The sequence below is a fragment of the Vigna angularis genome, chromosome 4, assembly GCF_016808095.1.
Source record: "Vigna angularis cultivar LongXiaoDou No.4 chromosome 4, ASM1680809v1, whole genome shotgun sequence".
NCBI classification, from domain to species: domain Eukaryota; kingdom Viridiplantae; phylum Streptophyta; class Magnoliopsida; order Fabales; family Fabaceae; genus Vigna; species Vigna angularis.
The window spans coordinates 13,077,551-13,221,729 of record NC_068973.1 but is presented as its reverse complement, the minus strand read 5'-3'; the positions used below and the strand labels follow the sequence as shown (position 1 = coordinate 13,221,729).

The 144,179-nt window shown below is 32.2% G+C and overlaps 11 protein-coding genes and 1 pseudogene across 13 annotated transcripts; 1 reads left to right on the top strand and 11 right to left on the bottom strand.

Annotated features, from left to right (window-relative positions):
- Positions 1–18,668: 18,668 nt before the first annotated feature.
- Positions 18,669–19,390, bottom strand: LOC108331294 (uncharacterized). The gene has a single exon (XM_017565946.2). It carries the CDS (start codon positions 19,255–19,257, stop codon positions 18,856–18,858), a length of 402 nt encoding a protein of 133 aa, XP_017421435.1. The 5' UTR covers positions 19,258–19,390; the 3' UTR covers positions 18,669–18,855.
- A 1,583-nt stretch (positions 19,391–20,973) lies between these two features.
- On the bottom strand, positions 20,974–23,473 carry LOC108331390 (triacylglycerol lipase 2). The gene is made up of 9 exons (XM_017566033.2): positions 23,251–23,473; positions 23,056–23,163; positions 22,625–22,765; positions 22,418–22,528; positions 22,126–22,269; positions 21,992–22,032; positions 21,825–21,910; positions 21,625–21,708; positions 20,974–21,293 (listed from the first exon to the last, which is right to left on the bottom strand). The coding sequence occupies exons 1-9, from the start codon at positions 23,434–23,436 to the stop codon at positions 20,974–20,976; spliced, it is 1,221 nt and encodes a 406-aa protein (XP_017421522.1). The 5' UTR covers positions 23,437–23,473.
- Positions 23,474–39,006: 15,533 nt separating this feature from the next.
- Positions 39,007–41,264, bottom strand: LOC108330020 (leucine-rich repeat receptor-like serine/threonine/tyrosine-protein kinase SOBIR1). Its single transcript, XM_017564465.2, has one exon. The coding sequence runs from the start codon at positions 41,152–41,154 to the stop codon at positions 39,286–39,288; it is 1,869 nt and encodes a 622-aa protein (XP_017419954.1). The 5' UTR covers positions 41,155–41,264; the 3' UTR covers positions 39,007–39,285.
- Positions 41,265–65,428: 24,164 nt separating this feature from the next.
- Positions 65,429–69,598, bottom strand: LOC108330701 (protein SIEVE ELEMENT OCCLUSION B). Its single transcript, XM_017565210.2, has 7 exons — positions 69,330–69,598; positions 69,059–69,157; positions 67,978–68,426; positions 67,783–67,892; positions 67,473–67,615; positions 66,902–67,381; positions 65,429–66,379 (listed from the first exon to the last, which is right to left on the bottom strand). The coding sequence occupies exons 1-7, from the start codon at positions 69,534–69,536 to the stop codon at positions 65,762–65,764; spliced, it is 2,106 nt and encodes a 701-aa protein (XP_017420699.1). The 5' UTR covers positions 69,537–69,598; the 3' UTR covers positions 65,429–65,761.
- A 9,642-nt stretch (positions 69,599–79,240) lies between these two features.
- On the bottom strand, positions 79,241–82,986 carry LOC108330247 (uncharacterized mitochondrial protein AtMg00860-like). Its single transcript, XM_017564745.1, has 4 exons — positions 82,891–82,986; positions 82,613–82,825; positions 79,530–79,865; positions 79,241–79,249 (listed from the first exon to the last, which is right to left on the bottom strand). Exons 1-4 carry the CDS (start codon positions 82,984–82,986, stop codon positions 79,241–79,243), a joined length of 654 nt encoding a protein of 217 aa, XP_017420234.1.
- LOC108331288 (uncharacterized) lies at positions 82,352–85,615 on the bottom strand. Of its 3 annotated transcripts, XM_052876895.1 has the most exons (5): positions 85,311–85,610; positions 85,002–85,218; positions 84,754–84,915; positions 84,173–84,671; positions 82,352–83,135 (listed from the first exon to the last, which is right to left on the bottom strand). In XM_052876895.1, the coding sequence occupies exons 1-4, from the start codon at positions 85,482–85,484 to the stop codon at positions 84,175–84,177; spliced, it is 1,050 nt and encodes a 349-aa protein (XP_052732855.1). In that variant the 5' UTR covers positions 85,485–85,610; the 3' UTR covers positions 82,352–83,135; positions 84,173–84,174. The 3 variants fall into 3 exon arrangements, with proteins under 3 accessions (XP_052732855.1, XP_017421428.2, XP_017421427.2); XM_017565939.2 differs by lacking the exon at positions 82,352–83,135 and having other exon boundaries at positions 83,990–84,617; positions 85,311–85,615; XM_017565938.2 differs by lacking the exon at positions 82,352–83,135 and having other exon boundaries at positions 83,990–84,671.
- Positions 85,616–99,999: 14,384 nt separating this feature from the next.
- Positions 100,000–100,647, bottom strand: LOC108330246 (uncharacterized). Its single transcript, XM_017564744.1, has 3 exons — positions 100,399–100,647; positions 100,135–100,326; positions 100,000–100,059 (listed from the first exon to the last, which is right to left on the bottom strand). The coding sequence occupies exons 1-3, from the start codon at positions 100,645–100,647 to the stop codon at positions 100,000–100,002; spliced, it is 501 nt and encodes a 166-aa protein (XP_017420233.1).
- LOC128196201 (uncharacterized) lies at positions 100,644–102,592 on the bottom strand. Its single transcript, XM_052876434.1, has 4 exons — positions 102,262–102,592; positions 101,689–101,919; positions 101,454–101,571; positions 100,644–101,370 (listed from the first exon to the last, which is right to left on the bottom strand). Exons 1-4 carry the CDS (start codon positions 102,590–102,592, stop codon positions 100,644–100,646), a joined length of 1,407 nt encoding a protein of 468 aa, XP_052732394.1.
- Positions 102,593–104,328: 1,736 nt separating this feature from the next.
- LOC108330245 (uncharacterized) lies at positions 104,329–105,608 on the bottom strand. Its single transcript, XM_017564743.2, has 4 exons — positions 105,469–105,608; positions 105,162–105,378; positions 104,914–105,075; positions 104,329–104,831 (listed from the first exon to the last, which is right to left on the bottom strand). The coding sequence occupies exons 1-4, from the start codon at positions 105,508–105,510 to the stop codon at positions 104,356–104,358; spliced, it is 897 nt and encodes a 298-aa protein (XP_017420232.2). The 5' UTR covers positions 105,511–105,608; the 3' UTR covers positions 104,329–104,355.
- A 15,933-nt stretch (positions 105,609–121,541) lies between these two features.
- LOC108330661 (protein-L-isoaspartate O-methyltransferase 1-like) lies at positions 121,542–124,034 on the top strand (annotated as a pseudogene).
- Positions 124,035–132,529: 8,495 nt separating this feature from the next.
- On the bottom strand, positions 132,530–134,857 carry LOC108329907 (28 kDa ribonucleoprotein, chloroplastic). Its single transcript, XM_017564288.2, has 4 exons — positions 134,319–134,857; positions 134,103–134,204; positions 133,028–133,312; positions 132,530–132,823 (listed from the first exon to the last, which is right to left on the bottom strand). The coding sequence occupies exons 1-4, from the start codon at positions 134,772–134,774 to the stop codon at positions 132,755–132,757; spliced, it is 912 nt and encodes a 303-aa protein (XP_017419777.1). The 5' UTR covers positions 134,775–134,857; the 3' UTR covers positions 132,530–132,754.
- A 3,224-nt stretch (positions 134,858–138,081) lies between these two features.
- On the bottom strand, positions 138,082–142,115 carry LOC108330722 (probable galactinol--sucrose galactosyltransferase 2). Its single transcript, XM_017565235.2, has 13 exons — positions 141,697–142,115; positions 141,069–141,340; positions 140,874–140,964; positions 140,637–140,777; positions 140,424–140,531; positions 140,222–140,341; positions 139,725–140,135; positions 139,492–139,633; positions 139,332–139,399; positions 139,092–139,226; positions 138,781–138,992; positions 138,586–138,674; positions 138,082–138,487 (listed from the first exon to the last, which is right to left on the bottom strand). Exons 1-13 carry the CDS (start codon positions 141,873–141,875, stop codon positions 138,206–138,208), a joined length of 2,250 nt encoding a protein of 749 aa, XP_017420724.1. The 5' UTR covers positions 141,876–142,115; the 3' UTR covers positions 138,082–138,205.
- Positions 142,116–144,179: the final 2,064 nt, after the last annotated feature.

The window sequence follows — 144,179 nt, the reverse complement described above, 5'->3', positions numbered from 1 at the left end:
AAATATAGTAAAAATATTTTGCAACCAAACTTTACATGAAACCCTAAATGGCTTAAGATGTACTTCCTTAATTTCTTTTTATATTCTTTTTAGGTTGTCTTTGAAAAAAAAAATATAGTAAACTTCTTTGATTATAAAAGTTGGAATTTGCTTTTTACTTCTTTCTCTTTCCATCTATGTGTAAATTATTTAAATATTAGACACATACAAATATAATGGATAAAAGAGTAATTAAAGTGTTTTTTAACTTTATGTTAATAAAAGAATATGCATTAATTTTCTTTCGTAAGAGACATAAGAGGTTTTTTCTTTTAGGTTCTTAAAGTTATCATGTTATCAATCCTAACTAATGTTTATTTAGGTCAAATGTATTTTGATGCATGAATGTATAAAGTTTTAATTAGTAATAATCACTTCCTTATGTGTATTATTTATGTAATTGGTTCTTCTTTCTCAACTCTCTTTAAATATATTTTTTTATTTCATTATAAATAGAATAATATATATGGAGAAGGGAGAGAAAATACACAAAACTCATAAATAATAACAATATCTTCAACAACTTTTGTCAAAGGAAAGAGATGGGATGTATCTAAAAAGTTTGATTTTTAGCAAGGTAACTATTGAGAAAATAATTGTTGTCGGACACCTTAATTGTCTCCTAACAATGGTTAGGTGAGTTAAATTACAATTGAATTATTATTATTATTATTATTATTATTATTATTATTATTATTATTATTATTATTACACTTGAGTTTATACACTCCTAAATAAAAGAAGTATATTTTAATTATCACTTATAATTTTTAAATTAGTAGTAGGCACTCAATTAAAAAAATAGAAAAATAGAAAAAAAAAACTTAAAATAAAATCTCTCTATTATTGTAATTCTCTCCTTCCCTTGTGCTCATAAAAGTTTATTAGTATGTAATATATATGGTCTTCTTTTTATTATCTATTTATTTTAATTTGTCGTATTTTATTTTTGTTTATCAATTAAAAATAACATTTTTGAAAAAATTGTTAATATTAAAAAAAATGAAAGCACAGTATTTTAGACATAAAACTTTAATTTGTATATTTAAACATGTTTATAATGGATTTTAGTATTAATATATGGAGATTGAACTAATGGTATGTTCAATACATAATTATGCTTTTTCTATGATATTCAACTAAGGAGATTGCTTTGTTTGGTTATTGAAATATACCTTATATTAGATAGTATACTTTTTAATATCATGTAAACTCATACGAGATTATACAAATTTTTTAAGTTTACATAAACTTTCATTTTATTAAACTAAGTTTACATAACCTTTTCAAAATTTTGGTAATATAACATCTAAAGTACGAACTTCTAAAATAATAATACATTTTGTAAGGAGGGGAGGAAGGAGAAGAAAAGAGAAATAAAATCAAAAAATTGTTTTATAACTACATCTCTTATAGTTAAAATTAAGCAAATGAGTAAATCAGACACTTTTTATTCATCTTAATTTTTATCATACCAACCATCTGGCCAACTCAATACCAAACAGTCTTTCTGATCGATCATACGACAAATGTGACCACAGATTATCGTCGTGACTATGACCAACCAGTCGAACAGTTAGTTTACAAGGACATTAATTACTTCTAATATTAACCAAATTAGAACAAATGTGAGTTATCAAATGGGCTTCAGTTAGGTCAACATTAATTAAAGGCCATTTCCGAAATTTATAAACACATGTTTGAGATAAAGACGAAGAATATAACATTTAATATGCATTAAATATCTAAACTATCGAATTCAAACTTTTGATGCCAAAGTATCTTCGAGAGGTATCCTCCTAATGGTGTTGGATGAATAACGGTTGAGAACACAATAACAAAAGATTGTTTGAAGAGCTTGAATCGAGATAGTGTTTGTGAAAGTTAACTTCAACCCTATACTCCAGGACACAATCCATTTTAGATGAACTAGAGGCTAGATAAATAAAAAATAAAATAAAGTTAGGCATTTCTCTGTCCCAAAATTTTCATTCCTTAGTTCTTACAAGATTTCATCTATTTGAAACAATATTAATTAACAAAAAACATAATCTAATTCAACCTTATGATTGAATAACTCAAGAAAAAAAAATTGTTTAAGTTACAGTTATAACTAATTTAAAAATTAAATTCTGGATAATAGCAGTTCAAATACTGTATTTAAGCTTGTAAAACTTAAACTATTTAAAGTGAAGAGAGTACAAGAAAAACAAATACAAAAATAATAATAAAAACTAAATTAGGTGACAATTCTTCCTATATATGATTATAATTTTGAAAAATTATTCATTAATTTTATTTAACTTTATTGTAGTTATTTATTTATTTATTTGGATGATATATACTGATATTCAATCTAACCTAAGTTAAAAAAGTTAAATAAAGTTGAATCAAATTGGAGTTAAAAGAAAAACAGAAGTAAATGAATACTAAATATATTAGCATAAAATTTAATAAAAAATAAATATTAGTTGAGAGGTTCCAGAAAATCCAACATCTAAATGAGAATAAGGTATTCATAGTGATGGAAGTCAGACGTGAAAGTGATTAAGAAGAAACAAAGAATGAGGTCGTTTATCCCTGAACTTGTGCCACCTGGGCCATGGGCTTCCCTTTCATCAAACATACATATAAAATGGACCATAACAAGACTACATGTGTCCAACACTCTAAGCCTATCTCCTAAATGTTCGGTTACATCAACATGTCGCCCCTACCACACAACATATCTTAGATCACAGGAACACCCTCATCCCCACCAAAAAAATCACATGAAATACCTGACCAAACAAATCAAGAAAATTGCATAATTCTGGGTATGATTGAGTATCTTCAATGCAAAAGGTGCAAAAATTAAAATTCAAAGACACACTGTTAAAGATAGGTGCACGAACACGTTATCGAATTGATTCATTCAATAACTGGAATAGAAAACTACGCATTGAAAACAGCAACAATAATTCATTTCACACAACTCACTGGTCGAATGACAGATCGAAGTTGAAAAGATTAATGAAAGAAATATTAATTTTATTGTTCTTCACAAAAGCGATTAATTATTGCTAGCTGTATCCAATTAATCTGTTACATTGAAGAGGATAAAGGGGAGGGTGAGCCCGCGTGTTGCCTCTTTCGGATGGTGGCGCACGTGCGACCCGCCAGGAGCGTGTGGAAATCGTAAGGCCTGAACGTGCGCGCCACGTGGCGTTCAACTTTTCGTTCATTGTCGTGAAAGATGTGACAGAGCGCCGCCACGTAATCTGGTGGCAGTTTCCCCGTTGCACGGATGAATATAGCAACGGAGCGAAACGTGTCTCTGCAGATGATGCGATTTAGATCTAAGCGTGAACGGGATTCTGAATTGGCCGGTGGCGGAGGAGGGGGATTCAGTTGCAGTCTCAGGCAGCGTTCTACGGTGGCGGTCGTGGATGTGGCCACCGCACTCACACTTCCCGTCACCAGAAGAAGCATGACTGAAAGAAAAAGGGTTGTAGGTGAAAAAGAAGACATTATTGATTGGAGCGTGTGAACAAGAACCTGTTGCTAACGTTGTCTGTTCAGATTCCTAACTTTTTCTGTTCTTATTGAGTTTCATCTTGTCTTGTTGGCTGTTTCTTACATTCAGAGGTTACAAAATAATCTAGGAACCGATCACGTAGCAAAAGGAGTTAAAAGTTAATTTAAAACAAAATTAAAATTAAAATATGTAGTGCCAACTTTAGTTAATATTTATAAAATTAATTTTCATTTTAAATATAATAATTTAATATCCCTCTATATATATTGTATATATTTTTTATAATAATACTTTTATTTCTAATATGGTTATTATTTTACAGATTTTAAAATTTGGCTATTTATAAATTTAATTATTTATTGTCATTTTTGAAAAATTTTACTCAACATTTGGAAGTACTTTTGAAAAACGGTAAATAATTACGTTTAAAGATTAATATAACAACAAATGTGTAAATACGCACAAATGTTAACTTTAAAGAAAGTGTTTAGAAAATAAGAATGAAAAATAATTGAATTGTACTTTTAGGGAAAGGAAATGGATTAAGTAACTTAGATATAGGAATTGCACTGAGTCTTTCATTATTAAAATTTCTTGATTGAACTAACATTTTAGATGGAACCAAGTATCTTAAAATTAATAACTTTATAATAACAATGGTGTAAATAAAACCTGTTGACGTGCTTTGAAATTTTTTTATGAACATTAAATTGCATTATTGCAATCTTACTGCTTGAAAGCAGCTTGTTGGAATATCATCACTGGTCGTAAATTATCTATTTCAATTTGTTTAGGAAATCGACGTTCGAATTTTCGTGTTTGCAATAGTTTAGTGTACTCTTTCAGAGGGACGAAACTTATCTTGCTCAAATTACAAGATATACATCTTCTGAACTTTTTGCTGTTCAATAATTTGGTTAATTACTTTCGATAAGTGATTTTTTAACACGATTTCCCTTGAACATATTTTAACAGCCTATGACATTTTTAAAATATGAAATTATGTTAATTTAACATATTTTAATTTATTTGATAGATTTAATTTTTGAGAAATAATGGAATTACAATTATGATGTTGCTGCTACTCAGTTTTATATAATTTGTTTAATTTTTTGAGAAGTTATGCGTTAATTTGTTTAGTGTTAAAACCTTAAAAATATTTTATAATGTTTTGGACGATACTTGGACATTAATTATAATTAGTTTTTTTTTTAAATGGACTAGTCTTTTGTCATATGTGAATTTAACTTTTTTTTTTAATCAAACTTTGTTAAATTTATTTGTAGGATTTCAATATATTTCATGAAAGGATTTGAGTTTTTTATAATGTTTTTATATTAATCGAAAAAAAACATTTGAAATGTTAAATGAACTTAAAAAAATTATTAAAAGAATTAGATTCACATGTTTATAAAGTTGAGAGGCTGAATTGATTCAAAGTTTTCAAGAGTGACTAATTTTAATTTTTAGTAAAAATTAAGGAATAAAAACATATTTAATGTAATTTATAATAATTGAAATGAGATGTATATGAATGATTATAGAGATATATTAGGATATATAGTTAAGAACATAAGACTTTGAAAATAGTGAAATTGTCTCCTATTTAGGTTACATATTTGATTTGAGAGAAATTATATCTTTCATATGGAAATATTTAGACTTAATACCACTTTTAATCCCTATATTTGTCAATTTTGTTTAATGTGAGACTCATTTTTTTTCAGAGTGTTTAATGTGGTTCTAATTTTGTAATTTATGTTCAATTTGATCATTTTTGCTGACAACGTCTAGATCGTTAACGGCTAAGTGTCGACGTGAGCAATCAATAAATTACGTGGTAGTTATTAGCTGACGTGGCCACTTAAACACATAGTGATGTGAATTTGTAATATTTGGAAGTGGTTTTCTGAAACACTTAAACACCTTAACAATTCATATGCATTGTCGTAAATTCTTGTGAACTGATCTTTACATGAACTTTCAACCGACATGATGCCATTATTTTTGTCCTACAAGGTTTAGAAATATAACAAATCTACATCACTATGTGTTTAAGAGGCCACGTCAGCCAATAACTGTCATGTAATTCAGTGATTGCTCACGTCGACACTTAGCCGTTAACGATTTAGATGTTGTGCGAAAATGACCAAATTGAACATAAATTACGAAATTAGGTACCAGATTGAACACTCGAAAGAAATGAGTTTGACATGTTGACGAATATAGGGACCAAAAGTAACATTAAGTCAAATATTTATTAGCAATTGAAGAGACGTGAAAGGATTGACACAATATTTGGAAGGCTTTTAAAAAAGTTTAACAATTTAGGTTAAGTTGGTTAACAACTATATTTATCAAAATTAAAACTTGATACTCGAGGAAAGGGAACATTGAGTATAATGCTCAAATTTTTGTTTTTCTAGAGTTTATGATTAATGCAAATAATCAAACAATTACTTCTTAACTAAAACTACCACCACTTTATTTAAAATCTCAAAATAAAAATAATCAAATGTCTTGCATCATGTCTTAGTTTTCATCTTATCTTAGCTCTCATCCTTCACTAGTGTGCATCACCACTTGAATTATCACCTTGTCATGTGTAAAGTAAAAAAGAAAGGTATAAACATAAACAAACAAAATGGTAAGCTAGTATAACAAAGAAAAAACCTCAATTTTGAAAATAAACTCATAAGATGTTTAAAATTCCAAATCATATGAAAAAAATATACCTTTTCCAAGAATCCTTTCTTTCATTAAAAGTAAAACATAGCGAAGTTCACCAAGTAGACTCCAAAGAAAGAAAGGTGAGTCATAACGAACAAGTTTAAAAACATTTGCTTTTCTAGTTAAAGTTCTTTTCCACATCACTTTCACACATCTTATTTCTAACTTATAAAATGAAACTCGCTTCCAACTCAATAGTTTAAAAAAAAACAAAAACAAATTTAGATCATGAAAACAAAAACCAATAAAACAAGTAAATAAATCAAATATTTCATTCAAAATCTCTCTCACAAGACTACACCATCCTCTCCCAGAACCAGAATTCGCTCACAAAGAAATACAACCTCCTTAATCAATGGAATAAATTCAAACTCAGATAAAGTCTTACAGCCTCTCCGACTATTGAAATAAACTTTGGCTTGTTTAGAGATCTACAATCTCCCCAACCAATGTGTTGAGATTGTTGATAAGGGGAACATTGGTTTAACCAAACCTTACAATCTCAAAGAACTTTTGGTTTTTGATGAGGACGACATTATTAATAACAATATGTGTCGTTATGTGTTGTTTATATGTTACACATTCATAGCTTTCATGTTTATGATTATTTGAAAACATGTTTGTGTTGATTCTGTCATTATTTCAATACACTGTGTTTTACATGAGATCTTATCTGTGAATGCATGACATATGTTTTAGGAAAGGAAAACCACAAGCACTTTTGTTGAACTTATAATATGTGGCAAAACAACAGTTTTAAGTCGACTTCATTATGAAGTAAGTCGATTAAAACTCGTGTCTTTGCACAAACCATTTTCAAAGTGTGCTGTCAGGTTTTCAAAGAGAAAGTTTTTCAAAACTTCGTTTAAACTGTGTTGTATACTAGATTACATGCAACCTGCATTCGACTAAGTTTGTTACAGTTTTGAAATTCTGTTAATGCTTGAATTAAATGTTACAACGGCTATATTTTTAAATATGTTGACCAAACATTTATTGTGATTCGATTGCATTAATTGTCCATTCAATTAACTGCATTGATTGCTGTTAACTGTTATAACTGTTTTGTTATATTCGATTGCATTAGTAGCAAAGTCGATTAAAATGCGTCAAAGTTGTGAATTGCTATAAATTGACGCGAATTTGAATTCTGTAAGTGCTTTTGTGATTCTAATCATTTTGATATCTTTTACAGAAAGTGTGAAACTTACAAAAAGAGAGAAACGCTCCAAGAAATAAGATTGAACGTGTGATTATCAATTTGTGATTTCTTGAGAAGCAAGGTTGCTGGGTTTTCAAAGAGCTGATCAAATCTGCACAGAGAGGTGTTTACTGGAAGATCAGAATTGAGAATCTACTAAAGATTGGGTTGATTCCCTGTTGTAATTACAGGAAGAAGAGTGTGCGGCGTTCTTGACTTTGAGGGGTTTCTCAAAGGGTGTAGACAGTAGAAGAGGGGATTCTTGCTGCTAGTCTTTTTGTTGTATGCCTATATTTTGATTAGAGGGTTAGAGAGGTGTTTTATATTTTTGACGTGGAGGTCTCTATAAAAGCCTTGTTGTAAAAACTTGATCATTATAGTGAATTTGCTTCCTGTGGTGGAAGGACATTGGATGTAGGCTTGGCCGAACCATTATAAAAACCCAAGGTTCAATTTTTCTATCCCTACTCTGTTACATTCAGTCGACTTTATTTTTCACGCATTCGACTTTATTCCGCTGCACTACAAAGTCTTTTTCCATGCATTTCAAGAAAGCTTTTAAAGACATCTACTTTGCGAAAAAGATTTAAAGAAAACATTATTTTTGTGTTTCACCAATTCACCCCCTTCTTGGTATTGAAACTTAGCCATTCTATTTTCAACAATTGGCACCAGAGCTGGTTTTCATAAGATATTTGAAAAATAAGTCGATTAATTTTTTCTTTAAGTCGATTGATCCTGGAAAATGGGTTCTTTTTCTCAAACAGGAAGGACAAGTGAATCTACATTTGAACTAGTATCCGTTACTTGCAATGTCAAGCTAAATTCTATTACTAACGACTTCTATGAATCTTTTGAAACAGGGTTCTTGCGAAACGAAGAAAATTGTGTTGATAAGTCGGATTCTAGATAAGAAAGAATGAAACCTGCTGCTGAAACTGTAGAAAGCTCAAAGGATGAAGAAACTAATCTTATGGCTGAAAGGTTTTCTAAATTCTTGTTCTGAAAAAGAGAAACTAACTTGAATCTTGCACGAAATAAAGAGCACTCTAGAAAACAAGATGAAGATGTTGCTTCTTGCAGTACTATATGTGAAAGAGAAGGAAATTCACTCAAATTGAAGCAAAGACTGGAAAAAGAACATGAAGGTAGAGATGAACACCAACCCACTAAAGGACAAGATGCTGATCCATTAAGTGCGGAAATGTCTACTGGAGCAACTCCCTACAGACCAAAGACTGACTTTGAAAGATATGGTCGAGCAAATGCAAACACCGGTTAATCATCACTCCCCCTACACATCCAGGCTTGACAAAATGGAACAAGAGATTGATGCACTCTAGAAGCTAATGGGAATCAAAATCTGGGTGATGAAAGAGTAGCAACAGATGATGAGGTTGAGGAAGAAGATGATGGAGATGATGGCAGTAAAGAAAAAGAAAGAGAGCAAGAGGAAACAGACTTTTGCTTGATGAATTTGAATGCACCGAAAATAGGTACTATCAACTACTTGATGCTTTTCAAGAATTGTATGATGAAGCTATGAAAGTGCGACACTTAATCATCAAGTTTAGAAAGGAAACAAGAGGCTGGAAAATAGATTTGAGGTTCTTGATAATGAAAAAGATAGTTTGAAATCAAAGCTAGAATCTCTAGAGAATATATCTCAAAACACTATGCATGTGAACAAGAAGTGTGATCAAGAGTGTGAAATTTGTCCAAGACAGTTGGAAAGAATTAAATATCTTATGAAAACTTTATCAAAATTCACATTAGGCAGTTCAAATCTTGATGCTCTTCTTGGTCCACAAAGGAGTGTGTTGAATAAAGAAGGAATAGGGTATGCCAGTAAAAGTAATTGATTTAGAACCAGAAGGTTTATTGACATAAGCAAACCCTCTTCAATTGTCTATTTTTACTACAACCAGTTAGGCCATGCATTAAATTCATGTTATTACAAAAGTTATGAAGTTCCTAAAGGAAAGGTTAAATGGATTCCTAAGGAACCATTAAAATCTTCTAACATGAAAGGACCCAAATTCAAATGGGTACCTGCATCAAAACCCTTAAACTGTTTTGCAGGAGATTGAAAGGAATGGAAAAGGACTGGACTCAAAATGATGCATAAAGCTGAAGAAAATCTCACATTTAAAGTGATCATGTCATCTTGAGAGTCATCAAAAGTGGTAACAAGCTGTAAATTTGATAAAATGTGTATCATTTGTGTTCTACCTAATCATTTTGATGTATGTGATGTGTGCTTGTTGCTTGATATGAAGAGATAGTGTGAAAATATGCAAAATGATAGTTTCTGCGAAATTTAATCTATTAGGTTAAAAACGTAATCTGTTAAATCTACTCCAGAGAGAGTTTCTTTGTTGTTTCAAACAGATTTAACCTCGTCTCTTAATCAATGGTTAAAAACTGTTTTGGATGATTGTGTTGACTCTAATATCTACATATCTAAATGCTTTGTGATTTGGATAAATGCATTGAATGACTATATTGATCATGCTATGATTGTTAAAACTAATATTTCACTTGGTGACATATGATAACGGTTGAAAATGTCATTATCTATGATGTAATTTCGACACTAAATGCACCCTTTTCTGCTTAGAAACTTGCTTGAAATCATGTTTTTACTTTAGTTTTGTGAATAAGATAGTTGAGGTTGAACTTAAGGATTTTATGACTAAATTCCCTTGTTTTAGTAGGTTAATGAAGTAATTTGGAAGAGGAGTCAAAGTATGAAGGAGTCAAAACTCAAGGAGCGAGCAGAACTGCAGAAAAAGTGAAAAAAAACATAGTGCTGAAAAATTCCGTGAGGCTTGGGCGCCCCTCAGGGGGCCTTGAGCGCCAGAAGCTGTCGTTCGACGCCCGGGCGCCCCACTTAGGGCGCTTGAGCACCAACGACATGGGCCGAACTTTGTTTCTGTTATGTCTTCGCTCTATTTAAAGGACCCAGGCGTCCTAGGTTTTGTATCTTTGGCTAGAACAGCACAACACCACACTCTTCCACTCTCTGAAGGCGGATTTGGAGGCGAAAGCTTCCATCCTCTACTTTGAGGGTTTTACTATCCATACTTTTCCATTATTCATCTAGTTTCTCCATGTCTATGGGGAACTAAACTCTATTTGTTGTTGGGACATGATGTAACCTTGTGAACTCTCATGTGTTTGAATTGATTCTTAATTCCATATGCTTTTTCATTAAGTGTTAGAGTAATTCATTTGTGCTTATTACATGCTTTGTTTAACTCATTCATCACATGATTTATGAATTGCATGAGTGTCGGGAGGTTCCTTACGATTCAGGTTCTTGTTGAATTCTTCCAAGAGTAATATTGCTCAGGGATGAGGGTATGAGTCTTGGTCGTCTTAAGCTCTTGATCTTCACATTTAATTACTAGGAATGCTAGGAATTGCATGAACTGGTGGTTAAGGACAGACTTATTCGCTGAGGGATCAAGTTTAGGTAATTTAGTGAGTGATGTTACTTTAATGCTTAAAGAAGAATTCTTACATACATGAGAGAGAACTTGGTGAAATCTAACCCCAATAACATACTCATCTCATATTAAACAACATCTGTTTATCACTGTGTTATTCTGTCATTGATCAAACTGCATTCATATTTAATGTTCTGTCTTTGCATCTTAAACCAATGATTTCGTTTTATTTAAGTCTTAATTAATCGAGTTATCATACAACTGTCTAGTGCCGACTGTCTTCAGGGATACGATACTTGGTCTTACCATTTTATATTACTTGTGCGATTTGGTACACTTGCCAATTCATCAACAACACAATTCAATGATCATAGTCTTTCTTTGCTTATACATTATAAAACGTAGGTTCATTTCATGATTATTGAATACTAACATTGCAAAATGTTGAGAAAGATGGTTTTGCAGGTATTGATGTGAGCAAAATAGGTCTATATACATGAACTTTGATTCTTGATCATATCTGCGAATATTAATGGATTAAACAGATTTCATAGTTGATTAAGTAATTTGAACTGCAGTTTTCATAATATGGCACATAAATTGATCATGTTATATCATTCATAAATCATACATATTAACATTCAATTACTGCAAATATCAAATTTATGATGATATTAACATGTTGAAATGTTGAGAAAGTGTTTTTACATGTGTTGGAGCAATCAAAACAGGTTCTAAAATCTTATACTCTATTAAAAATAAAATCTGCGAATTTTATTAGATTACACTGATTACAAAGTCGATTAAGTCTGTCAGATTTTTTAAATTTAATCTATTAGAGTATGAAACACTTGTCTTACTTGTTCTTACCTGGTTTTAACTGATTTCTATGATGTTAAACAGGTTTCAAATGTACTAATACACATGTTTAGCACAAGTTTCAAATCATAGAATGCATAGAACTCAAAATTGATTTAAAAATCATCATTCTTTTGATATGCATATCTGTGAACCATAATGCTTTGATACTACTCTGATTAAACTGGAATCATATTTTCTACTGCACTATATTTGACATATCTTTGTTCTTTGTGTATAATACTCTTTGATACATACACATTGCACATGATACATGAGTACTGGATCTAGTGTATGAATGCAAATATGTTATTTTCACTGTCATATACTTCATTGCATATTCATACTTATTTGATATTGCAAATTGCATCACAACCACTATATTTTACTGGACTAACACTCAATAATGTTGAGAAAAGTTGTGTTATGTAGGATTATTGCTGTAATGATCTTATATGTGTTATTGAACACATTCACTCAGCAGGATTTTAATCAGTTAGATTGTAATCAATCGATTAAAAAATGTTTCATTGGTTTGTAAGAGTATTTTTGCTGAAATAAACTACTTAACATGTTCATACTGTTATTCTATACATGTTTAGCATCAAAATGATTGCATATTGCTCAAAACTGTTTTTGAAAAATATTTCATATGCTTCATTTTTGAATATTGCATCTGATGTTGCAGAATCATTTAACTCTGATTGTAATTCATGTTTAATATCAATGAAATCAGATGTTTGCTTTAATCAGTCAGTATGGAAAATACCTTTGTTAATCTGATTGAAGTTGATTATGTTAAATATGAAGTTGAGTGTGTTATTGATTACTGTTTCATTAATACATTTGCATACTCATTTCTTATCTGTGATATTTCCTGTATATTATTGATTCTAAAATGCTTGATTTGTAAAGGTCTTGAAAGGTTTTACAGGAACATTGCTGACTCGAAGGATAAATCTGGAAAATCAAATCTCAGAACAGCAATGAAGTCGATTAAGATTGGGCACTAATCAACTGTGTTTCAACAGGGGTTTAAAGATTCCAAAAACTGGAATATCTAATATATTTAACTCTTGATATTTGTGATATAAACTGCTTATTCTTGTCTCTATTACATGTCTTGAAATGATAAAGAGATGAAATTGTTTTTGATGAATGAGAATTATATGATTAATGTTGTGATATTAGTGTGATATATCTGATATGCTTAGGTGCTGATATGTTGTAATATGCTCTAATACTGATTTTGTATACTGCATTATGTATCTGTAACTGGAGATGAATACATGTATAATGACAAGGAGAGTTGAAAACAAAAGGAGAAATCATGGGAAGATGGAAAAACATGATTATTATAAAAAGGTATGGGAAGCTAACCTTTTTATTATTGCGTCATTATGTGTGGAGAAATGTTTGAATGTTAGAGTGTGGAATGGTAATGCATGTTATGTTGGTGATTATAAAGGGATAGCTAAGTTTTAGGCAATGAATTCATGGTGGAATTCCAAATAACAGATCATGGACATTTCAATGGTGGAGGAGTATGTAAATGTGTTTTTAGATGAAGTACGTAGGTTACCATTGAGTAAAGAAAATGATTTCTCTATTAATTTGATTCCTAGAATATATCCACTATTTATGAATTTATAACCAATAGCTCTTGAAGAGTTATTTGAGTTGAAGAAACACATAGAAGAATTATTAGATAAGTAGTTCATCAGACCTAGTATCTCGTAATGGGAAATACCAATGCTACTCGTGAAGAAGAAGGATGAGAATTCAAGTTGTGCATAGATTAATACAGTTGAATAAAGTATAACTATCAAGAATAAATATCCTTTGCCATAGATTGATATCTGTTGGATCAAGAATAAATATCCTTTGTTACCTTGTTGAGTGCTAAAACACAATTTATTGATGGAAATATGAAATTTTTATGGTTTTAAATTGATTGGGGTTGTGTAATTTTTGATGGGTTGGTGTTAGCGGAGTTAGTGAAATTTTCAATTATATTTGGTTGTTATGTGCAGTATTTTGGTTGGAGAAATACCTTTTTGAAAGTTTGATATCCTTAGAAGTAAATTTCTAATTGGTAAAACAATAGGTTTTAGAAAAATTGATAATTAAAGTACGAAGTATTAGGTGAATTATTGTAAAGTAGTTTGAGATTATTGTACTTTTTAGAATTTGATTGGTGTATGTAATGTAAATTTGTGATTTATTTGGAGACATGAAATTAAATTTTTGTTGATGAATAAGTTTTTGTAAGGTTGATGATCTTGAAAAAGCTAAGAAATATTTTAAAAATACAAGTGTTAGTGAATTGATGATTTGATGAGAATTTTGATGGGCTTGGTGGAGTAGATTGTTAATACCTTAGTATATATTTTTAGTGTTTGATATTGGGATTTGATGATTATGGATTAGATAAAATACAATGTTGAGTAAGTTTAAGAATGAGTTGGTCTAACGTGGTCAATTGTATGATTTGGATTTTTGTTGAGTGTTGTTCAACTCGTTACCGTTGAGCCACATCCTTGAACTGTTGCATATTACTTAGAAAGTGAATTCTTTGTTTAGGAATTGTTGGGCGACACCATAGTGGCATTGGACACCAATACCACTGTAATTGAGAGCACTAGGCTGCAGTTTTTTGATGCTAAGCCGATGGCGATAAGTGTTGGACATTGGTCACCACTTTGTTTTAGTTTCTAAGCCACCTTAGTAAATTACAATTTCTACTTTGTTTACCATTGGATCATTTCTACTTTGTTTACCATTGGATCAAGATGAAATTTTGACAATTGGTTCATGATATATATGGTTCTTCAGTTTGACTGTAGTGATCGTCAATTGGAGGTACGAGGTTAGAGAAATCAATCCTGTATGGTTGCTTTATTTTATGTTTCTCTTTCTTCATTTTTCAAATTTAAGATCATCACTGTTTTAATGTATTGGTTGATTATAGGCACTTAATTATGGGTTTTTGTTTATTTTACTTCTCATATTGAAGGGTTTGTTACCAATAAAAAACATTGATGCTTTGAAGAGATTTTGATGATAATGCACTTGAAGATTTGAAGGAACAACTACATACATTATTAAAGCACCTTTTTTAGAAACATTTGTATTAGGCTTTATCTTTCAATTGTAAGCATTTAAATATCATGTAACTTACCTTTGTATTGATTTCTCTGAACAATAATCGATTATCTTAAGATAAATTCAAAAAGGATTCGTTTCGGAAATAATCGATTATCTCCGAAAGTTATAATTGTCCAGGATTCGACAATAATCGATTATCACATTTTTCAAAGCCCATAATGGCCTAAAATAATTGATTATCACTTTTGGTAATCGATTACATTTGGCAGTTAGGAGTTGTATTTTCATTTTCTGACCCTTGGCCTAAATAGAAGTCTCCTAAACCTTTTGAAGGTTACCTAAACTATTGAGAGTATAGAATTGGTTTTGAGGAAGCTCATGTGTTTAAGTGATTGCTTGATTAAGTTCTTGAAGAAGGAGAAGCTTGTCTTAGTGTGTCTAAGGTGAAAGCGGTTCTCTACCAAGTTTTTGAACATGCTCTTTATTCCCTCGTGTGTCGAAGGAATGTGTTTTCTTAGTGTTTAGTTCTTTATTCATCTTGTAACATCAAACTGATTTTAGTGAAAAGTTAATCACTTAATTTGAAGTAATTAACAATTGGACGTAGAATCTTTTGATTTGAACTAGTATAAAAATCATTTGTGTGATTTTTTTTATCTCTGCATCTCTTTACTTTCATTTGTTCGAAGAAATTTTTAAAAGGGAAAATGAGAATTTTTAATAAAACCAACTCACCCCTCTCCTCTTGGTTTTGTGTCCGATTTCACGCTCTTAAACATTCCACTGCGCGATACCAATTCATACAAGGTTTCCCGTTAGACAACATTGGTGTTCTCTTTTGTACTTCATACGTGATTGTTTAAAGCTATGAATGTATGTGGTGACTCAATGAAATGTGGTGCACTTTGTTAGTCTGTAGTGGTGAACTTGAGTGTTGACTCCACTCGTAAGGCTATTGGAAAGTAGTGGGGAGTGGTATACATTGTAAGTCTTTCTAGGAGAGTAGTGTGAAGGATAACTCTATGTTGCTGTATTAGAGGTAGACTTCACTAGAAAGCTCTTAAGAAGAGTGATGAAAAATGACACCTATGTACTTTATCCTTAAGGCTTGAGGGAGTATGGGAAGTGAACCCTATCCGTAAGGCTTGTGAGAATAGGAAGGGGCTTCACTCGTAAGGCTCTTGCGAAATCAAGAGAAGCGAACCCTATCCACAAGGCTTGTCAGAAGTAGGAAAGGGTTTTGCTCGTAAGGCTCTTGGGAAGTAGGGGAAGTGGACACTACAGTTATGTAAGGTTTGAGTGAGTTAATATATTAAGATTGATGTATATTGCTGTTTATGTTGTCTGATTTTTTTTATAACTCATCCTTATGTTGTTTGGGTGTGATTGTGATTATCTATTTTTGATGCTAATGAAGATGCATAGTTGTGAGGAGATATGCGAAGTTGACACCAAAATACATGGAGAGGAATATGCAAATAAAGATAACATATATGAATAATTCAAATATATACCTATACTTACATTCTAAAGGTATTCTAAGTAAAAAAATCCCTTACTATCCTCTATGTATATATATATATGTATATATATATATATATATATATATATATATATATATATATATATATATATATATATATATATATATATATATATATATATGGATTCAAAAATCCTATAAATATAGAATGAGAGAGTACCCATTCAATACTCTTTACTCACTTCTATAATATTATATTTCAATATTTTCTTTAAACTTTTATTGTCTTAAACATTATAAAGTCTTCTACGAGTGAATTTCTCCTTAACTTTTGAAGAACTTAATTTTTTTTTATCATAAATATATGCTCATTTCTTAAAAATTTCACTTATTTCATTTTAGAAACACTCTATTCATTGTTGACAAATAACATACCATGAACACACTTAAATATCATAAATCATAAATCCTCATACATATATCTTTTACAACACAATTGAGTATCTCATTATCAACTACGTTCTAAAGGTAAAGTTTAACTACAAATTCATTAATTGAAAAGACAACTAAACAATAAAAAAAACATAATATTGTATAATTTAGTTTTTTTTTAAATAACAAAATTGGCATAACAATTATAAATATTAGCCAAATTACTTAATGAAATTGATGTATAGATTAAATATGTTTTTAGTCATGAATTTTGATGTACAATTGAAATTCTCCTCTTTATAAAAATTTTAATAGATTTTTATTTTTAAACTTTAAAAATAAATAAATACAATCTTTTTTTTATACTAATAATTTCAAGCATCATTTATTTATTTTTATTGAATGTATTTTATCAATCTTATCACAAATTAACAAAAAAAACTAATATAAAATTCTTCACCATGTAAAATCAACTTTCTTTTTCATCTTTATTATCCATATACTTGAATTTCTAATGGCTTATCACTTTCAATTTATCTTTATTTTTTTATATCCCTAAACAGAGTTTTAAGTTTTTTTCTAAATAATCTATCAATAATTAAAATATATTTGTATCAATAGAGCATTATTTATAAAGTATTATATATATATATATATATATATATATATATATATATATATATATATATATATATATATATATATATATATATATGTTTAAGAAGAATATTGAAAATACTTTGCAGTATAAATTTTATCTAAACAAGACTTGAACATGGACGTGAAGACACGAAATAAATTGGGTTTTATCCCTCAGCCATATGAGAGATTTATTGAAATGGTTTATGTTAGAAGGAACTGGTTAGCTTTTCATCCAAAACGGCACAATTCTTTAAAAGAGAAAGAGTAGTATTTTCGGAAGGCTAAAATTGTACTTTTGAGGATTGACTTTCAATTGATCAAGAACATGGAAAAAAATAATTAAGTGAGTATTTTTTTTCTGAAATTAATTTATATTATAGCTTCTTGATTCTTGAATAAAGGTGAAAAAAAAGGAAATATAGATAAATGATTTAGTTGGTTATTGAATATCTACAATATAATATATAAGATATCGTAATTTTGTTATAACCAATATAATATATATATATATATATACACTCATTTTTAAATATTTTGTAATTGTTTAAATTCAGTTGATTTGATTCATATGAAAAAAATCTAAATTTTTAATGATATAAAATTATAAATACATGAAACAATGTAAAAAGTTTTAAATTAATAAAAATAATTAAATTATACAAAAAAGTTGAAATTGAAGACAATTTATGCAAAATAATAAATATTATTTTTAACAAATAAGTTACAAATTATAGATGTATAAGATTTGATGCTTATTTCATAAGTTAATGGTTACATCAAAATTTAAGTTCATTGAAATATGACTTGGGCTTGAAGGAACTGTTTATCTATTAAGTTTCTGTTAAATCTTTAACAGAGATTAGTCTCCCTGTTAAATCTTTTCAAAATAAAAAATAATCAGGAACCTATATCATCTGACTGAAAGAAAAAAGAAAAACCTGACCGAAAAATTAAGAAAAGAAATTGAAACGTTGCATTGAAAAAAGCTTAGACACTCAACTATGTTTAAATATACCTACTGGTTTGAATCAAATTCGAAAATAAACCGAATCTGAATATTTGTTAGCACAAATTAATAATATTTTAACACGAATATACGAAACAAACTTGTTTCAAAACCTAAAAATTGAATCACGTAAACGACGAAAGTTTAATAAATTTGATCTGAATTACATAATTAAGATTTTACAAGAAGAGATCAAATTCTTTAATTCAATATATAAAAACTAAATCACTGAAACAAAATTCATATACTTTCCAGTATAAAAAATTACTAAATGAAAGTAAATTAAATATTAAAGATAAAAAAAAATAACAGAGGTACCGATTTCAACAAAGAGTTATCACAAATTAAAAAAAGAAAACCTAATTTGAAGATGAATAGGATATTGGTTCACCCGAGAGAGGAGTTGTGAGGGTTGGCGCGTTGCCTAGTTCGGATGATGGCGCAAGAGCGACCGCCGGAGAGAGTGTTATAATCTTGAGTATAAAAAATGAGATTGACGTGACTCTGCACCTTGTGTTCGTCATCGGCGAAGATATCACATAGAGCAATGATGTAATCCAGAGGCAATTCACCTGTTATCCGCAGCGCATGGTTGACGCCTCGAAACATGTCTTTGCATACAATACGATTGAAATCGAAGACTCCATAAAGGGACGAATCCAGCGGTGGTGGAGGCACTGGATTCAGTTGTTGCCTCAGGCACTGCTCTATGGGGCTCGGTATGCTCACTGAAGTTGTTATCGTCAGTGCCAAAAGAAGCATCGCAACAGCAATCGCTCGTGAAGACATTGGAACGTGGGAACCTGATTTTGATGCTGAAATCTTAGGGTACTGTTCAATGTTTCAGGTATCTCTTCTTCGATGGATTTGAGAATTTTCGTTCTTCCCCTTTATATAGAATTTAACTATCATCTTTTATTATTCTCTTTAAATTCCCTATCTTTTTTCCCCGGAAAAGAAAATATATTTTGTCAATATCATTATCTTTATATATCTATAATTCTTTATCATATTTTTCAAATATATTTTTATATTAAAAATCAAGTTTATCTTTAATCAGTGAAACTATATTGTGTTTATTTTCTTAATGATAATAAAAAAATTATTATTATCATTGTTATTATTATAATCATAAAATTCAATATAAATAATATTTGTAATTTTATTATAAATATTTTTATTTATTTTATAATTAATTCTATAATTAACAACTTAGTTACAAAAAATTAATCAAAATAAAAAAATGATTAAAAGTGAAAAACGATAAAATTGATAAAATAAATATTTTAATTTAAAAAACTTTGATAAATTTGAAAAAAATGATTATTTCAATTTAAAAAACAAAATACGAACACTAAAAAAATCTTATATATAGATATATATATATATATATATAGATGTAATTATTTAGTTATGAAATTAATGTATAAATAATTTTTATAATTTTATTGTAAAGATCTTTTATTTATTTTATCGGTAACTATATAATTAAAAAATAGTTAGGTTTAAAAAAATTGAACAATTTAAAAAAAATAAAAAACCGTTACATTTACAGAAATAATAAAATTAATAAAATAATTATTTTAATTCAAAAAATAAATTTAAAAAATAATTATAGAAAAAAAAGGAGAATCTCTCATAATAGATATATAAACTGTAATTATTATTCCTTGATAATGTAAAACAGTTTTACACTACCCGTTGATTACTAATTACCACCATAAATCTTTTAAAATAACAAATATAAAAACTAACAACCTTATCATAAATAATAGTTAAATTATATCTTTTAAAATATTAAACATAAAAGATTGCACATATGAATTTTGCTTCAATCAAAATGATTGACAAATATGCATCTTATAAATGCGTATGATGAAAATGAATGTTCTATATATTTGTGTTGAAGCAAAATATGCAAAGAAACCTTTTAATCATGTCACTTCCAGAAGCATTGAATTGCTTGAACTGATACATTCTGACTTGGCTGATTTTAAAAACACAATGTGGCAAAAAAATTATATAACTTTTGCTGATGCCTTTTCCAGATATACGAAAATTTATTTTTTTCAAATCAAAAGATGAGGATGTTAAAATGTTTTTAAAATATAAATCTGAAGTAGAAAATCAATTTTGAATAAAAATATTAAAAAGGCTTAGGTTTGATAGAGGTATAAATATAGTAAGAATTCTCTTAAAGCATTATGCATTGAAAATGAAAATGGTATTATACATCAAACTTATTCTTATACACCTATCTCCAATGCATAACGAAACACATATTCAAATTATTTTTCTCTCTTATACATTCTAAAGAGTGGATTAGTGATTTGCTGTGAACATGATGTTGGTACAAATTAATTACTTATCATGGAAAATCATAGCTAAACAACTTGAATGTTCGCAGTGAATTAGTTTCTTGAACTTTGAAATAACTTCATGATAAAAAAAGAAAAAAAAAAACTTTACATGACTTGAAGTACTATTAACAAGAGTTGTAGGAAATCAATTAGCCTTATAGAAAGCTATGATAGGATCATAAATAATTTGGTTAGCATTGACAGCCCTAACAAAATCAAGGTGAGCATAATTTTCTTTGAACAGTACCACAAGCTTGTTCCCATCATGATGTTGGAGGTCATTGAGCAAAACCTGCACATCATTTACATCAGATAGCAGGTCTTGCCCTCCATAGGTCACAAAAAGAGGGAATTCATTTGGAATGGCTGTCATGTCATAAAGAGGAGGAACTGCTTGTCCATAGTGCTTCATGTTATCTCCTTCATCACCATAATCATATTTTGCTATTTTTCCAGTTTTGATCACTGTTCCAAATCAATAGGAACAAATATCAACAACAACAGATTCATGTAGAACCAAGGAGCCTGTCTTTTATAAATATCAAGTCTTCATACAAAAAATCTATAAACTAAAATTAGTTTATATACGGTTAATTTGTAAAAGTATTCTTGTTTTAGTTTATGAATAAATTAGTTTTAACTTATGGAGTTTTTCCTTTTCCTTTTTTGTTTTTCCTTATTTTTTCATACAAGTTCTTATCTATAAATTTATTGAAATGGGTCTTACAAGAATGCATAAAAGAAGTGTTTCAAAATCAAATCACATAACAAAAATGTTACCGACTAATAGACTTACTTTGAGATAGGTGGATCAAATTCTTAGTTGCGGTTGGCTCAGAAGAGACATCAGTCATGGATGAATTTAGGCAGCAGTTTGGACCTAAAGTTTGAGTGTAACAATATAGAAATATAGTGTAATTATTTTCATGAATCAGAATCATAATATATACATAAAGTGAATTTATTTTCTGGTCAAGTTAGTAACATTTATAGCACCTGTGACAAGTGACATTAGGTTTGAGCAGTTCAAGTTCAGTTTATTGCAGATGTTTTCCACAAAATTTGATGCAGCACCCCCCCTGCTCATTAGGAAACATTGCAACTACTCATACACTTTGCAAAAAGAGATAGCAAATTTCAAAGATCAAGGTTTTTTCTGGTACCCGTTTGGATTGAATTCACGGATTCCTAACCAGTACATGTCCTGTCATATTAAGAAAAAGGAAAATATTTTCATCAATCAAATTGTATTCAGTAGAAATTTTAATTCCAAGACAAATCATCTTCTATCTCTCACATTAGCTATAAATGTATCAGCTGCAATCTTTGTCACCAGTGATGAAATTTGATTCATATGAGCAATTGGGCAAAGAAGTGAAGCTGATCTTAACATGTTCAGCCCTTGTCCTTGCGACAAAGCAGCTAAAGCCATTAAGGTTCCCTGAAATTTCAGGTCATTATGTTAAACTCATACAAACTAGAAATATGACATTTTTAGACTCTACAACATTATACAGGAACTACAACTATGTTCAATATTACGTAAGAGAATCTAAAAAGAAAAACAGAAACAAATTATAAGAACTCACCAAGGAATGACCTGCATAGTGCATTGTCTGACCAGTATAGTTGTAGACATATTGGACGAAAGCAGAAAGATCATAATCGGCCAATTCATCCCAAGACCAATCCCAATAAGCCTACACATAAGAATGAAGAAAAGCAAATTATCCATCACATAGTCTGAAACATGAAATGCATATGTATATATCTATTATTCTCATCAGAGAAAGAACCTGGTCATTAGTATCAAGTGATTTATGGCCGTTGCTGTACTTTGTCCCACGAACATTGGCAAGCCACACATCAAACCCATTATCTGCTAAGATAAACCCCAATGATTCATCTGGAGAATTCACCAGCCATGTTGAAGCATCCTGTAATGTTATAACATCACTTCTCAGATTTTCATGTTCTTTATCTTGTTTAGTTTTCTCATTTCTTTTCAAACATCACTGTTAACTCTACGTTCAAAAAGGGTAAATCACCACTCTGATCCTTAAAGTATACAATTCAATCATATTAGTCTCTCAACCTAACCTTTTATAGTTTAGTTACTTTCAGGAACAAAAATGTTACATTGTTCTACACTTTTAAAGGCATAGAAAACAAACAATGTTTTTTGCTACTACTATTACTTGTCTATCTCTGCATTAACACAACTTACACTAAAGATGCCATGCTGCAATAGCACCGGCGGTTGATCGGCCTTCTTGCCGGACCGCCCAGCTGGCATCCTCTGCAGGCTTAGGATGTAGCCATCCTGAGTTGTAACCTGCCTCCAACAGAAACAATCACTGATCAAAATGCCTTCACAATCATCACCAAGTAGATTCAACAGAACGGTAGCATGTGTACGTACCTTGTGTTCTTCACATGTGTAACCTTGTGTCTCTACCATAGTTTTGCAGATACCATCAACATTATCATCAATAACTGGATAAGATGTGAGCCATTGATGGCCTAGACGAAGTGTTTTTCTCCCTTGAGCTCCTGCTGCCATGCAAAGCAGGACTAGTGAAAACAGACTAACAACAACGTCGGCCATTGGAAAAATGTGTTTGTTTATGTTCCATGGATTGTGAGACGACAGTTATATATGCATGGAGAAAGTTGAAGACGGCTGTGCCTAAGATGCTTGTAACATGTCTTCATTCTCATTGTTAACTCAACGTTCAAACCAAGGCACTGAAATGGGTATGGATGATTATTACGTTATCCGATGTAGCAATTAGCATGAGTTATTAATAAACCACACATAATTCTAAATTACGGTCATCATGGCTCTATACCGACGGTGACTGCGCTCGTTATGGAGATGCTATTATATGTTTGTATCCAACATATAAAAATAATTACATAATTATGTCAAGGTGTTTATAGTATTTGTAAACTTAATAAATTTTAATTTTAAATTTTAAATTTATGTGACACTGATTAATGAATAATATTTTTATTATAAATATTATTATTTCAAACTAAATATCACAAATAGATTTTTTTATAATTGCATTTAATATTGTATTGTTATACTAATTATTATTTCAACCCAAATATTATTAATACTTCTTTTGTTATAATATATTCTTTACTGTTTTATTATTAATATAATTTGATTATATGTACACTATGGATGATCATAATATAATGTTAAAGTCTCACCCTAATATCATGGTAAGGAAGCTTTTATTTGGAACAAATTACGTTAGTTTAATACGTGGAAGCCTGCTGCTATTTTGACCTGTCTCACACGACACTTCAACTGTCCTATGGTAACTTAATCAAAGGTCAAAACTAAAAATCACTTATGATAAATTTATTTAATAGAATCAGGTTTATATAATCCAAATATGTGTCTGATATAACCAGTTCAGACAACTAACCTTTTTGAAAAATAAAAACAAGACACGTGTAAAGATTTTCTACTTGAAAACATTTGGCACTATATTTTTCTATTTGATAGTAATTAACTCAAAATTATAATCTTTAAAAAAAAATCCATCCTTATCTCATATTTAATCTCTTTTAATCAAATAAGTATATGAGACTATTGTCATCCGTAAAAACCTCAAATATATAACACTATAAATATAATGTCTCCATATTTTGAATGCAAAAAAAATAACAGTTAGTTTTAGTTTTAGATCATGAGTGGATAGTTTTTCTCATGTGCTCATACAAGCTGCTTATGCTACTATATATCCTTTTATCTTGCATAAGAACACACACTAGTCCTATTCTTGAAGCATAAATATATCCAATAGAATCAAGTAATTCTTAAAAACAAGAGAAATAGTTAATCTTTTCTTGAGTTCACATTTTTCTGTCCATACAAAAGTATGACCTTTCTTGGTGAGTTGACTTTGAAACACATGAAAAATTCTAGTGGGGTTGGGGTTGAGTATACTTTTTAAAATCTTTTCGCAAATAAGTATTAAACATTTGAGATTTTGAACACTATTTAACAAAGCGTTTAAGAACACAACTAAACAAGACAAGCTTATGTTAATACCGGTTAACTCAAACTGATTTACGTCCAATTCTCTCTTAAACACACTTAAGGAGTTTCACCGATCATTAAAAATTACAATAAGTATTACCATTCTTGGTTTACAAACTACCCAACTGGATATACGAGTTTATCCTCCTGGGTTAACACTAATCTTCCTAACTAGATCTTTTAGCTCAACTGAACTAAACAACCAAATGTTTTGATTCTTTTTAGAATTTACAAATACAATAAAAGTGTTTTAGAAAAAACAAGTACATATCAAAGCTCTCGATGAGAGTATGTTTTTAGTACAATGAAATCCATATAATTGTAAAACTTTTTCTTAAACAAAGAAAACATTAGACGATCGAAGCTTCAAGAGAAACAACGTAAAATTCAAAGATCAATTCATTTTTTTCATCTTTTCTTCGAGTCCTCTTTAATCGCCTTCTTCGAGAAAGATCCGTTACACAAACACTACAAGAAAATCGTTGAATACTGATGGATAATTACCGACTGGCCACTGTCTTTTGGTAAACGTGCTTTACCGACGGACACTCTGATTGGTATTTACTGAAGGAATATTTTGTTAGTAAGGTAATCATATTTTAACTTACTGACGGATCATTGACCTACGGTATGTTCTTCGATGATAAAGGAAAACAATTTCTCTTTTCCCTCCTCTTTTCTTCGTCTTCTTCATGGTTCGTTCTCCAAAGCTTTTGAGGAATCTTGACCATGGATGCATGCAACGTGAAATTCTGGTGGTTGTCGATGTTATTGAACTCCATTGCCCTAGTTCATCAACTAGGTGTAGTGCCCTAGGTCAGTCACGAACACCTTTGCCCTTGTTCGTAACCCTTGCTCGTCACGAAGCTGGATTACCCTAAATTGTGGTTGGGTTTTTATTTGTGGTGGCCGTAGTTGGTGCCAATAGGAGGAAAAAGGTGAGAATTTCTCTTGTCCTACCCCTTTTGATGTTGTCTTCTAGTTTTGCGATTTCCTCTTTCGATTTTCGTCATTGATGGACTATGCCTTCACCTTCACCGATTATGTTCTTATATTGAACTCCAATGTTGTTCTCTTTGCCAACCTCAATTCCCCTAGGTCGTCCTCAACCTGCATTACTCTAAGGCCACTTAACGACAGTTCTGTTGTGAGAGAACGGGTGGTGGTCCAAATAGGATGTTGTCGTTGAGATATACTTGTTGAGGGACGTCGCTGCCAACTTTAGTGGAGTTTTCCTATGTTGCCATGGTGAATAGAGGCTGCTATTGTTGAGCCAACTGTGATCGGGGGAATCCAAAGAGAGGCCCTACTGTGCAAGTCAATAATAACTGTCCAAATTGAAACCCTAGTATGGAATTTGTTCAAATTGAAACCCTTGTGCAATCTGTCCAAATTCAATCCCCAATGTTGTGTGGATTTTTTCCAAATTGAAGCCCCTGTGTTGTGTGCAATGACATTAACATTTCGTTGTTGTTTTGTGCAATGAATAGGCGTAGCATTTTGGGTATGTTATTTTTAAATTTTCAGTTGAGCAATGTATAGGATGCTAATTGAATCATTGTTTGCATCACAGATTGGTTGATAGCGTTGTCACGCTTATTATGTTGTCATTCATAGGTGGAAATGGTGGTTTTAGGTTTTGTCCTTTGTCTTTGTTGGTTAGGTTGCATTGTTCATATTGTCTCACAATTTCAGACTTGTTTATGGAATTGGATATGCATAATTGCATTTGAATTTATAAAAGCATACTTTATATTTATTCTTCTCACTATGTTTGACAGATTTCTTAGGCAAAGAGATAGTCATCTTGGAATAGAGGTAGTAAATACTTTAAGTGTTATTCATTGAACTGTGTTATGGCCTTTGTATTGATTTTTCTTGATTCCATTGGGTTGGACATATATGTTTGTTGTATGAGTGTGTAGTGATCCAAATTATGTAAATGTCTATACCTCATGCGAATGTACCTTATAAATTCTTTTGGTATGAAGTGAAACTTGCGTGATGGGGGATGATGGAGGAGGAGCCTCTCACACTCTCAGAAAGAAGGAACCCATAGATATAAAACGAGAGAGAGAGGATGATGCGCAATCAATGGTTCGGAGCAATTTTTTGTTAATGGTTGCAATTAATCAAACTGTAAAATATAGCTAATAATCATAATAGCAAAGATTAGGGTTCAATTAATACCTTCTCTCTTTTCCCCAAAACCCTAAATGAGAGAAAAATGCAGAAGACCACGACACAAGACTGAAAACGAGTTGACAAGATCAAAGCATTACAAGGAGACTAACAAGAGCATGAGAGCACGAAATGACGAGATTAGATAAGGAGAGAAGAGAAATAGAAACAAAAGAAGAGAAAAGCAAGAGAGTGAGATGTAACAAGAAGGATGAGGAATAATACTAAAAAGAGGAAAGACATAACAAAATCAAATATATTATGCCACTTAAATGACTAATCATAGTATCTCTTTTTTAAATTAAAAATAATATATTAAATTTTTATTTTATTTCAAAATTATCATCAGTCTCACTTATTATAAGTATTAATAATAATCGACATAATTTCTTTTATCATATTTAAAATTGTATTATCATTTCACACACAAATTACGATCTAAGGTTTAAAGATTACAAGTTTATACTTTTTTTTTAATATTTTAAAAAGGAGTAATTTTTATGAGATCACTTTGATGATATGTTTTTCTCTTTTATTAATTAGTTTCAACATGCATAAAAAAAGACTTAAGTGCTTACTTCGTCTCCATATTAAGAGGTAAATTTTTGTTTAGTACCCAATTTTAAAAATGAAGACATTGTGTCCCTATGTTATAAAAAGTATATGTATAAGGTCCACAAAGAAAGAACAAGTTCAACAAATCATCAAAGAAAAAGCTGAACAAGATAGAAAAGAGAGAAAAAAAGCTGGACAACAGAAGAGAGAAAAGAACAAGCACGACCACATCAGTATGGACTTAATGTCGTTGCTGTCAACTTAACGGACATGACCTTATTCATACACTTTTCATAACATAAAGACTCAATGTCTTTATTTTTAAAACCGGATACTAAATAGAAATTCGCCTGAAAACGATGTAAGCATTTAAGTCCATAAAAAAAAACTAACTTAATTAATGATTTGACATGGTTGTTGGAGTCTTTCAATTATAACGCGCTTTATGAGCATTGAGTCTTTTGGGACTCGCTTTAGTTACAGAGAAAAAGAAATTATTTTGAAGCAAAAGCACGTCCATTTATAGTTCATAATTTTTTATAATATTCCAAAAAAAAAAATACTCCGGCAAACATGGCATGACAGAACGCTAGAAAATTTGTTTTTATACAGTAAACATCGCTTTGGTTCGTGTGCTTAAAGAAAAGTAATACACAATCTAAAGAAGTGTCCCCACTGCTTATCCTAAAATAAAAAATTAAAGCTTGTTTTCATTTTCTTTTTACACCTACTTTTTCTTCTAACAACCCAAACTTTTTTCCTTTTCCTCTCTTCCCATGAATAATCTTTTTACATTTAGAGAAAAAGAAAAAAAAATTAAGAAGTTAGTGATAGGTGTTATTTTTATTTACCATAATAAATTATTATTTATTTAAATATAATTAATTTTAAAAATTAAATTAATAATTTATAATAAAAATGAGAATATATGTGCACGTAATGCATATATTTTGCACTAGTAAACTAATACTATTTATTATATGGCATTATGGTATGAAAATATTAAGAAGTTCATAGAATAACAATGCAATAGTGAGAAGAAAGTTGATAAAGGAGAAAAAAGACAAAAGAGAAGCCAGAAAAAAGTAGGATGAGAAAGATATCAAGTTCTCATTATTCTGGGAAGAGATACAGGAAAATAAATATATAGGAAAGGAAACTGAAACAGAATGACAGAAACTAAAATAGAATAACAGAAATTACAATCCTAATTGTAAACCAAGCAATGCAGGTCAATGAGACCGATCGGTGTAATGAATCAACACAACCGAGCGATTCAGGTTAGAGATACCGAGTAGTGCATTGAGTCAATACAAGAGCGATCGTCACAACAGTATAACCGAACGGTGTAATGAATCAACACAACTGAGCGGTGCGTTGAGTCAATACAAGAGCGAACAATATATCTGTTATCAGCCTCCCTCAAGCTGGGCGTAAATATTTTGAAGACCCAGCTTGGAACGCAAAAGTTGAAAAGCAAGAGGAGGTAAAGGTTTAGTTAGTATGTCAGTTATCTGCATGGTTATGGAGATAGGAAGTAATTTGATCAATCCAGCAGCAACCTTTTCACGAACAAGATGACAGTCAATATCAATATGCTTTGTGTGTTCATGAAAAACTTGATTAGAGGCGATTTGTATTGTAGATTGATTGTCACAGTAGACAAGAGCAGGAGAAATGTAAGGAACGTGTAGATCATGAAGTAAGTAAGTGAGCCATTGGAGTTCACACACTATGCTGGCTAGCGAGCGGTATTCAGCCTCAGAAGAGCTACGAGAAACAGTCGATTGTTTCTTGGAGTGTCATGAAATGAGTGAACTTCCGAGGTAGACAACAAATCCAGTGACCGATCGGCGAGTATCAGGACAAGTGGCCCAATAAGAATCATAGAAGTCTTTTAGTTGAATGGTAGAATTATGTGGGAGAAAAATACCAGCACCAGGTGTACCTTTGAGATATCGTAAAATACGAGTAGTAGCTTGTTGATGAGCATATGTTGGAGCAGACATGAACTGACTGAGTGATTAACAGCAAAAGTAATATCCGGACGAGTGGTGGTAAGGTATATGAGTTTTCCAATGAGTCGACGATAGGAAGCAACGACAACATCATCCAATGATCGATGGGTAGGTAAAGGTGGTTATTTGTTAACCATGGGAGTAGGGACAGAGGAGCAGTTAAGCAAGCCAGTTTCAGTAAGGAGATCCAGAACATACTTTCGTTGGCTAAGATGGATTCCATTGGAGTTGTGTGCAACCTCAAGACCGAGAAAGTAAGTTAAATTACCAAGATTCTTTATACGAAAGGTAGAATGGAGAAGGTTGGTAATACGTTGTATTTCTCCATTATTGTTGCCGGTTATGATGATATCATCAACATAAATGAGAAGTGTTGTAATGTAATCATCATCATGTTGTAGAAAAAGAGAATTGTCAGAAGTGGAACAAGTATAATTATTTGAGAGTAAGAAATGATGTAGCTTAGCATACCATTGTCGCCCAGCTTGTTTAAGACAATATAAAGACCTTTGCAGTTTGCAACTTGATTTGTAGTTGAAGTGGTAAGGCCTGGAGGAACTTTCATATAGACATCTTCATGACGATCACCATGTAGAAAAGCATTGTTAACATCATATTGTTTGAGTGACCAATTCTTGGAAGCATCAATGGCAAGAAGAAGCCGAACGGTAGTGAGTTTGACCACAGGTGCAAAAGTATCGAAGCAGTCTAACCCTTCAATCTGGTTATATCCTTTGGTGAGCAGACGTGCTTTATATCGATCGATCGAGCCATCAGAGTTATATTTGATTTTATAAACCCATCGACAACCAATAATAGTTTTATTAGGTGGTAAAGTGGTTAGAACCCAAGTATTATTAGCCTGTAGAGCATCAAGCTCAGCACGCATAACAGTAACCCATTGAGGTTATTTTGAAGCAACAAAATAAGATGTTGGTTCAATATTAGATGAAATAGATAAAATGGTATGCTTAAATGAGTAGAAAGACGATCATAATTAAGATAATTCTTGATAGGATAGCGAACAATACTGTTAGTTTTAAAATCATTTAAATAAGCAGGAATCTTACGTGGTCTAGAAGACTGTCTTATAGTAGCAGAAGTATCATTACCAGTATCATCAATTGGAGTGATATCAGTGGATGTGCTATGAGGAATGTCATTAGTGCAAGGAATAGTTGGAATAGATAAAGTGTCAGCAGTAGTATAACCGATCGGTAAAAGATCATCATAGTTATTGGTGTAATTATTGGGCAAAGGTAGAGATAAAGAGTTGTCGGTTTTATGAGTATTTTTATATGGGAAAATATTTTCATGGAAAATAACATTACGGGATATATCAACCTTATGGTTTTTGAGATTTAAAAAGAGATAACCTTTCGGATGCTGTTTAAAACCTAAGAAAATGCCAGGGACAGCACGATCATCAAACTTCTTTCTGTGAGCACTAATGGTGTTGGCATAGCAGAGACAACTAAAGATACACAACATTGAGAGGTCACAAGGAGATCCATGAAGATGTTCATATGGTGTATCATTCTGTAAGACATGTGTGGACATCTGATTGATCAAAAAAACATGTTGGGCTGCATAACACCAGAAAACAGTTGGGAGATATGAGTGAAAAAGTAAGGCACGAGTGATATTTAAGATGTGTTGGTGTTTACATTCGACAACACCATTTTGTTCAAGAGTTTCAACACAAGTAGTGTGATGATTAATGCCCTTGTTGGAAAAAAGATCATGCATAATGAATTCAACACCATTGTCAGTTCGTATAGTTTTTACCTTTTTATTGTTTTGAGTTTCTATATTGCAAAGAAAAGTAAGAATGTGATTTTTAACAGAAGATTTATCTAACATAGGTGTAATCCAGCTGTAGCGAGAAAAATTATCAATTATGGTTAACAAGTATTTAAAACCATTCATAGAAGCAGTACAGGGATCCCATATATCAATGTGCAGTAAATCAAAAGAAGACAATGAATGAGATTTACTAGCAGTGTAAGGGAGTTTCTTTTGTTTAGCTCGATGACACACATCACAAGGAACCTGAGTATCATTTTTTATATAAACATGTTTGTTTTTTAAAAGATGTAACTTGTCATTTGAAAGGTGCCCAAGACGAGCATGCCATAAATTTGGATTCTGAATAGAGCAAATTAAGGACTGCAACTAGTATCATGTTTACAAGCAGATGAGTCAAAGAGGTATAAGCCATTGTGGTGTCTAATCAAACCAATCTTCTCTTGACTTTGTGTGTCCTGCATAATGCAGCCATAAGAAGAAAAAATTAATGTACAATTAAGGTTTGCGATAAGCTGTGAAACAGAGATAAGATTGAAAGAAAAGTCAGGTATATAGAGGACATTAGAGAGACAAAACTTAGGATTTAACCGAACGATACCCTTGTAATGAGCATGTATAATTTTGCCATTGGGTAAAGTGATGGGAATAGGAGTAATCTTTTGATAGAAAGAAAAAGATTTTAAAGAAATGCAAACATGGTCGGTGGCACCAGAATCAAGAAGCCATGTATTAGGAGAATGCACTTGAAGAGCTGAAACAATATTACTTGGAGAAGTGTTTGTGGAGAGTGTTCCGACTTGATTGATGTGCACATTAGAACTGTTAGGCTCATATTATTTGAATAATTCTGCGACAATCTGATATTGTTGAGGCGTGAGTTGAATGGTCTCGGTAGAAGGTCGTTCTTAATCCAAGCCGTTCGGTTGACTATCACCATGAGTGGATGAAACAACATTGTGAATCTGGCTGATCTTATTGTTGAAGGGCTTATGACTGGGAGGATAACCATGTTTCTTGAAACAAACATCTATGGTGTGCCTAGTTTTATGACAATAAGTGCAAATCTTACGAGTATTGTTATTTGCGGTTTTGACCGAACGATGATCTTGACTGGGGAAGCCATGTTTTTTGAAGCAAGAACTTTCTTGGTGGCCGACCCGGTTGCAATAAGTGCAAGTAACAAGAGTAGAACCGTTCAGTGGGGAGGAGAAATTAGAGAATGAAGTGGATTTCACGGGAGCAGTGACATGGTCGGTCACTAACTGACGTTCTTGTTAAATAACAAGTGAAAAATTTTGGAAATGGGAGGAAGAGGATCAAGAAGAAGAATATGAGATTGTATGTTGGTATAATTATCATTCAAACCTCGTAGAAGTTGCATGACACGATCTTCATGTTTCCGTTGAGAAAGAATCGAAGAAACGGTACAAGAACATTTGTGCTGACAAATGCAGACGGGATCTGGGCGGAAACTGTCAAGTTCATCCCAAATAACTCTGAGTTTGGTGAAGAAGTCGGTGACGGAGAGCTCGCCTTGGGACAGGGTGGTAGCTTCCATTTGTAATGTTGAAATTCTAGCAAGATCACCTTGGGCAAAGTGGTTCTTCAGGTCATTCCATATATCAATAGCGTGATCCATCCATATGAGGCTTTCACGAATGGAAGGAGAAACAGAATGCAGGAGCCATGAAACAACCATACTATTGCAGCGGAGCCAAACAAGGAAGGAAGCATCAGTCTTGGCAAGTTGAATAGTTGATCCGAGAACAAACTCTACCTTGTTCTTGGCAGAAAGAGCCGTAATGAAGGATCTGCTCCATGAATGATAGTTTGTGGTGTTGAGAACGGGTGATACAAGGGATATGACAGGGTTTTCATTGGGGTGAAGGTAAATATATGAATGGATAAAATCTTGGCTTGAGGGATGTGATTCAGTGGTTGCCATTGAAGGAAGGAAGAACAAGAACAAGAGTGCAGAATATCAGAAAACAACGGAGATTTCTTCTGATACCATCATAGAATAACAATGCAATAGTGGAAAAGAAAGCTGATAAAGGAGAGAAAAGAGAAAAGAGAAGCCAAAGAAAAGTAGACTGAGAAAGATATCAAGTTTTCATTATTCTGGGAAGAGATACAGGAAAATAAATATATAGGAAAGGAAACTGAAACAGAATAACAGAAACTACAATCCTAATTTTAAACCAAGCAATGCAGGTCAGTGAGACCGATCGGTGTAATGAATCAACACAACCGAGCGATTCAGGTTAGTGATACCAAACGGTGCATTGAGGCAATACAAGAGTGATCGTCACAACAATATAACCGAACGGTGTAATGAATCAACACAACCGAGAAGTGCATTGAGTCAATACAAGAGCGATCAACACAATACAAGAGCGAACAATATATCTGTTATCAGAAGTGAGTTTTTAAGCTTAACTCAACCCCACAAAATCGGCTTGTAAGGTGAGGTTTGTACCTTACTTATATATTATAAATTGGCCTTATCTCTAGTCGATGTGCGACTTCTAACACACTCCTTTCATGACGAAGTATAGACATCTCGTGTGTGATAGTAGAAATTGGGTGGTTCTATAGTGGTCCGACAATGGGTGGAAACAGAAATGCCTACTTAGAACTCACTAGAATAGGCTATAACCATGACTCTTATACCATATTAAGAAGTGAGTTTTTAAGCCTAACTCAATCCTATAAAACCGGCTTGTAAGATGAAGTTTGCACCAAACTTATATATTATAAATTGACCTTATTTCTTGTGGGCTTCCAACATGGAATGCTTTGAAAAGAAAACATTTGGCTGTGGAGAATGTTTTCTTGCATACACCAACTCTATGTGCCAGATTGTTTGAATTTTGCACAAATGAATCACTAGTAATGGTAAATTTCATCACAGACCCACATATCAAGAAGTACATGGATGGTTCACGCAGAAAGGGTTCATATTTTTGGTCCAAATTCAAAACTTACAGCAAAAATATCAACTTTTTCTTAATATTTTTGAATTTAATATTGAGTCTCTTTCACGTTCGAGTACTAGCACTAATTTGATTTGTCAAAGATATAAAAAAGAAGGAAGGAAGGAAAGGACGTTCTTTTCGGGCTTATCATCTATATTTATCATTATCTAAAATAGTACTCAAAGAAAGCAGTGTAATGGTAACAACCACCATTTATTGTGCATTTTATTAGGAGAAAAACTTAACTTTAGTAAGGTGGACACTTTTTCTAATTCATGTTTAAAGTTTTACCATAATAAAATATAATTAATTTAATTGTATCAAAGCAAAGTTTTAGATATAATTAGAAACAACATCTTTAATAACATAGATACTTTATATTAGTTTTATTTTATTTTATGTTGAGGATCCATAGGTTTTGTTTGAACTAGAGGAGAATGGAAAGAAATAAAGGAAGAGAAAAATAATGAAAAGAGATTGTTTCTATCAAAAGAATATATTATAACTCTAGTTTATATTTTAAAGATTATTTCTATATCAAATTATTTTTAAAAGAAATTATTTTGTAAATTATTTTTTTAAATATATATAAAAAATTATTCTATTACATCAATTATATCTGTTATAATATTTCCAATCATTTTCTAATCTCTATATTTTATATTAAAATAAAAAGTAATCATCACATATTAATAAATAAAAAAGTATATTTCAAAATATTAAAATAAAATATTTAGTAAAATATAAAGGTTAAATTCATTTATTTTATTTATTATTTTCATATTTTATTTTAATTAATTAATATATAATATCATAATATATTAATAACATAATAATCATAAATTTTTGGTATAAAAATGTAAGTAGTTATAAAATATTTTTAAGAGATTGTGTATTCAATATTACCATATTATAACATAATCTATTATCTTATAATTGTTGGAGCATACAATGCAAAGAAATTTACATTGCTTTTTTAACATAGTGGGGCTTATATAAGTTTTTTATAACTAAATCTAACAAGCTAAAAACATCTTCCTCTATAGCATTGTAGTATATTATGGTTCTTCCTCTTTAGGATGTTTTGACTATTAAGATTACTTAAAAAACACTTCTTCAAGGTCAATGTCTAATGAGCAAGTATTTTTTAAAAGTTACTCAAAGCTAGTAATCTATATGTTGCATTTTGTCACTAGTTATGCGAGACAAAGATAAGTCTTTTTTTTCTTCATGTTGCATTTATCCATGTTAATTCGTAGATATACATTAAATGCTTTTTATGTAACATTAGCTTTATATCCATTCTCTAAGCATACACTATATACTTTAGCCTATGAGACCTAGATAAGTTTTATCCAAACTAAAATAAAAGGTAAGACCGTACAAGACTAATGATGTAGCAAATAGTGTCTTTTTAAAAAGGTTCAAGGTAGGATTTGATGTAATAGTAATTACAACCCTTGCTTGGCATAAAACTTCATGATGGGAGGAGTACACACAATAATGTTAAGTAGGTTAATTACGTGATTGTTATCATGAGGTTATAGAATTTGTCTCCTTCAACCAATATACATAGAACTCCTAATGTTGACTCTTTTTGTTATATTTTCCAGAAGTGATGACCAGATATATGTATCCTCTAGCATGCACTCTTTAGCCTAAAAAATCTGATTAATAACTTTGTATATATTTATTGAGGTAGTGCGGAATGTCATTCTTTATAAATGTTACCAAAACAACATATCAGTTGAGTTACCTTAATATGATTTTCCGAACTTCCCAATTAGTGATATGGACTATGACCACCATTGGCTCATCTTCTAATACGTCATTATAAGAAAAATTATAATTATTTAAGGTAATGGTGGGATAAGAGGTGGCCTTTTGACACTAAATTAGTATATCTATGAAGTTAATTATTTCTCTTTGCAGCAGTTGTCCTTGGTCTTATAGGATATGTTGATTTGTATTTATCATGTGGTTTGAGTTTTCAAATGAAATCCAACATCAGAAGACACATATTTAATTGTATTCAATTAATTTGGAGGTTTATGAATTCAAAAGAGAAATTGAATTTAGAAGTCTAAAACAGAAATTAAAAGAATTAAAACGGATCAATCATATATTCAACAATTAAAGAATTTGAAAATAAGATTTCTCTAAAGATTCACATCCAAGTTTAAATAATTGATCAATTAAATCAATTAAGCCAATTTATACAAATTAAATTCCAATATTTCAATCGATTTCTAATTTAAATTCTAATATTAAAAACACAAATCAATATCACAAAAAGAAAAATTAAAATAGAGAAGAGAAAGAATAAACACATAACATAAAATGATTAGTGAAAAACTCAATTTGTGTTGTTTGATCTTGATTATGGGAATTGATCTTCAAAGATTTAGCTCTCCATTATTGAACAATAGACAATATAGCAACAAAATAGTATAGGAATTATGAAAAGGCCAAAATGAAAATAGAGAGGAAAAGAGAATAAGAGAAAACTAAAACTTTGAAAACTTTGCAAATGAGTTCTTTCTTTGAAAAGTGCGATGTCAAATAATAAGGTTGACTCGTGCCCAAAACTTTAGGATGATTGTTTCAAAATAATCTATGAAACATGTTGGCAAACGTGTGAACTAGCCTAGCACCATGCCTTTCAAGGATGTGAGAAATATTGTATACTAAATGGTGTCGCGCGTTAGATAAAAACTAATTTGAGTAACAAAAATGTTGATTTGCTCATTGGGGTGAGTGGTACCATCATGTTCCTGTCTATGAATAGATGTCAAAATTGAGACGAGTTAACCAATATCGAAGCGAATGATCGATATTCTCTACTATCCTCTTAGCTACTTTTTTCTATCATCTCGTCTATCGCCTTCTTTGTTTAGGTTATCTCAGTCGATCCTCGTTGAACGATCTTAGGCAACGACTAATTAGGTTTTCTATTTTTTTGTTTCATATATGCGTTTTCAGCAGAAAGGACATTCCTCTACACTTTTCTTCTTCAAGATTTTCAAATCACTCTTGAGTTCTCTTATCATTGTCATTTAATCCAAATATTTTTCCACCTCTTTTACCACTAGTTCATTGCTCATCATGTTTCATTTGGTCACCATTGAGATTAAACTGTTTTCTCAACACAACAGTGGATGCCAAAATGTTCTTATAGGCCTGAGTTTACACTTAACCCATGTATTTCTTTAAAAGTCCAATCTGCACTAATATTCTCCTTTGTGTTTTTGTTCATTCGTCTTTCTCGTTTCAGATTGGTGAGTCACATGCAAAAGATATTTCAACATTCAAGTAAGTATTGGGTTTTACAAAATATAATAAATGTAGATAGTTCAAAAGTATTAAATATTTCATCTACATGTTCTATTTATAAGACTCATTGTGAACTTTGACTAGTCTAGTTATGGTCGAATAATTCCTTAACCTTATTTATCATAATAATTTGCATACTAATCTCCTAATGCTATTTCGATCTTGACTTATCGATTCCAAACTCAATATCGAGAGTCTTGACCATTCGGATATGTACAAATACCATTAATCGATTGTAAATAATTATTTTTCTTCTAAATTAGAGTAGTTACAAACCTAGCTTCAAAATTTCCAAATAGAAAAATGTAGTTATTATATCCAATATAATGCTAAAAAGAAAACATAAGAAAATAAAATGCAGGTCTTTTTAAGTTTGAAATCACAACATTATAAGCTACAAGAATTGTTGGCCTGTATGAAGTGAAAAGCAACACCAAGAGAGCCTGAACAAGTGCTCCATCGTTTTATAGAAATGGATTTCACAAAACAAAACAAAATTGTTCTTATTTTCACATCTTTCGTTTTGCTCGTACTTTTCCCATAACAGAAACTCATCTTAATTCCCTTTTCCTCTCTTCCCTTTTTAGTCCTTTAAATGTGAAAACACAAGAATAAAGGAAAAAAAACTATAACTTGATCTGGACGATTAATCATCAATGTTACAGTGATTTATTACATGGTATGCCATGCTTCTTTACCTAAATTCTTTGCCCATTAATCTTTCTCTGTCCAATCGTTTAAATTATTGCACAAATGACCCATTTTTCGTAGTAAATTATGTCGCAGGCCACTAGGTCTGGTCCATTGACTTGGACATGCATGCTGCATATATTCTTAACTGTTGACACAAAAATTGTTGAGTCATCCGATGCTGTTGCAGTCTTGCAGAGGCAGAATGTGTTAGTCACTCACTGGATATTTTTCCACAGATGTTTTAGACTTTTAAAACATTTCAGGATATTCATGCATTTAAATTTCATTATGCATTACATCATGGCAAGCTCATTATGATTGGTTGCCTACATAAGTTCAGAGTGAACCTTTTTTGTCCAAATTTACATCTTAGAGAATTTATTAACTACTTTTTATTGAATTTGTTGCCCCCTCCCTGCCCTATTCTTGCAGGATAAAACAGAAGTTACAACTTTTAGTGCTCTATTGACAAAGATATAGCAAACGAGAAAGGGTGTTTTTTTAGTGCTCTTTTAGCTTATCAATAACAGTACTGAAAAAAAAAACAATAGTAACAAAAATATGAGTATTTTATTTTCAGGGTGGATCCATAAAAATACAAAGTGCAAGCAAATAGTGACACAGACGGGATAGGTGATCGCAGTGCCGAATTTTTCTTTCTATTCTTTCTTTTTCCTGAAAATTCAGCAAATCAGTGGTGAAGGAAACAATATTATACAGGGTTCATTATTTATCTTATGAACCAACATTGATGATTCAGCTATGAACTATATTCTTAAACAGGCACACGTTAACACAAATATGATACGCATACTTATCCAACAGATTGATCAGTGTTTGATCTGAGACAACATGCACCTAACATCCTTTGCGTTAGGCCTCTCTTTGGGATCATCCATGGTGCAAAAGCATGCAATCTTCGCAACCAGAAGCATCTGCTCCTCATACCCATTTTCGAGCAGCTTCGGATCAATAGCCTTCTTGGGATTCTCAGAACTTAAAATATTCCTCAACCACTTGACCAAGCTAATCTCATCAGTATGCTGAAAGAACTCGTCGGAAGGAAGCTTCCCAGTCACCAACACCCCAAGGATTACTCCAAAGCTGTAGATGTCACACTTATCAGTGAACTTAAGTATCTGGTGATACTCAGGAGCAATGTACCCCACAGTACCAGCCACTTTGGAGGTGGTTACGTGAGTCTTGTAATCCGGCATTGCCTTAGCGAGTCCAAAATCAGCTATGCGTGCTTCCATGTCATCATCAAGAAGAATATTTCCAGGCTTGAGATCCCTGTGAATGATGCGAGGGCTGTGATTCATGTGAAGGTATTCAAGTCCAGCAGCAACACCAAGCATGATTCTATGCCGTGCCAACCAATCCAGCTCTCCCTCACCGTTTTGAACCTTTTGCAGCAAGTCCAGCAAGCTACCATTCTTCATGAACTCATAAACGAGGTAGTGGCAATCAGGCCTAGAAACATGCGCTAACAGAGGCAGAAGGTTTCGGTGTCTAATTTGTCCCACAGTGTTAATCTCAGACCGAATTTGCCTCATTTTCTTATGCATAGCCTTGCTATCTTCCTCTGCTAATTCAGCAGCATCTTTGGGAGGTTGAATAACTTTCTTTATAGCAATCATTTTGCCATTGCTTCCTGGTAACTCAGCCTTGTAAACCTCTCCACAGCCACCGCGTCCAATGACTTCCATCGAAGCGAGTCCGTCTTCCTTCTCCAAGAAGGCCAAATCCTCTGCTTTCTTAATCAAGGGACTAAAAATATCAGGACCCGTTCTCTTTCCTCTTCCTTTGATCAACGCCAAAGCCAGTTTGAACAACAGAGAAAACACGAACCCTGATAAGGTTCCAGCCAGTGCCCCTGCCAAAAACCCGAGAATCCACCCCAGGAGTTTTCTCTTAGTGTGCTTGTGTTTATGATGGTTAGGTGAAGGACCAGGTGCCGATGCAGGGGAAACATTAGAGGCTTGGGAGTGTCTCTTGCTTGAGGCAGGCGGAGGAGAAGGTGCATCCGCACCGTCCAAGAGGAAACGTCTCGAGAGAACGGGGTCTGATGAGGAGTGGAGAGAGGGTTCGAGGAAGCTGTTGCCGGAGAAGTTGAATTGGCGGAGGTTGCGGAAGGAGCGGACGGAAGAAGGCACCCTTCCACTGAAGAGGTTGTCGGCGACGGAGAGGGTTTCGAGGTTGGGGAAGTACTTGAGGAAGTTGAGGTTGCCGGAGAATTGGTTGGAGGATATGTCCAACGCGCGAAGGCGCGTGAGAGAGGAGAGTTCGGAGGGGACCTCCCCGGAGAAGAGGTTGTTGGAAAGGTCGAGGATTTCGAGCTTACGGCAGTCAACGATTTGGGGAGGGAGGCGGTCAACGAGTTGGTTGTGGGAGAGAAGGAGTTGTTTGAGCTCGGTGAGGCGTCCTATTGCGGGGGACAAGACACCTTTGAGATGCTTTGATTTGAAGACCAACCTGGTTATTCGGAGGACGTAGGTTTCCTTGGTGGAGAGCCTTCGCTCGCAGAACACACCCTCCGTGTAACATGCTTCATTTAGGTCCAGTTGACCGTTGACTCCGAAGTCCTTTCGCAGAGCCAAGAGTGCCTTGAAGTCTGAGGGGTAGAGTTCAAGCTTGGCGTGGATCGAGATTAAGAAGAAAAACAGTGAAAGAAGCAATAAGCGAATTTTGCCATCCATTGTGCTTTGTACTCACTTCTGCATCGTTTTCTGCTTACTCTTATAGCGCCAAACCGTGTGGAAAATTTTTCACTTCTTCCTCTTCTTTGAATTTTCTTTCCACATCCCCCACTCGGTAAGTTTCCTACTTCCTTTTTTTCGTTGGTTTATATTTATTTATTCATTTTTTCATAATAATGTTTCTCTCCTTCAGTTGACTGTCGCTCTCTTGTTTCGTTTATCTTGTTTCACCAAATTACAATGCAATACACTCACAAGTCTCACTGGTCCTACACTACCTCATCATTTCCTAGTTACAGCTGCTCGCACCTTCACACACTGCCGGATTCAAGGTCGTGATGGAAAATAAATGTCTGAATATTATTCGACACTACTATCATTTTTATTTCAAATTCTGGATTCATTTGTTTAAGGTGGAATATGGAAATTGTTTCGGTTAGTCGATTACGTAAACTATTCCTTATCTTTCAACTTAAAATGAAATACCCAAAATTTTAGTAAAGATATTATTTCGGTTGAAATTGTTCGAAGGTAGGTCGTTTTTTCTTGCTCTGCACTCTTTCGATCGTTCAATTCTCTCTGAGAATGCACTCCACTCCGATGGGTTGTTGATATGTAGGAGACACTCTGACGTTCAAGTCAGATATGTTTCATAAAGAGGTTTCTATTTTAATTAGAATAGATTCAGGTTAGAATAAGATGTCTTTACCTAGACATCAATTGTATATTTATAGGGCTTGTGACACTCAAACACATTAATTAACTATTAATGCAATATATTTTTAGGCAATCAAACTCAATAATCAATAATTAATATAGTATATTTGTAAAGCGTAAGACAATCTGATCCATTAATATATGCTAACTCCGATCGGTATATTTCATATAGTACATAAGTCTCCCAAGCCCAACCAAGCTCTTTATTGAAAGATGTGCGCATGGATTATTATAAGTTTAAGAGAGGTCACATACGTTGTATTTAGGGAGTCTATTTTTGACGCGCTTTAAGTCTTCATTTCTCTCTGCACCGAACGGTAGACTCTAGGAGTTTTCTTTGAAACTTTTTCCTAGGTTGAGCAGTAGACACTAGGAGTTCTTTTTGAAACTTTTTCCCTAGGTTGAGTGGTGACGGATAGGAGTTCTTTTTCTAGAACTTTTTTCCTGTGCAAGATATTTAACTCACAAAAATATGCGTTAAACAAAATAAAATAAACGCTTCAATATTTTACAATTTATTTTTATAATGAAGAGCTATTAGAACCTGACAAGGTTTCCTAGGTTGAGCAATAGGCGCTAGGAGTTCTTTTTTGAACTTTTCTCTGAGTGACGAATGGTAGGAGTTCTTTTTTGAACTTCCTACGTTAAGCAGAGGCGTCTCAAGTTCTTTTATGAAATTCTCTCTGATCGGCGAATGGTAGGTATTCTTTTTTGAACTTCCTACGTTGAGCGGAGGCGTCTGAAGTTCTTTTTTGTACTTCCTACGTTGAGCAAAGGCGTCTCAAGTTCTTTTTTGAAATTCTCTCCGATCGGTGAATGGTAGGAGTTCTGTTTTGAACTTCCTACGTTGAGCGGAGGCGTCTGAAGTTCTTTTTTGAACTTCCTACGTTGCGCAGAGGCGTCTCAAGTTCTTTTTTGAAATTCTCTCCTATCGGCGAATGGTAGGAGTTCTTTTTTGAACTTCCTACGTTGAGCGGAGGCGTCTGAAGTTCTTTTTTGAACTTCCTACGTTAAGTAGAGGCGTCTCAAGTTCTTTTATGAAATTCTCTCTGATCGGCGAATGGTAGGCATTCTTTTTTGAACTTCCTACGTTGAGCGGAGGCGTCTGAAGTTCTTTTTTGTACTTCCTACGTTGAGCAAAGGCGTCTCAAGTTCTTTTTTGAAATTCTCTCCGATCGGTGAATGGTAGGAGTTCTTTTTTGAACTTCCTACGTTGAGCGGAGGCGTCTGAAGTTCTTTTTTGAACTTCCTACGTTGCGCAGAGGCGTCTCAAGTTCTTTTTTGAAATTCTCTCCTATCGGCGAATGGTAGGAGTTCTTTTTTGAACTTCCTACGTTGAGCGGAGGCGTCTGAAGTTCTTTTTTGAACTTTTCCTTGAGCGGCGAACGGTATGAGTTCTTTTTCGAACTTCCTACGTTGAGCGATGACATTCAAAATTCTTTTTTGAACTTTGCCCCGAGCGGCGAAAAATAGGAGTTCTTTTTCGAACTTCCTACGTTGAGTGAGGACATTCGAAATTCTTTTTTTGGACTTCTCCCCGAACGACGAATAGTAGGAGTTCTTTTTCGAACTTCCTAGGTTGAGCGGGGACATCCGAAGTTCTTTTTTGAACTTCTCCCCGAGTGGCGAACGATAGAAATTCTTTTTCGAACTTCCTACGTTGAGCGGGGACATTCAAAATTATTTTTTGAACTTCTCCCCGAGCGGCGAACGGTAGGAGTTCTTTTTCGAACTTCCTACATTGAGCGGGGACATCCGAAGTTCTTTTTCGAACTTCTCTCCGAGCGGCGAACGGTAGGAGTTCTTTTTCGAACTTCCTACATTGAGCGGGGACATCCGAAGTTCTTTTTTGAACTTCTCCCCGAGTGGCGAACGGTAGGAGTTCTTTTTCGAACTTCGTACGTTGAGCGGAGGCGTCTGAAGTTCTCTCTGAAGTTCTTTTTTGAACTTTTTCCTATGAAGTTATTTTCTCTCACAAAAAATATGCGTTAAATAAAATATTGAATTTTTTATTTTTATAATGTGATGACGTTAGAACCTGACAAGGTTGAACGTTGGTGGTCCAATCGACTAAGCGATAAAGGATTGAACCTTCCTGTGCAAAATATTTTAACTCACAAAAACATATATGGGTTAAACAAAATATTTAATATTTTATAATCTTCTTTTGTAATGAAGAGTCATTGAAACCTGACAAGGTTAAACGTTGGTGGTCCAACTAATCGAGCGGTAAGGGGTTGAACCTTCCTAGATATTTTTACTCACAAAAATATGAGTTAAACAAAATGAAGTAAACGCTTCAATATATTATAATTTATAAATTATAATGAGAAGTCATTGAAAAACTGACAAGGTTGAACGTAAGACTGAACCTTCTTGTGGAGGATAATTTTACTCACAAAAATATGAGTTAAACAAAATAAAATAAATGCTTCAACATATTATAATTTATAAATTATAATGAAAAGTCATTGGAACCTCACAAGGTTGAACGTAGAACTGAACCTTCCTGTGGAGGATCTTTTTACTCACAAAAATATGACTTAAACAAAATAAAGTAAATGCTGCAATATATTATAATTTATAAATTATAATGAAAAGTCATTGGAACCTGACAAGGTTGAGCGTAGGTCTGAAGCTTGTTGAAAGTTCTCAAAACAAAAGACATGTCTTTAGAAATAATTATGAAATTTTTTACTCTTGTTGCAAAACCTGGTATTGATCCGAAGTAGCGATGTCGAGACCAAGCGCGCGTTTGGTTCCTCGTGGTTTCATGGGGATGTTGCTCAGCTCCACGGTGGGCGCCAAAATGTTTCGGTTGAAATTGTCCGAGGGTCGATCGTCATCCCTTGCTCTGTTCTTTTTCGATTGTCCAATTCTCTCCGAAAATGTCATCCACTCCGATGAGTTGCTAATTTGAATGAGTAAATTTAAATATAAATTTATCTACATAAATAAATTATATTTGGAAGAAGTCGTGCTTTTAAACATAACTTTTACATTAACAAATTACGTTTTACCTAACAATACTTTAGATTAAAATTTATAACTTCTTTTTATTTTATCTTATAGAAATGATACTTCTAAATACAATTTTGTTACTTATTTTATTTTAAAATCATACTTTGAATTTTTTTTTACTTTTTTTTTAAATCGTTTTTTCTATCACTTTTTTTAACTGAAGTTTAAAAACAATTTTATACTCCATTGCGGGCAACCTAAAAGATTGTTAGTAAAAAAACATACTTTAAAACATGATTTTAAAATAAAATAAAACAATAACAAAAATTTGCTTTGAAACACGCTTTTATATTTAAAAATTATAAAAGAATTGAAATAATGCTTTCAAATATTATTTCTCTAAGAAAAAAAACTAAAAAAGTAAACGTAGTTTATCACAAAAAAATAATCTTGGGAAGGACAATATACCTCTATACATGAAATCTTTAAAATTTACCCATTTCACTAAAATCAACAAAAAAAATAATACACAATTTACCTGAATAAAACAGCATAGTCAGCTGTGATATTTGTCTTGGTCAATAACTAATTGAAACAATGTCTTTTTCAAAACATAATATACATTTTGAGGGATGCGATCTGTTTTAGGAAACACAGAAATTAAATTATAGGGACGTATAGGATTGAAAATTCTTCAAATTTTGACACTATTTGATAAATTCCTATATGTAAATCAAATTTTTGACTTGGTAATACTTTTGGTTTTTCAAGTATTACCATGCTTGTTTCAATTTTCTTAATTTCAGTCATGCAAATTGACTGAAGATAGCTATAATAAATTATATATTGTCTTTTTCTATATATAAAAAATATGACACTAATTATCAATATAGAAATTTGAAATTCCAAGTTAGATCAATCCAACAATGATTACGTGGAGTCTATCCCAACCAATGAGAAAATATATCATAGAAAATATATCATAGAGAAAGAAGTGATAGAAAGAAAAATCATATAATTAAATCTTAAAGACAAATATCACACAATTCAGTATACAAGAATGAAAAAGCATAACAAAACCTAACTAATTAAAATTATATAATTTATGATTATGTAAACAATTTTTACGTTATTATTATTGGGTTGTAATTAAAGTATTTATGGTAAATTTAGATATTTTAACACTAGTGTGAAAGGTGGCTTTAACATCTACCTTTCAACTTCAAACCATCAAGGACGTAACTGTAAGCAAATTTTATGATTTCAATTAAATAAAAACATACAGGATATTGAATTTCATGTTTCTCATTATTCTCACACATATAGTAAAAGAGAACTTACCTTGATTCATTGTATAGTTCTTTCATGTCAATTGTTCTCCCTTACCTTACTTTTCTTTGATGCTTTCTTGATGATATAGAAATTGTAAGAATGTTTCTCTTTGTCAAAGTCACAGTTTCTTTTCTTTTCAGAGAACGTAACATTTTCTTTCTCTCTTTCAGAAACTTAACGTGTGAGAAGAAAAACATTTTTTCTCTTTTATGATATTTAATCAACTTTAATAAAATACCAAAATGTCCTTTATTGAAGTGAGAAGAGAGAGATTAATTTTAATAACTCTAAAATAATCCCTATAATTTTAATACCTTATATTCTAATAATCATCACATTAGAATCTTTACATCAAAGTTATACTTTAAATTACATGAACCAATTCTTAAATTAATATAATTTAACATTCTCCCACTTGGTTCATGTGATGACTTGAAGATCTAAAACTAAACTTTAAGTGCACACCATTCATTAGAATTATCAAGTCATCATCCTTATATGAATTGAAATGATTGGATCATGACGGACAAAAGTCATGAACGACAAGATTCCTTCCATGTATCACATAATCAAACCAACTCAACATAACTTTAATCAGTCTTATAATTTTCTTGTCTTTAAAAGAGATATAACATGTTACCACAATCAATAATACATGTATATAACTTAATGTGGATAACAATAGAATAAAGAGAAACATGACTTTAATTGAATTCACAAGTGTCATGACAATACAATCATATAACTATACATATCCATATAGATAGACAACATCATCATGTTAATATTGACTTATCCATAATGGCCATATTTTCAACATGGCCAATAAAAGTTTTGGGCGGTAGTCCTTTAGTTAACAGATCTGCTATCATCAAATCAATACCAATATGCTCAATCAACACTCTATGTTTCTGCACTTCTTCTTTGACTGACAAGTACTTCAAATCCATGTGTTTAGCACCCTTTGAGTACTTGTCATTTTTAGAGAAGAAGACGGCTGCAGAATTATCACAATAAATCCTTATCGGCCTAGCAATACTATCAATAATGTCAAGCCTCAATACAAAGTTACATAACCACAAAACATGAACCGTGGCCTCAAAGCATGCTACGAATTCAACCTCATGGTGAAAGTAGCAATGATTGATTGTTTTACACTTTTCCAAGAAATTGCTCCTCCAACTAATAGATAAACATACCCAAATGTGGGCTTCCTTGAATCGACACATCGAGCATAGTCTGAAGTCGAGTAGCGAATCACCTCAAGATGATCTGACCTTCTATAGGTGAGCATGTATTCTTTGGTACCTTATAAGAACATGAGAACTTTCTTTGCAGCTTTCCAGTGATCCATTCCGGGATTACTTTGATATCGGCCTAACATTCCAACAGCAAAACTGATATATGGCCGAGTACAAGTTTGAGCATACATCAAACTCCCAACCACTGACGCATAAGGAATGGACTCCATGGCCTTTCGTTCCAAATCATTCTTGGGACATTGTATTTGACTAAACTTGTCCCCTTTTTGAATTGGAACTACTCTAGGAGAGCATTTTTCCATTATGAATCTCTCTAACACTTTATTAATATAGCCTTTTTGAGACAAACTTAACAATCCTTGTGACCTATCACGGAATATTTCTATTCCTATCACATAAGATGCCTCATTCATATCTTTCATTTCAAAGTTGCTAGAGAGAAACTTCTTTACATCATGTAACATACCAATATCATTAGTAGCAAGAAGAATGTCGTCAACATATAGAACCAATATAACAAACTTACTCCCACTGATCTTTATATATACACACACCGGTCAATGGTGTTCTCTACAAATCCATATGAAGTTATGGTATCATTAAATTTTAGATACCATTGTCGGGAAGCTTGCTTTAGTCCATATATTGATTTCTTCAATTTACACACCAAATTTTCTTTTCCTGTTATTGTGAAACCTTCCGGTTGGTCCATAGAAACTTCCTCTTCTAAGTCACCATTCAGAAAAGCGGTCTTTACATCCATTTGGTGAAGCTCTAAATCATAATGAGCCACCAAAGCCAAAACAATTCTCAAAGAGTCCTTCTTAGAAATAGGAAAGAAGGTCTCTTTGTAGTCAATGCCATCCTTTTGAGTGAAACCTTTGGCGACTAATCTAGCTTTATACCTTTCAATATTGCCTTTTGAGCCATGTTTAGTCTTAAAGACCCATTTACAAACTACTCTTTTTGAACCCTTAGGCAATTCAACTAGATCCCATACTTTATTGTCATCCATTGATTTCAATTCTTCTTTCATAGCATTCAACCAATTCTATTATTTATTACTTTCCATGGCTTGTCTGAAAGAGACTGGATCCTCATCAATGCTTAAGTCACATTCATGTTCAACAGAGTAAACCACATAATCATTCAAAATAGTAGGTCTTTTCTGCCTTACAGACCTTCTTAATGCTGCTTCTTGTGGTTCCTCTATCAATTGCTCATTTATTACTTGCTCATTTGTGACTTTCTCATTGTCAATTGGCTCAACATTTATATGTCCTTTTTGTGGGATTGGATCATTAACTTGTTGTCTCTACTTGTTGTGAGACTGTGATACAACTAGAGGGATAACAACTTTAGAAGAGACATTACGTGTAGAAACACTATTAGTATGATCTTGAATGTCCACTATTTGTGATTCCTCACTCCCACTAAATTTTCCATTTTCAATGAACCGAGAATTTCCAGACTCAACTATTCTTGTACTGTGGTTAGGGCAATAAAATATGTATCCCTTTGATTTTTCAGGATAACCGATGAAGTGACCACTAATGGTTCTTCTTTTCATGTGGATTGTATAACCTTACCTCTGCCAGACAACCCCAAACATGAAGATGTCTTAAACTGGGTTTCCTTCCAGTCCACAATTCATAAGGAGTTTTAGAAACTGCTTTTCTAGGAACCCTTTTAAGCATATATACAACAATCTTTAATGAATATATCCACAAAGATAAAGGAATACTACTATGACTCAACATACTCCTAACCATATCCATAAGAGTACGATTCCGCCTTTATGCTACACCATTTTGTTGTGGTGTACCAGGCATTGTGTACTGTGCACATATACCCCGACTTTCAAGAAACTTTACAAATGGACCTGGACATTGTCTACTCTCATCAGTTTTACCATAATATTCACCACCTCTATCAGATCTCACCACTTTTACTTTTCTATCTAATTGTCTTTTCACCTCATTTATGAACACCTTAAGAACGTTCACTGATTGAGATTTTTCATGTAATAAATATATATAACAATAACGTGAGAAGTCATCAATAAAGGAGATATAATATTTTTCACCACTCCAAGATTTAATGTCAAAAGGACCACAAATATCAATGTGTATTAACTCAAAAAGTTGGTTGTTTCTTGTGGCGGGATATTTTGATATGTGTTTTGTTTGTTTACCCTTAATACAATCAAAACATACATCCTAATCATCAAAATCCAATTGAGGTAAAATTTTATTTTTCACTAACCTCAACATCCTTTCTTTGGATATGTGACATAATCTTTTATGCCATAAGAAAGCAGAACATTCATTTCCTGCACTACATTTTCTATCAACAACATGTTCATCATTAAACAGGGATTCAGAAAAATTAACATCAAGATTTAAACGATATAATCCATTGATAATGCTAAATTTTACCATTATTTAAGCATCATTTTAGTAGCAAAATCAACTCCTTTCTAACTTATAACTTGTTAAATCCTCTTCTTTTGTCTTGTTTTCTAAATAATTGTGTTTTTGGCTACTTTGATCAACTTTCATCAATAATCCCTTATTTTGTAGCTAAAAATGAGCTTGGAAGAGTCTCCAACAAATTATAGAGATGAACCAAAGAGAGCATATGCAGAAACGCTCGTCGCTAGCGAAAGGACGCTCGTCGCCAGCAAGAGAACGCTCGTTCAGCGAGCAGAAGTTGACGTTCGTCCAGCTAGCAGAAGTGGACGTTCGTCCCGCTGTCAGAAGAGGACGCTCGTCCTGGAAGCAGAAGAGGACGCTCGTCCAGGGCGTTTTAAAGAGGACGCTCGGCCAGCGAGAAGTGGACGATCGTCCAGTGTGCGCGCAAGAGAGGACGCTCGCCCAGCTAGCAGAAGTGGACGCTCGTCCAGCTAGCAGAAGTGGACGTTCGTCCAGCCAGGCAGAAGAGGACGGTCGTCCAGCCAGGCAGAGGACGCTCGTCCAATGAAGAGATCAGTGGACGCTAGCCCATATCTAGATGGTCCGCGCCCGGGCGCGACAGAGGGGCGCCGGGCGCGATAGAGAGGGCGCCGGGCGCGACTTTGTCCGAGAGTCTCGCGCTCGGGCGCGACTGAGAGGGCGCCGGGCGCGAATTTTACTGATGTGGCAGATTGAGCTTATTTAACCCAGAAACGCGAAGGGGTTTGGGTCTTTGGTTCTTTGGAGGCGCGATTCACTTAGAGGAGAGCTTGGAGGGCTGCTAGGGTTCGTGGGAACACTCCCTTCTTCCACTTGGGTTCTTCATCTTCTTCCATGGCCATTTTGTAAGCTTAAAGGCTCTCCATGGAAATGGAGAGCCAAATCCATCTTGTTAGGGATTAGTTGTAGCCTTTGAATTCTTGTGTAATTGTTGAATGATTTGATTATATATATGCCTTTTCTATCAATTGCTAGTATTCTTGTTTCCGATCTTAAAGCTTGCATGTAATGGGGACGTTCATGACTTGATTTTGGGGTTTCATGGATTATGGGGACGTAAGATGAAACCTTGAACTGAAATAGGAGTCCTTGTGGTTCATTGATTCTAGGGATGGAAGATGATTCACATGTTGTCTTAGATCCTAGTTCTTAATGCGGGTTTTGCTTGTTAGATTGTCCAAGGGATTGGAGTTTGATAAGGAAAACCTAGGCTCTTTCACCTAAGGGATTAGGGCTAGAGTGTTTTAGTGGATTGACTTTAGTAAATTGATAGAGAGGAGATGAAATTGGTTATACACAAGAGTGCATTGGTGAAAACTAACCTTAACAATGTCATTTCATGCCATTTCTAGTCTTTTCCATTTCCAAGTGCCTTCAATACCAAAGTCCAACCTTGTAATTACTTGTCAATTTATATTTCTGCACTTGTTTGTAAATTGATGTTATGTTCTTGAGTATATATGAGTTGTTAATCGCACAATTCTCTAGTATTACGAGTCTCATGGGAAAACGATACCTGGTCTTATCGGTTTATTACTTGAACGATTCGTTACACTTGCCGAAATCGAGCCCAACAAGTTTTTGGCTAACATCCATCCAATAATGTACCAAAACCATAATAGTACGAAAGTTTATACAAATGAAAAATATCATTTTCAATCTTATAGTTAAAACCTAAATAATCCAATTTTGCAACAGAAATTAAATTCCTAGCACAACCAGGAACATAGAGACACTTTTCAAGATTCAGACAATAGCCAGAGTCTAGAATCAATCTCTAAGTCCCAACTCCTTCTATCTGTGCCTTCATTCTGTTCCCCATATATAAATACTTTCCAGTTCCTTTTATGGGCTGGATTGAAAGGAATCCTGCATAATATTAGAAACATGAGTGGTAGCTCCAGAATCCAACCACCAGGTATTATTAGGCACTTCAATTATATTTGCTTCAAAACTTATAGAAACATAAAAAGTACCTTTCTTTTCGAACCAAGATTTTCTTTTCGGACAATCTTTCTTGAAGTGACCCACTTTCTTGCAAAAGAAACATTTCTGGTCCTTCTGGATACTGCCTTTATTCACTTTCATTGGGGTTTTGTCCTTCTTGTTCTTCTTTCCTGGTTTGGCTTTACTGAAGCTAGCACCTTCATGAGTTGTGAGATGGATAGAATGATCTTTCATTTTCTTCAATCTCACTCCCTCTTATACCAACATGGCTTTGATTTCTTGAAATTTCCATTTATCCTTAAGAGTGTTATAGTTCACTTAGAACTGGCCAAATTCAGGAGAAAGAGAGTTCATGATGAACTGTACTAGAAAAGACTCATTCACCTTCATTCCCATTGACTTCAATCTTGTTGCTATATTAGCCATTCTAGTTACATGGTAATGTATGGGTTGTGACCAATCAAACTTTTTGGTAGTCAGCTCACTCATAAGAGTTCCTACAATAGACTTGTCAGTTATGTCTGATTGTGAGTACTCCTTGATCATTTTCATTAATTCCTTTGTGTTTTTCGTTTTAGGCATAGAAGGCTTTACATTCTCTACCATAGACATGCGCATCAAGTTTAGTGACAACTTGTTAGACCTATGTCAAGCCTCATAAAGAGACTTATCATCACTTGTACTGGTTTTTGTAATGGCTGCAGGCATTTCATCTATCATAATTGCCATATCCAAGTCTAACACGCCCAGTTGGAATTGAATTTGTTCTGTCCAATCAGCATAATTGAGCCCATTAAACTTAACCACATTGTTGCTCAAACCTGATAAACTCATGGAAACTGAAAATAATATACAAGCTCATACATTAATGCTTTCATAAAATTAATGGATTCAAACATAATAATTACATTAGTCATGCATTTAAGTTCACCTTTGGATGACACTTAAATTGATAGGTAATCATATAAGCATTCATTTAAGTTCCCCTTTGGGTGATTCTTAAACTGACAAATTCCATACAATTAAGAAACTAAAATGAATATACTTTAATAAACAATCAATTATACTTAAGTCTATATGTATGCTATCTTTGGATATACAAACATATTTACTAAGTATATGAAATGTCTCACTTTAATGCCATCAATTATAAACAATGGTTCACCTCTGGGTAATCCATAACATCCTTATAACAATGACTTTCAATTAATCCGAAAACTAATTATTATATATTCATATAACAAAACATTATGTCATGCATGTCAGTATATGCACTTTTCTAATTAAAAGCATTTGTAACCTTCAAACTTTTAATTCACATTTGATTTTCATTCAATGCACAACAATGTTTAGAATTTAATATAAGCCGCAACAGTAAAATTTCTTTACTGTTAGAACATGTGCCGCAACAATAAAGTTGCTTTATGCCAAAATTAAAATCCTGCGACTGGATCAAATTCACATTATAGTCGTGCAACATTAAAGTTGCTTTAATGCAAAAACCAAAAAAGTAAAACTTGCGGCTTCCGGGATGAAATTCACGTTACAGTGAATTGAATTTTCTTTCATCAATAAAAAGAAATTAATAACATAAAACCCTACGGCCTGGATGAAATTCACATTACAGTGAATTTAATTTTCTTTCACGCCAATAAAAAATAATTAATATCATAAATAGTAAAATTAAACATCTGAAAAATTTAAAATCCATAAATTTTATAATACAAAAATTAGGGTTTCTAAAAATTGAGAAAATTATCATTCATGGAGAATCATAAAATCTAGAACCTGGCTCTGATACCATTTGTAAGCAAATTTTATGATTTCAATTAAATGAAAACATACAAGATCTTGAATTTCATGTTTCTCACTATTCTCACACACATAGTAGAAGAGAACTTACGTGGATCCATTATATAGTTCTTTCCTGTCAATATTCTCCCTTCTCTTACTTCTCTTTTATGCTTTCTTGTTAAGAATGTTTCTCTTTGTCAAAGTAACAGTTTCTTTTCTTTTCATAGAACGTAACCTTTTCTTTCTCTCTTTCAGAAACTTAACGTGTCAGAAGAAAAACATTTTTCCTCTTTTATGATATTTAACCAACTTTGATAAAATACCAAAATGCCCTTTATTAAAGTGAGAAGAGAGAGATTAATTTTAATAACTCTAAAATAATCCTTATAACTTTAATACCTTATATTATAATAATCATCACATTAGAATCTATACATCAAAGTTATACTTTAAATTACATGAACCAATTCTTAAATTAATATAATTTAACAGTAAGGCCAAAAATTACCTTAACAAAGTCGTAAATAAAATTACTAGATGTCGATGATTAATATACTTGACGTTTGGAACTTGTTAAACATCGATCAGTCAAAAAACCACTGTCTAACTGTGGTGAGTCATTAAAAACCTGGACCAAAAAGATGTTTAACTGCATTTTTGCACCAATTAGACATCGGTATGTCAGAGGTTTGACGTCTATTGATGTTCAAAATAATTAAAAATTTAGCTTTAAAGAAGCTTAAGAGACTCATTAGACGTCGGTCTTGTAGGGCATTCGATGTCTCTTGTAGGGCATCCGAGGTCTAATGGATATATGATGTCAATCTCGGGAGGTTTCGATGTCATATGGCATTTTGTCTAAAAGAAGAGCGGAAAAAACATTTCCTTCATTATTTTTGTGCCCTCCTTCTTAGATGCATTTTGAACGTCTCTGACAAAGCTTTCTGTAACCACGAAAGGTAATGTTTCTTCCACTTAACACAAATGTCCATTGATTAAATACTTTATATATGATTTTCTTTCATTTAACTGATTGGTTTCGTGCATACACACCATTGAAGCACCGTCGAGCTCTCTTTTATCTCTCACTGGCGACGACTCTCTACTTTGGCTTTGAAGCTACCCTTATGGTTAGTTTCATTTTTGGTTTTTGATGTATATTGTACTTTGTTTATAAATTGGTTGTTGCACTTTCATTTGGATATATACCACGGGGCTTGCAAAATTTAATGATTAGTTTGGATTTTGTGTTTATATTGCACTTTGTCTCTTGTGATTTGTATGTGACATTGTTTATATTTTGTCTTTATCATTTAGTGTGATTGTTTGTATGAAATGATAGTTAAACACGAAGTGAAACTTAGTTCAAGTTTGAGATTTAACACAAATGATTAAACTTTTAATCGATCGTATTAAATTTTGAATTATCCGAATTATTTTTCATAATTTGCTATAACATGTACGTCAGAGTTTATGGATAAATTTTATAAAGTTTTGGTTAAGATCATTTTGTATTGTTCTCCTCTATAGCCCCACTACGCGTGTGTGACGATTGATGAAGTTCGAGATCACCATGCTCAAGTGTCTATGCTAACAAAAATTCAATTCATAGGAGAGGCCTTATGCACATTTATAATTTGGCCTAAAGCATTGATAATGTCATATTTTGGCACACCACATGTATTATATTGATATTCTTAGTATTCTTATGTGAGAGTTAGAAATAAATTATTCATAACTTTTAAAGTCTTTATTTCAGTTCTCCCATCTTTGGAAGTAGGCCATAACCTGTGATCCATGAAGATGATGACATGGTAAAAGAAAAGGATGATCCTCTAGCATAAGCATAGGATGATCCTCTAGCAAAGCTAATGAAAAAATTATACAAGTTGTATATTACTTTAAAGGATGCACTGAAGGTAATTGGGAGAGACAAGATGTTAAATATTTCAATCCTACAACTATGATGCATGTAAGATTCTTCACTGTCTTCCACAATTAAATATTCGAATTATTATTTATATATATATATATATATATATATATATATATATATATATATATATGTACTTAACTTTATTGTTATAGGTACACAGACACTATCATTGTGACCAAGATCTAGTATCCATGTATGAGTTTATTGAACCTCAAACCATTCAACCTTTTGCAAACACAGTTGAATTCAAGCAAACATATTTTCAAATATGGACGACTGAGTCAAAAAGAGAGATGTATCTTATGCCATATATTGATGGGTATGTGTTATTGATTGTAAAATTTTATGAAGGTTTACTTAATTAATAAACTCACTATTTGTGATTCATGACAGACCCATTGACAACTGATGGTCATCATACCAAGATAATGCACAATTGTATGATTTTATTCCCTGCATAGAAAGATGAAACCTGACTTGAAATCCTTGTTACAAACGTAAGTGTTACATTTTTTTCATATAAATTAATTAGTTATATTCATATTAACCTATCTTTCAAATGTAATTAGATTTGTGGATAGGCTCAGATTGTAACACCCCAAAAATCCAAAATTTTACACCAGTTTTTTTTTTCAAAATTAACATCGCGGAACTAAACATCAAAAGTCTAGGTGTCTTACAACATAAGGTTAAAACCTTACAAATATCAAATTCGTTATTCGAAGACATAAAATTTCTTTAAAACATGATAAATCTCCCATAGTTATTCTCATAACTCTCATCGGGCTACTCCATCTCTGCCTCATCTGCAACGCCATCTACTCCCGTACAAGTACGATCATCGTAGGTGGAACCACAACCACAAAAGGAAAGGGTGAGTAACTAAGAACCTAACATAGCATATAATTTTAATATCAAAATATCATAACTTAGATTATCCTAGTCACAACCTTACAATACAACACAATATTCAACTCATAACTTAGATCATCACCACCCAGACTATCAAAGTCACAACATCACAATACATCACAGTATTAAACTCACAACTCAAATCATTGACACAAGCTTCTGTTGTTTCCTTGAATTTTGTCGTACCAAACCTGTTTCGCAAAACAGGACGATTCGAGTCGTCTTCCATCGCAACTTTAGACCTATCTCCCCGACTCCTCAAGGAATTATGAGTAAAAACTTCGGTTAGACGCACCCACCGAGCACTATACTCACACGAGCCGAAGTCATTGGGCGAGACATCCAACCCTCTCTAGTCCCCGCGCACGAGGATAGGGTGACACTCGAATCTCAATCTCTGTAGAGACTCAACACACTATCGTATCACAATACGAACACCATGGATTCGACAAAAATTTTAAGGAAATGACAGAATGCTTGTTGTTAAACTCTTTGGCAAGTGCACCAAATCGTTCAATTAATAAACCGTGGTAAGACCAGGTATCGTTTTCCCAAGAGACTCGTAATACTAGAAAATTGTGCGATTAACAACTCATCTAGACTCAAGAACAACTCATCATTTAAGAATATGTGCAAAAAGATAAATTCACAAGTAATTACAAGGTTGGACTTTGGTATTGAAGGCACTTGGAAATGGAAAAGACTAGAAATGGTATGAAATGATATTGTTAAGGTTAGTTTTCACCAATGCACTCTTGTGTATAACCAATTTCATCTCCTCTCTATCAATTTACTAAAGTCAATCCACTAAAACACTCTAGCCCTAATCCCTTAGGTGAAAGAGCCTAGGTTTTCCTTATCAAACTCCAATCCCTTGGACAATCTAACAAGCAAACCCGCATTAAGAACTAGGATCTAAGACAACATGTGAATCATATCCCATCCCTGGCTCAATGACCCACAAGGACTCTTGTTTCAGTTCAAGATTTCATATCCCATCCCTGGCTCAATGAAACCCCAAAATCAAGTCATGAACGTCCCCATTACATGCAAGCTTTAAGATCGGAAACAAGAATACTAGTAATAGATAGAAAAGGCATTTATAAATACGAAACAATCATTCATTACACAAGAGTTCATAGGCTACATCTAACCCTAACAAGATGAATCTGGTTCTCCATTTCCATGGAGAACCCTAAAGCTTACAAACATGGAAGATGGAAGAAGAAGGAGACCCAAAGGAAGAGGAGGAGATGTTCCCACAAGCTCCTCGCGCCCTCCATGAGCTCTAAACGTGAAATCGCACCTCCAAAGAACCAAAGACCTTTTTCTTTCTGCCTCGTGAGTATATATACTGCCCGAATTCTCGCTTAAGCTAAATTATTCTCGCTTAAGCGAAAATGACTGTTAAATCAATGACTTCCTGGATCACCGAGGCTCTTCAATGTAATGGAGGATCTTCCTAACATCGAAATAGATCAAAGAAAACAAGGGATTAGAGTATTATTTACGTAATGTAGCTCAAAATATAGATAAATACTAAAACTAAATAAAAGAGAGGATTTAAGCAAGTAATAAGCTAAAGAAGAGTTGATTTTGCTACTAAAATGATGCTTAGATAATGGTAAGAATTAGCATTATCACTTGTTCTCACAGTTTTACCATCACACTCGAACCTCAGTCTCCGCAAAGACTCAACACACTATCGTATCGCAATACGAACACCATCTATTCAACAAGATTCTAAGGATATGAGAGAACGCTTGCTCTCACAATTTTACCATCACAACCATCACCATCATATATAAAGTCAACTAAATTCATTGACTAACAATAATTGAATAACTTAATTTAATTATTTATCCTACTCCCGCACCCCTCTGAAATTACTAATTTCACACTTCCATCAACTAGAACAACATTTCTAGTGCACCCCCACTTTTTAATTAATACCCAACTAGAAACACATGTACCCCAACTCACCAATCATCTCTTTCTCTCTCCTTTCATTCTCATAATTCATTCTTTCCTCTTCCAACAATGGAAGAGAATTCTCAATACCCTCTTACCCACACTCTTGGTTAAAGAGTGTAGAAAAGTGCTCCCAACGAGTAAAATTGAATGTTGTCCACACTGACTTTTGCTTGTTATTTTACTCATAAATCTTTGTACATAACTGCAAATGAGTTGATTTATTTTTTATTGGAAACTAGACTCAAAAATATTTCTTTGGACACCAAACTCGAAATTTTTGGACAACAGGGCTAGTTGTAGTAAAATTATTAAAATCGGAAATTTAATCTTGCTCTGGTATTCTCAGCTTTGACCTTTGTTGATTGTTTTGTTCATTACTCTCTCTGTCGAACTCCAATTGAGTTTATTATTGCTTTGATGGAAACTAGACTCACACATCTTTTTGGACACCAAACTCGTAATTTGTGGATAGCAGGGCTAGCTGCAGTAAAATTAATAAAATTGACAATTTAATCACGCTCTGGTATGCTCAGCTTTGACTTTTGATGACTATTTTGCTCATTAATCTCTTTACCGAACTCCAATTGAGTTGATTCTTGCTTTATTGGAAACTAGACTCAAATATCTTTCTTTGCACATAAAACTCAAAATTTTTGGACTACAGGGCTAGCTGCAGTAAAATCATTAAAAATCGGGAAATTTAATCACGCTCTGGTATGCTCAGCTTTGACCTTTGATGACTATTTTGCTCATTACTCTCTCTATCGAACTCCAATTGAGTTTATTCTTGCTTTGTTGGAAACTAGACTCAATTATATTTAATTTGACTACTCATAAGACTATTTTGGACTTCAGGAAGGGTCTCAAATAAATCTGGGAAAAATCACAACAGTTTAGTTTTAGCTTTTGCGTGTTATACCCAAAAACTCGTAAAACTTACAACCCAAAAAGAAAAGTACATCCCTCAACATGTTAACTTTAATCTCAACACACAAGGAAGAAAGCATGCAACAACATTATATTGTTACCTTCTACTCATCATACATTATGTTATATCCCAAGTTAAACCCCTTACCTCAATTCCAAGCTAGCTTCCAAAGGCTCTTAGGTTTCTTTCCTCACTAGACAACAAGCTTCCACTCCTCTTGGTCTCCTACAAGTGATGTCCAAAAACTCCAAGGCTAGGGTGGCTCTTCCTTTCTCTCACCAACTTGGTTGCTCTCCAAAATCTCTTCTCCACTCTCCAAGCTTTAACCTCCCCAAGGTCACTTACAAGCCTCCTAAGTCTAGAAAACATGTACCCACCCAAGGAAAGTGGAAAACAATATGTGTCCACCCAAGCAAAGTGGAGAAATATGTGCCCACCCAAGCAAAGTGGAAAACAATATGTGCTCATCCAAGCAAAGTGGAGCAATATGTGTCAGGAGCGGCTGCAGCGGAATGGTTAGCGTGGAATAACAAACCAAGAGGGTTTTTAATACTAACTTGTGCCTTTTAATTTCTACTCAGTTAAACTTACTTAGCAATTAATATTGACAAACAAAGAGAGTAAGGTTGAGAGAAATTTGCACAGATGATTTTATCCTGGTTCGGATCTTACCAATCCTACGTCCAGTCGCTTATCTCAAAACAAGATAAACAGTTTCACTAACACAAAACAATTACAAACTACAATCACAAAGATACAATTTGTAAAAGTTTAGAAACCACCTCTCTTGATGCCACAAGAGATGATACAACACCTCCTTTGAATCTTCACAAAGGATGAAACACTTCCTCCGAATACTTCACGAAGGATGAACACCTCCTCCGAATACTTCACGAAGGATGAACTTCCTCTTCCAGACACCTCCTTAGACACACCAAGGATGAACCAGCTATTCCTCTATCACCGTAGCAGTATATCACCAACTCTACAGACAGAGTTTCCTTAGCTGAGCAAGAGCACACAATTTTCAAGAGTTTCTGAGTATTTGAGCACAAGGGAAGAGTTTCTCAAGTTGTTGTTGAGAGGAAATGAGAGTCTATTTATAGACTCATCCAAAGACTCTTCCATTTTTCGTTTTCAGCCTTTCACACTGTGTTAATCGATTAGCTACAGTGGTTAATCGATTAACAACCCAACGGATAGTTCAACGGCTCTAAAAACGGCTAGTTTTTCAAACGGTCACTATGTTAATCGATTAGTCTGCTCTGTTAATCGATTAACGTTAATCGATTAACAGCCCCTGCTAATCGATTAGCGTTAATCGATTAGTCTGCTCTGCTAATCGATTAGTCTGCATTGCTGTGCTTCTCCATGGCGCACTGGAACAATCGATTAACACCCTCTGTTAATCGATTAACACTGCACAGATTTTGCTGTTTGGCTTATTTTTACATCTCTTTTGAATGCAAACATAAAACCACTCATAATCTAAGTCCTAGATGCTAAACTATAATTATTACAAAAGCTTTCCATAGCAATACAAGTCTTCATAACATTTTGAATCTTGATTTCTCTTGACTTGATTTGGACATCATCAAAACTTCATCTTCATCATTTTGCTAACAATATGTGCCCACCCAAGCAAAGTGGAACAAGGCTTTGGAAGCCACTTCCACGCTCATCATAACACTTCAATTTCCATTTTGGTTTGCTCAGCTTTGACCTTTGATGACTATTTTGCTCATTACTCTCTCTACCGAACTCTAATTGAGTTTATTCTTAATGTTTTGGAAACTAGACTCAAATATCTTTCTTTGGACACAAAAAACGTAATTTTTGGACTACCGGGCTAGCTGCAGTAAAATTATTAAAATTGGAAGTTTAACCACGCTCTGGTCTGCTTTGCTTTGACCTTTGATGACTATTTTGCTCATTACTCTCTCTACAGAACTCCAATTGAGTTGATTCCTGATTTTTTGGAAACTAGACTCAAATATCTTTAATTTGATTACTCATACGACTATTTTGGACTTCGGGAAGGGTCTCAAATAAATCTCAACATGTTAACTTTAATCCCAACACACAAGGAAGAAAAAAAACATGCAACAACATTATATTATTACCTTCTACCCATCATACATTATGTTATATCCCAAGTTAAACCCCTTACCTCAACATTGTCTTTCATCATAATTTATTATATAATACCACAAAATAAAATACTTAAGGTAAGAAATCATTTTATTTATACGGGTCTTACACAGATCACAACAAATTCAAATACTTGATTATTTGTTTTCATGTTTAGTGTAACAAGCAACTAGATTCATGGGCATGTGGCTATTATGTCATGTCTTGGATCAAAACCATCATTTGAGCAAAAATTAAAGATGATTGGACTAGGCTAATAATACACATATTTCACATATTACAAATCACATTCAACTTTAAACATTAGAATGCAAACATAATGAAGTTGTGTTATTTTTGCAACGCTTCAAGAATCCATCACCAACAACGAAGGACATAATGAAGAAGATACAACAAAAGTCGACAACATATCTTCTAAAGCGATAGAGTTAGGGCATACCCACCATTGCAACAATTGTTTTTTTCTTGAAGACATACATTATGTAAAGACAAGATTGTCTAGAGACTAGAATGTCTAGCAACTCCGGTTTTGGAGTTTAACAAAAGATATTAAACAAAAAATTGCTCTGAATGAAAGTTTATTTTAAGGAAATAATGTCTAAGAGAAAAGTATTTTGGAACATCTTTTGTATGCTAAAACAAGCTTACAAACCCTTTCTAGACTATATTGTTTGACAGAAAAAGTTTTATAAACGTCTAATGAAAGGAAACGCCTATCAATTTGAATCATATGATGAATTACAAAATAACACTTTCAAACTTATATCGTCTAAATGGAAAATGTTTTACAAACAATGTCTTACGAACATAAGCGTCTCTGAAAAAGCTTAAAATATGTTTTATTTAAACCTAAAGTGGTAAAACTTGTGTAATCTTCGTGAAGATTATTGGAACTACTTAAGAGTTATTATGGGAGAACTAGATGTAGCTCGTGATTAAGTGAACCAGTGTAAAATATGTGCTTTATTGATTTGCTCTTTGAAATGTTTTCCATACTCACCCTTTATAAAACCATGTAAATCATCTTACCTGATTTATATATCTCTTACAAATCCTTTAGACGCTGCTCTATGAAAGAATTTTAAAAATACTATTCACACTCCCCCCTCCTCTAGCGTTTTTCTGTGATTTCACTTTAGTTTAGTTTTGATACTTTTAGTTTTGATAGCTTTAGTTTTTAGTTTAATTTTGATAGATTTAGTTTTTAGTTTTAGTTTTGATTAGTTCATAATTTAAACTTGAAATTATGTTATGGAAATATTCAATATTCAAACTGTGTTGATGTCCACCTTTTCAAGTTTGGTAAAATTGTAAAAGTGAATAAATTATTTTAAAAAAAAAGCTACAATTGACGTCTATTAATGCATTAATAGATGTCAAATGACGTTGGCTATGGTAAGGACCAACGTAAACTTGCCTCTTTTTTATTCCTAGAAATTCGTGCTCAGCGATTTAGGTCCTACGCTCAACGCACTACGACATCAGATCCTCTTGTGGCTATCGTCATAGGACATCAGTTGGCCTGAGGGCTGATATCATTCGACGTCGCTCTTTTATTCAAACATCAAATTGACGTCTCTAACTAAGACGTCAGAGTTTAGACTAACGTCAAATGACGAAAATAACTAACGTCAAAACTTATTTTTGTAGTAATGTTAGTTGAGTCTTTATTAATTTTTTAGATATATTAAGTATTCAAAGTTTTATATTTTTCAATTAAATCTTCATCTTTTAATTTCTATATTAATTGGACGATATGATTGATATTTTTACATTATAATGTGAAACTTTTTGGTTAATATAAAATAATATTATGTTTATAGAAATTTATTAAATAACAAAATTATGTTGGTTAATAAATTCTATGTCATCATCTATTTCAGTTAAAAGATTGCCATGGTCACCATCATTAATGTAGGTGACATTGATGATTCTTATCATAAAACACATATTTTCAATTAAAAGTAATAAAATTCATTTGTCATTTTACATTAATATCATTTTATTTTAGCAATTGTTGACAACATTTGAGAAATAGGGAGAAATTATTCAAGATATCAAGAGTTGTTATGAGATAAAAGGTTAATAAGATAAATTACACAATCGATTGAAGGACAAAACTTATATCATTTGATCAATAGAAAATTAAGCTTTATATGAAAATCCAAAACAGAGGATTATAGCGTACAAAATCATTATAAGAATAGTGTTAGTAAAGGACAAAATCACCTTTTGGCATTATCAAGAATTTGATTTATGCTTTCTGAACCTCACTAGTCATAAACCAAGGAGAATTATGTTCTATAGAGATGCGATGAGTGAAGGACAAAGTTACCAAGTACTTCTTTATGAGATGCATGTCATAAGAACGAACATTTAAAAGTAAGTTATGTAATTATAATTAAAATATCAATAGAAGGAAAATGCAAATGAAGAGAAAATATTGATCAAAATCAAGAGGCAAATCAAGAGAAGAACAAAACAACAACTGTTCAGGAGACTTAGTAGATATAAATTACTCGAGCCATGTAGTTAAAACTACTAAGGGCAATTTCGATATAGTTATTTGTAATTTATTCAAATTTGAATTCAAATCTTTTAACTGTGTCCTGAGAGAGTTAAAAAATATTAATAGGTTCATTTGTGTGTATTTTACAAGAATGACAAATTATGAAATAATTAATACATTCTGAAACATGATGAACTAGAAAAAATGACTAATTCACTATTAATTGTTGCAATTTAGATCACTTTACAACATCCTTTATTTTCCTATTTAATTTACTTTTTACAATCTAGTTTATTGTTTTTGCTATTTTTTGCCATTCCCTCTATTCATACATCTCCCATTTGAGTTCCATAATTCATGTTGTTGATTCCATCCATTATTATTACATTTTATCTTTATATTTATATAAAAAAAATCAAAAAATAAACACAATATAAACTTGATATATATGATATTCTCGTTAAAATCCAAGTAAGAAAACGATTAAAGTCATTAAACGTGTGAGTGACATTGATTCACGAAATCAAGAACCTTTTACATCAAGTTATTCCTCTCAATCAACATTGACGTGTGAAAATATCAAAGTTCTATTGAAAAGCTGAATGTTTGCTAACCTTATGTTAAAAGAACTCAATCGAGACCATTTAATTGTGAACAACGTATTAATCATCACTAAACTCTCAAGAAACAGCAATTCAAAACATAAAAGTTGGTAAAAGCAAGTACATAAGATGATGAAAAAAAAATCTTTAATACCACAAAAAATTTTAAATAAAAACTAAATTAAAAAACATATAAAATTTCATTTAATTTTTCAATATAACTGCAATCAAAATACAGAAATTGAGATTTTAATTATGCCTCATAAAATTTAAAGTTTTCAAATCATTAATAAATTGATGGTCGTTGAAAGTCAATGGTCGGAGTTGTGTAAATTGGTCGACGTATGTTTTGGGCACTAATCTCAAATCGCAAAAAACGAGTCAAGTCTTCTGTGGTTTAATTTATTTTAAAAGCATTATTCGAATTTTCTTTATTTTTAATCAAACTCATGACTTGGTCCCGATTGGTGTGTTTCACGATGGGGACAAACGCATTCTCTCTTTTCGTTCTATTTTGAAAAGTTCTTCCCCATAACTCACTCTGTTCCCATTCACCACTCACACCACTCCTTTCTTTCTCTGTTCCTTTCTGATGCGACTTACATGTTATCACATTGCGATGATAAAGAAAAATGTTTTTTTAACCATTTTTTTTTATAATTTTTTTATAATAATTTATTTGATAGTTTGTGATCGATTATAAATATACGAATAAAATTGTGATATGTAATCTATTATAAAAAAGTTATTAATATAACATATCATAGTCCAAATGAAAAAGAGCACCAATCAGACATAAACCAAAGAAAAAATAAATGTTTACAACTTGCAAAAGACTTTAACACTGTCATCACATCAAAGTTCTACAACACACTTTATTAAGCAAGGGGTCTCAGCTAGCTACCCAAACAGATGGTACTTCTGAGGCCTCAAGATCAGCTAGTACATACACATAGACATTATCTTAATAACATCTCGTCTCATGTCACATCTCACTACATATCTCACAAAGGAACAACCTCTGTTATGAAACTAAAAACATTAGACTCTCAAACCAACATTAAACATAGTCAAACAATGAAAATGTGTGCAACGATAGTACACTACACTTAACTTAATCTGATCGCTCTTACTCAACACAGCAACGATACATGAAGTATTTCTCCATTTGGCGTCCACATTCAGCGCACACAACCTTCTGGGGTATGCCACCAGTGCTCCCAGGAAGGATCAAACGGTTGCAGTGATGTGGGGGTTTGTTTTGGTTGAGGTAATCGTTCATGGCTTTCACCACACCATCTTCCTCGATTCTAGGCCCCCACTTTTCGAAGTCCTGCAAGCAAATCAAAAAACTGTCACCTTTGGCTCTGGCCATATCAGTGGCGCCCATGCAGAAAATCGCCCACCCTCGATCACTGCCGTCGAAGCTCAGCACAGTCATCACTTCGCTCATGATCTCGTCGTTTTCCACCGTCCTTTCGTGCTGCAACTTGGAGTACAGCATGCTCTCCAAACGGGTCCAGAAGAACCAAATGGAGGTCACGTTGGGCCAAAAGTAACTGAACTTTCTCGTAGTGAACGCTTTTATCATCTTCTGCATCCGCTCCTTCGCGTTGCTCTTTCCCACGTATGCCATCTCCAGCTGGAACTTCCCAGCCTTTGCCACACTCAATGCTGTTGCTGTGAATTTCTCAATCCACTCCAGGTCTTCACCTCCATACAGACATACCAGTTTTCCTTCTGCCATCTGTAAACACAAATTTCATCTGTCAGTATAAAAATTTTACAACTCATCAATTTGGAGTTAAAGTCAGAGACTAAAGTTACCCTCCATTATAAATCCAGAGACTAAACTAAGAGTTTGTTCTAATTTGGATAAGTTTCTTCTTTCAACCGTGCTAATCAGAGTTCTTATCTAGTAAAATTTCATGCGTGTCTACAAGTTTCAGTTCGTTGAATCAGCTGAGAAACTAAGTTTCAGTTTCGCACTTAGTCAGAAATGTTCTGTTTTAGTTTAGATATATGACTCCAAATAATGCAATTCACATTTTAAGAAAACAATTGATTATGTTAATTTTCATGGATCTTGTTAAAATATCCTTATAGTTATACTGTATAGTTGTAGTTATATATCCACTAGTGTATTTGCGTTTTGACAATATTACTGCAAAAAGTAGTTGATACTTGTATGGTTTAGCGATAAATAGTTTGGGAAGAAAAAGTATAACAACAGTGGGAAATAAAATAAATGGGCAGAGGATCTTGTTACCCATTCTAAAACTGTAGGATCAATGCCATCAACAAGCAGTTCAAGGCTCCAAATCTCTTGCTTCCACAGTGATTCTTCTTTCTCACTAGTGAAGGGGAAGGCCAAATTGCCCCAAATCCATATCATATGGACTGCATTAGGGGAGGACAATCTGCCTTGTGGATCAAGGGCCACTAGAATAGCTGTCTTTGAGAAATTCCACACTTCTTTGATGTACTTAACTGCTGATGGTTCAATGATGAAAGGATCACAGACACTGTACCATGGCATCAATGACTGCAAATACTCAAACTTCTGTTTGTTCACCTCATTCCAGATCCCTTTGTCCACAACTGGGATCCAAACCATCTCATAGTGTGTGTCACCCCTCGCTCGTGCATCTTTGTACAAATTATCAAGTACCAGGATCTCTTCTTGTGAAAGATCAAGGTCTGATATGAGCAGCAACACATGTTTCCTCCTTAGTACCTCCAGACTAACCTGTTTGTCAACAAATCAATCTTCTTAACCATGGTTCCAAATGAGATTTATTTAGCATAAGGGCTACATGTTACTAAAAATATCAAAGTACCCTTGATTTTGTAGTTCCATCCAAGAGTGGAAGGATATCATCCTTTGCATATATCAGTGCTCTGACAATTTTCATGTTGTCTATATGGACTGTCTCGAAAAGACGTATCAGATTATGGAATGCCTCTATATGCCTCTTGTCATCTGCACCAGGTTAAGGATATTCATTTGTCAAATGTGCCTCATTCCAGATATATTTTATCCTTTTATATACTTAATGAAACTCTCAAACATCACATCAATTCAAAACCCTTTAAATTAGTCCAAGGCTATATGAAATTATTTAACTTGTTGAGTATAACTGTACCCACCTATATATTGGTAGCAAAGAACCAGTTGGCTCTTGAGGTGCTCATGAATACTAGTAACTTTGTGAGCAAGACTAGATAACTCCCATGCCTCAGTGGTTGATGAAATGGACCTGCAATCAACAAAATTGGGGTCACTGATATTTCCAAAAAAAGAAAATTGATTTGAGGTGAACGATGGAAAGGAACTATGCTTACTCATTTCTTGTGCCTATGAGACTAGCAATTTGAGAGGCACAAGCCACAATACTTCTGATGACCCAGTAGGAAGCAATAGGAATGTGAGTACTGGCAACAGACATGGGAGGTGTGTCCTCTGAAATGTAGTCAGATGGAAGCTCCTTGAATTCAACGATGCAGGTGGTTACATCCATTGCAGCCTTCACCAGCCTAATGAGTGCTTCAAAATGGGGTTTCAATGACATGAAATTCTCAGCAATATCTGGCAGTTGCTTAAGAAGGGCCACAGACTTGGCAAGAGTATTTTCAGCACTCAACTGAGCGACAAGCCAAAACTCTCCAAAAATAACAGCAAAGGCTGCTAATGTTAGCACAACTTTCGCATGCCATGCATAGCTAGACATGTAACCCAGTAACACCATTGTTGATGAATGCGCATCTCCACCTCCCGAACACTTGCATGATAGCTGCCAATGTATTCCGGAATTGCTCTTTAATGACATATATCTAGGTGAATTTAGACAGTAAAAGTACAGTGACACGTATGACAGAACCAGAAAAGAAGTTTAGGACATGTTTACATATATATGTCTGAAAACTAATGAATTTTCAACTTTGCATGTTTCTAAGAACTTTCATAAATTTATAATAAAAATATATTTATCCTATTTTATTTATTGTTAGGTTCAAAGCTCTACGAATAAAGAAAAGATAGAGAATGTGATACACATTCTTAGGCAAAGATGAGTATATATATACATACATATATTTCAAATAATCTGGTTAAGTATCAGTCTAAGTCAATTTCCATTAACAAATTATTAGGAACAAATGTGATTCTGTATGAGAGAGACTTGAATTTGTTCAAGAGGATGCAAAACTGAGGGGTAAATAAGAAGGTTGATTCACATATCAATTCACTGTCATAAGAATGAAAGAAAAGTATATTCTATGCAAAATGGGGAAAGGAATAACTGTCTTTTTAACTGCAACACATCATTGGATGATAGTTTGAGGAAACATGGGAACACACTCTATCCTTGGTAACAGTGTCAGGTAACTTTTATAAAAGTTAAGAAGATTTTCAGATGAAAACAACCTCACACGAAATTTTGTTTATGATATAAGCCAGCGAGTCAAGCATGTCAAATTCAGCCAGAGCAGCAGTCATCTCCAATGCATCTTGGTCTCTTTTCACCTGTCAAAAAGCCACATATAATAATAATAATAATAATAATAATAATAATAATAATAATAATAATGATATGATAACAAGAGCAAATACATAAAATAAGGAGTTAACTGAACATGTATCACATGCATGCAAAGTGGCAGAACGTAAACATGGTAGCATAAAAGGTAAGTCTTACTTCATAACCCTCAACAGTGCGAGCAATGAACCGAAGGAGAATTTCGTCGACGATTTGTAGAATAGGTTTGACATCAATTTCACGGCCATCTGGGGCATGTGTGGTCTGAACCTGCTTGGTCATGGCACTGTCATCAGAAGTGGAGAACATGCGTCGCTCCTTCCTTTGGGACATTTTTGGAGTAGCTGTTAGCTGGCGACTACTCATGTTGCTGAAATGGTTTCAGATATGAGAAGACACAGTGGGAGGGAAACAGGTTTTGGCTTGAGTATACGTGGTTGTACTAATAACATATATATATATATATATATATATAGAGAGAGAGAGAGCAACATGAAGAAGAATAAAGCTTTGTTGAACATGTACCTTGCTTGCAAGAGGGTATTAAAAAAAGCTAAAGCGATTCATCTGTTCCCTATTCATCAGGATAAGAATAAACCTCGTTTAATTATCTGTGGTGGCCCCTGCTCTCTTATTTTTACCTTAAATGCTTTATTTTATTACACTTAGACACACAGCTTGTTTATTTTCCATAATGGCAATGGCATAAACATTGAACTAGGTTAAAACAAAAGTGAGATCTGGTGCTTTTCTGACATCATTGATGCCATGTCACTAGCCTTACCTCATTAATTTCATTATTAAAAGCCACATTTGAATGGTTTTATCTATTGGAAATAGTATTATGACATGTCATCCAAGTAACTTTTATAACTTTTGCAATAGTAATTTTATAGGACTTATTCTCCAAGTAACTTTTGTAACAGTAAGCATTTTTGGACTGAGTAACTTTTATGACACTGTCAGAGATTATTGATGTTGTTGTTTTTGTTTATTATCGCAAAAAAATATATAAATTTACATTTTTATAATTATTTTTTTTATATTATATGTTAAATGAATGGAAAAATACGTCATGATGTCATTATTTATTATTGAATATAGTTCACAGCAATAACCAAATTTAATGTGTTAAATAAGTTTTTGAGTAGTTTAAGATATGAGACACATTCTAATGCTAATTTAAAATATTTTTTAACAAATAAACTAAATTAATGTTTTTATGTTAAAAGAAGTATAATTATTTATTTCTAAAGTTTAAAAGTAAAAATATATCAAAATTTAAAATTAAAACGAATTTTAGTTTCGTGGAAATTAAAAACATATATTTCTATTATTTAAAAACCAATTTTGTATAGTTTTTTCTATTAGAAACAGTGTTAAGTAAAAAGGTATAATTTTGATTAAAATTTATGTATATGGATAAATTTTTTTTAAAAAGAAATATAATAAGTTGTGTACTAGAAAAACGGCAAGATGATGTAATATTTTTAAAACACGACTTTAAAGTGAAATTGTGTTTTCACAACAGGACTCATTAGAATAGAAATAATGTATTAAACACACGATATTTACTCTTTTATTTATTTGTTTTTTTAGCAAAAATCTATGAATTAGAAACAACTTCATTCTTCTCGTTTTTTTATTTCGTATATTTTTTTATTTCAAACAAGCATGCTCTGCACTTTAATTTTTTAATTAATAAATTATATTTTAAATAATAAAATATTATCATATATTTTTTGTAAATATGATTAGAAGATTTTAAATTTTAGTTATTAATCAAAATATTAAAAATATTTCAAAATAGAAAATATTTTCACATTTTTAAAAATAATATTGAGATGTATATTTTTAATAAATACATTTTACATATATAATTTTAGTAATTAAATTATCTCAAAATTCCAAAATAAAAATTATCTTGATATAAAATTAAAGAAAAAAGAATATCAAGTTTTAAAGAGTAAAAGAAATTAAAAATATTATTTTCAACGCATTAATTAAATTATTAAAAAATATATCATTATATAAATATTTAAGAAAACATAACAAATTTTAAAAATTAATTAATCAAATTGATTAAAAAATTAAAGAAATCATACTTTTCAAACCCGATCTTAAACGAATAATGAAGAATCCGAACTTTTAGTTTTTAAAAATCGTCTTGTCGACACACGATTTCTATTTACTATTTCTTTTATAGAAATCGTGTTTCTTACATACGATTTCTTCTATATTTTTTGCTTCCTCGTGTTTTTTCTTTACATTTTTATGTATTTTATTTCAGTTTTTAGAGGTCGTGATTACCACATAATTTCTCTTTTCACTTTCACATTATTTTTTAAAATTTTTTATAGTTTTTAGTTTTTTTTTTAAATTTATGCAAATATATTTTTTATTTTTAAATTGTTTTTTAATAATTTAATCAATCAATTTTTAAAATTTTTTACATGTTATTTAAATTTTTATACAATCATATATTTTTTAATAACTTAATCAACGCATTAAAAATAATACTTTTAAATTTTTGTACTCCTTAAATATATTTTTTTTAATATTTTGATGAATGAATTAAAATTAAAATTAAATTTTTTTAATAATATTTTAAAAAATATATGATAATATTTCATTATTTAAATTTTAATTAATTAATTAAAAAGAATTAAAATACAGAATATGTTTGTATGAAATAAAAAATCAAATTTTTAATATAAAAAATTTAAAACTTTCATTGTAAGAAATGTGCATTACTTCCTGAGAGAAGAAACATCTTAACTTAAAGTACTACATGGAAGAGAAGAGTTTTCTTTTGTCCCTATAAAAGTAACTAGATTATTTGGAAAAAGTATTGTAGTGGTAAACTTATTCTCGACTTCAATGTCATGAAGTTGATCTCTAATATCATAATAAAAAATTGGATAATGATATTTTGACAATATTTTTTGACAATATTTTTTGACAACATTTTAATATCATTTACGTATCATTCTATGATTGGTCTATGTTAGTGTTTATGATTATTATTATTGATTGTAGAGTAATTTTGGACCAATCACAAAATAACACATAAATAATATTAAAATGCTATCAAAAAAATGTTGTCAAAGTATTATTATCCTAAGAAATTTAATAATAATCTCACTTTCATATCCTCAATTGCTTCAACCATTTACCATAAGCTATTCAGCCGAAGAAGTGTGTAGTCATATATGTCTATTTTATTATATATTTAGCAATTTAATTTTTTTTATATATTTGCAGAAAATATTTTGACAATCCCATTTTTTTTAGATTCGCCTCTGAATTTAAACGTTTACTTACTAAGGATTACAATTAGTCAAAGAGAGAGAGAAGAAGAAGCAAGTTTACAGATTTAGTAAATCATATGTGTCTTAGTTCTTTCTATAAATATTACTAATAAGGAAAAGGAGTTAGATTGATAAAGCAGAAAACAACTTGTCAAACAAACAATGTTCGGATTTTTTCCAACCAAACCAATTACTTCCATTGTCGCTAGTTATTATTTTATTATTATCATTATTATTATAAAATTGATTTGAAATTTTGGAAGGGAGGATAAAAGATATAATATGTTAAACTTCTCCACTGACATACATTTGCTGAAAAATTATTATTATTATTATTATTTCATGTTTTTATAGATTTAAAATATTGAGTGCTTTTTACTAATAGAAATTGCCTTTGAAGAACATGTTCAGAAATCGTCAGGGGTATATGTATGTGGCAAAAAAGAGGAACATTTTGATGTTTAGGAACTAAGGGCAATATTAAGGTTATGAAAAGAAAAATATGCTTAGAAATCAAATTCGATATCACTTTGTATGGTTTCGTAAAAGATATATTTGTTTTTTTAAAGCACACACAATACAGCTATGAAGAATCTTGTGTATTTTATACTTTTATAAGCTTACACGAGTAACACACTACCTATGTATTTTCTATTCTAAAGAACATATTTCCATGTTGTTTGTGTACCAGCAATAAAGGACTTTACTTTAAATTTAAACACTCTCAAATTAAAAAAAAAATTCTCCAAACTCTAAATTAAATATATTTTTTAAAAATAAGAAAAAAAACTATTTTTAGTCATCAATAGTAAATTTAAGAAACTATTTTTAAAATTTAAAATTTAAAATTTAAAATTTCAGTGATCAAGATACTCACCTTAATGACTAAAAAGTAGAAAAAAAATATTAAAAATAAAGACAAGTTAATAGGGTTCTTTATGTGCTGGTGAAGTATATGTCCATTACCACCTATAATTATATCAAGCCATATTATAATAGAATCACAATTATAAGAAAAAAGAAGAAGGGGAAATGCATATGATGTCTCCATTCATTTAGCACATTGGTAAAACGTGTATGTTTAAAAAATCACTTAACTTTGGTTTATATTTAGTTTTTCATCTGCAATTTTAATTCCCCCTTTTTTAAAAATATGTAATTTTGGTCTTTCAATTTATCATAATTTTTATTTTTTAATTAATAAAATAATTGGCATGATATACCTTAAATGAAAGATGTGTGAACTTTATTTTTTGTTACATATAATCAATCCGAAGTATTTAGAGGCGCAATTAATTTTATCCAACAACATGTTAATATCTAGAATTTTACTGAAACAATTGACAAGAGATCAAATCAATGATGATCCATCGCTATCTCACATAAATTTAACAGATATATTGTTCTTAAAGGATTTACGAGTAGATGTAAGTTATCAAAATAAATCTTATTCATATCTTACAATTAATGTATAAACTTATAAAATAATATAAATAAAGACTATGTATAATATATTCTTTTTCTATCACAACGATAACAACAAAGTGATTTTCTAATTGTAGCAGCGAATCCACGAAAACTTTCCTTAGAATGCTTCGAGAATGAATATAAAATTACGAAGCATTTTCAAATATGATAAACAACTTCTAATGAACAAAAGATGTTAAACAAGTATATTAAAAACATATTTAGGTCATGTAAGTGTGGAAGAAAAAAAAACTAATGATATTGTTATCGTTGGTTTATTTAGTTTTGGTTTCTGAAAATTTTCTTTTAATATATAATGGTGTTATGTGTTAAATAGGAGAATAAATTTATTGACTAAAAGCGTAAATTTATAAATCTTTACGAACGGTAGAAATAATGTGGAAATCACAATGCTAAATAATCTACAAATTATTTAATAATTAATTGAATTGACATTATATAATGGATGATATACAACTTAATCATCTCAAGAAAACAAATAAAGTGTATATATACATTGTTTAATAATCGAAAACATGTTTTTTAATATTATATTGTCTATAGAGAGTTATTTATATAACTGAGGTCTTAAAGGATACGACGTGAAAAATGTATAGTAAGCAATATTTTTACGTAGAACGTGTTAAGATCTAATGTAGATTGTGAATTTTACATTAATTAAATTGTTATAGTCTAACATAAATTGTTTTATTTAATCTCTATGTACAACTTCATTCCCAACTTCTCTCTCGTGTTTTTGACGTTTTGTTTCCCTTCTTACGACAATTACGACGAGTTCATTTATTCCTCAATTGGTGACACAAATGACGTTCTTCTTTTGTCTCTGTGGATGGTTTTGTGTGAGGGAATTTTTTGTCTGATTGGATTATGGTTTAATAATCTTCTTTTAGTAATCTAAATCTTCAATTTATTTTTTAAAATCGTGATTGTTTTAAAGGATCTCAATCATGATAATGTATGAATGTCACCATTGAATTGTTGTTATTCCTTTTTTATATTGCATCATGTTATTTGGATGTTTAAATTTTAAATTTTGAATATTAAAATTATTTGTTAAAAGTAATGTAATACAATAGATTGAAATTAATTATTGGATGTTTAAAATTGAAAATTAAGAGTAAAATTATAGGGACTAATTAATTATTTTAGTTCCTACGAGTGACTTAATTATTAAATCACTAGTTTGTTTACAATTTTACAGATTAAATTATAGGTAATTTGTATAATATCTTTTAAAATAAATATAGAGAAATTGTAGTTTACATTGGTTGGAAAAGTAAGATGTATTATAATATGTTTGGTGATATTATATGCTTTTGATGTACTATATTAGTCATATTAGTCATGCATGTGAACATTAATTCCTATTTGAGATTTAGTATAAATGGTTAAACATTATTCATTTGTTTTAAATCTTGATTTGTTAAATTGGGTGATTTAGAAAAAATATTTTTCATAATTTTTAATATGTTCATATTGTGATTTTATGTTTATATTTGATTAAATTTCTTTTTGTCTTGTTTTATTGTAATTTTGTGAGTACTTTCATTTTTTATACTTCAAAAACTAATGTAAAATGTTATCGAAATTTTATCATATTTAAGATAATAGATTTTATTTGTATGTGTTAACAACTTATGGAAAATATTTTCTCGAATAGGTGTGCATCTTCAATTAAAAAAATGAGAATTTCATATTGCATGGTTGATTATGATGAAATTTTTAATGTACGTAGTTATCAAGCGAAGTTGGATGAATGAACATCGTGTTAGTGTAGAGTATGAAAAGGGAGTTGACAAGTTTTTGAAGTTTGCTTGTTGAAATAGGAAACTTATTAATGGGACATGTCATTTTCCTTGTGTTTATTGTTTGAATCAAATACATCAAGATTTGGGGGAGATATGTGATAACTTGTTCTTCTATGGTGTAATGAAAAGTTATACATTATGAACTTGACACATAGAAATATTATACGGTCCTATTATTTTTAGAACAACAAAATTTTTGAAAAAGGGGTGAATGGTCATTTAGAGGACATGATACATGTTGGTAAATAAAATTTTCAAAGAGCTCATGTGCATGATTCTTTAAAGTTTGATTTAGAGCAAAAATTGTATTCAGGATGCAATAACTTTACTCAATTACTAACAACTTTAAAACTATTTAGTTTAAAATTAAGAAATGGATGAACTAATAGAAGTTTCATCAAATTATTAGAGTTACTGAATGAGATACTTCCAAAACATAACATGTTATCTAATGGTAACTATGATGCAAATAATATATTATGTCTCATAGTATAAAATATAAAAAGTTACATGCATGTCCTAATAATTGTGTATTATACAAATATAAATTTGCTACATTGAGGTTGTGTCCAACATATGGATTATAATTTTTTTTTTAAATAACTTGATAGAAGAAGTGGTGAGGAAGAAATAAAGGGCTGCCCTACTATGGTGGTGTTGTATTTGAAAATAATATCAAGGTTTAAAGGAATGTTTACCATTAAAGAGAATGTAAAAATCCTAACATGATGCAAATAGAAGAAAATGTGATAATATTCTTTCACATCCAATAATTCTCCAAAATGAAAGAATATTAGTGAAATATTTTTAGAATTTGGTACAAAATCAATAAACATAAGAATTGGACTTAGTACATAGTTCATGACATGGTGTTCATCATTTATAACCTCCTTCCTTGGATTTGCATGAAGAGAAAATGCATTATGTTGTTCATGAAGTTTTAGGACCCAAACAACTAGAATATGACATTAATGTGTATCTTAGGCCCTCGATTGAAGATTTGAAGATGTTGTGAGAAATAAACGTGGATGTCTTCAATGTGCATTATGAAGATAATTTTTGTTTGGATGTAATGTTGTTTTAAATAATAAATTATTCTCTAACATATAATAACTTGAGTGATTATAGTGTGAAGGATTATTTTACATGTCCTATATGTGAATAAAACACTAGTTATATTCAATTGAATCATATGTAAAATATTTTATATATTAGGAATCAAAAGTTCTTTACTCGTAGTTTTCCTGATCATAGAATGAAGAAAATATTTAATGGATGGCAACACGATGAAGTTGCATCAACATCTTCCAATACTACTAAGAAAAAAATACCACTAAGAATAATAGTTAAAAGAAATGGTCAATTTTAGTTTTCCATATCATGTAACTTAAATGTTACACACTGTATACATGTTATATGCATGTGAAAAAAAAATGTTCACAAAAATGTAATCGGGACATTGTTAATAAAAAGAAAGACAAATGGTGGATTTAAAACACACCAATATTTGATTGACATGGATATACATTCTAAATATACATTCTAAGTTACATCCATAATCAATAGGAAAACACACTTTTGAAAATGTAGGATAGTTCTACATGACATTCTCTGCTTGGCGACAATTATAGACACATTGTAGCTTTTAATTGGACTGATTTTCATGTGACGCATTGAAAAAAGAAGTGTATGAAATAGAAATTAGGGATGTATTTAGTATTTTCATATATTTTTCATAATTTTTTAGTTTTAGCCTTGTAGTTTGAAAAAAATTATTTTCACACTTTGAATTAACTTAAACTTATTTTTAGTTTCATCAACAAATATTAGAATATTCCATAACATTGATTGAACTAACAAGTTATTTTTAATACACTTTGAAATTCATCTTTTTCTTTGGCAGAACTTGATCAGTTGTTTGAAGATGCACCTTTGCCATTCACAATGCAACATGCTGCCAAGATTTCTAGTGTTAGGAAAAGAGTTTCATCCCTGAATTCACTTCTAAAGTCCATACAAGGGTGTTAGGAAAAGAGTTTCATCCCTGAATTCACTTCTAAAGTCCATACAAGGGCGGATTCATAATCTAGATCGCATGATAAAATTTACCCGTCATTGTTACATATTTCATCGTGACAAAATCTAAAACGGAAGCATGTGAGATTATAAATTTCTTCCTTAGAAGGAGCAAGTGAGTCTGGTCAAATGATTTCAAATATGTGTTGTTATACGGTAAGAATTTTGTTTTGCTTTATTTAAATCACCTTATTATTGTGATAAATGTAATTGTTATTTGCTTTTATAATCTCAAATAGCTTGTGTTAAAATGTCGGATGGTTTCCTCTTAATTGGAAAAAGCTCCCTGGCGACTTTTTCTTTACTTTGGAATCAAGTTTTAACCTTTAGGCTTTAAAAGGAACTGTTGAACCCACATACACTTGCCATGAGAGAATTGGAATCAATCACAAATTAAAAATTGGATAACATTAAATTTAAAAAATATATAAAGACTAAATATACTTACGAATTTAAATTTAACAACTAGACTACGAATAGTAATTATATATTCTAAAAATTTATTATAAAAAATTCCAATGGAATTTCTTCCAACAATATTAGTAGGAAAAATATACTTACAAATTTAATTTTACAGCAAAAATTAGTTGGATATTTTTTTTTTTGCAAGAAATCACTTATGAATTTAAAATACGTAAAAAAAATTACTTGTGAAATTTAAATTGGTAAAAAAATGTACTTGCTGATTTTTAAATTGATTTTGTCGCAACAAAAAATGCTGTGAATTCTTTTCCTTTGAAATTTTGCAAGAAATCTTCTATGAATCTTTAAATTTCACGGTAACTAATTACCTAGAAAGAAATTACTTATTAATTAAAGTTCGTAGGAAATACTTTTTCTTATAAATTTCTTAGAAATCTGCAGAAAATCACCATAAAATAAAAAAAATTCTAATAGATTTAGTCATTATCTAGTTCAAATTTAATATAAATCTTCAAACATAAAATTTTAATTTCTACCTAACTCAACTTCTTAATGATAGGTTTAGTGAAATTTCAAAGGTGAGGTATTAATATTCTGTTAACGTGTTTCCAAACTTTGTTGCCAAGTCATGTTACCAATGTGGGTTCACAACGTGAAATGTCAAATTATCGGGATGCCGAGCAGGATAGGATGTCGAGCTGATCAGAAGTAGAAAGCATAACCTTTTACGGTTGTAATCTTGTAAATCAAACTATTATAACCTCACTTATCCTAACAACCTAACTCACAACTACTTCTTAATATGTTTCCTCTCATCATACATATTATATCCTATCAGTTTCACTATTTCTTTAATGAATAAGTGAGCTACTTCTACTACGATGAAAGGGTGAGTTAGGGCAAAAAATGAGCATATTTAGTGAGTCTATCCACCACCACTAGGATTGTGTCTTTAACTTGGATCTTAGGCAGCCTGCCAATAAAATCCATAAAAATGTCAAACTAGACTTGAGTGGGAATAGGCAATGGGTGCAACAAACCTACCAAAGCTAAAGTTTTAGCTTTATTACTTTAACACACCTCACATCGTTGGACTCACTCTTTAATGTCCCTTTTCATACCTTTCCAATAGAATACCCTAGTTATCCTTTTATACGTCCGAAAATAATCATTATGTTTTCCTGTAAGGGACTCATACATCTCTTTAATTATGGTTGATATGCTGAAAGAGTCTTTATGTAGCAACAATTTACCTTAGACCTTTTGCTAGAAGCATCCGTTTCTAGAGTAAATGATTTAGAAAAATCAATAACTGCCAAAACTAGTAGTTGAGAAACAACCTTCTTCAAGGCCTCAAAAGCATGTTGAGCCTCTATTGTCCAATGAAAGCCATCTTTAAATAATAATTGTGTGGGTGGTTTAACAATCTTACCATATCGTTGTACAAAACGTTTGTAATAGCCCATGAAGCCCAAAAATCCTTGTAAAGCCTTGGGATTTTTTGGAATTGGACACTTCTCCATGGCCTCTACCTTCTTTAGGTTTGCTGCCACCCCTTGCTGGAAAATGATATGGCCTAGATATTCCAGCTGTAATCACCCAAAGACACACTTCTTGTTGAGTTTTAATTTGTGTTGGTGCAATACCCTTAAAACTTCAGTTAGGTGGGTGACATGAGTTGCTAAAATGGGATTGTAGATTAATATATCATCAAAGAAAACTAAGACAAACTTTCTTATAAATGACTTTCTTATAAATGACTGAAGTATACGGTTCATCAAGGCCTGAAAGGTAGCAAGAACAGTGGTCAGCTCAAAAGGCATGACTAGAAACTCAGCTCAAAAGGCATGACTAGAAACTCAGCTCAAAAGGCATGACTAGAAACTCATAATAGCCTTCATGAGTGCAGAAGGTAGTTTTCTCAATGTCTTCTTTGCACATCAAAATCTGATGGTAACTAAATTTTAAATCCAGTTTAGAAAACATGGTTGTTCCTGCTAATTCATCCAACAATTCCTCTATTACTAGAATAAGGAATTTATTAGGAATAGTGATTTTGTTTAGAGTCCTATATTCCACACAAAATCTCCAGACAACTTGATCTGTCTAATTATCGACAACAAAGTAGGTTTTTGAGAGGACTTGTCTTTCCCTTCCTTACACTTACAATCTTCTCAATAACAGCTAAAAACAACTCATGTATAGACTATATATAGTAGTCTGTTTACAATAACCTATATAACTACCTTTTATCCTTATTCCTCCTAACATACACTTTTTCTCTGAACTTATCAAATAACATGTAGTCAAAAAGGAGTCAACAAAAACATTTAAAACAAATCCCTAATTATATGAATTCAGACATGTAACCAAGTACCATCCGTAACCACTAAACAATTATTTATTGCTGATATAGAATACAACAACACAAAAAATTTATGTATTGCTTTAAGAGGATACTGAAAACCCCCATTTTCCAAAGTTAACCAATCTGTTAGTGCTTCTGTTATATGATCATAAAACCAAATATTGCAATACTTTAGGGAACTGTGAATCCCTTCGCATAGGAATTCAAATAAAACCAACTAATCTCTTTAATATAGTTTACAGGACAGACCTTAGGTATCAATCTTAGAAAATAACTGAAACTGTAGTGAATATATTGTGAGAACTTGAAATTATGTCTAACCGTGGGAGAAATGTAAAATATGAAATAAACATGCTAAAGTGCAATGCAAATGCTTCCTATATATTTCAAATGCTAAAATCAACACAAAAATAGAAATTAAAACTAATCTACATGCTCAAAACAGTGAAACACGAATCAAATGCAAAAGCTGTGAATATACCTGATAACTATGGTGCAGGTATGGTTCGAATCTGTGAGTGAATGGTGTAGAAATAAAATTAAGCTTTTGAATGAATATTATATGGATTGAATTGAAGATAGGAACTGAAAATTTTAACAAGTAAACATCAGAAAATGAAAATTCTAAACTAAGATATCCTAAGTTAACGAAATCAACATAAACAACTACCTAAATTCTATTTTGTTTGATTTTCAAAATTTAAATGAAAAGAGAGATGGATTATGGATTAGAAACACAAAGCAAAAAGAAACCACCCATTAAAATGAATGGAAAGTGATTGGAACAGTGAATCACAAATATACTTATGAACAGATCACTCAAATTAACCCAAGAACTGAAATTTAAAGTGAAGAACTTAATTCTTGTTCTTATTTGAGTTTTGACAGTTTGCATTTACCCAGGTCAGAATCCAGTATGGTAGCACCTTCTTCACAGCAGCTTTTAATCCAACATGGCAGCCACTTACTTCAAACATGACAGCAATACCCAATCAACACTATAACTTCGCACATCAGATTTTATTTACTCAAGTATATCTACATGTAATATAGGATTAATGCTGCTAAGAACAAAACTGAATTGAATCAACTGTAAGCTACATTAATACGTAAGCTATACTATAAAAGTCTATATAAATATAATTAAAGAACTAAACTAAAATGTCCTAACTATGGCTAATCTAAGGAAAATTAATAGAAACTAGCGTTTTTCTATTCTAAACTAAATCTGACTTAAAAACTAAGACATAATAATCTAGAAACTTCTAAGGACATGCAAATGGCCTAGTAAAATTGTAATATTCTGAGTGCTATCAGGAACAACCAACCAATAAGTTCATAACCAATAAGTTCATAACATAAGTAGTCCCACACTTACTACATGTAATATAGGATTAATGCTGCTAAGAACAAAACTGAATTAAATGCAACTGTAAGCTACATTAGTACGTAAACTATACTATAAAGTCTATCTAATTAAATAACTAAACTAAAATGTCCTAACTAAGGCTAATCTAATGAAAATTAATAGAAACTAGCATTTTTCTACTCTAAACTAAGTCAGACATAAAAACTAAGAAATAATAGTCTAGAAACTCCTAAGGATATGCAAATGGCTTAGTAAAATTGCAATATTTTGAGTGTTATCAGGAACTACCAACCAATAAATTCAAAACCAATTGTCCAGAACATAAGTAGTCCCACACTTTAATCTGCATAAGTATGAGATCATTGACTTTAAAAGTGTGCATGATTTAAACCAGTAGATGAGATGAAAATTTGGCTAAAAACAAAAATACTCAAACATTATACATAACCGGAAAAAATTTGCCACTGAAACCAACCTTTGTTTGTTCACGCTTAGTTCCTACAACAGGTGAAAAAGATGCATCAAGCATATCAACGCGATGTAGAAATTGAATGAAATCGATCTTGAGACGACCTAATTCATTCTGTAAAAAGTCATACCGGCTTGCTTCCAACATATATTTTTGGTCTGGTGTGCTTTGCTGGTGGCTTTTCAAGCTTTAGTTTGTTTTTCAAAAGCATCATTTTTGTACTTTCAGCTTTAACCTTGTTGTGAGTAGCCATTTCAACATGCTTTGTCAAGGGTGAGAGTTCAATGATCTTCTGTTTGAAATCCTCAATTGTCTTCTTATCGTCTTCTAACTGCTGAGACATCTGATCAGCAAGACATTTCTATTTTCAGAAACCTTATTTTTCTCTTCTCCAAGTAGCTTGCAAACTTCATCGCCTTTCTTCCTCTCAGAATCATACCTTCTCTTCTCTGCCTCGACAAACTCCTTCAATCTACCTATTTCCTTTTCCTTTTCAGCAACCATATTCTTCTCATCTTCTAGCAATTTGACAGCTTCAGCCTCTCAGAGTCAGCCTTTCCCTTCTCCACCTCTAGCAGCTCCTTCAACTTACCATTTTCCTTTTCCCTATCAGTTTGTAAGGTCTCGTTCTCATCTCCATGGCTGCTGCACCCCTGCTGTGTTGTGGGAGTTACGATGACTTTTTATACAAAGAGTGAAAAGTACACTTTTCACAACCATAACATGTTAAAGCTGCAAGCATATCCTTTTCTTTTAATCTTTTTCAAGTTAGATGCTAGAAAAATAGCAAACAACTTTATTTACTTGGTCATTTATTTTGGTTCACATGCTTTGTGATTGAGAACCTAACAGCCCTTCATATACCTTAACTAAAGAAAACAAAAAAAATTGGAAAAGCAAAAGGGAAAGATAGAAGGAGAAACAAAGTGGTCTAATAATGAGATTGGTTTTTTAACCATTTTTGAAGGCTCTTACTCCTTGATGTGGAGCAATTCAAAGTCCCCTCCACAAATGGAAACAAAAGAAACCAAGAACTAAAAAAAATGATAATTGGAAAAGTAAAAGAGAAAGCAAAGCAGAAAATTATGTATTACTTGTTTAAGGGAATTCTTTTCAATTGGCCTTCTATCTTATATGTCAATTTCCTCTCAAGCATTAAGGAATGAGAAAGACAATGCAAACAAAAATCCAAAATCTTTGTATCACCTCTCATATCCAACTAGTCCTTGGTGAAAATCTTTATGGCCAAATTTCCCAAAGTCAAAGTTGAAACTAACCCATTGTTGAAAAATTCAATTTAATCCAAATTAAATTTTGCAATAATAATGATAATAGTGATCAATGACAAAAATCACGTTCCAGTTACCTTCTATCATGCTAGTTCAAATTCGTAAGTTATAATGTATAACTAACAAGGGTTAATAAAAAAAATTCATCAGAGCATTCAAAGCCAAGGAAAGATCTATCGCTGTTAAAAAGAATTTGAAAACTTTATTCATTACGAGAAATTTTCTTTACATGTTTTACCGATGAATACAATATATTCCTACAAGAAAGAAGTAAGCTAAAATCACTGAAAGATAAATCATTTTGGCCTTGTCTAATAACCAAAAGCTAATAAACTAGAACTGCAGGTCCCCTTTTGTGTCAGAAGTTATTGCATAGAGTCACACAAATCTCAACAAAATACCTTCATGCATCAACCTCCAAATGAGTTGAAGCTGGAAGATCAAAATAATCTTCATCAAAGATTCCTATGTCTTTTAATGAGAAGTTTGACCAGTACTCCATATCTAAATCTGAAAACTTAACGTGTGATAGATCCAACTGTGAATGCTCCTTCTTTGTTTCTGGGATGGAAAACTCATTTGGTATTGAATTTTCCAAAAATACAAGAGAGGCATTGCAGTCTAATTCCCTCTTATCTTCTGTCCTCTTATCTTCTGTGTCAGAATCTGAATTTATAGGAGAAGGATGAAGGCTGGGTTTATTACTTATTTCTTCTTCAGGACAGACCACAACAGCCTCACAATGAGTAACAACATCCTTATTACATGTTGTAACAGATTTATTGGTTGCTGTTCCAGGTTGTGTTTTTATGATTGATGAGGTGGTGGTAACTTGTGAACCTGTAGCTGTGGAATTCACAATTAATGATTGAGTCCCTAATGGTGGGAGCACGTTTAGAGCTGAGAGAGAACATGAAATAAAAGTGTTAAAAATTAAATTGAAAAGATATTGTATGCTTAACATAGACAGAAACCATTATACCTTTAACTTGATTTTTCTTCCCAGGTGGTCTACCACGAGGTTTTTTTGCAATTGTGGGCGCATGTATTCCTTCACTATTCTTTCTCTTGTTAGACTGCTGCCAGTGTATGTTGTTGTATGTGTTTGTGTTCTGAACAAAGGAGGTGGTACCAGTACATACACCTAAAAAAAATAAAATCAAAACTATAACACTTCGAGGACTGTGATTTCAGGAATGAAAAAAAACACCAATGTTTAAATTCATGTACCTGAAGGGGTTTTATTCGTAACAGGAATATCTGTTGGGATTAGCCTCTGAAAGGAACGATAAGCATAGACGACATTTTGCACTTCCTGCACCAATTTCTCAACTCTGTACTTTTCTTGCATGATCGCAACCCTTTCTTGATTCAAGATTAAGTTTTTTCTCTTCAAAAATATATAATCATCGAGTATATGCTTTAAATTTAACGAAGGCTTGTATATCTAGAAAACAAAAAAAAGGAAGAATTAAATGAATTTGGTTAAGAGAGAAAGAGAAAAAGAGTTGTGCATTGTTAAAAGGAGAAAAAGAAAACCTGATTGAATGAGGAACCGGCGAAGAGGGAGGATGCTTCCATGCGGAAAGTGGCACGCGTATGCGATAAGTTGTTGGCGCAGAGATACTGGTCTACTATGAATGCAACTTGACTCGGCGAAATGTTAACCTTTCCGAACAATTCTTCCACTCCCAGGCTTTCTTGCATCATCATTTTTTATTTCTTTTCAGAATTTCGAGAATGCAAGCAAAGAGAAATCGTGATGGCACTCTGTGAGACAGTTTGTATTTAAACACACCAGCTTCCCACCTTTTGAATAATTTTTTTAAAATATTTTATGTTTTTTCCATTTTTAATTTCCCCTTATCCTTTTATTCAATTATTTTCTTCACTTCTATTTACTTAAAAATAGTTATTCTAAATTCTAATCACTTTTTTGAAATTCCAAGAAAAATCTATTAATTAGGTTCAATTATTCACTCTCAATTATAAATAACTTATATTTAATCAAATCTATGTTAATATATCAGTAAATTAACAATCTTTTATTTTCTAAATTTATAAATAATTTTATAAAAATTATTCATTTTTCATCCAAAATAAGGTATATTTGAGATTGTTACTTTTAATAACATCAAACCCATCATTCAACCTACTAAGGTACAATCTTCTTTACTAATTTGTTTTCCAATGCTGCTAGCTACATAAACACATTTAACACCGGATCATGTGGTGGAAGACCCACTGCTCAAGGAGGATTTTCATTTTAGTTATTACAATAACTTAATGTTTTTCCTGCCATAATGGGAAAGGAAATATTTAAAACTCTTCAGATTCAAGAGCTAATTGTAAAATACAAATAAAGAAAAAAGTCACAAGAGACAAAGAAAATTAAGACTTGAGAAATAATTTCTTCCTCGTTTATTCAATTTAATAAACAGGAAAAACCAGTAACAACATATATAAGTGTTGATTGTTCGAGACCAAACACTCATAATATCATAAAACCTAACGGGCTTTTACTTACTATATACCGCAATTTCTTTCCACGTCCATAAAATTTTCAAAATAACCATTTTACTGTTTGAAAAATTGACTTGCAGAATTACATGTTCTAGAAACCTTACGGAATTTCCAGAATTATATTTCCTAATGAAATTATAGGAACATAGTTTTCGAAATGAATTTTTCAGAATAGAATTTTTCAGATACATGTATTATAGAATAGAGTTTTCAAAATAAAAGTTTAAAATAATATATAATATCTTTCGGAATGAGGTTTTTTAAATACTTCTAATATATTGTGAAAGAAATTCTCCAAATCATTTTTGAAATATATTTGGGAAAGAGCTTTTTCAAGATGATTTTTTTTTCTGCATTTTTTCTTTTCTATGTCTGGAACAATCTCTCTCGTCTTCTTCCTCTGCAGTAGTAATGATGAAAGTGACGGTGATAGCAGTAACAATGACAATATGACGATGTGGTAAAGTATTAGAGAATATTTGAGTTTTTTCCTATTATTATGGATACAATTAGTAATTGTAGGGTGCATGAAGCAACAGTAGAGTATTACAAGTCTGTTACATGATTATTACAAGGCTGATGGCGGAGAATCATCTCATTAATATTCAGGAACCATGACTAACAATAGTTAGAAAAAATCTGAGCAAACCTATGGATGAAGAACACACCTCAGCAAGACACCAAATAAAAGACGCCTTTTAGCATCATCAATGTAATTGTTCCTGTGAAAAAAACATTAAGAAAACATGGAAAACATAACTCATTAGACTGTATCAAAACTTAAAAAGAATTTGACTACAATAATAAAGTAGGATTCCTCTCTACTCTAGGCAGCAACAGCTATATGGAAAAAAAAGAGCATTATTGTATTTTAGACGTTGTCTATATATAAACTATTGAATTTGGTAACTGTTCAAGAAAGGGAAAAAAGAAAAGCACTTGGGTGAGAACACTCTTATTTACATAAATAACAAAAGCGGTAAGATAGAATCTAATAGGCACATACGTCTTTGGATCCAATTAGCACTTATCTCTCATAAACATCCTTAGACCGACATAGAAGTTGTCACTATTTTCTGACATATAGTGTGATATTTCTAATCATTTATCATTCAAAATTCATAGATAATTGAACATGCATATATATCTCACGCAACAATGTGAATGCAAACTAAAGGAAAATTACCTTCCCCAATTGAAAGGAAAAACATATTTTTTTCTAAGGGATAAAGAACATATTGTTTAAACTATCAGCACAAAAAATACATTTATAAATATAGTATAATAATTAATTGTTAGTATGATGTTTATTTTGAGATTATGAAAATTTTGTATAAATGTATAAAAATAATTGAATTTCAAATATATGAAATATATTGCTAAAGCACCAGCACCAAAATTTGGATTTCAAATTTTTGTAATCAATTATGATTAGTGAAACATCTTAAAAGAATTTAAATGAGAACCAGACGAAACTCAGTTTAGAGTAGAGCGAACTAGTATAAAAATAATTGTTTTATTTTTCAAAAATTTTTCATTAAACAATGTTTTATAAACTTAAGTGTTTAATAACTATTATTTACCGTTCAACCCCTACAAAGAAAATTAAACACTGATTTAACGAAGGATATGTCGTTAATTGCACTCCTTTGTTTAAGGAGGGAAGTTGGATTACATAAAACAAAGAATAATAACATTATTTGAATTCTGGCATATTGACATGTTGGACGTAGTCGAGAACAGAAACTATATACCTCTAAAAGAAGAGAATGAGTTACTGGCTAGAAGCATATGGTCAAATAATTAAAAACAAAGTTACATTCTCAACTCCAAAGCTTGTAATTCTCTAATGTGTGATTTGTCTAAAGAAAAGTATAGGAAAGTCCAAGCCTTCAAAGACATCAAGGAGATGTGGGACACTCTTGTCATCACGAATGAAGGATCAAATGAAGTAAAGAGGAACAAGTTAAGTTTGTTAACCAAACCATAAGAGTTGTTCTCCATGTTGGACAACGAGAACATTCAAGCCATGTTCAACAGATTCCAAACCATCCTAATGAGATCTATGGGTAAGGTCTATTATAATTTTGATAATATTAATAAAATTCTACATAGCCTCCCAAGGTAATGGAGACAGTAAGTCATAACTCTCATAACATCGAAGAACCTTGATAGTGTAATTTTAGAAAAGTAGGTTGGGATCCTGAAGGTTCACGAGCTTGAGCTACAACAGGACAATATGCTAAGAAAAAAAGATAAAAGTGTCACTCTCAAAGCTCAAAGACCATCTCCCACAAAGGCCTTCAACACTGAAGAATCTTCCGAAGAATCTAATGATGAGGAAGATTCGAATGAAGAAGAAGAAGATGAAAAATTATCATTCATCTCAAAGAAAATTCACTCCATGTGCAAAAAGAAAAGAAACACTTTGTTTAGAGGAAGAGGCATTGGGTCTACCTCAAGAAGTCAACCAAAGGATAAACAAAAAGAAGGACTAGTGGTTTGTTAAAAATGCAAGAAGCCAAGGCACTCTAGATCAGGCTCTAATGAGGAAGTAGATTTCATAGACTTACACTTAGTCGTTCAGGCTTACAATGAACTTTAAATAAAAAGTTGTTCAAAGAAAACGAATCCTTGAAAATGATTTGATATCATTGAGAGATGAGACCAAATCATTGAAAGAAAGCAATAGCGACCTAAAAGGGAAGTTGGTTGAGTATAAACGAGAAGTTGAAAACCTCATTTTAAAGAATGAAAGATTTGAAAAAAATGCTCAACGATTGTCGAGGATGCTAAATGCATCAAAATACTACAACATGAAAATGACATTTTATATAAAGGGTTAAATAGAACATTTGAGGGAAATGAGCGTTTAGGGCTCCTAATCAAGGGTTGTAGACACCCTTGTGATAAGCGATGATTTGGTTTTACAAATAAAAACACTTATCCTATGCCTAAAATTAAAATTACTTATTGTTAAAGACAAAATCGTTTATACGCCTAATCGTCTAATACTCATTTGTAATCATGTGAAGATTATAGTAGAACCAGTATAAAATCTCTTGTGCAATTATCTCTTCTCTTACCTAAATGATCCTCTTGTGAAAACCTGCAATCGTGCTTTATTTCCACACACAAGAATCTTCCAAGCTAAATGATATTTTTCATAAACAAAGTTCTTAATAAAATGTTGTAGTATCTACATTCTGAATAGCATGACAAACTTTTTTATTATACAAATCTATTGAGTCAAGCTTCTAATCATTTAAAGGAAAATTTCAAGAGCTCGGTAATGTGCTATATCAGAAGAGTTGTGAAAAATTTTCCATTAACACTATTCAACCCCTCCCCCTTCTAGTGTTTTTCTGGTACTTCGCTTATTTTGTTAATCCCAATGATAAAAATACTAGTTATACATCAACTTCTGAAAATAAGAAGATTTCCAAATCCAATAAGAAAGGATCAAATGCTAAATGGGTACCTAAATACAAAATAATCTTTCTTGCAAATATGCTTAGCAGTCAAAAAGAAACCGATGTCCTGGTACCTGAACAGTGGGTGCTCATGACACATGACCGGGAGAAAGGTGTATGTTCCAAAGTCTAAGGAGTAAGAAGGGAGGAATAGTAACCTACGAAGGAAACCAAAAAGGCAAAATAATTGGCATTAGAAAGATATGTACCCTCTATTGATAATGTATTCATTAACATAATTTGTTTAACATAAGTCAATTATGTGACAGTGAATATAATGTTGTTTCCGAAAAAGGCCAATGTAGAGTCATAGACAACAAAGGTCTACTAGTATTTTCTGTTGATGGGCAAGGAAACTTATACAAGATAGACCTAAATGATTTGCATGCTCAAAGTGTTTCATGTCTAGTGTCTATAAAAGATGAGGCAATGATATGACATAATAAATATGAACATGCAAACATGAGATTAATCTCAAAGTTGCAATACCATGACATTATAAGAGGGTTGCCTAAAGTGTCATTCAACACAGGCTTTTGTGATACTTACGTGAAAGACAAACATGTCAAAGAATCTTTTAAATGTAAAAATTTTATTTATACAAAAAGACCTTTTGAGTTGTCTCATATAGATGTATTTGGTCTTACAAAAACCACATTTGTAAGTGATAAATGCTATAGACTAGTAGTAGTTGACGACTTCACTAGATGGACATGGGTAAAGTTCTTAACCCATAAGAATGGTGCTTTTGACACCTTTTCTAAACTTTATAAGGTAGAAAATGAAAAAGATTGTAAGATTATGACAATCAGAAGTGACCATGGTGGAGAATTCGAAAATGAACATTTTTAAAAAAATTACGAAAACTCTTAAATAAATCAAATTCATAAAAAGATAGAAAAAAAACAAAGAAAAAAACCATTACAAAACACAGCATCCATTTATTTGAAAATTGAAAATTTTATAAAAAAGGAAAAAAATAAAATAAAAATTAATAAGTCTGAATCTATTTCTATTGAACCTAACTATCCGCCTTAGTTTTACTTTTCTCCAATTTCCATCTTATCATTGAAGAAAGAAATAGGGAGAGAAATCCTAGTTCACCTAAAAGTTATATATTTTGTGGGACCATTTTGATGAATAATATAAAGCAGTAAATGTAAGGTTCTATATAAAACCAAAGCCGTTTTTGGTTAGTATTGGTTGAACACACTCAAAACACCTGCTGTTAATTGGTCATTGTCTTGTTGCATTCTTTCTCAATCTCACAAGTTCTTTTTCCTTTCCATTTCTTCATTACTGTGTACAAAAATATTTCCCAAAACTATTGTCAAATTATAAATCAATTTATAATATATAATTAAGTATAAATCTTATTTTAAAGTTTTGTAGAATTAAATTATATTTAAAATCTACTTCTTAATAATTAAGACTTTAAAATATCTCATTTTATATTTAAATTCAATTCACATATTCAAAGTAGTCAAATTATACAATAACTCTGCTAAAAAGAAAGAAGATAATGCAAAACAATATAATAAATAATAAAAATATTGAATTAATATCATTTTTAGTTGGGATGAATATTAGATCTTTTTTCAAAAAATGGTGTAATTCAAAGTTAATATTACAAAACTTAGGAACTTTTTTAAAAATAATTTCATGTTAATTTGAGTACATATATCATGTGGTTAAAATTTGTTTGATAGTGTTGACCTTACGTGTTAATTTTTTAATAACAAAACCCAATTGATTATGATTTAGAACAATCTATTTAAACAGAATATAATTTTAGTATATAATAAAATAAGTTGAAATGATCAATTTTTTTAACAAATCTCATCAAGATTAATTACAAAATCATAAAAACAAATTTAACAAAAATATAAAAATTTATTTTATTTAAAAATTTGATTGGTTAGAAATGTTTTTTAAATCTTCAATTATTATGAGGTATACTAATATTTTAAAATAGATGATAGAAATTTAAATATATATTATATTTTGTTATTATAAATATTTTCACAATTTATCACTTTGTAAGAGAAATGTACATAGAAAAAAATTAAACTAATACCTAACAGCACCTTATTAGCTTAGAAACAAACTAAAAAAAAATGTTTGAATATGATACGGAATACACCATAATCTGACAAATAGCGTATAGTAGAAAATCCTTGTAAATATATCCTTATAATTTTTTTTGGTTTAATAGTCAATTTTGTCTTCAGTTTCGTTGACAAATCTTAATTTAGTCCCTCGTTTTAAAAGTGTTAGAAATGAATCCTCACTTTTAAAATTTTGAGTCAAATTAGTCACTTTCGTTAAATATAAACAAACGGCAGAAAACAGTGCTAACATCAAGCGTAGTATTCTGTTTACCGCATCCATATGTTCTTCACTCGAATTATGCATAAATTGGCTCACCACACTTACAGCATAGGCAATATCAGGGCGAGTATGTGACAAATAGATAAGTTTCCCCACTGATTTTGGTATCTTCCTTTATCCGTAGGCACTTGGTTTGTGTATTGTGAAAGTTTGTGATTTTGAACAATTAGAGTATCTGCTGGTTTGCAATCCAGTAGCCCCACCTCAGCCAATAGATCCAACACATACTTTCTTTGAGACAAGAAAATGCCCTTTTTCGACCTTGCCACCTCTATTCCCAAAAAATACTTGACTCCCCCCAAATTCTTCATCTCAAACTCAGCTGCCAATTGCTCTTGTAGTCTTGTAATTTCTTCTGTTTCATCTCCAGTAATGATCATATCATCTACATAAACAATTAGAGTTGTCACCTTTCCTTGTCGAGGCTTAAAGAATAGAGTGTGATCTGTGTTACTTTGGTTAAAGCCATAACTCCTCATAGTTGAGCTAAACCTTCCAACCCATGCTCGAGGTGATTGTTTTAATCCATATAATGCCTGCTCTAACTTGCATACCACCTTGGTTCTAGAAGAGGGCATATAGCCTGATGGGATATCCATATAAACATCTTCTTCAAGATCTCCATGGAGAAAAGCATTCTTCACGTCGAGTTGGAGTAGTGGCCAATCTAAATTTGCTGCAAGTAATAACAAGACTCTAATAGTATTTAGTTTGCCCACTGGTGAAAAAGTCTCTGTATAATCTATCCCATAAGTCTGTGTGAACCCTTTTGCCACTAGCCTTGCCTTGTGTCGATCAATGGATCCGTCAGCTTTGTATTTGATTGAAAACACCCATTTGCACCCCACTGTCTTTTTTCCCTTCGAAAGTGGTATCAACCTCCATGTATTATTCTTTTGTAAGGCCTCAATTTCCTTTCGTATGGCTTGTGCCCACTTAGGACTAGCTAATGCTTCTTCCACATTCTTTGGAATATGAAAGGAGAATAACATCTCTGTGAAGACTTGAATAGGCTTTGATAATTGTTGAGTAGACATATAATTTGCAATGGGGTACTTGGATCGCCCTTCTTCTATATCAGGAGAGTACCTATTTGGTGGCTTTCCTCGGTTGTTCCTTATAGGTAATACATATCTTATAGGTAATACATATGTTCCTAGAAACTGATGATGAAGAGATAATAGAAGAACTTACCTCAAGATTGTTCTCAATGAAAGGGTCGGGTGCTTCGGAGCGAGGGGGCTCTTCACTTTCTTTATTGATATACACTTCATTGACGGGAACTTCTTCACTAGCAATTTTTTCACTAATTTCTTCACTAGTAATTCCTTCATTAGTAGAAGGATCCTCTTCACTCTATTGCATTTCTGTAGGTTCATCATGGATTACTCCTTCAACTTCTTATTCATGCTCTCCAATTTGTTTTTTTTTCAACAACTGATGATGGAGCTGCCAAGTACTAATTTGGCTCTTTATTGATGGACTCCCCCTGGAGAGCATAATTGGGTACTATAGGAGAAAATAAAGGTTCAGATTCTAGGAAAGTCACATCCATATTGATATAGGTTCTATTGGTGGTAGGATCAAAGCATTTGTAGCCTCTTTATGCAGTCCATAGCCCAAGAACAAGAACCTAACAACACACGGATCAAGTTTGGTTCGTTTGTTTTTCTGAAGTTGAACAAAAACTACACACCCAAAAATCCTAGATTAAAGTATCAACATGGTAGGTAATTGTACATGAGAGGAGAGTACTTATAGAGGTGTTTTAAACTGCAAGACCTTGGAAGGCATGCGGTTAAGGAGGTATACCGCTATAGTTACCACATCGTTCCAATGGCGAGTGGGAACATGGGTGTCAAGAAGGAGAGCACGTGTTGTCTCCAAGATATGACGATTTTTCTGTTTGGCAACACCATTTTGTTGTGGAGTTTGTGAGCATGAGGTCTCATGAAAAAGACCATGTTGTTGGAAGTATGCTTTAAAGTGATGGTTAACAAACTCCCTTCCATTGTCTGACCGAAGAACATGAATCTTGGCTGAAAACTGATTCTGAATCATAACATGAAAATTCCGAAATATTTGAAACACTTCATCTTTAGTCTTCATCAAGTAAAGTCATGTCATTCGTGTGCAATCATCGACAAATATTACAAACCAACGGTGACCAGATACAATAGTCCTAGGGGAAGGTCCCCACACATCCGAGTGTATTAGAGCAAAAGGAACACTACTTTTATTCAAACTCCTATGATAGGAGGTTCTATGGCTTTTAGCCAGAATACAAGTATTACATGTAAACCCAGCATTTTTCAAATTTAAAAATAAATCTAGAAATAAGTGTCTCAAATAACCGAATGATAGATGTCTCAATTGACGATGCCAAATACAAGTATTACACATGTTAGTTCATGAACAATACCATTATGAGACAAATAATTGAGAAATTCATTATTCAAATATTCACTACCACCATGAGACCTAATTCTTTTAATATTTGTTCCAAATTGATTTTGGACTATATGGAAAAAATTAACAAAGATTTGGAAAACTTGTGATTTGTGTTTCATAAGGTATGTCCACGTGACACTAGTACAATCGTCAGTAAAGGTAACAAATCATTTGGCTCCAAAAATATATTCTACGATAGGTCCTCAAACATCATAATGAATTAAATCAAATGGAGAAGTACTCTTTTTATTACTAATAGGATAAGATCCACGATGGTGTTTTGACAACTTACAAATAAAAGACTCAACAGACTTCTTGTTAAACAAATGGAAAAATAAGGATTTGATAAGATTGAATGAAGGATTCCCGAGCCTTTTATAGGTAAAATCGTCTCTCTCGTAGCAAGGTCTTCAAAAAGACAATAAGTTGAAAAAAATGTTATTGAACAATTTAAATCATGTGTGACTTTTTTCTTAAACATAAAACTATTGGCTAATTGTGGAACATGTAAAACATCCTTTAATACAATAGATGAGTCCAAAATTATACTCACAAAGTCGCATATAGGTATACCCTGACCATTCGCAACTGTAATAAGTTGTTCTCAATTTGTTTTACCACATGAGTTGAAGGACACACGAAAATGTGTCATATGATCAATTGCTCCTGAATCAAGAATTCAAATACCTTGAGACACGTGACCAACAGTATTGAGACAAATCTTAGCTTTCATGGATAGAGTACAGGATCCAGAGGGCTTACTCATTGATTCAACTATTGCTTCCAAACACTCAAATTACTCTTTATAAGCTTTCATATCAAGAGACATAAATTTTTTTCCCCAAACTGAGTTGTCTGTGCGAGCAAGGATAGAGAAGAAGCTTGAAGCTTTTGGGTTTGCTCGCGATAAATATAAAAGAGAAGAGATTAGGAAAAAAAACTCCGAATAAAGTTTTTTAGAGAAACCAACAATTGGGAAATAAGGATTTTTAATTAGGATTACATAATTTTTTTTATTGAAAAGTTTTCCCTTCTTTTGAAGAGTAATAAAAAGAAAATTTCATTTTAAAAAAAATAAATTAAATTTTTATTATTATTTTTTGCAAATAATGGATATCTGCGAGTCGAATAGTATAATACTGACACCCAACCCGTTTAGAAACGGGTATTAAAATATCCGTTATTCGTTACCTGCAGATAATAAATATCTGCATATAGTAACTATCCGTCATGAATTTTATCTGCAATAGTAACTATCTATCATGGATTTTATTCCCTGATATTCGCGGACACGAATTGTTTTTTCTTTCCCTAATCACAACCAGTAATATTCATTCTTTTATATGCTTTCAACATTTTAGAAAAAAAAAATAAAAAAAAAATATTAAGATGATGGATAATCTTTTTAAATAAATCTTCATTTAAAATGCTTTTGTTTTAATAAAAATATACAATTTACTTAATTACATCTAATAGTAATTATCAAGATGAATTATTCATTTTAATTATTTTATAAGGGTACTAATAATAATCACATTATGAGAATTACTCTTAAAAGTCTATGTAATAAACATGTAAATAAATAGAAAAAAGTAATTAAGGGTTACAGAAGAACATGCTAAATAGGATTTCAACATTAGGCCCAACATGTTTCTCCTTTCTATTTTCACTATTATTCTTGGATGGGTGCTGCTCGCTCCACCACCACACCTTTCTCCCTCCACCTCCCCAATTTTCTTTAATTCCAATTATATCCTAAAATTAAAATTTTTTACTTTTACTATTTTAGTATTTTAATTTTTTTCAAACCTAATTCTTCTATTTACTCCCTGCACCTTCCATCTTCCATTTCCGTTTAATAATCTTCCCTCTTCCGTTTTACTGCAACCCTCTTCTCCCTTTCACTTCTCTTCCTTCATTTCTTTCTTCTTCATTTTTCTTTTTGGTTTCAAACTTCCCTTTCATAGTGTGGAGGACCGTTTGGTGTGGAGCAGCCGTTGGTGCGGAGGAGGTCGTTCATCTAGCGTGGAGGAGCGTGGATCTGCGACGTCCAGGTTGGTTCTTTGCTCACCATTTAGGGTTTATTATTGTTTACGTGCTGTGATTTCTGTGCTTGAGTGGTTGTCGCGCCGAGTTATTGGTCTGAGCAGTGCTCGCGAAATGTCAAAACGGATGTGGGACATCCATTTTGCCTTCGACGGATGTCCGACTTCCGTCGACGAATGTGGGATATCCGTTGAAGGACAAACGGATGTCCCATATCCGTTTTGGCTCTCGGGATGTGTATTTTTTTTTCTTTTAATATTTTAATTGTTTTTATAATTAGAATATATATTTGATATATTTTTTGTTAATTTTTTTTAAACAGTAATATTTGATATATATATATATATATATAGTTATTTGATATATATAGTTATTTTTAAATTTTCTTTAACTTTTAGATTATTATTTGAATATTTTATAATTTTTTCTATTTGTAGTTTTTAAATGAATTTATTAAGTTTGAATTAGATACGTAAACTTTTATATATTTAAATTATTTTTTTTTCTTGAAATAAATATTATTAATTTAATTGTATTTAATATTAGTAAATTTGTATTTGTATTTAATTTATTTATAGTAAATTTGTATTTGTAATAATAATTAATTTAATAATAATTAAAAGGAAATGTATTTAAATATATATTTTTAATTAATTAGCTAATTGTTTAGTTTTTTTATTTTTATTATAGTTAATAAATTAATTATTATTAGTTTAATTTATTTTGAATTGCATTTTTTATACTTTATTAATGATATTTAAAACAATAATTTTCTTAATTTTTGAAATTAAACAAACAAATTATTGTTAGAAATGGCAAGAACACATGGTGCATCTTTTAGTTCTCGAGGTGAGAGTTCTCGCGGAGAGAGTTCGTCGCAGGGCGAAGCTAGAAGAAGACCTACCGTTTCTGCTCGTAGAAGTCGTGTAGCTTCTATCCAGGATGACCCCATAGTTGAGGAGCGAGCCGTTGAGGAACAAACATATGAGGCGTATGAGACTCATGGTGAGGAGAATGCATTTGAGGCCTCTAACGATGATGACGATGAGGAGGAGCATGCAAATGTTCATGACATATAAGAGGATGTCAGTGGATTTCCTGGAGGTCCACGTGATGATTCATTGCTGACACACTATGTTCAGCATGTAGCTTATGCTATTTCACAAGGCTGGGTGAGTGCAAAAATAAAATTTATTTTTATTATTTTTTAATAGAAATTTTATTAAATATTGATGTGTAGGATCGAGGGGACACACTGAAGTTGATCTCCCACAGAAAAAAAAAGTAAATAAGTTAGGACCATGCCACGAGGGAATTTAAGACATTGTGTTGAATTCCAGTTTGATGCCTTTTACAGGGATTTGTTATGATTACGTTGATAAGGGGTTACTCCTCGGATTCATAGAGAGGTGACATTTCGAGACCAGTAGTTTTCATCTCCCTATAGGGGAAATGTCGATTACTCTTGATGACGTCTCGACATTACTTCACCTGCCCGTGATGGGACAAATGTGTGATTTAGAGGAGTTGGAGTTTGAGGAGGCTCGTACAACCCTTGTGCAGTTGCTCGGCGTTGATGGTAGCACAACAAGTTCTGAGATGGAGGACGCACGTGGTCCGAAAGTAAGACTCAGCTGGCTTAGAGAGATATATGATCAGAGGTGTGAGTCGCAACATTGGGACTATGCTGCCAAAGCATATTTGTTGCATCTAGTAGGATGCACGATTTTTGCAAATAAGAGTGCCAGTTCTATACGTGTGTCTTACTTATTGTTATTTAGAGACGTACACGCATATGGCAGATATGCCTAGGGTGTTGTTGCACTCGCCCATTTGTATGAGCAGCTCGGGGATGCGAGTCTCGCCTCCACGAAGCAGATGGCTGGATATTTGACTCTATTTCAGGTATAGTTATAACTTTGACATTTATTTCATGTATTTATTTCCATGTTCGAAGATAGATGAAATTTAATTGAATAATTATTATTTTAGAGTTGGATATACGAACATTTCCCTGGCATGGGGAGGAGGCGGTTGGTGACTTCTTACGATGATACCACACCACGTGCCATGAGGTGGTAGAGCCCTAGGCAGAGTTCCACTCTCGCGGAGATTCGGTCACAGTTGGATGCGCTGACATACAGTGGAGTTGTATGGAATCCGTATGAGGGGCATCGGGCCATTCAGCCATTCTTCGGCATCTGTATGTATTCTGGATGGATTCGGATTTGTGACACCCTTTGTCGTCATTTGCCTGAGCGTGTGCTGAGGCAATTTGGGTTTCAGCAAGACATTCCACGATCACCGACTACGGTTCCAGATGCAGATATAGTGGCCATTGATCATGTTTGGTTGCACTTCAGAGCTCACGTTGTGAGTAATGTCAGACATGCAACATCCCCTTCTAACTGTGTCGATGGGTACATTCAATGGTTCAGGAGGGCTTTGCATCCTTATATTATTGTTGCTGCAGATGACGCGCGACCGGCTCTTGCGCCTAGACAGTGCCCCAATGTTCTACAGGAGGCACGACCCCATCGTAGATCATCTCCACCTTCACCATCTGGCGCCCTGATATGTTATTTTTCATTGCTTATATTATTAAATTTTGATCACCTTGTTTATTTAATTGTTTGATATAATTATAATGCAGGCTAGATTTAAGCGAATGGCGAGAATGTTACAGTCCTTGATATCGTGTCGTCATTTGACCGAGGGTACTGTTGCACATCAGGTGTCAGTGGACCTGCTTCAGATTGCTAATGAGGGCATCGACGAATATTCCCCGACTAGGAGAGGGCAGAGGCATGTGCGTGGTAGACGGTCGACGTTTAATTGATAGGACTTTGTATTTCATTTTTTCATTATGTATTATATGACTTTATATTTCCTTTTTCTCATTATGTATTATTTGACATCATATTTTCTTTGTATTTGTAATAGACATTTATAATTTCTTATAATTTCAATGTTTTCATTTTGAGTTACATGTTCTTTTATATTGGTTATATAGATGATCAAATATTTATATGTTTAAGTGGAAAAAAATAAGAACTTAATTAACAACAACTAATATAAATATCACGAATACTAATAATATAAATATCTTCATACATAAATAAATACTACATAAATATCATGAATAATAATAATATAAATATCACGAATACTGACAATAAGTACTTAAATAACAAAATATAATAGTGTATTTTTACATATCTTCATACATAATATAAATATCACGAATCACCTAAGTCAACATAAGATGTTGTTATGTCCATCAACTGTTCAAATGTGTGCATCCTACTAGTATAAATAGATGACCATGTTCGTTCCTTAGGATATCAGTGGGTTGAGGACATGATATTCACCGTGGGCAACAGACAACCTTCTTGTAGCTTAACCTGCATTATACAAATTACAATAATTAATTGAGTGATAAGTAATTTTAAAATGAAATCATAAAAAAATGCACTTACCTGCACAAAATGACATCCATGAACATGTTCTATACAAATTAAGCGATGTTGAGTTATATCAGAAGGTGGTGTGGAACGTAGTGGGAAGATAATATAATTTTGAGAGTATGACAAACACACTAAGATAACGTTATATCGGTTAGCAATTGCATAACCAATGTCTGGTAATGTCATCCACTTGTTCATGTTAGCCTGTTATGAATAAAAGTTGTTAGAAAAAAAACAAATGTAATTAATAAAATACATGAAACGGGAAACACTTACCGCCGACAGTGATTGCACCAACAAAGAGTTCCTCAGTTCTTCTAGTCTATCATAGCCTCCTACTAGGCTTTCATATTCATCACGCCATGCACTAAGTTCTTTGTACAACTCATTCCTAATAACGGGCCATGAATCTTCTCCGAGTCCCAACAACGCAGCAATGCATCTATACCCACAGTGACCATCAACCACAACATCAACAATGTCCACAATGAAGGGGTGAGTACTAGAATGAAACCGGTCTATCATTTGAATCTCCTTTTCTTCATTGCTTTTGGCTTTGATTGTAATTTACTTCTCACAGATGAAGATTCTATGGTTGAATGAAAGGCGTCCACATACTCAAAATATGATGGATCCCGCGTAGTAGACCTTTCACTTCGTTTAACTTTACTTTTTTGTGCACCCTTTGTCTTGACTTTATGTAATGGAGGGACCATTGATGTCAATATAGGACAAACAATCTCAAGTAACTTCTGCTTGATGGTGACTTTACCGCCAATGTCAACCTCATTGAATCGTTCTTCTACTTGTTTCAACTCATCTTTAATGGATAATTGAGGCTCAGTTTCATTTAATTCAACATTTGAGAAATGCAATCTTCGCCACATGATATGAAATTCACCTATAGGGATAATCCTAGGATCATATCGTGCTAATTCACATGCACATGGGACACCAAATGTACGTCTCAATATGCATCCACACTTTGAGGAGTCCAATCCTATCTGCTGCACTATTTTCAATTCCTTAGCAATGAGATCCAATGCATATCGAGACACACGCCCAATAAGTTCTCTATATCTGTAGCCTTTAAAATGGTCACTCGTGAGCAACAAACTACTTTCAAATGACGCCTTAATCTTGTTGTGTTGTAGGATAATGACGTTATGAATATTATCCCAACAAGAACACAAATCACCCATACTATTGCCCGGAACTTTCTTCAGGCTCCAATGAGCAAATTCAGCCCTGAAACAAAAAAAAAAACCTTCAACAAGTGCAAATAAATATTTATCTACAAAACAATTAAATAAAATAACATTACAAGATACCTATTTGTGGTTGTGTTCCCTAAATGCATTACTTTGTTCGTCCATAACTTTACAAAGTATGTGCTGTACGGAATAATCCAAGTCTGATTCACATATTCAAAGAACAAAAGGCCATGAACTGCTTGCGTATTGAAAACCATTCACATACTCAACAAACAAGCTTTAATCAGCACAATCCATCACATTTTCCCATGCATCCATCAACACTTCCCAAACCTCAGTAGAATGAACTAACATTTTGCATTTAGCTTTACATTTTTAAGGATGTGGAACCGACATAACATCTGATATGACTCAGAGAATACATTTGCAATGGCATTCATCAAAGCCAAGTCTCGGTCAGTGACAATGACTTTAGGACCACCCTCAAATGTTAAAAATAAACCTTTCAGCTTTTCCAAAGCCCATGTGAAATTACTCTGCCTTTCAGTAGACAAGAAAGTAAATGTTGCTGAGAAGGTTAACCCTGTAGACGTCATACCCATAATCTCAAGCAATGGAAGTCTATATCTATTTGTTTTATATGTGGAATCCATAAAAAATACAACATTAAATGAGTTTAACAATTTGACCGCATCAGGATGTGTCCAAAACAAGTCAGTAACAACCTCTGAATCATTAGCACACCTACTCTAGTGAATGTACTTATCCCGATCCAACAACATCATAAGTTGTTGTAGTTTAGTTCTAGACCCTCTTAATGATCGTTTATACGCATGTCTTGCGTTGTAGATTTGTTTAATCGTTGTGACATTTCGATCATTATTTTGTTTGAGTGTTAATAAAATATTTGCAGGTGTAACTTTACTCTTTGTCATATCAACCAGTAATGACTTCTCACTCGTATTTAACCTGCCAGCATAAGGGTGACCAACTAAAGTTTCAGCCAACTCATGGTTGTGATGTCCACACATCACCTTCAACACCCATCCGGCCCCATCTGAACATGGTTTACCCTTTAATCTAAACGGACATTCGCATTTACGAGTGTCGTATACACTAGCCACTGCATCGCCTTTGTATTTCCGATATTTTCTCCCTCTTTCACATCCAGGTATGACGAAGGATTTTCTTCCCCGTACACCAGTAACTATGTCAGATCTTACTATTACCACAACAAATCCTAAATCATAAGTCATCCCTCTTACCCATTGAATTAAGTGCTCCCGTGAACGAAATATTTCATTTGTTGTAAATTTATTTGTTAAATCTCTCTCTACAACTTTGCTAATTGATGAAGACAAATCAGATTTCAAACTACAACCAATTTGAGAATCCATATGAAGATATTCATCCATTTTAAATAATAATCACCTACAAAATTATAATGAGCCTTATTAACATAATTAATAATTAATCAAACAAATATAAAAATATTAATATAATTAAATTATATATTTGATATAAATAAAGTAATAAATAATTTTTTATATAATTATAAAATTGTTAAAGAATTAAAGATACAAAAATCATATATAAAAAATATATATTTTACAAAATCACGTTTAAAAACTAATTATATATAACATCCAAAATTAAAAATTTAAATATAAACTAATATAAATATACATTATTAAAATACATTAAAAATATATTCAAAAATAATAAATCAAAACATTTAAATCAAATTATTAAAATATCTAATAAAATAATAAAACAAACCCTAAAATAAAAGAAAACCTTATATGGATGACATCCTTCAACGAATGTCAATATCCGTTTAAGGTGAAACGGATGTCGACATCCGATTTACCTTAAACGGATGTTGACATCCGTTGAAGGATGTCATCCGTTTTAAGGTTTCGTTTTTATTATTTTAGAGTTTTATGTGAAGGTTTATGGAAGTACACACTTGGAGGAAGCACCACACACAGGAAGCACCACACACGCACTGCACTACTACAACAACCCATCACTTTTATTTTCTTTTTCTCTTTTTTTTTTCTTTTAAGACTTAACATCCTGTAATGATAAGCAAATGAGGCTTTGCAAATTGCACTCAATCTCAGAACAAGCTTCCAAATGAGTTGATAGAAGGAGAAACAAAGTGGTCTAATGAGATTGGTTTCTTAACCATTTTTTAAGGCCCCTACTCCTTGATCAGAAGCACGTTGATGTGGAGCAATTCAAAGCCCCTTTCACGAAAACAAAACAAACCAAGAAGTAAGAAAATGATAATTGGAAAAGTAAAAGAGAAAGCAAAGCAGAAAATTATGTATTACTTGTTTAAGGGGATTCTTTTCAATTGGCCTTCTATCTTGTATCTCAATTTCCTCCCAATCGAGAAAGACAATGTAAACAAAAACCCAAAATTTTTGTATCACCTTTCCTATCTAACTAGTCCTTGGTGAAAATCTTTATAGCCAAATTTCCCAAAGTCAAGTTGAAACTAACCCATTGTTGAAAAATTCAATTTAATCCAAATTAAATTTTGCAATAATAATTATAAAAGTGATCAGTGACAAAAATCACATACAGGTTACCTTCTATCAAACTAGTAAACAAAGGTTACAAGTTACAACACACATATTAAACAATTGTTTTCTTTTCTTTTTTTAAGATCTCTTCCAACATTTTAGTCGAAAAATGTTTCTCTTTTATGCTAGTTCAAATTCGTAAGTTAAAATGTATAACTAACTTAGGGTTAATAAAAAAAATTCATCAGAGCAATCAAAGCCAAGGACAGTTAAAAAGAATTTGAAAACTTTATTCATTAGGAGAAATTTTCTTTACATGTTTTCCAGATGAATACAATATATTCCTACAAGAAAGAAGTAAGCTAAAATCACTGAAAGATAAATCATTTTGGCTTTATCTACCAAAAGCTAATAAACTAGAACTGCAGGTCCCCTTTTGTGTCAATGTTATTGCATAGAGTCACATCAATCTAAACAAAAAACCTTCATGCATCAACCTGAGTTAAAGCCGGACCATCAAAATAATCTTCAGCAAAGATGCCTGTGTCTTTGAAAGAGAAGTTTGACCAGTACTCCATATCTAAATCTGAAAACTTAACGTGTGATAGATCCAACTGTGAATCTTCCTTCTCTGTTTCTGGGATGGAAAACTCATTTGGTATTGAATTTTCCAAAAATACATGAGAGGCATTGCAGTCTAATTCCCTCTTATCTTCTGTGTCAGAATCTGAATTTATAGGAGAAGGGTGAAGACTGGGTTTATTACTTATTTCTTCTTCAGGACAGACCACAACAGCCTCACAATGAGTAACAACATCCTTATTACATGTTGTAACAGATTTATTGGTTGCTGTTCCAGGTTGTGTTTCTATGATTGATGAGGTGGTGGTAACTTGTGAACCTGTAGCTGTGGAATTCACAATTAATGATTGAGTCCCTAATGGTGGGAGCACGTTTAGAGCTGAGAGAGAACATGAAATAAAAGTGTTAAAAATTAAATTGAAAAGATATTGTATGCTTAACATAGACAGAAACCATTATACCTTTAACTTGATTTTTCTTCCCAGGTGGTCTACCACGAGGTTTTTTTGCAATTGTGGGCGCATGTATTCCTTCACTATTCTTTCTCTTGTTAGACTGCTGCCAGTGTATGTTGTTGTATGTGTTTGTGTTCTGAACAAAGGAGGTGGTACCAGTACATACACCTAAAAAAAATAAAATCAAAACTATAACACTTCGAGGACTGTGATTTCAGGAATGAAAAAAAACACCAATGTTTAAATTCATGTACCTGAAGGGGTTTTATTCGTAACAGGAATATCTGTTGGGATTAGCCTCTGAAAGGAACGATAAGCATAGACGACATTTTGCACTTCCTGCACCAATTTCTCAACTCTGTACTTTTCTTGCATGATCGCAACCCTTTCTTGATTCAAGATTAAGTTTTTTCTCTTCAAAAATATATAATCATCGAGTATATGCTTTAAATTTAACGAAGGCTTGTATATCTAGAAAACAAAAAAGGAAGAATTAAATGAATTTGGTTAAGAGAGAAAGAGAAAAAGAGTTGTGCATTGTTAAAAGGAGAGAAAGAAAACCTGATTGAATGAGGAACCGGCGAAGAGGGAGGATGCTTCCATGCGGAAGGTGGCACGCGTATGCGATAAGTTGTTGGCGCAGAGATACTGGTCTACTATGAATGCAACTTGACTCGGCGAAATGTTAACCTTTCCGAACGATTCTTGTACTCCCATTGTTTCTTGATTCATCATTTTTTTCTTTTCAGAATTTCGAGAATGCAAAACAGAAAGCAATCAGGATGAGGAGAATTCAGGTATTTAAACACACCACTCTCCCGCGCTTTTCCTTTAATTCATGTTTCTTAAATATTTTATGTTTGATCCATTTTTAGATTTCCCTTGTCGTTTTTTCAATTTTTTTTTTTACTTCTATTTGCTTAAAATGAGTCATTCTAAATTCTAATAAATTTCAAGGAAAATGTATTAATCAGGTTCAGTTATTCATTTCCAATTATAAATATTTTAATCAAATCTATTTATTTAACCCCTGAATTCTTAATTATTTTTTATTTTTTATTTTTTCTTAGATAATTATTATTATTGAGTTTTATTTAGTATTTTTGTAAAATTTAATAATCAAAATAAAGTTATTATTAAAAATAATAATAATAATTGAAAAATATTTTAAAATTCAACTTCATATATTTTTATTTTTTATTTAAATCTATAAAATTGAAGTCATTTTTAAAAGATTAATTTTTTAAATTTTTATATTAATAGAACTTATTTAAATTTCATTACCTTAATATTTTAGATAAGTAATACAGCAACTTCTTTTAGACAAATAGATATGGATAACACGCGACCATTTTCATTCCCAATTCTAATCCAATCTCATGAAAATGTACAAAAATTATATACCATTAAAAAAAATTAAATGTCTTGATTTGTACTCTATTTCGTTTATATCAACCAGTCAGATGATGATGAAATTCAAAGTTAATTATATAAAAATTATTTTCTCTCCATTCTTATTCTCTCTTTTTCTTAAATATTACATTTTCAGGTAAAAATCATTAAGTAATTTCATTACATGTATGTCAATCTTCTAAACTCTCGACACTCTTAAGTGATGACTCTCTTATTTTGAAAAATAATTACCACAATTCATTATTTATGATTTAAAGTTGTCCCTTACCAACATTAACCTTTGAAATTAGAACCTTCATCGTTAGTTAAACAAAAATCTGACTTTTTACTTAAATTCCTAATGTGTCCTATCATCTTGAAATTTTAACATTCTTTCCCACATAAATGTAGTGTTGAATTTAAGACATTACAATGATCATATTTTTTTAACCCTTAAATAATTATGTTTTCAATAATATTCAATCACAACTCTCCTTGAAATATTTAGTTTAATTAAAACTTATTTGTTACTAAGATATTTATCCTGCAATATAAACTTTAAAATTGAAAAATTCAAAATTAACTAAAAAATTACTTTTTAATGAATAGAGGTATCAGAGAAACTTAACTTGAATACTATAATTTTAATATAAGATAAACAACTTTTAACATTTTCATTGTTATATTTTGAATACTTTCCGCTTGTCTTTTTTATAACGACACAACCAACACCTTAATATTCAATGTATATTACATTACATAAAAATCGCTTATTATCGACTAATATATAATCACAAAATATGGTATTTTGGTAAATGATAATTATTAATGGATTAATCTACGTACACATGTTTTGTTTTTATGAATTGAATATTTTGATGGTAAGATATTCATGTTTTACCTTACCAACGAATCATTGTTCGTCGGTATGTTCTTCGATAAAATAAGAATAAACTTTTTCTTTTTCCTCTCTCTTTTCTCTTCTCTTATTCGTTCTCACTTAAACGATTTGCCTAATTCCTTTACATCCATTGTTGCACGCGTCTTTCACCTCCACTTTCTTCTCATTACCTTTATTGTTTTTCTCTACCCCAACTTTCATTGCCCTAGGTCGTTCCCAACCTCCATTACTCTAAATCGTGGTTCAGTGTTTTTGTGAGGTGGCCGTAATTGACGCCAGAGTGAGGAAGGTACTATCGTGAGAGAATGGCTAGTGGTGTAACGCCCCAATTTACAATGGGTTATTAAAAACTATAAATTTTAACTTATCATAGAGCAAAAATGTATTTTTCAAAAATCGTAACATTTAAACATACATAATTTATTCAAAACTTAATAGTTCTAAAACAATTGTCCAATGAAAATAAAAAAAGAAATAAAATAACTCCAATTACAATTTCTTAAAATTCAAACACAATAACTTGAAATAAAAATCTCAAGTTTGTCCCCAATCGAATCTATCATGCTTCAGCACCATCTGCAATATCATTTGCTCACGTATAACACATTATACGATCATCGTCGATAATATAATTCACAACACATAAACACAAACACATATGAGGTAAGCTACCGATAAAACAATCATAATAATAAGATATAAACACACTGATTATATCAACCATAAACAACTACCCCATACCTAATAGTTTGACTCTCATTATGATGCACAATCAATCGTTTAACTTAGTTGATTGTTTCTTCAACGTCATCAGATGAGTCCTCTGATATGCTTGTCTTAGGGCTTGTGTTCAAGTTGTCCTTCAGCTTCTTTCTTCCACTAGACGACCCCCCTATCGTCATTGGGCCTTTCCTGAGGTTTTCTTTTTCTTTGAAGAAGAATTTTTCTCCTCTTGTAGCACTACTTGAGAGAATGATATCCAGGGTTGGAGTTGGGAAGGATGGAGTTGAGATGTGATTCAAAACTCCTTGATCAGAGATTATCCTTAAAACAAGACATGAGCAATTGATTGGTCTCACAACTGGCCATGATCCGACATAGATGTAGAAAAAGGAGATGAGGAAGATGGAAAGGAGTGTTGGTCAGAAGGTTGAAGATAGTGAACTTCTCCAATTTTTTCACTTCTCCGGTGGACTTGGAGTGAAAAATGGTTCTCCTCCAGACATGAAGAAGAGCCTTTGCTGGCTTAGTCAGACGATCAATGACAATGTCATTGCATATAAATATTCTTTCGAAGTTCTCTCCATAGAGAACTTTTTCAACCTTCCCATCGAAGACATAGACTTCATCCTAGTCCTCCATAAAGCAATCCTTAAACTGTGAACACTTAATTGTCTCGACTATGATGTCGACATTGATCACAATAGGTTTTCCTACGACCATTAATACTATGCGGTCAGATTGCACTTGAGCATTCTTCTAGAACTCTCTTACTAGTTCCAGAAGAATAGCTTCGTCCCAAGAGAAGTAGTTCTCTACATCGTACCATCAGACTCCTGAAAGCTCAGTCTTGAAGCTTTAAAGCTCTATGATAGTAGTTACGTCTTATAGGAAGATGGTTTCATCTTCGGATGCTCCGATGTTGGTAGTCCTTATTGCAACTTCTAAGACTTCAACCAGAGAGAGCTTGGTTGGAGGGTTGGTTGCCATGTTCGACGATGTTAGGTTGGGAATAAGGTTTTCAAAGTAATGAGGAAAGAGGTTTTAAGACGAGATTGGGTAGACTAAGGACTTGTGAATTTTTCATTGATGAGACTGAGAATTTAAAGTATTTCTTATTAGGCAAGAAAGACCTTTGAATTTTCCCAGAAAATAAGATTTAACAGTTTACTCGAATTTAAACCGTCAAGATTTTGAGAGGAATTCATTGTGCATTAAATGCGCTTAGTATGATTAATGGTTACGTGGAGGAGTGAATTTCCTTTTTAACCTAAACGAATGCTCTAGGTGTTAACGTGGCTTATTTTTGGGGGCCACGTTGTAAACCCAGGCGTCCCACTGATTACATAGACATTTTCTATCTTTTCTAATCTAAGAAGTGTTTTAGCACTAGATGGCTATTATCTAGCTCAAACAACTAAGAGTGAGTGAGTTACTCAAGATCCTATCCTAGCAGGTTTTTCTAATGAACTTCTTGACTCTATTTTATCTCTAAGAGTCTTTATCTAAGAGATTAATATTTTTTACACACGTTTTTCCATAACCTATGGTTTACTTAGATTTTAGCGACCTCAAGATATTTCTACATGCATCAATTTTATTATAGACTCTATCTAGAGAAACTACTCGACTCCTAACATGTCATGCATCTATTTTATCACATTTGATATGTTCTAAGGTAATTATGTTGTTATCCAAGGCAGTCCAATACTAAGAGAAGAATTAAAGCTTTACCTATTTCTCCTTAGCTCCAGTCTTCTTGTTTAACTTGTTGAGATGGCTTCCCAATTTGTTTCTTTTGCAAGGAGTTTAGTAGTCGACACTTGCTTCCTTTGACTTTATCGTAAAGTCGCAATCCATGTGGTCCATGTTTGGTTAAAGAAGGGCTTTGTGCAAAGAATGTCTCTGTAGGAGGACCAAGGGTAGGTTAATTGAAATTGTAGTTTAATTGTTTCTTTTGTTTTTTAAAGAGTGGAGTCCATGAGTTCTCTATTGAAAGAAAGTTTTGTGTAGATAAAGATTTTAGCTTGTGACCCACATGTGGTTTCCTAGAATTAGGATTGGCATCTAACAGGAGAATAAGAAACCAAAGACATGAAAAACTTTTCCTATCAATCCTTGTAATCTAATGTCTAACAGTTGTCGCCATAAGGGATTGGTTTATTAGTTCCATTTAAGAAATCAAAGAGGGATTGCAAGGAGGACAAAAGGAGAACGTGAGTTAACTGAGTATTTTTTTTTTGCACCCGTGAGATTGAGAGCAAGTGAGGAACTGTGAACTATAAGCATCAAAAGTAAAGGTTTCTTTGTAGAAAAGAGGTAGGAGGAGCTAACTTTTTCCTTTGTGCATGATAGATGTATATTTTAGGTTCATGATTCTGATTATATGAAATTTGAGCATGTTGGGTTTTAGTAATGTTAGAGATATGCCTAATTGTATGAGTTTTGGTTGTTCTTGACTATGTTTTCCTTGTTGTCAATTTTCGAGTTACCTCAGTAAAATCTCAATCTCCACTTCGTTTATTGTTAGATTAAATTGAAATTTTGATATATGATTCTTGAGATATATTAATCCAATTTGAGTGTTTAGATTTCTAATTTGAGGTCTGTACTTAGAGGAATTAATTTCAAAATTTTAAGTAAATTGATCACCACTTTCGTTCTACCTCTAAGTTACCTAAGTACAATCTCAATCCCCACTTCGTTTACCATTAGATTAAGCTGAAATTTTGATATATGGTTCCTAAGACTTATTGCTTCACATTGACCGTTTAGATCATTAATTTAAAGTCTGTACCTAGAAGAATAAATCCTGCATGTTTGAGTAAATTGATAACCACTTTATTTCTACTGTTGAGTCCTCTCGGTAAAACCTAAATTCTCACCTAGTTAGCCGTTAGATCAACCTGAAGTTTTGATATATGGTTCCTAAGGCATATTGATTAACCTTTACCACTCGGATTATTAGTCAAATGTCTAAATTTAGATAAATGAATTCCACATCTTCAAAGGACCTGATTACCACCTTAGTTTTGTCTCTTAGCCATCTCAAGTAAAATGAAGAGTTCCACCTCATTAACCGTCAAATCAAAGTGCCATTTTGTACCGAGAGTTTTAGATATGTTTTTCTTTATATTGATCGGTCGGATCTTGAATTAGAAAGCTGAAGTTATAGCAATTTTCTATGTAATATTCCAGTAGTTTAAGTGGTTAATAATCTTGACCTTTGTCGTTTATTACATAACTTTTTTCACAATTATCTATTTGAGTTTATTCTTTTTTCATTGCATTACTCATTTAATTATGTTTAAGTTAAATGATGTGTCAATATGGTTCACTAAGAGTTGATTGGAAAAGACAGTGTTCTCTGGTTGTACCTTGTAAAATCAGGTTTGTATCTTATATTAGTATAGTAATATAAAGGAAAATTCTTTTACCTACAAGAGGCTGTAAGGATTCGAGTGTTACCCCTTTTGTCTTTTTACGAAGGAAGGATGTCTCGCTATATGTTTATGTCTTGTGTTAAGTATAATACTTAGTGGATGCACCTCACCAAAGTTATTATTCATAAGTCCTTAAGGAGAAATTGTGTTACTAAGATCGGTCCAAGATTGCGTATAAAGGACAACTCGAATCCAAAATGTGTCTAATAGTTGCGTGGGAAGGATTGGGACTGATATGTCCAATAACTGTGTGCGAAGGACAAGAATCGAGATGGGTCCAATAGCTACATGTGAAAGACCAGTTTCCATTAGCTGCGTGTGAATTATAGGAATCGATAAGTCCAATAACTGCATGTGAGGGACAAGAATCAAGTTGTGTTCGAAGCTGCGTATGGAAGAGGACTTGAGTCTCCTTGATTCGATAATAATGGTTTTACTCGGTAAGGTATGAGAAATGATGTATGCTTTACTCGGTAAGGTATGAGACATCATGGTTTTACTTTGTTTGTGATTAGTTCACCACTACTTGTTTGTATTGTGCAATGATCGTATAACGTATGTATTGTACTAGAGCACATGAAATTTCAGGAGAGGCTGGAGATATTTAGTGCAAGGAGATGTGCTGGGAAATTTATTTGAAATTTTGGAAATGTATCTGAATAATGTTATTTCTGTATTGTAATTTTAAATAGCATTCCAGTTTGGATTTTTGCATGAAGTGTTATGTTTTAATTTCAATATATGTGATGGTATTAGATGTTTATTTTCTTAAATGAATGTATGTTTTTTTGAAAATGTTTTGGTGCGATACTTCGAGAAAGAGTGTTACAGTGAAGGCCAATAGGAGAACACTAGAACGAGAGTGAAAGAGAAAGGGTTCGTCCAAAACGAATTTGAGAGAAAAAAATCCCAAATTCTGACCTATTCTCATTGACCTTATCGATGGATATATCCATCAATAAACACAAAACAATCATTGGTAAATTCAATTTATTAATAGAAATTTTCATTAATAAACACAACACATAGTCTTGTTAATAAATCCATCATTAATTACCATTTAGCAACAAATCTATGACCATCGAGTATCTAATATTTAACCTTTTTAGTTTTTATATGAAAATTTGCCAATATGTATTTGATCCTCTTTCCATATCTCTAAATCCTTGTCCTCTCCCATGTTTACTTATACTTACTTATACCTTATAGCACCAAGGTAAATATTTTGTGTTTTTTTCAAATAACAATTGTAATAACTTTGTTCTACGGACATTAAACATAAATAACAATAATAAATAAAGATGGTTCAACAAATAATTCCACATAAATACGATTTTTTACATCTAATTTTAAAAAGTAATAAAAAGTTTATTTTATTTATAAAATTTTCATCATATATTTTTTAACGTAGGATATAATTGGCCATTTTTCCTATTAGGAACAATACTTTGTATGTTGTTTAAGAAAATGAAAATTATTGTATAAAAGTTTTATTTCCATAAGGATTTGTTAGTTTCTGTCTTTTATGGCATTCAGAAATTACTTTTTCTCAGTAATTTAAAATTGGTTAAAATATCACATTTTTTCAAATATTATCAGAATTTTTTTTGAATTGTATTTTCTATTATAATTTTCAGAGGCAATTAAACGTACGTTCTTTTTTAAAAAGGCATTTTTTTAAGTAAAAATGTTAAATTATATTAATAATTTACATTGGTTCATGTAATTTAAAGTATAACTTTGATGTAAGGATTCTAATGTGATGATTATTAGAATATAAGGTATTAAAGTTATTGGGATTATTTTAGAGTTATTAAAGTTAATCCCTCTCTTCTCACTCTAAAAGGGCATTTTGGTATTTTATTAAAGTTAATTAAAATATCATAAAAGAGGAAAGAGTTTTAGTTCTGTTGACACATTAAGTTTCTGAAGAGATATAGAGAACGTAACGTTCTCAGAAAAGAAGAGAAACTGACAGAGAAAACCATCCTACAACTTCTATATCATCCAGAAGGCATTAAGGAGGAGTAAGAGGAGAGAGAACATTTAACAGGAAGAGACAGGAAGAAGTGCACAATGGATCCAGGTTAGTTCTCTTTTACTATGTATTGTGGGAATTGTGAGTATCATGAAAATTCAAGATCCTGTGTGTTGTTTTCATTTAATTGAAAATTAAAGTTTTGCTTACAAGTGGTATCAGAGCCTGGTTCTGAATTTTATGATTCTCCTTGAATGATAATGTTTCCAAATTTTAAAACCCTAATTTTTGAATTATAAAATTTAGGGATTTTATATTTGTTGGCATGAAAATTAAATTCACTGTAATGTAATGTGTGAATCTCGGAAGCCGTAAGTTTTTTAATTTGATTGTCAGTGAATTCGATCCGTGCAACTTTAAAAATGGCTTTATGCCGAGAAGTTAAAAATTTTGATGGAAGTGAATTGAATTCACTGTACGTGAATTATGAAATCTGCAAGCATTTGAATTCGCACCCTGAAAGCCAATTTTATTTATTTTTATACTTCCATTAAAGTATTGCACGTGATTTGATTGTATTGTGGAATTCTATTTGGAAGCAACTTTACTGTTGCACGTGAATTTCATTATGGAAGCAGCAAGTTATTTGATTATCACATTGATGTGATTTTGATCTGTGCATAAAATTAAAGTTCATTAAAGTTCCTTTATGACAAAATTGAAATTTCGGATGCAGTAACCAAATAAAACCTGCATAAAAGAAAATTCAATCCCTTGCAATTTTTTTTATTTTATTCATTGTTGCATTAAAGCAACTTTATTGTTGCGGCAGTGTTCTTGTGCTCATGTATATTTTAACATTGTTATGCATTGAATGCAAATTAATTGTGAATTAAAAGTTTAAAGTTTTAAATACTTTTAATTTGAAAAGTACATTTACTGACATGCATGATATAATTTTATGATATAATTTTGTTTTATGAATTATATGTTTTGGAAGAAGGAAATTCAATTATGTTGAATTTCGGAAAGTAATTAGTCATTGATGTAAGGATATTATGGATTACCCAAAGGTGAACCATGGTTTATAATTGATGACATTAAAGTGAAACATTTCATGTACTTAATATATGTTTGTATATCCAAAGATAGCATACATATAATCTCAAGTATGATTGATTGTTTATTAAAGTATATATATGGAATTTGTCAGTTTAAGAATCACCCAAAGGTGAACTTAAATGAATGACTTAATTGGCTACCTATCAGTTTAAGTGTCACCCAAAGGTGAACTTGAATGTATGACTAGTGTAGTAATTTGTTTGAATCCATTAAATTTAATCAAAGCATTGATGTATGAGCTTGTGTATCATTTCAGCTTACATGAATTTAGCAGGTTTGAGCAACAATGTAGTCAAGTTTAATGGGCTCAATTATGCCGATTGGTCAGAACAAATCCAGTTCCAACTGGGTGTTCTAGGCCTGGATATGGCTATTATGATGGATGAAATGCCCGCAGCCATTACAGAGACCAGTACAAGTGATGAAAAGTCTCTTTATGAGGCTTGGCATAGGTCTAACAGGTTGTCATTAAACTTGATGCGCATGTCTATGGCAGAGAACGTAAAGCCTTCCATGCACAAAACGGAAAACGCAAAGGAATTCATGAAAATGATCAAGGAGTATTCACAATCAGACATAACTGACAAGTCTATTGTGGGAACTCTTATGAGTGAGCTGACTACCAAAAAGTTTGACTGGTCACAGCCCATACATGAACATGTAACTGGAATGGCAAATATAGCAGCAAGATTGAAGTCAATGGGAATGGAGGTGAATGAGTCTTTTCTAGTATAGTTCATCATGAACTCTCTTCCTCCTGAATTTGGCCAGTTCCAAGTGAATTATAACACTATTAAGGATAAATGGAACTTCCAAGAAATCAAAGCCATGTTGGTTCAAGAGGAAGGGAGATTAAACAAAATGAGAGATCATTCTATCCATCTCACAACTCATGAAGGTGCTAGCTTCAGTAAAGGTAAATCAGGAAAGAAGAACAAGAAGGACAAAGCCCCAATGAAAGTGAATAAGGGTGGTATCCAGAAGGACCAGAAATGTTTCTTTTGCAAGAAAGTAGGTCTCTTCAAGAAAGATTGTCCGAAAAGAAAATCTTGGTTCGAAAAGAAAGGTACTTTTTATGTTTCTGTAAGTTTTGAAGCAAATATAGTTGAAGTGCCTAATAATACCTGGTGGTTGGATTCTGGAGCTACTACTCATGTTTCTAATATTATGCAGGGATTCCTTTCAATCCAGCCCATAAAAGGAACTGAAAAGTATTTATATATGGGGAACAGAATGAAGGCACAAATAGAAGGAATTGGGACTTACAGATTGATTCTAGACACTGGCTATTGTCTGAATCTTGAAAAGTGTCTCTATGTTCCTGGTTGTGCTAGGAATTTGATTTCTGTTGCAAAGTTGGATTGTTTAGGTTTTAACTTTAGGATTGAAAATGGTATTTTTCATTTGTATAAACTTTCGTACTATTATGGTTCTGGTACATTAATGGATGGTTTATACCGTTTAAATCTTGATGTTAATTTTTCTGAATCCCTGTTTAATGTTGAACATGTTGTTGATAGAAATTCTAGTGCAGGAAAGGAATGTTCTGCTTTCTTATGGCATAAAAGTTTGGGTCACATATCCAAAGAAAGGATGTTGAGGTTAGTAAAAAATGAAATTTTACCTCAATTGGACTTTGATGACTGGGATGTATGTATTGATTGTATTAAGGGTAAACAAACAAAACACATATCAAAGAATCCCGCCACAAGAAGCAGTCAACTTCTTGAGTTAATACACACTGATATTTGTGGTCCTTTTGACATTAAATCTTGGAGTGGTGAAAAATATTTTATCTCCTTTATTGATGATTTCTCACGTTATTGTTATATATATCTATTGCATGAAAAATCTCAATCAGTGAATGCCCTTGAGGTGTTCATAAATGAGGTGGAAAGGCAATTAGATAGAAAAGTAAAAGTGGTGAGATCTGATAGAGGTGGTGAATATTATGGTAAAACGGATGAGAGTGGACAATGTCCAGGTCCATTTGCAAAGTACCTTGAAAGTCGGGGTATATGTGCACAGTATACAATGCCCGGTACACCACAACAAAATGGTGTAGCAGAAAGACGAAATCGTACTCTTATGGATATGGTTAGGAGTATGTTAAGTCATAGTAATATCCCTTTATCTTTGTGGATGTATTCATTAAAGACTGTTGTATATCTGGTTAACAGGGTTCCTAGCAAAGCAGTTTCTAAAACTCCTTATGAACTATGGACTGGAAGGAAACCCAGTTTGAGACATCTTCATGTTTGGGGTTGTCCGGCAGAGGTAAGGTTATATAATCCACATGAAAAGAAGCTTGATGCAAGAACCATTAGCGGTTACTTCATCGGTTATCCTGAAAAGTCAAAGGGATATAGATTTTATTGCCCTAACCATAGTACAAGAATAGTTGAGTCTGGAAATGCTCGGTTCATTGAAAATGGTCAATTTAGTGGGAGTGAGGAATCACGAATAGTGGACATTCAAGAGCATACTGATAGTGTTTCTACATCTAATGTCTCTTCTGAAGTTGTTATCCCTCTTGTTGTATCACAGTCACACAACAAGCAGAGACAACAAATTAATGTTCCAATCCCACAAAATGAACATATAAATGTTGAGCCAGTTGACAATGAGCAAGTCATAAGTGAGCAATTGATAGAGGAACCACAAGAAGCAGCATTAAGAAGGTCTGTAAGGGAGAAAAGACCTGCTATTTCGAATGATTATGTGGTTTACTCTGTTGAACATGAATGTGACTTAAGCATTGATGAGGATCCAGTCTCTTTCAGACAAGCCATGGAAAGTAATAATTCAGAGAATTGGTTGAATGCTATGAAAGAAGAGTTGAAATCAATGGATGACAATAAAGTATGGGATCTAGTTGAATTGCCTAAGGGTTCAAAAAGAGTCGGTTGTAAATGGGTCTTTAAGACTAAACATGACTCAAAAGGCAATATTGAAAGGTATAAAGCTAGATTAGTCGCCAAAGGTTTCACTCAAAAGGAAGGCATTGACTACAAAGAGACCTTCTCTCCTGTTTCTAAGAAGGACTCTTTGAGAATTGTTTTGGCTTTGGTGGCTCATTATGATTTAGAGCTTCACCAAATGGATGTAAAGACCGCCTTTCTGAATGGTGACTTAGAAGAGAAAGTTTATATGGACCAACCAGAAGGTTTCACCATAACAGGAAAAGAAAATCTAGTGTGTAAATTAAAGAAATCAATATATGGACTAAAACAAGCTTCCCGTCAATGGTATCTAAAATTTAATGATATCATAACTTCGTATGGTTTTGTAGAGAACACCGTTGATCGGTGTATATACATAAAGGTCAGTGGGAGTAAGTTTGTTATTTTGGTTCTATATGTTGATGATATTCTTCTTGCTGCTAATGATATTGGTATGTTACATGATGTAAAGAAGTTTCTCTCTAACAACTTTGAAATGAAAGATATGAATGAGGCATCTTATGTGATAGGAATAGAAATATTCCGTGATAGATCACAAGGATTGTTAAGTTTGTCTCAAAAAGGCTATATTAATAAAGTGTTAGAGAGATTCAGAATGGAAAAATGTTCTCCTGGAATAGTTCCAATTCAGAAAGGAGACAAGTTTAGTCTAATGCAATGTCCCAAGAATGATTTGGAACGAAAGGCCATGGAGTCTATTCCTTATGCGTCAGTGATTGGGAGTTTGATGTATGCTCAAACTTGTACTCGGCCAGATATCAGTTTTGCTGTTGGAATGTTAGGCCGATATCAAAGTAATCCCGGAATGGATCACTGGAAAGCTGCAAAGAAAGTTCTTAGGTACTTACAAGGTACCAAAGAATACATGCTCACTTATAGAAAGTCAGATCATCTCGAAGTGATTGGCTATTCGGATTCAGACTATGCTGGGTGTGTGGATTCAAGAAAATCCACATTTGGGTATGTCTATCTTTTGGCTGGAGGAGCAATTTCTTGGAAAAGTGCAAAACAATCAGTCATTGCTACTTCCACCATAGAGGCTGAATTCGTGGCATGCTTTGAGGCCACAGTTCATGCTTTGTGGTTGCGGAACTTTGTATCGAGGCTTGGTATTATTGACAGTATAACTAGGCCGATAAGAATTTATTGTGATAATTCCGCAGCCGTCTTCTTCTCTAAAAATGATAAGTACTCAAAGGGTGCTAAACACATGGATTTGAAGTACTTGTCAGTCAAAGAAGAAGTGCAGAAACATAGAGTGTTGATTGAGCATATTGGTACGGATTTGATGATAGCAGATCCGTTAACTAAAGGACTACCGCCCAAAACTTTTATTGGCCATGTTGAAAGTATGGGCATTATGGATAAGTCAATATTAACATTATGATGTTATCTATCTTTATGGATATGTATAGTTATATGCTTGTATTGTTATGACACTTGTGAATTCAATTAAAGTTATGTTTCTCTTTATTCTATTGTTATCCACATTAAATTATATACATGTATTATTGATTGTGGTGACATGATAGGTCTCCTTTAGAGACATGAAAGTTATAAGATTGATTAAAGTTATGTTGAGTTGTTTTGATTATGTGATACATGGAAGGAATCTTGTCGATCATGACTTTTGCCCGCTATGATCCGATTATTTCAATTCATATAAGGATGATGACTTGATAATTCTAATGAATGGTGCGCACTTAAAGTTTATTTTAGATCTTCAAGTCATCACATGAACCAAGTGGGAGAATGTTAAATTATATTAATAATTTACATTGGTTCATGTAATTTAAAGTATAACTTTGATGTAAGGATTCTAATGTGATGATTATTAGAATATAAGGTATTAAAGTTATTGGGATTATTTTAGAGTTATTAAAGTTAATCCCTCTCTTCTCACTCTAAAAGAGCATTTTGGTATTTTATTAAAGTTAATTAAAATATCATAAAAGAGGAAAGAGTTTTAGTTCTGTTGACACATTAAGTTTCTGAAGAGATATAGAGAACGTAACGTTCTCAGAAAAGAAGAGAAACTGACAGAGAAAACCATCCTACAACTTCTATATCATCCAGAAGGCATTAAGGAGGAGTAAGAGGAGAGAGAACATTTAACAGGAAGAGACAGGAAGAAGTGCACAATGGATCCAGGTTAGTTCTCTTTTACTATATATTGTGGGAATTGTGAGTATCATGAAAATTCAAGATACTGTGTGTTGTTTTCATTTAATTGAAAATTAAAGTTTTGCTTACAAAAAAAACTAACGAGTTTAAAACAAATGTTATTTTAATTAACACGCGTTGGATTGACATAATAGTTAAGCATCTCTTGTTTACCAGTTGTAAGAACAATCCATAGAAAAAAGAAATATACGTTCTCTCAATTAGTTGTGTAAATTTTGGTTAGGTTAACGATAATTATATTATCGTTAGGGATGTTTTATCACAAATTTGTTAGGTTAACTTTAAATTAGAAAAAATGGAGGTGATAAAATAAAAATATTATGTAAAAACTATATTGAGATTTTATTATAGTTTTATAACAATTTTTAATGATTAAAGTGATGAGCTATACTGCATATAATAAAATTGAGTAAAGGGTACTCATTAGTTTATCGAAATTATGCATTGTTTGAATTACGCTGACCTTTATCTGATTACGAATGGAAACAATAAGATGGGATATCCGTTTCATTTGAAAAAGTTTATTTTATTATTTATCAGTACATGTAAAAAAAGATATCTACATATTTTTTCTACAGATACCTTTAAATTTTAAATAAAATTATTTAAAATAATTTTTTTACATATAAAATTAAATAAAAATAATAATTTTTAAATACAATTAAAGTAAATTATTTGATAAAGTATTAATATAAATAAATTTAGTTTTTCCAAAAAAATAAATTTAAATAACTTCTGTCAAAATATAAATTTAAATAATTAACCTTTTATTCAATAATTACTTATAACATTTTTAAATAAAAAAATAAAAAATATATGAAATTAAATTTTAAATGGTTTTTGACGATTAATATTATTTTATTAAAAATATTTAAAATAAAATTCAACAATAATTATTGGCGGATGCAGCACGTCAGATACGTAATATCGTACTCATCTTATCAATAAATATGATTAAATATTCATATTACTCACATGTATCTATTCACCATATTTATTTAATATTCAGTATAAATTTTATCTATAAATATCTATATTCATATACATAATTTTTATGAACATGTTAATAAATTTTACGATAAATCAACAATATATTAAAAATTTATCAAGTACAAATTGGAGTACTAAATATATAATTAAATTTTTGTAAAATTTAAAATTGTAAATTCAAAAAGTTATAAGAATAAAATTAAATTTAAATTAAATTAAATTAAATGGTGAAATAGTAAACAACATTAAAATATTTTAAACATGATACATAATTCCTTAATTTTAAAATATATGATTGATGGTATAATAAATTGAAAATTTTAGAGATCAAAATGATAGTGACAAGTTTAAAATATAACTTTTTTTAATTCTTCCATCCTCAACTTTTTTTTAAAAAATAGATGGTTTTGGTCAAATCCTTTATAACCATTGTTTTTCTTGATTCACTACTCAGTTAAAAAAAGGAATGATTTTATCATATACAAAAACCAATAAAATCTAAATTTATTTTGAAATTATTATGCTAAAATGTTATAACTAGTAATTTACCATCCCAATGAAATGAACTTATATTTCACTGCATAAGAAAAATTCAACAATATTAAATTAATTAAAACCTTAAACTACTTCAACAAAATGCTAGCATATTTTTTATTTATATAAATAATACACGTAAAACTAAGATTATGCATAAATATGATGCTCAGATTTGTATTTAAGAATATTTTAAATTAATAGAATTAGTTAAAGTTTATTTAACATTTTGTTAAAATTTATAGAATATAGGAGACGTGATGTTACTGTGAGGGACCAACATAACCGCAAGGGATCCAGAATGTACAAGAAACGCAAACCATTATAGTTGTTCACGTGTGGGCCGGGCCCGAGGAATGGGCTGACACGTGTGGGTAATATATGACGATAGCCCGTGGAGGGAAAAGCGTGAAAAGAAAGAGCGAGAAAAGAAGAAAATGAGCGTGCACTTCCACTACTACCCTTTCTCACCGTTGGCTTATGGTTGCAACTATTATGCTGCTTATGCAACAAAACGCACTCTCTCCAACCACCGTTGTATTCCACCGCACTCTTCCAGCTTCTCCGCCATCACCAATCTTTTGTTCCAAAACCCTAATTTCTTCACGGGGAACACACTCTTCCTTAGGATGAAGGTGATAATAGTTTATTCAAACCACGCGTTCTCTTTCCTTTTCGCAATTCTCTTGTTCCAAGCGAAAGCAGGCCGAGTATTCTTTTAATTTAGCAATAAACTGCAGAAATACAGTTCTCAAAATTCAGAAATGGCGAGTGTGTCAACGTCAATTTTCTTTTGTCTGTTTGGGTTTCTAGTTTTTAATTTGGTCTTTGTCTTTTCTTAGTGGCCTCTTACCAAGAGGAGAAAGAAAAGAGAAATGATAGATAACCAAATGGTATTGTTACTTGTGTTCCTTGATCATGTTCTCTCGTTTTTTGACTGAAAATTTTTTAATCCAATTTTTTGTGTTGAATTGCAGCGATTTTACCCTGTGAGTGGCACGAGTAAGATCAAAGCGATGGTGGAGAGGTTGCAGCGATGTGGAGTGATCACATCAAGTAAAGTGGCTGAAGTAATGGAGAAAGTTGACAGAGCGTTGTTTGTACCTGATGGAGCTGAGCCTTATGATGACAGTCCCATGGCCATAGGATACAATGCCACTATATCTGCCCCGCATATGCATGCCATGTGTCTTCAGTTGCTTGAGGATAAGTTGCAGCCTGGGATGCGTGCTTTGGACGTTGGCTCTGGTATATGCTCCATGAATATATTATAATCAAATTAGAAAATTAGTTACTTGAATAATTTTATTCGAACACGTTCAAAAGAAGTTGGAGTTGCTTGCTAGTTAGTGAATGGAATTTTTCTTGGTATCCCATAACTATTTGTGTGTTTGATTTGCTGTTGTTGAGGGATATACTTCCCCAGGTAAAGTGCGAAGTACTGTCTCGTGTTAATGAGGCATAAACTTCCCTAGGTAAAAACGTGTGAAATTGGCTCGTGTTAATGAGTCTGATTATTAAAATAAACGGTATAACATGTTGTGCAAGTTGTTTATAATGTAGTAATGGTCAATTGAAAAGAGTGGATATTATTGCTTGAGCAATGGATGGATTGCATGAAACGCGGATGAAGCGTACTTTCTAAGCTCCACCACACCCTACTTCCTTGAAGGGGTTCTACAGGCATAGCAGGAGAAAGATAGTGTGAAGATGTAGAACTGTGACAGTGTTTATTGAAAGGCATTTAGAATTAGGTTCTCCCTATTGATTTACATATTCCCAATTCTAGGTGGATCTATGACGTCCGGCTACATAAATCAACTCTTCTGTTTATCAGTCTTTTTGGCTGTTAACATTTTTAACTTTAGTTGGTGTTCACAATTCCAAATTTAACTTGTTTTCAGGAACGGGGTATCTGACGGCGTGCTTTGCCTTGATGGTTGGACCCCAAGGCCGTGCTGTTGGTGTAGAGCATATTCCTGAATTGGTTTCTTCTTCAATTGAGAATATTCAGAAAAGTGCTGCTGCCACACAATTGACTGATGGATCCCTTTCTATCCATGCTGGTGGTATGATTTTTTAAGTTCTGTTTCAATTGAATCTGAAATACTGTATCTTTTCATTTTAATACAATAATTTAATGCAATCTTTGTTTCAACCATAGAGTTTAGAGACATAATGCCATAGTTTGAATACGATTAATTCTGTCAAATGGTGAAAACATAACCTGTTTCTCTAGGATTTGCAATTTCTTTGATGTTATTAAGTCGATTAAAGGGGAGTTGATCCAAAAGCATTGTTCTTGCTATTGTTATCTGAAACATCCGTGTGACATTGTATGCGTGACAATGGAATCTTATGGATCTACTACAATTGCCTGATTATTTCTTGACCAGTTAAATAAACATGTACTTGGGATTATGGATTGGAGGATTGATAACTGTCGTGTTGACAGATGGGAGGGAAGGTTGGCTAGAGTTTGCACCTTATGATGCCATTCACGTTGGAGCAGCAGCACCAGAAATTCCCCAACCACTCATTGACCAGCTGAAGGCTGGAGGTAGAATGGTGATTCCTGTTGGAAACATATTTCAAGATTTAAAGGTGGTGGATAAGAATTCTGATGGTTCTATCAGTGTCCGGACTGAGACATCTGTTCGTTACGTTCCCCTCACTAGTCGAGAAGCTCAACTGCGAACTTACTAAAATGGAGCCAAAATACTGAATACTAATATTTCAGATGTCAGTGTTGGGATCTTGGATGAACACATACTGTTAGAATTTGTACAGTTAAAAGTTTCCTGAATCTTGTAAGGCTTACAGTTACAGATATCAGTCCTTGGAACATGCACCCTTATGCGGGTATAATTTGTATAGTATAAAGTTTCGTATTCTGCTTACTCGATTAATTCATATTCATGACGTGCATTAATAATAATTTTTATATTAAGTAGGTTTTTTACTTTTTTTTGAGTGATTAATTATTAAATATGTTTGACAGGAACTTTTTCTATTCTCCCGGCGGCATGAAGAACGACTCTATTTCACCAGCTCGTGAAAACAAAACAGATTGGGGTTCATTTTGCCTATGAACGAATAAACGTTTGAAAATTCGTTTGAGAAATAAGAAGTTATAGTAGACTCTGAATTTATAATTACTAGATTATACAAACTATATCCAATAGAGCAGGATTCAAATTTTCTGCAATAAAAAAGAAGAGCAGAGAAAAACAATTACAATATATTTATCATTGATTTAATTTAACGGATTTTATTAACTACGATCAATTAAATCAACTTATCTTTTACTTAGTGCATATTTTAAGAAAGTCTAACTTAAATAAAAAAATTGACTCAATTTCAACGTTAAACCTCTGATGAGGTACTTAATTAAAAGTTCCACTTGACTCATTAAATCACTTAGTGCATATTTTAGGAAAGCCTAACTTAAAAGAATTGACTCAATTTTAACATTAAACATCACATGAGATGAGGTACTTAATTAAAGGTTTTACTTAGATTCATTAAATCACTTTGTTTTTTGTAGACTTCATTGTCCATTATACTCACTATTATGGTAAGAATTCTAACAAAATTATGAATAAAAATTTCTTGAGTTATGTAGATTTCTTGAGATGTGTAGATTCATTATCCTTAAAGACTTATATGTAGTTTGTTGCACAAGTTCTTCATAATATAATAAAAAAAATTTGAAAAAGATTTTGCGGATCCAGAAGTAGCAAGAAATCTCTTTTTAGAGAAGAGTGAAGCCTAGGATAACGAGAATAAGAGAAGAAAGAAAAACTGAGAGGGAAAGCTAGTGGAATAATATTTCTTTAAAAGGAGAAGAGAGTTTCTTTTCTTTTTGTATGTTTAGTGGAATGATTGAGGTGTTTTATCTATAGTTAGAAATATATGAAAAACGATCCAAGGTTCAAGATTTATGGACGACTTCACTCCTTACGATTTTGACCAAAATTGTTCAAAGAGAAACCTCTATCCGAGCCTTGTAATGAAAAATTGAGCACGAAAGGCAACATTCATCAAGAAGCAGCATTCATCTGCTAAAATCGAAAGCAATTTTTGCAATATAAGCAAAAAAAATTTACAACAATCCCTACATATTGCAAAAGACGATAAAGAAAGATTGTAAGAAAGAGAAAGAAAAGAATTATCCTCGGTTTTCTGAGATATAATGCATCATAGTTGGTATAGTAAGTTATATGAACCGATCCAAGTTTGAGAAACTTAACACATAGTGTAGTTGGTATTGCAAACTATATGAACCAAGGACACTTAACATGTATAAGAGGTTTATCAATCACAATATACACCCTTACAATCCTTACTGTTATCGTTGTGTTGTGTTGTGTTGTTTAGGCCATACACGTGCCTGGTATTCATGAGTGCTCTGGAGATCATGCCAAGATTTCATACAAGCGGCCTCATTTGACACTCATATAGGTTATGTCATTAAGTATTTGCTACAGATCATACATTACCCATAAGGGATATGAAAATCATTAAAAACAATTTAAACTAAAATTCTTCCACCACATAGAATTTTAATTACAAAGTTTAACTTCTCAAGAATGTAGTCTCTAGCACTTTCACACACACCATAGGAACATATTTGATTTAAAAATCAAGTTAGTATTATCAAAACTAATAAGTGACTTGTTTTTACTCACATGAACCTTATTCATGGGATCTCTAATAACAAAGGTTAGGTTATCATCACTTGTTTGTTTGCAAGTGACTTATATCTCCTTCCCCTCAATCTTGTAAGATCATATTTCTTCCTAAGGGTTTAGTAGAGGATTTGATAAATTTCATTCTGACTTCACATAATGAAAATAGTTCCACTCTTTAGCAACTACTTCACTAAATTGTGTCTCAATTGTATATGTTTGTTCTTTCCATTATAATTCTTGTTTTTAGTTATAGCTATTTTCGATTGACAATCACAATGTAATGACACCAATGGGGTTCATTTCATTCATTCCTAGTGAAATGTTTGCTAAAAAGTTTTTCATCCACTCAGCCTATCAATCATCTCAAGAGTAACAAACTCATATTCTATTGTTTATCTTGCAATAATATTTTGTCTTACTAATCTCCAAGAAATTGCACCACCCTCTAGTGTGAATACATAATCACTAGTGGATTTTGTCTTATCTATATCAGAAATCTAGTCAGAATTATTGTACCCTTCTAGTACAACGAGAAATCCACTATATTGAATGGAATAATTCATTGAACCTCTTAAGTATCTCATAAGCCTTATAAGTGCATCCTAGTGTTCCTGATTTGGACATTGAGTGTACCTACTCAGTTTATCTACTGGATAAGAAATACCAGGTTTAGAAAAACTCATCAAATGTAGTAAGATCCCACTTGTTTGGGCATAATGAGGCTGAGAGATAGATTCTCCTTTATTTTCCATTCACTTAATTCATTAAAACCTAGTGTTGAAACATTTTGCAATATAAGATGTTGCTTTATGAAAAGAATTTTCAAATACCATTGTATATTTCAGTTGACATTAGAGCTTACCTCAAGGGTGAGTTCTTAACAACAACTTAAGGAAACAATCCTAATTGGCAATGGAAAATGAAGGATATGTTGTCAACAGGTCTCCTCTGTTCAAGGGGGAAAAGTTTGACTATTGGAAGTAAAGAATGATTGCGTTCTTTGAATCCTACCACATCAACATGTGGGATGTAGTTGAAAATGGTAACTATATACCTCTTGATAATAAGGGATATCCCTTGCAGAAAAGCTTGTGGTTTGATGATCAAAACCGCAGGTATTTACTTAACTCCAAAGCTCGAAACTCGCTAATGTGTGTTTTGTCTCAAGAAGAATACAAGAAAGTACATGCATTCAAGGAGTAAAGAAGATGTGGGATACTCTGGTTATCATATATGAAGGCTCAAATGAAGTTAAAAGAAATAAGTTGAGCTTGCTAACACATGAGTACAATGAAAACATCCAAGCCATGTTCATCCAATTTCAAGTGATCTTAAATGAGTTAAGATCGTTGGGTAAGACTTTTGATAATTTTGATAACATTGACAAAAATTTTCACAGTCTTCCTAGAAAATGGAGACTACAACTCACTAGAACCTCAAAAAAATTTGATGGGATGAGCTTAGAGGTACTTGTTGGAATCCTAAGGTATATGAGCAGGAGCTTCAACAAGATGGAATCATAAATAAGGAGAAAAACATAACGTTGAAGGCTTAGAAATTTGTCAAAAGGACTCCCATAAATGCATAAGAACCTTTAAAAGAATCAACCAGCGAAGAAGATTCCATGGAAGAAGGAGAAGAAGATGAATTATCGTTCATCTCCAAGAAGATCTACTCAATGTGGAGATGGAAGAAAGGAAAACGTCCTGGATTAACTTCTATAAATGATCAACGGAAAGAAAGTCCCATCGAGTGTTATGAATGTAAGAAACCAGGTCACTTCAGATCTGAGTGTCCTAATCTTAGAAGATAAAAGGAAAACCTAGTGTTTATAAACAAGGAAAGACAAAAGCGCTGATGAGTACCTGGGAGGATCTAGACTTCTCGAAATCTGAAGAAGAAGAAGAAGAGGAAGCCAATATGCCTAATGGCAGATGATGAAGAATGTTCGTTAGACGACTATGATGATAAGGTATATTTTACTGACTTACACATGTGTTATTGAAGCTTATCATGTGTTATTCTCAAATTCCTTCAAACTGTCAGAAGCTTTTTACCTTAAAAGAAAACAAAATAGAAAACAAAATGAAGTTTTAAAAAGTAAACTAACTTTATCTAATGATGGTATAAAGAATTTGAAAAAGGAAAGTAGCAACCTAGAATGACGACTAATTGTTTTGAAAAGAGAAAATGAAAAACTTCTTTCAAAAAATTAAAAGCTTGTGGAGAATACAACAATTGCTAGAAATGTTAGGTGTATCGAACTCCTTAAACAAGAAAATGAGACTTTTCACAAAGTGTTGAATAGAACATTTGAAGAAAATGATTGCTTAGGGCTTTTAGTAAGAGGATGTAGATATCCGTTTGACAAATGTGGTTTAAGGTTTAATGACAATAACTCTTATAGTACATTCAATGTTAAAACTGATTATTTTGTTCAAACTAAAAAGGAAAGCTACATCAATGCTCTAGCTTTTGAAAACATAAAAATGAATCAAACTAACAAAGCAAGACCCAAAGAAATATGGGTACCTAAAGGAAAAATAATCTCTCTTGCATATTTGCTTGATGACTGCAAAGAGACCTCAATCATGGTACCTAGATAGTGCATGCTCGTGATACATGACAGATAAAAAGTCTATGTTCTAAGACCCTAGGAGATAGAAGGAAGGAACAGTCACATTCGGTGGAAATCAACAGGCAAAATAATAGGTATAAACATTTCCCCTTATATTGATAATATTTTATTAGTAGATGGCCTAAAACATAATCTTCTTAGCATAAGTCAATTGTATGACAACAAATATAATGTTACATTTGAAAAATGTCAATGTAAAGTCCTAAACAATCAGGGTCTACTAGTATTTACTATAAATAGAGAAGGAAACTTATACATGATACATATTAATGAACTACATGCTTAAAGTGTCTCATGCCTTATGTCAATAAAAGGCAATGCAATCTCATGGCATATTAAATGTGGACATGCAAGTATGAGATTAATCTTCAAACGGCAATGCCATGACCTTGTAAGAGGATTATCCAAAAATTCCAAGATACCATCTTTTGTAACGCTTGCATATATATTAGTGGAACCTCTTAAGGGAGAACTGGACGTAACTCGTGTTGAATGAACTAGTATAAAAATTTGTGGTTTATTGCTTTGCTATCCAAAACGCTTTCCATTCATTTATCTCATTAAAAACCAACATCTAAACATTTTGCAACTTATGCACATTATCCTTATAAATTATTAGATGTTGCTTTGTGAAAAGAATTTGAAAAACACCATTCAACCCTCACCCCAACCCCCCATGTCCCCTCATTTAGTTTTGTTCTTGTATATTTCATCAAAGGCTTCATCTTTATGTTTGATTAAGTACACTTTTCTATATCTAAAATAATCATCTGTAAAGGTTACAAAATAATTTTTATCGTCTTTAGACATGGTTTGTTTTAAATCAGCTAGATCTGTATGAGTTCAGTTCAAAAATCTATGGAATAACATTCTTTGTTATTTTAGATTTTACACATTGTCACATTTACTATTTTGTTTATCATGCATATTAATTAATCATAATTGTTGTAAATTCATAACATATGAGGAATTCACATGTTCTGATCTAGCATGCTACATGTCATATGAATCAATAATATAAGCAGAAGAACAATATTCATTAATATTTCAGAAATATTCAGTATAAAGAGACTTTGATCACAATATTCATTCCCACAAAAACATTATTTTTTGCCATTACAATCTTGTTAAACTCGAATGACACTTTAACTCTCACTTTTCCTGGTAGAGCTACAAAGATTAAATTAACTTTGATTGATGGTACGTGTAGCACATCACTCAAGGCCAAAGTCTTTCCAGATGTGAGCTTGATAAGAACTTTCCCTTTTTCCATAACAGAAGTTGTCATGGAATCACTAAGTGTTACGTGTTCTTCTCCATCCCCTACATTGGAATAGGAGGTAAATGCACTTCTATTTGCACAAATATGTCTGGTAGTACAGAGTCTACCATCCACTTACTCACATTGGTCATCAAATTTACTTGTGAAACGACCGCAACAATAATATCATCTCCTTGAACTATATTTGCCCAAGGTGGATTGTGTTTTCTTGCTTTGCACGTGTAATGTGGTGCATGATGGCTTGACTTTCCATAAACAAAGAAATTTCCTTTCTTCTTAAAAGTGGGGTTAGATTTGTTCGGACGAGATTTTCAAAAAAAAAAATTTCTTGTGATCATGTTTGTGTTCGTACCATTTTGGAGCATGTTTGTCTTCTAACGTATTTGCTTTTGCAGACGAAGTTTTGGCCCTTGCAATAACACACTCTTTTCTGTTGGTATCTTCAATAATTATGTGTGTGATGAGCTTTGGAAGTGACATCTGCTTATGTTTATGTTTTAACTATTGTTTGTAATCAATTCAAGATGGGGCAATTTCTCGATTAGAAGTTCTGAAACAAATTCATCAAGTAGAAGGACATTCTCTGTTTTGATATCTTCAAGCAACTTGTGGTATTATTCATTTGAGAGTTTATATCCTTATCTTCATTCATTTCCCAAAAGTGGTAGTTTTCAATGATGAACCTTTGTCTAACAACATATTCAGCAGTGTACTTGAGAATCAACAAATTTCAAATGTCTTTTGCTTTCTTATAAGAACAATACACATCGAACCAATCATTAGAAAGTGTACTAAGTAAAGTACGTCGACATACCTTGTTTGCATGAATCCAATCTTCAACATGTTTTGAATTTGAAAGGGGACTGGAGTCAGGTTTTGGAGATAAAAGGGCAGTAACAACTTTGTACATGTCTAAAAGGGTAGACACACATTTTTGTTAACGCCAAAAGTTCTGACTAGAGAATATCTCAATTTTTGACACATTCAGGAATGGTTTAGTGAAGACTGTTTGCATTTCGGAAACAATGTTTTGATTCTTTGGGATTGGGTTGTTGATGTCAGTCATAAGTCATTAAAATTGTTGTAAAACTGCTGACAATAATCACCAACAAAATTTTTTCGAGACATGTAGATCCATTGTCGTTAAGAACTTATATGCAGTGTGTTGTGCAAGTCTACTAGGATACAACAAAAACTTCTTGAAAATTTTTGAAGATATAGAACTAGCAAGAAATCTCTTTTTGGATAAGAGTAAAGCATAAGATAAAGAGGATAAGAGAAGAAAGAAGAACCAAGAGGAGAACCTCATGAAATAATATTTCTTTGAAAAGATAAGAGAAAACTTCTTTTTCTTTTTGTATGTTTATTAGAATGATCGAAGTACTTTATAGAGTTAGAAACATATTAGGAGCGGTCAAAGATCCAAGACTTGCGGACGACTCTACTCTTTACAGTTTTGACCAAAACCATTTAAAGAGAAACATTTTCCCGAGTCTTATGATAAAGAATTAACCACAAAGACAATGTTCATCAAGAAGCAAAGTTCATCCACTACAATCAAAACCGATATTTTTCAATATAAGCCACAAAATTCACAACATATTAAACGTACTAATTGATTTTTAAAAAGTGAATTTCTATTTGAAAATCATCATAAATGAAAAATAATTTAAAATATAGACTATCATACTGTTCACTCAAATACTCATTTTCAAATCCAATGAACTAAACTTCAGTAACAATCTTTTAGAACGAAAAATCGAAGATATAATGCTGTATAATATTTTGTATATACGGATCATCTTTGGCTTTCATTGACCAAATTGTAATATAAATTTTTTATTTTTACTGAAAAACTGTGATATAGAATAAATGTATTAACTTTTATAATTATTTCAAAGAAGTCAATGATTATTTTGTGATGCAAAAACTTACATTAACAATCCTTATTGAATTCAGGCTTACATAGTAACTTAATTCTTTTTAGGAATAATCGAACAATTTTTTTTCTCAAAAATATATCTATTTTAAAAAAACCCTCAAATAAACTCATCCCAATTTAATTTTCAAAATAAACTCATGTACTTCTCACGTAGGAATTCGGTCCACAAAAATCAAATTCTAAATCTATATGCCACCAAAGTAGATAAGAACATAATTCTCAAAGTACTCACCCTCGTGGCAGAAAATAGGCCAAAATTCAGTTTTCCAAAAATCAGATTCTTGCCTGATTTTTCAATTTTTTTTTATTTTGAAAATTAGAAAAAGCAAGTAAAGTCTGTTTTACATTAAGAATAGCCAAATTCTCAACGTATAATAATCAAATAGGTCCAGTTTGAGAATTACAGTGGAAATAACTTTATTACATCATTTCTTTTAAATGGATTTGTTTAAAAAAAAAATCACAATTGATATATTTTTTTCTGGAGTACCAGCACAATCTTTAAGAAAACCACTCTTCCATTACTTTGAAATACTGCAGATGGTTTTTCATTTATAAGAAAAAGAAATCAATTAGAAAAGAACAACGAAACCGTTCTGAAACTTACCAGGAACCACATCAATGATTAAAGTCAAAAAATCATCACCCGCATCCGATTCACCCAAACGTAAATTATTATAAGCTGGGTGAACTGAATCGTGTCGGTGACTGGAAATAATATGCTTTTTGTTCAGTTTGAATATTTAGTTAAAACGAACAAAGCATTTCTACGATAGTCCCCACAGAACTCCCCTCTTCCCGTTTTCTCATTTCATAAATTAACATATTAGCCCCAGACAAAAACGCAACATAGTATACATTTTTTCCAAGATCTTAGAAGTTAGGATTACAACTTCCTTTTCATCTGGACATCACATTCATAATATCAAACCAAATAAATCTAATCTGAAACTGGCGCCCGAAGGGGAATTTCCTTCAAAGAAAATTGTCACTATATCCTCAGCCATTAAAAAAAATGCAAGAGAACTCCAGCAGCTGAAATGGGGAACTACGTGGGGTACCACTCAAAAGGAGCTACGCCTGGGGGGTCTGTCCTCAGCAACATTCACCCTAATTGTCCTTCCGTCCAAAGTCTGAAATTACAAAACCACCATGTCAGAAAATCATCCAAAAACAAACTATAAAAGTAGCCAATTTACTATATTGTTTCACCCTGCCCTCAAACCACACACACTAGTGAACATAGCCCATTACAATCCTGTACCGTTCAGCTTTCCGCATATTTAATTACCAATGCATGAAACCATTGATAATTTAACAAAGAACTTGAGCAATACCTGACCATCAAGAGCAGTAACAGCATCATTCATTTCTGACTCATCCGACATTGTGACAAAGCCAAAGCCACGTGAACGACCACTCTCCCTGTCATAGACTACCCTAGCGCTCAAAACCTTACCATGCTCGCTGAAAACTTGCTCCAACCTGGTACCATCAACATCCCACGGCAAATTACCAACATAGACAGAAAAGGCAGGCTCAAAGTTACGACGAGGTCGGCGTTCAGGTTGAGCTCCTCTCGGAGAAGCCTTATTAACAGTCAACAGTCTTCCATCATAATCCTGTCAAAGATAATATGAATAAGATTCAAAGAACAACATACCAAAATTATTTAGAAATAAACATCAATGACAATATCCTCATTCTTTTTCCTGTGGGTGATACATTTTGACTTGTCAGAAGGATCACTTAGAAAAACTTATTCGCACAAAGCAACAAAGCTTTCATAGCAGCAAGAGATGTGACAAGAGCAAACTTAGAAAGGTTCTGTTGCATTTGATTCAGGGAAGAGTCATTGGCTAACAAACAAAAATACTACAAATAGTTGAATGGGAGTCCGAACTTCAAGATGTAACCATATATATTTATAACGAATTAAAATGACACAGGCACAAGCCACCTCATCTTTATGACACAAGTTGGGCAGCCACAAAAGAAGATTTGTGACGCATAGAGGAAACAGACACTTTAAATTGATCATAATCATATTGTTGCTCTTTAGCAATGGGGGTGCATGGAATGCTACAATAATCACACATAATATAATGCATATGGGTTTAATTCAAATCGTCCACACAGCCAGGTAACACCAGCCATTCTTTTTTTCTCCATTATTCCAATACACTTACACCATTGCAACACTTATATCACAACAACAAAAGAGTTCACAAGAGATAAAAACAAAAAGGAGTCAATACATAGCAAGACCCTTTCCTCACTGGTTAGTCAACAACCACATATAAAATAAACAAGCATTGAACGCGAAGTACTCAACAGAAAATCAAACCAAACTTTTCAATTCCAAGCTGCCTCATTTAACAACAGAATAAAAAACAAGTGATACGAACTTACATAGCTATTGAATTTCTCCACAGCTTTCTCAGCTTCTTCAACAGTACTCATCGTCACAAATCCAAATCCACGACTCCGGTCAGTGTCCCTGGCATAAATCACCTAAAATCACAAAGAAATGGTAACCACACGTTCATTGCACTCTTAAACCCTAAATAACATTAACAAAAACCGATATTGAAAATTGCGAGGGTAACAAGCCTCTCTCTTTCGAACCTCGGCGATTTCGACGACTCCGGCTTGTTCGAATAGCATGGCCAATTTCTGACTATCAACGTCGTAAGGCAAGTTCCCGACGAAGAGCTTGGCCTCTTCCGGTGGTTCCACGAAACCCTCATCTTCCACGCCTTCGCCCGCGACCTCCCAATCGAGGAGGCCACCCCCTTCTTGTTCTTCCTCTTGGTCCTGTAAGGTGGCGGCGTTGTCTTCTTGCTGGGCCCAATCAGAAGTTTGGGCGACGTGGGTAAGGACGGGGTAACGGTGGGTTCGTGCAGCGAGGGAGAGAGAGAGCGAGGGGGAGGAATTGAGGCATGAGAATTGGAGTGTAAGGGGTTTGGAAGGAGGTGAGAAAACGTGGGATTTGGTTATGTTGTGAAAGAGGGATGAGGGAGAAGAGAGGAGGCACGAATCGGCCATGGTGAGAGACTTGAACGCAGTGGCAGTGATAGACATGTAAGAAACGGTGAAGGGGTTGGAACAAGAGAAGAAGAACAACAAAAACAACAAGAGCGTCTGAGGATAAGAAAAACAGGGGAAGGGTTATGCTTTTAAAATATCATACACAAGCCGAAACCTCACAAGTATAACACATGTGGGCTTTTTTTTCATATGGGCCGCCCAAGTGGGAGAGTATTACTATCTCTATCCAATAACTATGGGACTTTTATTAGTAAGTATGACTTTCTCAAATACAGAGAGTTGCTCCTCCACCACCACCAATCGCTCCCTGCACCACTTCATGCCTAATTTGTCCTTCTATAAAATGGATGTCAACATCCGTTTCACCTTCAACGATGTTGACATCCGTTTACTTAAAAAAAAAAAATTCAACTAACGGATGTGGCACATTCTTATATATATATATATGTATAAAAAATATTTTAATTATTATTTAAATAATAATAAATAAATTAAAATTAATAATAATTATTTTATTAAATAAAATAAAATTAATTTATAAATAATTACATAATAATTTTAAAATAATTAAATAATATTTATATATTAATTTAAAATAAAAAAAATAAAAAAACTAAAAAGTTAAAAAAAAATTCAACGGATGTCGCCACATCCGTTTTAATATATATGTATAAAAAATATTTTAATTATTATTTAAATAACAATAAATAAATTAAAATTAATAATAATTATTTTATTAAATAAAATAAATTAATTTATAAATAATTAAGTAATAATTTTAAAATAATTAAATAATATTTATATATTAATTTAAAATAAAAAAAAATAAAAAAACTAAAAACTTAAAAAAAAAAACTCAACGGATATCGCCACATCCGTTTTAATATATATGTATAAAAAATATTTTAATTATTATTTAAATAATAATAAATAAATTAAAATTAATAATAATTATTTTATTAAATAAAATAAAATTAATTTATAAATAATTAAGTAATAATTTTAAAATAATTAAATAATATTTATATATTAATTTAAAATAAAAAAACTAAAAACTTAAAAAAAAATATTCAACGTGATACATCCGTTTTAATATATATGTATAAAAAATATTTTAATTATTATTTAAATAATAATACATAAATTAAATTAATAATAATTATTTTATTAAATTAAATTAAATTAAATTATAAATTATTAAGTAATAATTTTAAAAAAATTAAATAATATTTATATATTAATTTAAAATACAATAAATTAAAAAACTATAAAAAAAAAGAAAAAAAGAAACTCAACGGATGTTGACATCTGTTGAATATAAAAAAAGAGATAGGGGTGTAGGATATTTTAAAATATAAAGAATAGTTTTGAAATTTATAAAAAATGTGGTGGTGCAGGAAGCAAAGTGGGGTGGTGTAGGGAGTAACTCTCTCTCAAATAACATCCAAATCTCATTTTTTTTTATTGATATTAAATGGGAAGAATTGTGATGAGTGGCTTGTGAGAATATAGGTCGTTATTGGTCTTTATGAAACTATTAAAATAGTGAAGGATGGATTATTTTTAATAAAGAAATAAAGTTGTATCTAAGAAAATAATAATAATAGAATAAGGTTTATATAACATCCAATGTGTAGTAGATATTGTGAAAATTTTAAGAGGTTAGCGCAACTAGAGAAATATTGGACATTTTGCACAACACATTCGAAAGGTAAGAAGAATAAGAAAGTTATATATCTAAGAAAAAAAATAATAGAATAAGGTGTCTTTAACATCTAATGTTTAGATCTCGTGAAAACCTCAAAGTTCAACACGATTAGAAAAATATGAAACATTTTACAAAACACATTGAAAAGTTAGAAAGAATAACAAAAGTGAATTTGTAGTATCTTAGAAGACGAATAATGGCCATGCTTGACCAAGATTCCATGGAATATTATGTCAAACAAATGTAGTCAATAATGAATTAATGAAAACTTGTGATGAATCAAACTTGTAGGTAACATAATCTTATCAATAGAAGGCATGGTAAACATAGTGATATAAATAAAGAATGGCAAGGCAAGTCTCATTTAAAATGTGTTGTTTATGCTTAGAATGAAGTGTAATATGATGAGTGTTGGGAATTTGTAGAGAAAAATATTCTTAGTCAAAAAAAATAAATTATTTACCTTCTAAAGTTATTTGAAGATTAAAGATTGAAGTAAGCTTGATTAAGGTGATTTCATGTTCCCAATCACTTGGATTTGATTATGGACGTGTTGAAGATTTGATATTGTAGTTAATTAGTGTTTGAGTTGTAATTGTGGTGTTACATGTATTTTAAGCAAATTTTCATTCTTTAATCTTTGTTGGTTTTAATTAAAATGTATTTAAGAATTGTTTAGAACTTTCATTTAAATTTGAAATGTTAAAGCTACCCAACTTGACAGCTATGTTTCTTAATCATTTAAAATACAAATTAACTCAAAGTTTACCAATGATGAAACCTTTCAAAATGTTGAGTAAGATTTCATGTGTTAAAGCAAAGTTCAAGCTCTTAGTTTCTCTTTAAGTTTTTGCCACGTTCAAAGCATGAATATGTATTAAAAAATTATTTTATATTTGGTTATATATAAAATAACTATAAAAAATTCATTAAAACTGAAGTTATCATAGACGACAACTTTAGTGGAATTTAAAGTCACCAATCAGTGTTGACAACATCTTCTAAACTGAAAATTGTTACCATTTATAACGACTTAGTTCAAAATATTTGAAAAAAAATCGTTAAAACATATAATGATTTCACATTTTAGGATCCATACAACTTATGCGATTTTAATTTAGAAGTACTTAGGACTCCCATATAACTTATTATTGCAGTATAATTTTTAAGTCAATCGTCCAGTAAATAATGGACAAACTTCCAATTCGTGTTAAAAAACCTACAAATGTTACATAGAGAGTGAGAACATTTCAATTTACACTAATATTTAAAAAATATATATATACTTTGACACACATAATTTTTTAATTCATTTAACATTATTCATCTTTACTTTTTACTTTCTTAAAAAAAGAAAAATGATGGTTTCACACACTTAAATTTTTTATATTTATTTGACACTATTCTTTACTATCTTTTATTCTCTCTTCTCTTGAAAAATACAAAAGTTCACACTTTTAAAACCATTTTATCTCTGTCAAATAGATGTAAAAATATGTCATGATACCATTTTTCTTGAAAAAACTACAAAATTTTATTCTTTTAAAACTATTTTACCCTTGTTAAATGTGTTAAATGAATGTGAAGGTGTTATATTACCTTTACTCTATTTTGAATTGTATAACACCAAAATTAAGCAACTCCTTTTTTTCTTACAACAAAATTCCGTATATGGTTACTTCCAGTTTTAGGTGAGTGAAATATGTCTCTGAAGAGGAATAGGAATACATTTACTTTGTGACTCTATATAGCCAACTCAGTATACAAATTCTATATCCCTTGAATTGCCTTCACCATCAAGCTTAAACGTCAATAATCCATCTTCAGGGTTGTAGGAAAACTCCTCCTCCTTCATGTCCACTACACAAAGCTTTGGTCTAACGTTGGAGTAGGCTCCAAAACGGCCACCACCTCTGCCTTTGACTTTTATTATGCACTGTGCAACATCCATGTTGCAGTGCAAGGCCTCTACTGCTCCTCCCGAATTGTACATGTCAAGCAATCCTATTGGTGCAAAGTGCACATTATGACCAAACACCTGTTTAGACACACATGAACACTCTTTCTCATTAGAGACTTAGTAAAGATGGTTTTTCACAAAATGTAGGTTGCAAAGTAGGCCTATTGAGTACTTACCCTTATTGGAGATACTGTATATATTTCACATTGAAGTGTATCCAGGGACACTTCAAGTTTTCCTCTCAGAGAAACCATGGAAAGCAAGCCTAAAGTATTGTACAGTAGTTAGTTTTGGCATATTTACAGAGGAATGAATGTGTGTTAGGTTCTAAAAGGAAATGAAATGTGATTAATTGATGCAGGAGTTTTCACCTGCATTGAAGGCATATACTATGCAATTTCCACTCCAATTTTCTCCTGCAACTTCTTCAAGAAATTCAACGTCAAGGGGTCTCAGTTTCCCTGAAATGGTTATGTGAAAAGGTTCTGCTTCCAGCGATTTCAGTGGCCAGCTTCCTGCTCCTTGGCAATTGAAAACGCCTACCACCCCGGTCAGTGCATTCAAGTTCCAAATTTTCAGCAAACTGCAAAATAGTGAGTAGGGATATGCGTGTTCACTGCTCAGTAAAGAATGAAAGCGAAGCAGAAAATTCTTGAGAGACAGATAGTAACATGTTACTTACCTCTTACCATCCATCACTGGGTCTTCAAATAAACAATCTCGAGTAGGACGGCCAGCAAACCTTGCTCTCAAGACGGATCCATTAGGTAGCACTAGCTTTTTGAGGATTTTAAAATCATGATTGCCAGGTTTGTCACTGTAGTGCAACAAATTTGATAAGTAATTTTTTTCAAACTTTTTATATGGTTAAGAAATTGGTTTCGAAGGGGGAGCTAGACTTTAATATGATTTGATGCCTTACCTTACATATACTGCACAGCCACCAATTGCTCTTGCTGCAGCATGGAACTCCGCTGTCTCGTGCTTGCTCTGAAATAGAATCATTAATAAATCATATCAAGCGAGTCATTAATATGTTCATTCATGAAAGATTTGGACAAGCAATGAGACAGGAATATTACATGGAACATGTCCCAGTCTGGCACAAATATCTCTCCCAGAAGAAGGCTGTTAAACGCGACAGAGGCAACGTGTAAGGTTTGATATGTTGGTTCTCTTGGCATGAAATCCTCAGATGCTCTTGCTACTGCGCTCTTCTTTGAACTGAAAATTGTGAATGTAAAATAACTAGTCAGAAAAGGGATTCAAACAAAATTTTGGATTGTACTTGCCTCTAATTAGATAGGATGCAAACCTGTATATTGAATCCGAGTTGTGACACATGCAGCAAATAAGGTTGTTATCCTTAAAGTTCCTTGTTACAGATTCCTCTAATGCTTCTTGATACCGTTTGGTCAATGAAACACGACCACCGTACCCAGAACCCAACGTTTCTATCAAATTTTGGACGTCTACTTTGACTCCATCCACACCACAGCTGACAAGGTAACTGTGGTAGTCATTGTAAAAGTCATACAGATTTTCTGGGTCAATGATTCCCACTCCATATTTTTCCAGGCTGTCCATGGCTATATCTCTAAGGTTCCCTGTGGCACCCGGTGACTGAATTGGATATGCAAGCTTTGGATTATATTTCTTCATTGTATTTGATGATGGGAGTACACCTCCCCAATAACCAGCTAAAGCATGCCACATGTAAACGTATCTAAAGGTATACAATTGTATTCATGGTCAGTTCTTAAGTTTCAATGTAATCATAGCATGGTATCTTTATGGGATCAGACAGCTTACTTTACATTCATATTATGTTTGATATAGTCAACAAAATCGTGGAGATTGCTGCAAGAATTGTCAGAATCTGAATAGATGAACTTTTTGTTTTCTTTGATGTCTGCTAGTCTAGTTGCGAACCTAACAGTTCAAAAAAGACGTGAACAAATGACTAAGAAAATGGAGGAGAAAACGTGCGGCCTCGACTGAAAAGAGAACTTACTGGGTTCCCTCGATCACTGCTTCACCTTCTTTGTGAAACGTATTGAGGATCTCTTGCCATCCATCATCAATGATGATAAACTTTGGCGAACAACCTCCATCTGAGAAACTGTTTGATAAAAGGAAAAATCCTCAGTCATCGATATCTCCAAAATTTTCTGGCCATCTATCAATAGGTGTACTCAGTTAAAAAAGTAGTACGTATGTAGTATACCTCTGAAGGCCCTCTTTTATTCCTTGTGGATTCACTTCAGTGTAAAAAGCATCCCAAGTGCACCATCCAAACCAGTCAAGATGTGCAGGGATCCTCTTGTTTTCGAGATGACAGAAAGTCCCTTTGTGTTTCTCCAATATCCTATGTCATGGTAAATATAAAATTAACATTTCCTGACTTCTTTTCTAAGCAAATGAGCAGATAGAGACTAAGGACATTCTAGAACAAGAAGCATACTTGATTGAATCCCTGATTAACTCAAATGGATTGTCCCCTGAATTTACAAATACTGATTCTAGTGATTGGCAAGTTTGAACATTGGCATCTCCTGCAGCATTAAAAATCTAAAGTCATACTCATTACTTTTAAATATCCGAGCTGAGGATGATAATAACGGGAAGGAAATGAAATAGTGAAAACTGAATTAACTACCACTTTCAATGCAAAACTGGAGCTGATTCGATTGAGTTCCTTGTAAAGTTGCGCGAAACTGTCCATCCAAAACAGGCAAGAAGAGAATGTAGCAATTTTTATCCGTAGCTGGCTCTTCACAGTCAGAAGAAGGCTCATCCTCAAGTGCTGATTCTTCATTTGCTAGCAGGAGCAGCAATTGAGTTTCCATTGGAACATCACTGGCAGACCTCCCTAGACGCGGTATCATCCACCAGATTTTTACTCTGAACAAAGATAGCAACTTATATCCCCTGCATTTTTTTTATTTCCACAGTAAGTTTCAGTAAACAACTCTCAGACTTTGGTGCAGATTTTTCATGTATTAACTAATAATACACAATCATAATATATCAGAACTTATTAACGAACAATCAGAACTAAAATTACCAAAAAGAAGAAAAAAAAAGCCAACAAATTATACACACAAACATAATCTCTTCTGATAAATTTAGACTTTGCTAGTTTATAAAATTATTGAAAATCAGTAACACTCAACGAGGTGTATAACACGTCAACATAATCATAGACGTTTAATACAAATGTAGAAACTTCTGGTGAAGGTGAGAAAGCCAAGCAAAGAAAAAGGCGAATAAAAGCAGAGACTCACTGAAGAATTCCAAGATCAAAAACATGACGAGAACTTGAAACGGTTAAAGTTGCACCCAAGAACGCGGACTCTGTTCCAACCGGAGAAACAACAACGTTTCCGGGGACATGGGACAAAACGGTCTTTCCCCTCACCGTAAGACACCCGTCCTTCACAGTTGGCGCCGCCGTCACAGTCATGTTGACACACAGAGGTTAAAGAGGAGTGATAACTTGATCAGATAGCAGAAACAGCAGAAAGTATACGAAGCAGAAAGTAACGAAGTTTGAGAATGCGAATGAGTTGAATGAAAGAGGTTGGAATTTGAAGTAGTAAGGTTTGGCAACAATTTATGGTAAGTTGCAGAGTGGTGCTGTGTACGAAATTTTATCCATTTCAGACATCATATGTTTGACAGAGAGGAACAGCTAAGTTCCTATGAATGAAATATCTTGTTTTCTTTCGAACGTCGAAAACTTGAAAATTACCACAAGTTGCAATTTCAAGGTCGGTCCTTAACAACTCAGCCTTTGTCTAATCTGCCTCGTCAACGATGAGTCAGCTTAATCTACAAAAACTAAATATATTTTTATTATGTTAAATAATAAAGTGGATTGAATCGAGAAATTTTTATACGTAGAAATTAAAAAATATGATTAAATGAGCATTGAAATCTTTTAAATAAGCTTTATAATTATTTTCCAATGTGAATATTGTAAGGACATGCACCCCTGCACCTATCGATGCATCAATGTATGCATATTATAAAGACCTGCACCCCTGCACCTAAAACTTATCTCTTGATCTCACTCCTTGGAAAGACCGACTTATATTTCCTCATTCTCTCGTTCCTCTCTTCTTCTCACGATTTTACTATCAAATTGTAAACAACCATTTAAGATATGAAAAACTAGTAAAGAATTATAATGATTATTCTTTTTAAATTTATGACGGACACGATAAAGTTGTGGTAAGTGTCGACGGTATTAAAATACATTGTATAGTAATTTGATTATGCTATTGTTGTTCGATTGATACATTAAATTGGTCTCATATACACTCAATGTACCAATTTAATAATGTAAGACGTGACCCTTGCTGAGCATCCATCATTTTTTAGGTTGTCTTTCATACAAAATTTTCAAAATGGAATAGTATAAAGAAAATAATAATTTTTATACATCAATGACCAACTCTTTTCAAACTTACATCATGCGACATTCCACTTTCTCCACCACTTAACAAATTTTCAATGTGTAAATAGTAAAAAGCAATAACATAGTCGATACAAAAGCCAAACATGTGAATTATGAAAGAAGCACATTACATCATCTTTATCCACCATTTCAATTGCAACTTTTTTTCCCTCTCATTCTATTTATCTTAATTACACCTTAGAACATGATTTTTTTAAGAAAGTAGTCAAATCATTGAAAGTGAGGGAAGTTAACTTTTTTATGTTCATGCTTTATTGTTTACTTGTTTTATCTTTGTGTATACTTGTTCTTTTGTAAATGATAAACTTAAGACAGTAGTATTTGTAAGGAAAATTATTTGGATTGTAATAATTATCTATTTTACTTTAAGTGATAAATTGATTCTTTGTTAATTGAATTTTTATGTTAACTTGAATCATGATTATTAGATTGTTTTGTTCAATTTTTGAATTGTTCTTTAAGTGGGAGAGTTAAACAAAGTTGATTAATTATTTTTTTGTATAATATAGTGCAAGAGAAACTATATTTTTCACAAATGTATTGATATTATTAACATAAAATTATTAGTGATAATGATTTTACCACATAAAAAATAATTTTAATATTTACAAATATTATCACAAGTATAATAACAATAATTAAAATATTAATAACAATTAAGTTATCATAAAAAATATTAATAGTGATTAATTTATAATTTTAACAGTAAATTTTTTTACGCTAAGATTAGTTTTCATTATAATGAAAACAATCTAGGTTTAAATTATTAGGGGTAGTTAAAAAATATTTCTTTTATTTTTTTTTTACCTTAATGGGTACACCTGATGAGAATATGGAACCTGGTTATATTTTGTAAAGATCTTTTTAAGCAGATTGAATATAAATAATTAGATATTTGATAATAGTTATTTTTAATATATAATTTTAAGTTACACTATCATAAAATCTCATAAAAAATAAACATTAAATTATAATTAATACAAATATAATCTATTTTTAAAAAAAAATTCATTTTGTTTTATTCTTATGTGTTTTAGTTAAAGTAAAATTAAAAATAAAATATATTACAAATATTTAGTTAAAGTAAAAAGTTTTCTCATACCTAAACACTAGTGCAGAAAGGGCTTTAGACGTTTGTTATTTTGGCCTTTTGACGTCCGACATGCACCCGACGTCTTTGTGGGTGACGTTAACCAAACGTCTGCTGTGCAAGGTCGGACGTCTATATAGACGTCTGTTCCGACATAACAGACGTCTATATAGACATCCGTTTGTGTCGGAACAGAC

What these genes read in the sequence shown, in the direction of transcription:
- LOC108331294 (XM_017565946.2), bottom strand. Translation starts at nt 19,257, where the DNA reads ATGTCTTCACGAGCGATTGCTGTTGCGATGCTTCTTTTGGCACTGACG.
- LOC108331390 (XM_017566033.2), bottom strand. Translation starts at nt 23,436, where the DNA reads ATGGCCGACGTTGTTGTTAGTCTGTTTTCACTAGTCCTGCTTTGCATG. An exon ending in CACTTGATACTAATGACCAG is followed by an intron (nt 22,529 to 22,624) that starts GTTCTTTCTCTG and finishes TCTTATGTGTAG; the next exon opens with GCTTATTGGGATTGGTCTTG. An exon ending in CCTAATGTCACTTGTCACAG is followed by an intron (nt 21,709 to 21,824) that starts GTGCTATAAATG and finishes CTCAAACTTTAG; the next exon opens with GTCCAAACTGCTGCCTAAAT.
- LOC108330020 (XM_017564465.2), bottom strand. Translation starts at nt 41,154, where the DNA reads ATGGATGGCAAAATTCGCTTATTGCTTCTTTCACTGTTTTTCTTCTTA.
- LOC108330701 (XM_017565210.2), bottom strand. Translation starts at nt 69,536, where the DNA reads ATGAGTAGTCGCCAGCTAACAGCTACTCCAAAAATGTCCCAAAGGAAG. An exon ending in CTCATAGGCACAAGAAATGA is followed by an intron (nt 67,893 to 67,977) that starts GTAAGCATAGTT and finishes TGTTGATTGCAG; the next exon opens with GTCCATTTCATCAACCACTG. An exon ending in ATCCTACAGTTTTAGAATGG is followed by an intron (nt 66,380 to 66,901) that starts GTAACAAGATCC and finishes TTGTGTTTACAG; the next exon opens with ATGGCAGAAGGAAAACTGGT.
- LOC108330247 (XM_017564745.1), bottom strand. Translation starts at nt 82,986, where the DNA reads ATGGTTGCTGAAAAGGAAAAGGAAATAGGTAGATTGAAGGAGTTTGTC. An exon ending in AGAGGAAGAAAGGCGATGAA is followed by an intron (nt 82,826 to 82,890) that starts GTTTGCAAGCTA and finishes CTTGCTGATCAG; the next exon opens with ATGTCTCAGCAGTTAGAAGA. An exon ending in TATATGTTGGAAGCAAGCCG is followed by an intron (nt 79,866 to 82,612) that starts GTATGACTTTTT and finishes GGGTGATTACAG; the next exon opens with CTGGAATATCTAGGCCATAT.
- LOC108331288 (XM_052876895.1), bottom strand. Translation starts at nt 85,484, where the DNA reads ATGATGATGCAAGAAAGCCTGGGAGTGGAAGAATTGTTCGGAAAGGTT. An exon ending in CCGGTTCCTCATTCAATCAG is followed by an intron (nt 85,219 to 85,310) that starts GTTTTCTTTTTC and finishes TTTGTTTTCTAG; the next exon opens with ATATACAAGCCTTCGTTAAA. An exon ending in TACGAATAAAACCCCTTCAG is followed by an intron (nt 84,916 to 85,001) that starts GTACATGAATTT and finishes TATTTTTTTTAG; the next exon opens with GTGTATGTACTGGTACCACC.
- LOC108330246 (XM_017564744.1), bottom strand. Translation starts at nt 100,647, where the DNA reads ATGATAGACCGGTTTCATTCTAGTACTCACCCCTTCATTGTGGACATT. An exon ending in TGGTGCAATCACTGTCGGCG is followed by an intron (nt 100,327 to 100,398) that starts GTAAGTGTTTCC and finishes TATTCATAACAG; the next exon opens with GCTAACATGAACAAGTGGAT. An exon ending in ATGGATGTCATTTTGTGCAG is followed by an intron (nt 100,060 to 100,134) that starts GTAAGTGCATTT and finishes TGTATAATGCAG; the next exon opens with GTTAAGCTACAAGAAGGTTG.
- LOC128196201 (XM_052876434.1), bottom strand. Translation starts at nt 102,592, where the DNA reads ATGACTTATGATTTAGGATTTGTTGTGGTAATAGTAAGATCTGACATA. An exon ending in TGTAAAGCTAAATGCAAAAT is followed by an intron (nt 101,572 to 101,688) that starts GTTAGTTCATTC and finishes ATACGCAAGCAG; the next exon opens with TTCATGGCCTTTTGTTCTTT. An exon ending in GGGAACACAACCACAAATAG is followed by an intron (nt 101,371 to 101,453) that starts GTATCTTGTAAT and finishes TTTTTGTTTCAG; the next exon opens with GGCTGAATTTGCTCATTGGA.
- LOC108330245 (XM_017564743.2), bottom strand. Translation starts at nt 105,510, where the DNA reads ATGGAAGCATCCTCCCTCTTCGCCGGTTCCTCATTCAATCAG. An exon ending in TACGAATAAAACCCCTTCAG is followed by an intron (nt 105,076 to 105,161) that starts GTACATGAATTT and finishes TATTTTTTTTAG; the next exon opens with GTGTATGTACTGGTACCACC. An exon ending in GAAGAAAAATCAAGTTAAAG is followed by an intron (nt 104,832 to 104,913) that starts GTATAATGGTTT and finishes GTTCTCTCTCAG; the next exon opens with CTCTAAACGTGCTCCCACCA.
- LOC108329907 (XM_017564288.2), bottom strand. Translation starts at nt 134,774, where the DNA reads ATGTCTATCACTGCCACTGCGTTCAAGTCTCTCACCATGGCCGATTCG. An exon ending in GAGTCGTCGAAATCGCCGAG is followed by an intron (nt 134,205 to 134,318) that starts GTTCGAAAGAGA and finishes TTGTGATTTTAG; the next exon opens with GTGATTTATGCCAGGGACAC. An exon ending in TTACTGCTCTTGATGGTCAG is followed by an intron (nt 132,824 to 133,027) that starts GTATTGCTCAAG and finishes TTGTAATTTCAG; the next exon opens with ACTTTGGACGGAAGGACAAT.
- LOC108330722 (XM_017565235.2), bottom strand. Translation starts at nt 141,875, where the DNA reads ATGACTGTGACGGCGGCGCCAACTGTGAAGGACGGGTGTCTTACGGTG. An exon ending in TTAATCAGGGATTCAATCAA is followed by an intron (nt 140,778 to 140,873) that starts GTATGCTTCTTG and finishes ACCATGACATAG; the next exon opens with GATATTGGAGAAACACAAAG. An exon ending in AAACATAATATGAATGTAAA is followed by an intron (nt 140,136 to 140,221) that starts GTAAGCTGTCTG and finishes GTATACCTTTAG; the next exon opens with ATACGTTTACATGTGGCATG.